General features: G+C 54.8%; 12 protein-coding genes and 1 long non-coding RNA gene across 30 annotated transcripts; 7 read left to right on the top strand and 6 right to left on the bottom strand.

Moving 5' to 3' along the window:
* Positions 1-9,380: 9,380 nt before the first annotated feature.
* On the top strand, positions 9,381-15,013 carry B4GALT3 (beta-1,4-galactosyltransferase 3). Its single transcript, XM_045983693.1, has 8 exons — positions 9,381-9,520; positions 10,321-10,465; positions 10,838-11,112; positions 11,628-11,863; positions 12,453-12,643; positions 12,780-12,902; positions 13,993-14,097; positions 14,232-15,013. The coding sequence occupies exons 3-8, from the start codon at positions 10,851-10,853 to the stop codon at positions 14,503-14,505; spliced, it is 1,191 nt and encodes a 396-aa protein (XP_045839649.1). The 5' UTR covers positions 9,381-9,520; positions 10,321-10,465; positions 10,838-10,850; the 3' UTR covers positions 14,506-15,013.
* A 95-nt stretch (positions 15,014-15,108) lies between these two features.
* PPOX (protoporphyrinogen oxidase) lies at positions 15,109-18,758 on the bottom strand. Of its 6 annotated transcripts, none has more exons than XM_045983162.1 (13): positions 18,495-18,758; positions 18,315-18,409; positions 18,036-18,170; positions 17,790-17,938; positions 17,518-17,650; positions 17,069-17,213; positions 16,770-16,960; positions 16,300-16,360; positions 16,009-16,127; positions 15,814-15,924; positions 15,567-15,716; positions 15,406-15,448; positions 15,109-15,325 (listed from the first exon to the last, which is right to left on the bottom strand). In XM_045983162.1, the coding sequence occupies exons 2-13, from the start codon at positions 18,399-18,401 to the stop codon at positions 15,183-15,185; spliced, it is 1,467 nt and encodes a 488-aa protein (XP_045839118.1). In that variant the 5' UTR covers positions 18,402-18,409; positions 18,495-18,758; the 3' UTR covers positions 15,109-15,182. The 6 variants fall into 6 exon arrangements, with proteins under 6 accessions (XP_045839118.1, XP_045839114.1, XP_045839113.1 ...); XM_045983158.1 differs by having other exon boundaries at positions 15,567-15,735; positions 17,790-17,905; XM_045983157.1 differs by having other exon boundaries at positions 17,790-17,905; positions 18,495-18,756.
* Positions 18,759-19,493: 735 nt separating this feature from the next.
* Positions 19,494-25,636, bottom strand: USP21 (ubiquitin specific peptidase 21). 2 transcript variants are annotated; one of them, XM_045983155.1, is made up of 13 exons: positions 25,457-25,636; positions 24,026-24,646; positions 23,165-23,224; positions 22,893-23,013; positions 22,569-22,680; positions 22,201-22,356; positions 21,653-21,717; positions 21,315-21,418; positions 21,035-21,121; positions 20,658-20,736; positions 20,365-20,472; positions 20,143-20,257; positions 19,494-19,849 (listed from the first exon to the last, which is right to left on the bottom strand). In XM_045983155.1, exons 2-13 carry the CDS (start codon positions 24,623-24,625, stop codon positions 19,759-19,761), a joined length of 1,698 nt encoding a protein of 565 aa, XP_045839111.1. In that variant the 5' UTR covers positions 24,626-24,646; positions 25,457-25,636; the 3' UTR covers positions 19,494-19,758. The 2 variants fall into 2 exon arrangements, with proteins under 2 accessions (XP_045839111.1, XP_045839112.1); XM_045983156.1 differs by having other exon boundaries at positions 24,287-24,646.
* Positions 25,637-26,250: 614 nt separating this feature from the next.
* On the bottom strand, positions 26,251-30,126 carry UFC1 (ubiquitin-fold modifier conjugating enzyme 1). The gene is made up of 6 exons (XM_045982099.1): positions 29,970-30,126; positions 27,873-27,940; positions 27,608-27,671; positions 27,223-27,299; positions 26,886-26,976; positions 26,251-26,681 (listed from the first exon to the last, which is right to left on the bottom strand). The coding sequence occupies exons 1-6, from the start codon at positions 30,090-30,092 to the stop codon at positions 26,601-26,603; spliced, it is 504 nt and encodes a 167-aa protein (XP_045838055.1). The 5' UTR covers positions 30,093-30,126; the 3' UTR covers positions 26,251-26,600.
* Positions 30,127-39,397: 9,271 nt separating this feature from the next.
* On the bottom strand, positions 39,398-43,944 carry LOC123927531. The gene is made up of 2 exons (XR_006815481.1): positions 43,432-43,944; positions 39,398-40,228 (listed from the first exon to the last, which is right to left on the bottom strand). It is a non-coding gene; the product is annotated as an uncharacterized LOC123927531 (long non-coding RNA).
* A 28-nt stretch (positions 43,945-43,972) lies between these two features.
* DEDD (death effector domain containing) lies at positions 43,973-54,846 on the top strand. Of its 2 annotated transcripts, none has more exons than XM_045982161.1 (6): positions 43,973-44,180; positions 45,965-45,997; positions 51,961-52,349; positions 52,495-52,602; positions 53,243-53,389; positions 53,970-54,846. In XM_045982161.1, exons 3-6 carry the CDS (start codon positions 52,025-52,027, stop codon positions 54,344-54,346), a joined length of 957 nt encoding a protein of 318 aa, XP_045838117.1. In that variant the 5' UTR covers positions 43,973-44,180; positions 45,965-45,997; positions 51,961-52,024; the 3' UTR covers positions 54,347-54,846. The 2 variants fall into 2 exon arrangements, with proteins under 2 accessions (XP_045838117.1, XP_045838118.1); XM_045982162.1 differs by lacking the exon at positions 43,973-44,180 and adding an exon at positions 44,226-44,339.
* Positions 54,847-55,419: 573 nt separating this feature from the next.
* NIT1 (nitrilase 1) lies at positions 55,420-58,604 on the bottom strand. 5 transcript variants are annotated; one of them, XM_045982159.1, is made up of 7 exons: positions 58,493-58,604; positions 57,833-57,931; positions 57,334-57,588; positions 57,100-57,203; positions 56,745-56,878; positions 56,466-56,591; positions 55,420-55,960 (listed from the first exon to the last, which is right to left on the bottom strand). In XM_045982159.1, exons 3-7 carry the CDS (start codon positions 57,576-57,578, stop codon positions 55,694-55,696), a joined length of 876 nt encoding a protein of 291 aa, XP_045838115.1. In that variant the 5' UTR covers positions 57,579-57,588; positions 57,833-57,931; positions 58,493-58,604; the 3' UTR covers positions 55,420-55,693. The 5 variants fall into 5 exon arrangements, with proteins under 5 accessions (XP_045838115.1, XP_045838111.1, XP_045838114.1 ...); XM_045982155.1 differs by having other exon boundaries at positions 58,524-58,604; XM_045982158.1 differs by having other exon boundaries at positions 58,423-58,572.
* A 13-nt stretch (positions 58,605-58,617) lies between these two features.
* Positions 58,618-70,430, top strand: PFDN2 (prefoldin subunit 2). The gene is made up of 4 exons (XM_045982163.1): positions 58,618-58,748; positions 68,498-68,586; positions 68,696-68,819; positions 70,135-70,430. Exons 1-4 carry the CDS (start codon positions 58,674-58,676, stop codon positions 70,309-70,311), a joined length of 465 nt encoding a protein of 154 aa, XP_045838119.1. The 5' UTR covers positions 58,618-58,673; the 3' UTR covers positions 70,312-70,430.
* A 141-nt stretch (positions 70,431-70,571) lies between these two features.
* Positions 70,572-72,501, bottom strand: KLHDC9 (kelch domain containing 9). Of its 3 annotated transcripts, none has more exons than XM_045982152.1 (4): positions 71,898-72,495; positions 71,443-71,602; positions 71,123-71,351; positions 70,572-70,913 (listed from the first exon to the last, which is right to left on the bottom strand). In XM_045982152.1, the coding sequence occupies exons 1-4, from the start codon at positions 72,413-72,415 to the stop codon at positions 70,747-70,749; spliced, it is 1,074 nt and encodes a 357-aa protein (XP_045838108.1). In that variant the 5' UTR covers positions 72,416-72,495; the 3' UTR covers positions 70,572-70,746. The 3 variants fall into 3 exon arrangements, with proteins under 3 accessions (XP_045838108.1, XP_045838109.1, XP_045838110.1); XM_045982153.1 differs by having other exon boundaries at positions 71,153-71,351; positions 71,898-72,486; XM_045982154.1 differs by having other exon boundaries at positions 70,715-70,913; positions 71,115-71,351; positions 71,898-72,501.
* Positions 72,502-81,566: 9,065 nt separating this feature from the next.
* Positions 81,567-97,860, top strand: NECTIN4 (nectin cell adhesion molecule 4). 2 transcript variants are annotated; one of them, XM_045982909.1, is made up of 9 exons: positions 81,567-81,837; positions 90,615-90,974; positions 92,708-92,998; positions 93,911-94,031; positions 94,919-95,067; positions 95,337-95,493; positions 95,909-95,984; positions 96,288-96,362; positions 96,669-97,860. In XM_045982909.1, the coding sequence occupies exons 1-9, from the start codon at positions 81,762-81,764 to the stop codon at positions 96,891-96,893; spliced, it is 1,530 nt and encodes a 509-aa protein (XP_045838865.1). In that variant the 5' UTR covers positions 81,567-81,761; the 3' UTR covers positions 96,894-97,860. The 2 variants fall into 2 exon arrangements, with proteins under 2 accessions (XP_045838865.1, XP_045838864.1); XM_045982908.1 differs by lacking the exon at positions 96,288-96,362.
* A 1,255-nt stretch (positions 97,861-99,115) lies between these two features.
* ARHGAP30 (Rho GTPase activating protein 30) lies at positions 99,116-115,315 on the top strand. 3 transcript variants are annotated; one of them, XM_045982743.1, is made up of 12 exons: positions 99,116-99,519; positions 104,616-104,718; positions 106,641-106,785; positions 107,720-107,802; positions 107,921-108,028; positions 108,591-108,718; positions 109,419-109,590; positions 109,669-109,772; positions 109,851-109,928; positions 110,500-110,889; positions 111,710-111,975; positions 112,067-115,315. In XM_045982743.1, exons 1-12 carry the CDS (start codon positions 99,423-99,425, stop codon positions 113,690-113,692), a joined length of 3,300 nt encoding a protein of 1,099 aa, XP_045838699.1. In that variant the 5' UTR covers positions 99,116-99,422; the 3' UTR covers positions 113,693-115,315. The 3 variants fall into 3 exon arrangements, with proteins under 3 accessions (XP_045838699.1, XP_045838700.1, XP_045838701.1); XM_045982744.1 differs by having other exon boundaries at positions 104,552-104,718; positions 106,645-106,785; XM_045982745.1 differs by having other exon boundaries at positions 99,493-99,519; positions 106,645-106,785.
* Positions 115,316-116,230: 915 nt separating this feature from the next.
* USF1 (upstream transcription factor 1) lies at positions 116,231-121,280 on the top strand. Of its 2 annotated transcripts, XM_045982746.1 has the most exons (11): positions 116,231-116,275; positions 117,348-117,439; positions 118,041-118,090; positions 118,250-118,365; positions 118,713-118,814; positions 119,042-119,237; positions 119,471-119,558; positions 119,694-119,752; positions 119,869-119,963; positions 120,209-120,337; positions 120,513-121,280. In XM_045982746.1, exons 2-11 carry the CDS (start codon positions 117,432-117,434, stop codon positions 120,600-120,602), a joined length of 933 nt encoding a protein of 310 aa, XP_045838702.1. In that variant the 5' UTR covers positions 116,231-116,275; positions 117,348-117,431; the 3' UTR covers positions 120,603-121,280. The 2 variants fall into 2 exon arrangements, with proteins under 2 accessions (XP_045838702.1, XP_045838703.1); XM_045982747.1 differs by lacking the exons at positions 116,231-116,275; positions 117,348-117,439 and having other exon boundaries at positions 118,040-118,090; positions 118,250-118,334.
* Positions 121,281-121,524: 244 nt separating this feature from the next.
* Positions 121,525-122,902, top strand: TSTD1 (thiosulfate sulfurtransferase like domain containing 1). Its single transcript, XM_045982111.1, has 4 exons — positions 121,525-121,642; positions 121,836-121,958; positions 122,452-122,614; positions 122,702-122,902. The coding sequence occupies exons 1-4, from the start codon at positions 121,567-121,569 to the stop codon at positions 122,751-122,753; spliced, it is 414 nt and encodes a 137-aa protein (XP_045838067.1). The 5' UTR covers positions 121,525-121,566; the 3' UTR covers positions 122,754-122,902.
* The last annotated feature ends 2,042 nt before the right edge of the window (positions 122,903-124,944 follow it).

Raw genomic sequence — 124,944 nt, 5'->3', positions numbered from 1 at the left:
CAGGCGCTTAGTAATGAGAGCTCTTGGGGGGGGGGGCCTGGGGCCGTCGTGGTCCTTGGAGGGGGGGCGCTGGACAGGGGAACCCGTGGGTCTGAGTCTGAGCTGGGGCTCCGTGTCTGACTGGCCCTGGTGTTGGGTGAGTCGCTGATGCTAAGCTGTAGGGGACTCGTATGTGTAAGGGGGCTACTGCCACCTGTCCCCACCGGCTTGTTCTGGGAACGAATGATACCATGTTTTCAAAATAGTAAAGGCTCAACCATGTGAGAGGTTACGCTTATGACTACTGAGCGATTGGGACGGGCGCCCAGCGTCCACCGGTGTCGATGCAGCTGGCTTCCCTGCAGCTGGGAGACTAGAGCGGGATTTAATACAGAACAGCAGGACCCAGGTGGGCGGGGGGTCGTTCAGCGGGTCACGAAGAACGGCTCCAGGGCGCGTCTCTGGTGGCGGGGAGCTGGCGTTCACGGGAGGTGGCACACTTGACCAGACCATGGGACACATGACAGAGCTCAGCTTTTCCTTCTGAGCAGGGGGACGTCAGTTGGCCATCCTGCGTGGGTCGTGGAGGCCACGTGGTTGGGAAAGGGCGGCTGGTGGATCCCGAGAGAACAGCAGTCAGTCGGGGCGGGGGGTGCACCGCAGGGACTGGAGAAGGGCCTGGCTGGGAGGTGAGGGAGGAACCATGGGTGAAGACGACCCTGGGGTGGGTGCAAGCGGGGAGCCTGGGGGAGCCAGAGGCACCGCACGTGCGGGCCGTCGCTCCTCCAGACATTCCTGGGGTGTGGAGCTGGGGCAGGGGCTCGAGGCAGGCCGTGGAAGTTGCGGTTGTGTGCACTGTGCTCACTGGGGCTGGGCTTTGCTCCCCGAGGGCTGTGCCAGGCGGTGCCTCACACTTATCGCCGCCGGCTGGGCGCCTCCTCCCTCGGCTGCAGCCGCAGGAACAGGGCCGGTCTCTTCTCTCCCTGGTGCTTGGTGCCTGTCTTTCCGTCCTGTCCTCCTACCTGCCAGCCTGGAGGAGGTGTAACCGGGAGTCGGAGCCAAGGTCAGAGTGATCTTCCGCTGTTTCGTCTAGTTAGCAAAGCTGGGCCACAAAGAGCGTGTTTACAGGTCGTAGGACTATGAGCTCATGGGGCAATAAGCCGAGCTCTGTGCCAGGTGCACGCAAGGTAGAGACGCAGACAATGCAGGACTGAAGGAGCTCGCTGCGCCGGGGGAGGGTGCGCACTGCGCCCCCGCGAAGAGAAGCAGTGGGATGATGCAAAGAACTGCACGGTGAGGCCCAGGTGGACCATGTGGAAGCCGAGCCCAAGCCCAGACTTAGTGGCCGTGAGGTTAAGGAGGGTGAGTGTCAGCGGGGCTGAGGAATGGGTCACCCCGATGGCCGTCTCGTCTTCCCGTCAGGCTCGCGGTAACTCATGCCTCATAAATCACGTTCGTGTGTATTACCCCGACCAGAAGCTCTTCGCTCACTGAGTGGTGTTCTGACCAGAGCCACATTTTTCCCAGAAAGGGACTGAGCTGAGTGGCCCCGTCTGTGATCGACTGCGTGTGTGAGAGGAGGACAGAGAGACTTAGGTCCCCAAAGAGAAGGGACGGGCATCACACCCTCCATCCCAGGCAAGGCCCAACCCCTTCCTGGAATGCTCTCCCCCATACCACCCTCCCCATAGCCGGGCTCTAGATGCTGCCTAACGTCCTGAACTCAGAGGTCCAACAAGTTGTTGCTAGGGATGGGGGGACTTCATACCTCCCTGGAGAGCCACAGTGAATGCTGTCTCCCCAGTCGGCCTACCCGTTGCCTTCTCGGGCCAGTGCTGGGGTGTGGGCGTGTAATCAGGAGGAGAAGCAGGAACAACAGGAAGGAAGCAGGGACCGAGACGGTCCAAGTGTCTGGTCTTAGAGGGGAAAAGAGGGCACGATGGCGGGGGGCCGTGAGTGGCCTATCTCTGGGGAAGTTCAAGCAGAGTTTGCACAACCATTTTATGGGATGGTGAGTGTTGTGCGTGTGTTTGGGGTGGGGGAGGTTGACAATAACTGTGGGCCGAGCCAATTTCTCTTTCTGCCCCTCAGATTCTCTGCCTCTGCGGGTAGAGCAGAGGAAATCTGGGCATTTGCTCAACCTCTGTGTTTTGTGGTGGGGGTGGGAAAGCCAGGTTTCGGGATGAGCTACTCATGTGCACTCCCACTCCGTCCCTAACTCCATTTCCTTAATCTCCATGTAGTATCACGGAGTGATACTAGTGTGTCTTCTGAAATACCAGATTGATGGCAAGGGACAAATACCAGTGTCTCATTGGTCAGGGCTTGGGGGAAAGAAGGGGGGAAGAGAGTGAAATTCAATGTATTCATATTTTGCGGGCTAAGAGAATGCTTCTGAACCAATTGAATACTTTCTTCATTGACTGTTGCTGGCAGGGAAGCCAAAATCATTGGCAACAAGACTTAACCAGCTGGGGGTGCCTTGGTGGCTCAGTGGGTTAAAGCCTCTGCCTTCCGCTCAGGTCATGATCCCAGGGTCCTGGGATCGAGCCCCACAGCGGGCTCCCTGCTCAGCAGGGAGCCTGCTTCCTCCTCTCTCTCTCTCTCTCTCTGCCTGCTTTCCTGCCTACTTGTGATCTGTCTACTTTGTGTCTGTCAAATAATAATAAGTTCTTAAAAAAAAAAAAAGATGTAACCAGCTGACAGTTGAGGGAAACCACCAGTTCTAAAAATGCTTGGAGAAAGGCTGAGGGGAACGGGGTGGGGGGACTTGGAGCAGCAATACTGAACAATTTCCCCAGAAAGGACCTTATATAGGGACAGGCCCAGAGTACTTAGGCAGCCTTAGAAAGGGAAGGACTGGGGGAGGAAAAACATTTAAGTCATCCCTAGCAGTCTTTGGGGAACCAACAGCAGTCCACACAGTCACACACTTGGACATACACCCGTCCAACTTCACGAACATACACCAGCACATTCTCCTGATAAGGTAATAAGCGTTAAGAAGCTGAAAATATGATGGGCGCCTGGGTGGCTCAGTGGGTTAAGCCTCTGCCCTAAGCCTCACCTCAGGTCATGGTCTCAGGGTCCTCGGGGTCGAGCCCTACATCAGGCTCTCTGCTCAGCCGGGAGCCTGCTTCCCCCTCACTCTCTGCCTGCCTCTCTGCCTACTTGTGATCTCTCTGTCAAATAAATAAATAAAATCTTAAAAAAAAAGAGCTGAAAATATGAGAATGTTGGCCTGAAAATGGGTCAAAGGAAAACATGTTAATTGACCTAGTTTCCCAAGGAGAATTGACTGTTTACCACATTGTAAAGCCGTTGGGTTATACACTGGAATCAAATCCTCTTCTCACAGTGTCAGGAAAGGACACGGATTTTTGGAGTCAGACTCAGTCTAAGCTCTGCTACTTACCCGTGATGATATGATCTTAAGTCACTTGATCTCTGTGAGCCTTGGTCTCTTTATCTGTAAAATGGGTGTTACTACTACCTGCCTTGTGGAGAGGTTGTCAGAACTTAAGAATACAGTAGCATGAATGCTGGGCTCCGTGTCTGGCTTCTAGTAAGTGTCAGTATCAGTACGCGCTGATTCTCTTCCCCTCAAATCTCTTCTTTTGCCAGCCCCCCCCAACTCCTGCATTAGCATAAGAAAATAATTCTACCAAGGGACAGTCTAGGTCCCATCTAAGATGGGCTGTCTTTTCACATTTGTGCTAAAAGGTCTTGGCTACGTTCAGGGGATGATAAAAGGGACGACGTAGTCCCTGTCCTCAAAGTTCACCGTCTGGTGGCTGAGACCAAAATGCCAGACCAGTGTGACAGATGCCATGATAGACGAGGGGTGCATAGCCCAGAATATGGGGTCACAGAAGGATTCTTGAAGGAGGTGTCTGCCTCCCCTTCTAGAAGTGAGTTGTAAGACTGGGGCGGGGCCCCCAAGGAGAGTAGGATGGTGATAGAGGAAGAAAGAGTTTCTGCTTGCTAAGCCAGTTCCAGATTCTTCTCTGTTATGCAAAACCCAAGACACACGAAATGCCTGGACTTGAAGCTGGAAGATAATACAGTAAGGAGCCAAGTAGGGTTGGAAGGGAGAGTTTTGGGGAGAAGCTACCATCTCAATGGACAAGGCGGAATGGGAGAGAGGATTTTAAAGACATTGGGCTGTGTATTCAATGGGCTCCTGCTCCAGACTCCCTTCTCCTTTAGTTCCTTGAGAAACTAAATAGAGATTTAAATTATTCTGCATCCGTTTTGTGTACTAGACTGGGTTTCTTCTATTGCACTGTGTGTTGTGACGGCGCCATTAGGAGCACCAGGATTTATTCAGAACAGAAAGATAGGATATTGGGGTAAAAACCAGCACATTAGAATTTAAGCTTTCGGAGATGCAGCAGTTCTAGGTGATGACTAAGTCCAGGGAGTGGCCAGGGTGAAATGGAGGGGAGGTGCGTGTGCTTGCAAACAGGAAGCTTACAGACGAATGCCGGGGAATTGAAGCACCTGGCAGCTGGAGAGAAGTTGAAGGTCAGGGGGCATCTGGAGGCTCAGTCAATTAAATGTCTGACTCTTTTTTTTTTTTTAAGATTTTACTTGTTTATTTGACAGAGAGAGAGAGAGAGAGAGAGGGAACACAAGCAGGGGGAGTGGAAGAGGGAGAAGCAACCTCCCCACTGAGCAGGGAGTCCAATACGGGTCTTGATCCCAGTACCCTGGGATCATGACCTGAGCTGAAGGCAGTTGCTTAAGGACTGAGGCATCCAGGCACCCCTAAATGTCTGACTCTTGAATTTTGGGTGAGATCATGATCTTAGGGTCGTGCGATCCAGGCCTGAGTCAGTTTCCATGCTCCTGGTTGGGATTCTCTGTCTCCCGTTCCCTCTGCCTGACCCCCATACTCTCTATAAACAAACAAACAAACAAATAAAATCTTAAAAAAAAAAAGATGATGATGGCTGTCAGTTTACAAGAACTGACACCACGGAGGAACAAGAGTTCCTCAGGGAGAACCATGTTTTCATTTTTTAAAAAAAGATTTATTTTATTTATTTTTTTAACGATTTATTTCTTTATTTTAGAGACAGAAAGAGTGGAGAGAGGGGTAGAGGGGGAGGGAGAGGGAAAGAATCTCAAGTAGTCTCCCTGCTGAGCTCAGAGTCGGACACATGGGGCTCAACCCCACCACTCAAGATCACAACTGAGCCAAAGTTCAGAGTCAGACTCAGACTCTGAGCCGACGGAGCCACCCAGGTGTCCCTCAATTCTCTATGTTTGTTTTCTCTACTATCCAGTGAGCTCCTTAAAATAACAGACTTTTTTTTACGTGGCTCCCACTTTGTCCTCAAAATTCAGGTGTACAAAATTCAGATATATGTCCTCAAAATTCAGGTGCCGAGGTGGCTCAGTTGGTTAAGCGACTGCCCTCAGCTCAGGTCATGATCCCAGAGTCCTGGGATTGAGTCCCACATTGGGCTCCCAGCTCCACAGGGAGTCTGCTTCTCCCTCTAACCTTCTCCCCTTTCATGCTCTCTCTCACTCTCTCTTTCTCTCTCAAATAAATAAATAAAATCTTTAAAAAAATTCAGATATACTGAATATCTAACTTCTGCTGGCACTGTGCCATAATCCTAATTATCGCAAGCCTCACTTAAGACGGGGTTCATTTTACAGAGAAACCCAGAAAGTGTATTGTTCATCACACAGCCAGTGGGGTTCAGTGCCGATTATACTGAAATGCAGTTTTGTCTCATTGGCCTCCACTGGTATCTCGAGCTCATCAAGTCCAAAGATTAACTTGTCATCTCTACTGTTTCACCCAAATGTGCGTCTTCCAAGTTTTGATTCATAGTGAAAGGAGCTGCCATCCACCCACTGGCCCACACTAGGAATCAGAGAATCCTCTGACTCCCTGAATAGGCATATCCCCCCAATCGCCAAGCTCTACTGGCCTTGTAAAGTCCTCAAAGACCACCTCTTCCCTCTAGTCCCACTGATAATGCTTTTTTTTTTTTTTAAAGATTTTATTTATTTGAGAGGGAGAAAGTGAGCTCAAGCAGAGGGAGTGGGGGAAACAGGTTCCCTGCTGAGCAGGGAGCTCCACCGGGGCTGGATCCCAGGATCCCAGGGTCACGGCCAGAGCCGAAGGCAGAAGCTTAACCCACTGAGCCACCCAGGCGCCCCCTCCCCCAGTTGATATCGCCTCACTTTGCATGAGCTTCATCTCTCTCCTGGATTTCTGTGGTGACCTCCGGAACGGTGTCCCCGCGTCCAGTCTTGGCCACTCCAGCAGAAGCTCTGGGTTTCCACCAGAGTGACCTTCCTAAAGTTCTGACAGTAGCACTCTCTGTTTCAAGCACTTTCTTGCCTTCCTCTTCCCCCGGGATAAAACCCACTCTTTTTATGTAGTTTATGGAATCTGTTACTACCTCGCACCTGTTCACCTCTCCTGTCTCCTGGCTCACCATGCCCTTCACCGGACTGGCTAGACTTACTGATCCATTTTTAATTTCCCAAACTGCCTCCCTTCTTCTCCTTTTCAGACTTTTGCACTTACGGTTTCCTGTGTCCAGAACACTAGACATCTATTAAAATACAACGTTCTGGGGCCCCAGGCTGACTCCATCGTTTAAGCGTCTGCTTTCAGCCCAGGTCATGATTCCAGAGTCCTGGGATCAAGCCCCGCATCAAGCTCCTTGCTCAGCGGGAAGCCTGCTTCTCCCTCTCCCTCTGCCCCTTCTCCCTGCTTGTGCTCTCTCTGTCTCAAATAAATAAGTAAAATCTTAAAAAATATATAAGACAGAAGGTTCAGAAAAGGGTGAAATTATGCTTCTCCCACCGCCGAAGAGATAATTATTCTGACACTTGTTTAAGAGGTAAGGAAGACTTTTTTTCAGGACTACTGCGGTTAGGGTGTAGACTATCCCCACCGGAGAGAGGTTGGATTTGACTCTGAATACAGTCAGGACGTGGGGATATGTATGGCCAATGAGAAGAATGAGAGGGTCAGTGGATGGAAAATTACATCAGGGATGAGGAGATTCTGGCTAACCTGACGTAGCAGGATTCTTGCTGAAAGCGTCTAGTGGTCCAGGGATGAGGCTTATTCGAAAAGAAGCCTCAGGGGGCGCCTGGGTGGCTCAGTGGGTTAAGCCACTGCCTTCGGCTCAGGTCATGATCCCAGGGTCCTGGGATCGAGTCCCGCATCGGGCTCTCTGCTCAGCAGGGTGCCTGCTTCCCTCCCTCTCTCTCTGCCTGCCTATCTACTTGTGATCTCTCTCTGTCAAATAAAGAAATAAAATCTTTAAAAAAAAGAAAAGAAAGAAAAGAAGCCTCAGCAGAGCCTGTCTAAAGTTTGGCCAAGGGGCACCTGGGTGGCTCAGTGGGTTAAAGCCTCTGCCTTCAGCTCAGGTCATGATCCCAGGGTCCTGGGATAGAGCCCCACATTGGGCTCTCTGCTCAGCGGGGAGCCTGCTTCTCCTTCTGCCTGCTTCTTCCTCTGCTTGTGCTCTCTCTCTGACAAATAAATAAATAAAATCTTTAACAACAACAACAAATAAAGTTTGGCCAAGGACAGAGTTTGTGTCAATACCCAGATAAAAATGAACATGTAACTCCTGTAGGAACTGACAGATACGTGTTCTAAAGAAAAGATTCACAGCAGCTGTACTCTCAGTTTCAAAGAGGAAAAGAACACTTTACTGATATTATAAAAATCTAATAGAAACCAAAGAAAAGAAGGAAAATCTGAGTATAGATGAAGGCAACCATAAGCAGTAAAGGAGAGTAAGACAGACTTACCTCAAACCGGGTACTTAAAACATCCAACCTCATGGTGAGGGTGGGGAGGGCATGACCCGTGGAGTGGTCCAGGCTGGAGTGCTGACGGAGAGGCTCCTCAGCTGAGACTCCCCGTAAGGGTCGAATTTGTAGGGCAAATGATGGGGTCTAAAATTAAACATTTGTTTGCCTATGTGCAGTTTGGAAGGAGCTGCATTCCTGTGTTATCATGTTTTTACATATTCCAGGAGCCTGGGCTAGGTGTGTTTGCCTCTCCTCCGGGATTCCTTGGAGGATGGAGGGAGGGCAGCCCAGCCTGGAGATGGAGGGGATGCAAGGCAAATTTATAGCTCTTGGCTTCCAGACCAGAAGGGCCAGTTCTGAGCTGGAGGGCAGCTAATGTCAATTAACCAGGCTCCCTGGGTCACTTATGTCTCGTAAACAACATTCTTTAGCCTGCCTGCCAACCTGCGGGTGGGGTGGCGGGTTTTGCAGGACAAATCCCAGAAACCTCTGTCCATTCAATGCAATCTGATGCGTAGTTTAAAAGAAATCTGAGGAAAAAAAAAAAAAGAAATCTGAGGAACACACATTTACGGATCAGGAACGCAGAAATGAGCATGAACATGGAGGCAAAAACTGTTTTTTGTTTTGCTTTACTTTGTTTTTTTTGCACAATGTAGGGAGCAATTGAGCACTGAACCTCAATCCGCCCAGATTTGCATGTGGATCACAGTTCCTTACAGAGTTGCCCAGATTTGCATGTGGATCACAGTTCCTTACAGAGTTGCAGAACATCTCTCCCGGAAACAGAACCTTGTAAGGCAGATGGGTGTGCTATAGACCGAGTCCGTCTGGTTCCCCATTAACCATCACTTCTGGGAAGTCTCTCCCAAGTGTCTACGTGTGAATGAGCTGCAATTTCTGGGCAATCATATTTATTTTACTCTATTGTTTATATCCCTCCCTTTTGGAGGAACACGCTGTGAGTTATTCTAAGTTTCCAGGGTGTGAACATCTGCTTCTAAGAAACACAATGTGCTAAGGGGATAGTGGAAGCCGCAGGATACACATATTGCACACTAATGGAGCGTCCATTTTATTGTAATGTCAGGGAGGGGGTATAGCTCAGTGGCAGAGCATTTGACTGCATTTTATTGTAATGTCAGGGAAAACACAGTTTTACATTGAAGCAGACGCCGTCCTTCCCTCCTCACTGGGTGTATCATTTTTTATTAACTAACTAATGGTTTCTATCAAAGCCTGCGGGACATCATGGGGATACAAAAGTGCGCCAGAGCAGTCGAAACAATGTACCCTGAGCAAGAAACAATTCTGATACTAAGTGGCCCTAAGTTGCGGGGCCATCACCGAACACTCCGGGAAGGGGCTGGCCCGCAGCGACAGGTTTTGCAACGCGCCAGAAACTATCGCACTGGCCTCTGGGCCAGGCCGGGCCCTGCAAGAGTCCTGACTTGAGCTGCTGTCCTCCCAGGATGAGGGGTGGGAAATGGCAACCCGTCAAGAGGCGAGAGCGCCCCGCGCCGGCTTCCCCAGCGGCCCAGCTCCACCCCGCCGCGCTCCGGCCTCCCCCAGGGCCCCCGCGCCCCGCCCGCCCGGGCGGCTCCACCCAGGCCCCGCCCCGTGACGCGAGGCCCCGCCCCGTGACGCGAAGCCCCGCCCAGCGGCGCCCGCTTCCAAGATGGCGGTGACGATGCCTGCCAGGCTGTCAGGGTGGCGGTGACGACGGGAAGCAGAAGAGCAGGTATGTGGGCTGGGGATGATGGGGTGAGAGGCCCGGGAGAAAGGTTCGGGCGACGGGGAGGATGAGGAGTTCCGGGTGAAGTCTGGAGACCAGCTGGAGCAGGGAGGGGGTCCCAGTGGAAATAGGGACAGAGGCCGGTGGGCTCACATTGCAAATGCAAGAGGAGCCTGGGGTGGGCGGTTGGGGTGCTCTGAAAGAACTGGGCTGTGACCCTCTGCGGAGCGCTGACCACGCCCCTTAGGTGAGCCAGCCCAGGTACCCAGGACCGGCTCTGCCCAGCCCTCCCACTCCCTGTCTCACTTTTAGCGGTAACCCTCCTCCCTACGCCCCGCTAGGACTGCGATAGGGTGGAAGAGGTAGAGGACGCCACCCCCATCCTACTCCCCGCCGCGCTCCGGGGCTGTTTGCTTGCAGCTCCCAGGTGATCGAGCTCCCTGCACCTGCGAGGCTGGCTCCTAGGCACGTGAAGAACGGAAAGGAACCCGTTTCCTAGTCTGCCCTGGGTTCTCCTGAGGCCGTTCCACAATCCTGTCGTGACTGCCTCACCCCTTGGCGAAAATAATGTCTCCACTAGCAGTCCCGTCCCCACTCCCCAAACAGGTTGGTCCTGTCTGGGTGGGGAATGGTTAAGTACACTCAAGGGCAGCTGGGGGAGAGGCCAGGGACCTAGCATCTCTGGGTCCTCCCCTTTTCTTTCCAACCACTTTCCTTCACTTCCCCTGCTTGGGAAACTAGTTTCACCCTGATCTTGATCTCTGCCCCTCCGGGTGGCTGGTTATCCTTGACCACTTCTGTTCCAGCTGGTCCCAGGATCACCGTTGGAGTGCTGGATGGAGCCTTTCTCTGTCCTCTGTGACATTTCCAATTTAGATAATGCCTCACATCTCTGCCCCCCCGGGACCCCCTGAAGTCCCCATGATCCCGAAGAAGACAGCTTGAACCTAGGTGAGTCCACCCCCCACCCCCCTTCTAAAATTGGGAGGGAGGTTCTCCAGAGACTCCTTTGAAAAGGCCCTGAACGATGTAAGCATCCTTGGGGGTGGGGACCGAGAGTCGTTGGCCTGAGTGGTTCGGGAGGAGGTGCAGGAGAGTGAGACTTAGGCTGGAAATGACAGGTGGTAGGTAGGGGCTGCTGGTAGTTACATTCTGTTTCTTTTCCACGCATGACTGTACACCTGTGTGCTCCCTTCTGTGACTTCGCTCTTTGCCTCTTTTCCTCTTTAACTCTTGGCACCACCTTGGTTCTTAACTGATGATCTCTTTGCTGGCTTGCTCTTCACCTGCCTGCCTCCAGAATTCTCCTCTCTCCTTCCTCAGACCGGAGCCCAGGATGTTGCGGAGGCTGCTGGAGCGGCCCTGCACACTGGCCCTGCTGGTGGGCTCCCAGCTGGCTGTCATGATGTACCTGTCACTGGGGGGCTTCCGAAGCCTCAGTGCCCTATTTGGCCGAGAGCAGGGGCCGACATTTGACTATTCTCATCCCCATGATGTCTACAGTAACCTCAGTCACCTGCCTGGGGCCCCTGTTGCCCCAGGGGGCCCTCCAGCTCCTCAAGGTCTGCCCTACTGTCCAGAACGATCTCCTCTTTTAGGTGAGTGCAGAGGGAGGGGGAAGTAAAGGGAAGGCCAGGGTGTGAGGACAGGGCTAGGGCGGCAGGCGTGGAGTTGGGGTTAATATCACCAGAGGTGGGCAGAGGCTGAGATAAGCAGCCTCTGGATTTGGAGTTTAGATTGGACTCCTGGGTTGAGCCACAGCTTTTCACTGCCTGGCCGTTCCTGTGCTCTTCCTGCCTTGGGCCGGGGATTGCTTCCTTTGTAGGTGGGCCGCGGTTTTGTTAGTCAGTTGGAAGTCCTTCTGTGTTCTCCGCCTTCTAACCTAGTGAGGCTGGAGTTACGGAACCCTAAAATAAGGCAGGCTAAGTAAAGAGCCTGAACCTTTCAGACTTTGCCGAGCTGTCCCAGTGATGGGAAATTCACGGTGTATGCGATCTCGGTGTAAGCTATTGGGAGAGCAGAGCCCGAGAACCAGACCACGGGGGCCAGCGGCATTCCCAGGCCCTGGAGGTCCCTCTTTCTAACCATTAACCTGGCCCTTCCCTCCCTACAGTGGGTCCCGTGTCCGTGTCCTTTAGCCCGGTGCCATCACTGGCAGAGATCGTGGAGAGGAACCCCCGGGTGGAACCGGGGGGCCGCTACCGCCCCGCGGGGTGTGAGCCCCGCTCCCGCACGGCCATCATCGTGCCCCACCGGGCCCGGGAGCACCACCTGCGACTGCTGCTGTACCACCTGCACCCCTTCCTGCAGCGCCAGCAGCTCGCTTACGGCATCTACGTCATCCACCAGGTACCCCGCCCCCGCCCCCCGACTTTCTGGTAAGGATGCTGCGAGGAAATGCCAGTCCGCTCTCAGATGGTGGGTCCCCACGATCACTTTAAGAGGGTCAGACTGTTGGATGCAGGGAAGCACCTGGTCCTGCTCTGCCGGCTTGTCCGCCCCCGAGTCCTCCTCACTCTGCTCGGGGTACCCTGACTGTCCTGTGCTCTCCGGGATTTTTCCTTGGTGGACGTGGGAATGGTCCAGATTGGGAATCGGACAGATTTGGGTTAAAATCAGTGCTGCCATTTGTCCCATATGTGACCTTGAACGAGATTCTTAGACTCCCCTGGAGTCTAAGAATGAAAACCTATCGACCCCTGTTTCCCGTGGCTGTTGGTTGTTAGGGTTAAGTGCTAAATAGCCGCGCATAAGGAAGCAGGCCGTCCCGGTGCTCTGAAACGATTTGTTGGAGGAAAAATGAAAGTCCGGCTTTCCCTCCGCTCTCCTTGCCCCACTTCCCCCCTTCGGTTCCCCTCCTTTCACTTTGGTACTTCTGCCCCCCTCCTCCATGCTGCTACCTATAGACATGGTCTGGTTCTCCTCCGTTACCTTCCAGGCTGGAAATGGAACGTTTAACAGGGCCAAGCTGCTAAACGTTGGGGTACGGGAAGCCCTGCGTGACGAGGAGTGGGACTGCCTGTTCCTGCACGATGTGGACCTCCTGCCCGAGAATGACCACAACCTGTATGTGTGTGACCCCCGGGGACCCCGGCACGTTGCTGTTGCCATGAACAAGTTTGGATACAGGTAGAGGGCACGAGAGGGTGCTGGGAAGTAGGGACACCCACCCACCATCCATTGGAAAGGAGGAGAGTTAAGGGGTTGTGGGGTAGGGATGTCTCCCCAAAAGACTCGTGGAACCCAAGGATCTTTCTCTCCCTAGCCTCCCGTACCCCCAGTACTTTGGAGGAGTCTCGGCGCTCACTCCTGACCAGTACCTGAAGATGAATGGCTTCCCCAATGAATACTGGGGCTGGGGTGGTGAGGACGACGACATTGCTACGAGGTCAGACTTCCCGCCACTGCTTCCCCCCCCACAGGGGCCTGCATCCCTGTCCTCCAAGACCACCCCCCGGCGCTTGCGCTTTCACACCAGCCTTTAGCTCCTTGGTCCTATTCCTCTCCCTTAGCTTTTCCTATCTGCCCAGGTCAGGCTTTATCGTGCTGTTCCCCACTCTTTCACCCTTCCGTCTCCTAGATCTGGTGAGTTCTGTTTCTGGGAGAGAGGAGACGATCAATGGGCTGTAGTATCATGGGATTCCAGAGCTGGGAAGGAGGCCTAGAGACAAGTCAGTCGTGCCTTCTGCTAATGTAACTCCAGACCACTTCCTGTGGGGCTGGGGAGGAGGGGCTCTGCTCCAGATCGCCCAGAGTCACTGTGCCGTTGGCACGATGCCAGCTCATTTTTAGCACGTGAAACATTTCGACCTTCTGCCCCAGCTGACCGGTTTCCTATCTGTGGTGTGAGCATTTGGGTTTGCTGTGTTGGACCCATGGGCTCCCCTCCCCCCTCGTGTCCTCCGGGATGACCTCTCTGAATTCTTGTCCTCTGGATGTGTGGAAAGGGCCCAGCAATTCCTAAATGGATGTGTTCTTTCAGCACTTGCCCAGGCCATCTCCGTTCTGCTTCTGTGTGTCAGAGGTGGGGTCCTGATGACTTGGTTCTGTTCTTTTCCTAACACAGAGGCCCGTGGGGGAGGGGGGTGCAGGGTGAGAAGTTGAGGCAGGGCAGCCGCTGTTCTAGGTGGGGATTGCTGAGCTTGGGGGTGTAGCTCCTGGGCTAGTCCTGTCCTTTCCAACAAATGCCAGGGCGGTTTCTCGGAGCCACTGAGACAACAAGATGGGAGGTGCAGACCTACCTGCCAGGTGTTTAGAGGCCCCAAGGCGCCCAGACTTACTTGGCTGCGTCCCGCCTTTGCATTCTCCGGCCTTTCCTTCTGTTTGACTTTCTCTCTTCCAGTGTGTGGCCCTTTTCTTGCCTAGCTAGTGCTAGTTGTTGTACAGAACCTGCTGCCGCCTCCTTGCCGGGCGGAGCAAACAGAAGAGCAGCTTGCCTCTGCGCAGGGTCCTCCAAGGTGCCCCCACTTTCCCCGCAGGGTGCGCCTGGCTGGGATGAAGATCTCTCGCCCCCCCATGTCAGTGGGGCACTACAAGATGGTGAAGCATCGTGGTGATAAGGGCAACGAGGAGAACCCGCACAGGTAGGGGGGACAGCCTGGGAGCTGCTGCGGCTGCTTGGGGAGCTGCATTCCCAGAGAAGGCGCTGCATCCTGACACTCCTTAGGTCCCTGGCTGTTTCTTTCTGGGCCTTAGTTCTCCAACCTCTGACCCTCAGATTTGACCTCCTGGTCCGTACCCAGAATTCCTGGACGCAAGATGGGATGAACTCACTGACCTACCGGTTGCTGGCTCGAGAGCTAGGCCCTCTCTATACCAACATCACAGCAGACATTGGAACTGACCCTCGGGGTCCCCGGACTCCCTCTGGTCCCCGTTACCCACCTGGTTCCTCCCAGGCCTTCCGTCAAGAGATGCTGCAGCGCCGGCCCCCAGCCAGGCCCGGCCCTCTGCCTACTGCCAACCACACAGCCCCCAGTGGTTCACATTGACTCGTCCTGCCTGCCCACCTCAATCATGAACCCAAATCAGGCGGGTTGTACTCTCCTCACCCTCAGGTCCTCACTGTTCTTAGAGGGATGTGGGGAGATGCAACTCCAGGGCTGCGCTGGAGGCCAGGACCTCTCCTCACTGCTGGACTGGAGCTGGGCTCCTTCAGACCTGGGGTCCCTCTTTCTAGGGTCACCTGCCAGGACTTATGACTGTGAATCCATGGTGTCATGATTTTATGTGATGACTCCTGAGAGTCCCTGGCCCCTGGGTAAGAGCAGGGCTGGACCCCAAGTCCCTTCCTCTTCCACGGAGAGAAGAGCGATCTGGCTTTTCCCGGGACCTCTGTGAATATTTATTCTATTTATGGTTCCGAGGAAGTTTGTTTGATGAAGGAAGCCCCTCCCTGGGTACTTTCTGCCAGTGCTCGAGTAGCTTCCTCTTCTGGACCTGGCTCAGGGGGCTGGGATTTTGATATATTTTCTAATAAAGGACTTTGTCTTGCCTCTGCTCCTGCTTGCTGCCTCCCAGGCACCTTGTGCCTCCCCTTTGTGACCCGCTCCTTCCCCTGCCACCGTAAGCCCAGGGGTGACGGAACAACCAGATGCAGCCGAGCTCCAGCAACTTTTATTTTCGTGGGTAAAGAGGTGCTGCCAGCATGGCCAGGAGGAAGTGGGGATCAGCTGTTAGGTCCCGAGCCCAGGGCCCGGGCTGCTGCCTGGCGTCCGCTCTCTATACAGTCATTGACAGCAACACCCTCATAGGAGGCTCCGGCCAGAGTCAGGGGCAGCCTCCGAGAAGCCAGGAACTGGGTCGCTGCCTCTGGAAGAAGATGATGGGACTGTGAGCGCCGGGGGTCTGGTTTCCTTGCCCTCCTCAGCACAGCCGCTTTCCCAACTCACCCAGTTTTTGCCAGTGGCCTAGTGTATACTGGGGGATGCAGTTCTAGGGAGAGAAGAGGGGATACAGGCAAGTTTTGGTTGCTGATGGCCAAGCTTGAGGAGATGGCAACAGATACACCGTCCCTGCCTTCGGCGGGAGCCGAGCGCACTTCCTCGCTCACCTTGTGCAGGTGGACCAAGCAGTGACTCGGGGGCTCCTTCAGTCCTAACTGGGCGGCAGCTGCCTGCTGTGCCCGCTGCTGGAACAGCTCCTGAGATAAGACGGAGCCCCTGGCTTCCAGCGTCTGTAACCAGGACCCTCCCAGCATCACCTAGGGAGAGAATGTGGCACTGACCAGCCTGGCCTTACCTACTGGGCGCAGAGGAGCCCTCTGGAAACTCCTGCTAAGCAAGTCTGCCACTGCTCACAGTCACTCGGAGGCCCGGGGGGCTCCCGTCCTGCTCAGGAAAAGCAACTGAGTCATACACGATTCCCAGGACGCCTGGGTCTTCTGAGGATGGCACCAAATGTCCAAATCCCTGGAGGAAGGGAGAGACCCGGTCAGGAAGGAAGGTGCGCGGTGGCCCCGCCCGGCGGCTCTCACTGCTCTGTGCCACGCGTACCTGCACAGGTAGACGAGCTCCTCGGTACTGGAGGTTCACCACAGCCACGGACACGGCAGTGATGGCACGCAGGGCACAGGCCAGAGGCGCGGCCTGGGCAGGGAGCAGCCCGCTGAGCACTGGGGGAGAGCAGCCAGAGGCCTGCTTCAGGAGGCACTCACGGCGGGCTCACCGACCCTCCCTGGGATCAGACTCCCACAGGGACGACCAGGTCGGGCACAGCGTGGTCCTGCTGGCCCAGGAAGCTACACTTAGCCTCACTCTGGCTGGGGACGGCAGCGACCCCATTACCTGAAGCTGGAATAGCGCTAATCACGTGGTCTGCCTCCAGACTGCTGTCCCCGAGAGACACCTGACGGGATGAAAAGCATGTGTGAGACACAGACATAATGGGAATTTTGCCACAGAGTCCCAGGCACCAAACTGGCAGGAGAGGCTGAGTGCGCCCCAGGATGGAGTCAGCACAGAGCGCTGCCACTGCAGGCAGCCGGCCGCGCGGAAGCCGGTGTGGCCCCTGAGATGTGCGGGGGAGCCGGGCTGTCCCTTCCCCTGTCCAAGCCACTCCAACAGCACTCCTAACCAGAATTGGATCAAACAGGTCTTGGAGAAACGTCCACAAATAAGGCCTAAGACCCTAGGATAGCCCATGTTCCTACAGGATCTAAGGCAAGAAAACAATGAGCAAGTCCTAACGACCCTGGCCATTTAGGCAAAGGTGGAGACTTGAACACACACATTACACACCGGGGGGGCTCTCCTACCTTCCAGCGCCCTTCTGCCTGGAGGCTGAGCCCACAGACGGGCTGGCCTTTGAGAACAGTGACGCCCCTACTAGTCAGGTGGGTGTTAAGGGCCTGGGGCAACGTCTCCAGCCCTCCCCGCAGTGACCACTGGCTCCAGCGCTCGGCTCGAGCCTGGCGAATGAGAGCCGAGTCTGGCTGGGGGCTCCGCCCTGCAGAGGAGGTGGGAAAGAGGGATCATTAAAACAGCACCCCTGGTCTCCAGTCCCTCACTCCAGCGGTCCTTAGTAGCGTCACCCCTTGAACCAACACCCCCTCACCTGCCCCCAGCAGCAGCCCCAGTAAAACGGAACGATGAGTTTGTTCAGCTTGGAAGATACTGGGAAAGCAGGACCTGATGCTGAGCTCCCGGCTGTCGCCTGCAAACACTCCTCGGCAGAGACTGTCCATGGCTAGAGACGCCACCTGGAGGACGAGACCGGGATTGAGAGGCCAAGGAAGAAGAAGCCACAGAAGACTTCCCACTGACCCTGCAAGGTAGGGACTGGCGGTGGGGTAGGACTGAAGAGGGGAGCAGTCCCACTATAACAGAAGAATGGGAGGGAAGGGGAGGCCTTCACTCTCAGTGCTGAGTTCTGGGGACTACTGGGTGTGAAGAGAGGGAGAGAATATTCCCAAATGATATGGAGTCCCCAGGTGGAAGGTCTGAATAGGGGGCTCTGCTGCTGTTTAGCAGGAGAGGGACTTGGGGGCCTCTGGGCTGTGTTACCTCGGGTCCGAGGCGGCGCTGGGCAAAACTGTGCACAGTCTCATCAGGGTCTTTGCCCCTGGGCGTGGTCAACTCCTTCAGCCCAGCCCAAAACAGAGGTTTGGAGAAGGGAGGTGAAGGGCGGAAGAGCCCCCTGCACTGAGGAAGGCACAGTCATTTCCGTTCATGTGGCTCCTCTTGCTGGGAGGGCTGACAGACTGGGAGGTGGGGAAGTGGAAGGGGTGAGATGTTGCGGGCAAGGCAGAGGTGCGGCAAGGAGGCGACAGCGTTACCTGAGGCCAGAGGGCAGCGCATGCAGGGCACCACCTACGTACAGGAACCTGTTCTGGGCAGCTGGGTGGTCTCCCCGGACAGGCAACACTTCTGAGTCCAAGCCAAGCTCAGAAACCTGCTCTCCATACACCCTCAGGAAGAGGAGAAACTAAGGAAAGGACTGGCCCACCAGCACTTCCTCCCAAGTCTATCCTCTGGTGACGGCCCCTCTGCAAGCCCTCCTGGGCATTCCACCATCCTCTCACCAGGAGCAAGGTCCGGGCTCCCAGGGCTCCCGCCGGCCGAATTCCTCGAGGTCCAAGTTCAAAGACAGCATCACCTGGCCCTCGGACCGAGCGGATCCAGCCTCCCAGACGCTCGCTGCCCTCCACCAGGACCACCTGGGGACCGGAGTGGGGAGACACGCCGCAAGGCCCATAGTCGCGGGGTGAAGGGTCCGCAAGGGAAGACGTGGCGCCCTCCCTTCAGCCGGAAAAGGGAAGAGAGTATTAAAGGGGGTCCCTCTGGCGCGATGGGGCACTCACCTTGGGGGGACAGGGGGCCCGGCTCAGGTGGTAACTGGCGGCCAAGCCGCTGATGCCACCGCCCAGCACGACCACGGTCCGGACCATTGGGAAGCCTAGGGGAGAGGGGCGATCGGACAGGTTGACCGGGGGGCACCCTGCTCTGCAGAAGCCCCCGCGCAGGTCCCACGTGCCACTCACCGCTTCGGGGGCAGCTACGGCGGAGCCGGCGGACGAGAAGGGGCCAGTGAGGTCCCGCCCAGGGCCCAGGACTCAACCACGAGAGGCCGAGGGAACCGGAGAGGCCTCCGGGCCCTCGGCCGGCGCTCGCCGGGGAGGCGGATAAGGGCACCGCCCACGCTATCGGCGGGCGCAGGGCTCGGGGTGCCGCGGGGCCCCCCACGCCCGCGGGTCCGAGGCCGCCGCTCCGCCCGCCCCTTCGGACCCTCGGACTCGGCGTCCGCTCCGCCCCGCGGTCCCCGGCTCTCCCGCCTCCGGATTGGTGGGCCCCGGGAGGCCCCGGATCGCGTCAGCCAATGAAAGCACAGAGCTGGCGGCGGCTCCTCCCACCCCGCGGAGGCCTGCCGCTGTGCGCCGCGGCGGCCGGGAGCCGCGCGTAACTGGTTCGGCGCCAGCCGGGGGAGGGCGCCCGGCCGGGCTCTGCCCGCCCCCGGGGCTGCGGCGGCGCGGGCTGGAGCCGGGTCAGCGGGCCCCGCCGCCGGCTTCCCAGGCCCAGGGAGGGTGACGGCCCTGGGGGAGGCCCCGCGAGCGCGGGGTGCAGGGAGAGCAGATAGAGTCGCTGGGGCTGCTCCGTGGGGAGGCGGCGCCGTAAACAGCTCCTTGATGTTAGCAACAGCCCGGCCTACGGGAGCCGGGGCCGCCCGGCAACGTGCCGCGTGTTTGTCAACAGGGGTCCTCGGTGCCTCGCCCTCCGGGGACAGCCCCCTTCCGGGCAGAACCCGACGCCCCAGTGCTCGCACCGGCTTCCCCGCAGCTTCGTCAGGCCCCGCGTCGCCTTCCCTCTTTCCCCCCGACGAAGACCTTCGCTGCTCCGGCAAACGTCTGCGCCCGCGTGTCCGGGTCCGGCACTCCCACCACCCCCACCCCGGCGCAGGGGGCGCCCCCAACTGGCCCAGTTCCGTATCCACCCCCTAAGCACCAATACAGAAAAGGACGTCATTTTTTCTTAATAAATTTATTCACAAAAAGTGAGATTGTGGAGGGGCTGGGGGCTGTACACGGGCAGGGGCCTGGGGAGCTCTGTACACGGGGCTGGGAGACAAGGGAGCCTCCAGGTGGAAGGGTACTTCTTAATAAAAAAAATAATGGGAGCTACAACCACCGCCTCCCCCCTCCCCGGTTAAAAAGACACAAAAATAGACGTCTCTGAGGTAAATGGGGAGCCTGGAGCTTAAGGGTGTTGAACGGGTTTCACAGGTGCCAGGGCTTCGGGGGTGAGGGGGTGTTACAGGCACCGGGGTGGCTCCTGCATCAGTTGGTAGAACAGAACGTAGCCCTCACTGGACGCCACCTGGTTTTCACTGACCGGGGAGACGCTGGGGAGAAGGCAGACGGGGCGGGGGTTGGGATCACTGCCGTGGATCCCCTCCTCCCCTCCCCGGCAGATCCTCCTCCCAGCATCTGCCCCCCCGCCCTCCCCCGCCCCCCCCCCGCCCCCCCCCCGCCCCCCGCACTCTGCCCCCGCCCCCCGCACTCTGCCCCCCCCGCCCCCCGCCCCCCGCACTCTGCTGTCCCAGGGCTGCTGCAGAATAGGGCAAAGTGTGCGAGCTGCAGTGGGAATGGGGCTGCAGTGGGAATGGGGCGGGATGGCGTGGGAGGCCGTTCTCACCGAGAGTCATTGTAGACGTGCCAACCAGTCTGGCACCGGCACAGCGCTGTGTAGTGGCCGTAGTGGACGCTGCCCGAGTGGTTGCAGAGGGCATACAGCTGATAGACAGGGCTTCCTGGGGGTTCCGAGGCCACAGAGTTGCAGAACTGCACCGTGCTGGGGCCCAGGCCCACACCCCCTCCTTCAGGGGAGGCTCTTCAGGACCCTCCCTTCCAGACTCACCAGCTTTGTCACTGGCGAAGTCCCCCAGGCTCAGTCGCTGCAGCGGGAAATCCACACCTACTGAACTTTTCTTGATGGAGCCTCGGGAGGCGGAAAATCGATTAAGATCTAAGCTCTAGTTAAGGAGCATTTGGGGGGCAGAGGGCCTCTGAAGGGGGCTGGGGTCTTGAATGCTGTCCACTCCCCTCTGGGAACACACCCCCGGAGTGTGGTAGGAAAAGTCAACTCCCAAATGGAACGTGCAGGATGGGGGGACACGGATGGGAGAAAGAAGAATTTGAGGATTAGGATACGGAGCACAAGGATGCGGGGGAATCTTTGTACTGTCAACTTTTTGGTACTTCGTGTTTTCTGCCGACATCGGTCACACACCTGAAGAAATGTCAAATAATGTCATGTTAATCTGCTCCTCCCCTTGTCTGGGGAATCCCCTTTCTGACTCCCTGGCTCATGTACAAATTCACTATGCTCCCCGTGACTCCTGTATCCTCTGGGCTACTCCCTTCGTCCTGAGGAGTATTAGGACATACCTGCGACTCCAACACAAGCCCAGACCTATAAGGATTATTCCCTATACCAAAGCATCATGTGACCCCTTCCATCCATAGGCCCTCTGCCCCCCTCGCAAGGTCTCCCGCCCTTACTGTACCCCTTGTGAAACCCCACATACTGGAGCATTCTCTGACTCTAGCTCTTCCTCCTTGGTGAAAAGGCTGAAACAATCCCGCAGAGACACCTTGCCCCCGGCAAATCCTTTCTGGGGGGGGGGGGGGGGAGGAACAGGAATGAAATGTCAGTATGTTCTGAATTTCCGTCTCCAATTCTCAATCAACCCAGGCTCCGGTTCTACTTCAGAGACCCACAGGGCTCCCTCCCACGCTCTGGGGGTGGGTAGGGAAGGGTCACAGAACCCATGTCCCATCCACCCCTGGAATCCTCTGGAATCCCACCTTGGGGATGGGCAGGGACAGGTCACAAAAAACCTCGAAGGTCGTGGAGCGATACCCACAGGCCTGGCACTTGAGACAACTTTTCAACTGGCCCACAAACAGGTCTAGACAAGTGAAGAGGCGGGAGAAAGAGTCACTGTGGGGTGCCCGAGATGCTTCCTTGGGTTCCCATCTGTTCCCAGCCTTCCTTTCCCAGCGCCAGCGCTCCTAACAAACCCCTCAGCCCTGTCCACACCTCCATCATCTAACCCATCCCCACGCCCCTGCGGTGTCGATTCTTCTCCCAAGCCCACAACCTCCCGCACCGATCGTGCCGCGCGGCCCTGTCCGCTCCGTACCCACAATCTTGCTGTCTTCTCGCTCCAGGTAGCGCTTCCACATTAGGTTGGCTCGGTCGTCATCACTACCACAGATGAAGGGACGCGGAGAGCACCCAGTGAGACGAGGGGATCCCTGGGCACCCCCGGCACCACGGAAATGACCCACACAGCCCTGCACCCCACCCGCACCCTAGCTCCTTCTCGACATTTCTGAGAAGTCTCAAAGGAGTGACGCTTCAGAAGACTTTTGGGGGGAATCCAAGGGAAGACGAAAAGGAACAAGGGAAGAGCAGCTGCCTTCCCCGGGCTTTAAACTCTCTCTGTTCCCGGCTGTAAAGGAGCTCTCCCCTCTCCCTTGGCCCAGGGACAGCCGTACCCTCTCCCCTGACCCCATCTCCCCGCCTCGGCCTCCTTTGCCAGCTACTTCGGCACTGCTTCTCAAACCACTTCCCAAGCTGAGTGTTTCTCTGGACCCCAAATCCTCAGGCTTGACGAGCTCAGTTCCCTAAGCGAGGCATGCTGAGGAGCAACTACGGGGAAGACGGCGGAGGGGGGAGCGACCTTACCTCAGCTCGGGTTCTTCCAGCAGAGCTCCTCCTCGGCGGGGCTGAGAGGGAGCTGGACTGCTGGCCAGGATGGGCGGAGCCCGGCGGCCCCGCCGGTTGATTTCCAGGTGTAGCCGCTCCATGAGAAGCTTTAGGAACTCTTGGGCATCCTGCTGGCTACATCCAGAAACAGGGTGTGGGCAACTGACACCGTCCTCCCCTCCCTCCCCAAACCCCCTGTCCAAAGACACTCTCTCCTGCCCAGACATCGGTCCCCCTTTCCTGGATGGAGAACATCTGAAGGTCCCGCGCCACGCCGCCAGGGCCCCTGCTTGGCCTGAGCCCCAGACGTGGCCAGAGAGAAACGGCATACCCGCCAGCTCTCCCACCTGTATCCAGAGAAGGAGGGGACGTATTTCTGGAAGACAGCTCGGAATCGAGTAGGATTCACAGCTTCACACGAGTCAGGGTGCCACAGGGCACCGATCACATCCGCAAAGGCTGTCGGGGAGGGTGTGGGGAAACAGAGGTTACTGACCGGAAGAGGCAAGGCCAGGGAGGCTCAGAGGGTGGAAAACAACCTCCAGGGAAGCAGGCACCGGCACAACCAGATTCAGCCGCCAGATTTGAGGGTTGGGGTTGCCATGAGTGGCAGATGGTCCCAGGGGCTGGGGGGAGGACTGGAAAGGTGGGAGCAGGAGCGGCTGCCGCACCTTCAGTGAGCTCTTGGGCTCGACCCCCTCCAGGCACCTCTTGCCGGAAGTCCCTTCGCAGACAGAAGTCCCGCAGAGGCCGAGTGCTGCTCAGACACTGTAGCACTGCGTTCAGGAAGCACTGGGGGGCGAGGGGGGGGAGGGTAGGAGAGACACTGCCATTATTTCTGCCGACCAGGGACAGGAAGCCTAGAAGAGCCTCAGCTCTCCCCTTCCCCAAGTCAGCGCCACAGCCCCCCACACCACTGCACTGACAGGAGAAGGGCTCTCACCGTGTTCCCCAGATTTCGGAGGCCGACATGACCGGAGCCCAGAAGCAGCGTGTGATGAGCCTGGAAGGTCAAAGGCGAGTCAGCAGGTTGCCACATATCCCACCGGGCACTTGAACTTCCAACAGTAGGCGGCCCACTGCTTTCCCACCCTCCTGTACCTCACCCCCAAGCTCCACTCTCTTTCCCTCACAGGCTCTTAGGGGCTCCCTACCTCACCGGACATGAGCAGCAAGCCCATCACAGCTGAGTGTAGCACGGACTCGGCCATGGCTGTCCCACCTGTCCCCCACCTACTCCTCTGCCAAGCCAGCCGGCGCTGCAGCTCCTGGGGGAGCTCCCCAAGCACAGGCATGGCCGCCCAGCTGCTCCCCACACCCACCTTGCTTCCCCCAAAGCCCCCTCCCGCCCCCGTGGCCCCTTCCTGAACCCTCTCCTGACGGCTCCAACTGCAATCAACCTAGCTCACTTAGCTCAGAAATGGGCCACCACGCTAACTCAGATGTTCTGAGCCCGCCCCTCTTCAGCTCCAGAGATCAATTAGGCCTAGGTAGCATCCTGGGAGAGAAGGTGAAGCGAGGGAGAGTAAGCGTCTGGGGACCTGGAGAAGAATTCCAAATGGTTGGGTTCATTCCCTGGGGAGCGAAATGGCACACCACGCTGGGGAGTCACAGAAAACCCGAAAAAGGTCTCGGAAGCTCCAGGGTACTTAAGTAAGGGAGTGGAGAGTCCAAGCTGCTGTAATGAGGGATTGAGATCGGAACTTGGGGCAAAAGAGGGAAAAGAAAGCCATGTGATGGCAAGAAAGCTGGAGGCCCAGAGGAACATGGGCATGGAAGGCCACGCGTGCCGGCAAATCCTCACCATTTTATCATCGGAGTAGAAAGACTCAGAGGGCCGGGCGGATATGACGTGGAAGGAGCCATGGGAAGTAGGGGGCTCCGTCCGTATACTGAGCAAGGTGGGGGGACCGGGAAAGCCCCCGAGGCGGCGGAGAGAGGCGCTACGTCTCAGGGTGGGAGGTTCAGGCCGGAGCGCCAAGCGGCTCAGTGCAGCCCCTAGTTCTCCAGTGCCGCGATGCCCTCCCAAGGCAATCCCCATAGGACGCAAGTCCCCACTGCTCACAGACTTGGAACGAGCTAGGTTGGTCCTGGAAGGGAGAGGCAGAGCCACAGTTGGGGGTGGTGAGCCAGGCAGGGGAACTCCATGATCGGCCCGAAGGGGTCCTCTGGGACGAGGGCCTGAGGTCCGTCCCCGTCCCAGCTCCAGTTTCTTGAGCCGTTCCTCAGGGGGACCTGGCCGGGGAGGCAGAGGTCTTAACATGGGGTTCGGCCCAGGGGCTGGGTTTCGGCGCTCCTTGCTTCGGGCCCTCGGGGCAAATGGTAGCTTGGACCCCACTCGGGGCTGGACATTAACAGGTGGCTCTCGGGTCCGGCCCAGGCGGTGCTCAGAGGCCTGGGGCATTGTGGACACCACAGGCTGGACCTGGGAGGAGAAGAGAGGGTCAGCATTTGAATGTGGAGGGAGGTGGGAACCTACATTACCACACTAGCTTCTCCATACGCTGAAGGCAGGAACCATGTCTACCTATCCCCACTACCTAGCAGTCACAGTGCGTGACACAAAGTCAATACTGAGTACCCACCGAGTAAAATGAATGAACGATAGCGGCCACCGCTTTGATTCTTTCTAAATTCCTCAGGCCCTACCTGCAGAATACGGCTTTCCTGAAAGCCAATGTTAGTCTCTGTCTCGGCTGTCTTTAAGAGCTAAACGCTCATGCCAAGAGCCCCCACGCCTGGCTAATCAAGTGGGATGTGCCCTGGGTCACTTCGACTCTCTGGACAAACGAGGGTGTGGATGTAAGGAAAACAACCCAAAGACAGCATTCCGCCCTCAAACCCCTGTCCCTCCGGACTGCAAATGAAGCCGACTAAATGAGTGACTTGAGAATCACTCCCTCCCCCACCCCTGAGGCTCCAACGAGGTGTCGGGGCTCAGGGGCAGTGGCGGGGAGGGAGGACGAGCGACTCCCGACCCTAATCTCCGCACCTCTCCCACCACAGCAGGCTTCAGCCGGGTCCGCCCCCCTCGAGGGCAGAAAGGCCGAGGCCGCTGATTGGCTACGGGGTCCAGCGGCGTACTCCCTGCGGTCCACGGATGCTGTCCCTCCAGCCCAGTTCCCCCAGGCCTGCTGAGTCCCCCGCGCCCTGCCTTTGCGGAGGGCGTCCTCTCGGGTCCGGAGCAGTCTTCCCGCGCCCCCCCACAACCCCGCCATAGCGCCCCGGCCCGTACCTGTCCCCCGGTGAGGCGGCGGGGGAGGCCAGCCGGGGCCAAGCCCCAGCTCAGGGCCACCCCCTACTACCCCCGTGCAGCCCCCCCGAGGGCCGGGCTGCAGCTTTAGCCGCAGCTGTTGCCCAGATCGCTCCCGCCGCAGGGGCCGCCGCCATCTTTGTTGGTCCCGCCCGGCCACCGGCCACCGGCTTCACCGCCTCTCACAGCGCCTGCGCACCCACACTCGCAATCCACCCACTGCTTCCTCGGCGCTTGCGTGAACCCGCCCCCTTGGCTCCGCTGCCGACACCATGGAAACGCAGCCAACTTTAGGACCGCCGGTCCCCAGATCTGCCCTGAACTGTTTTAAAACCGTCGCTTCAAACTATAGGGATGTAGATTCATCATCGTGGTATGGCCCCCAGGCTTGCAGCACAGATCATTCCCTGGGAGCAGGGGTGGCAGTGTGGGAAGCTGCATTGCCTGGGTCCAGCTCGCAGACCAGTGGTGTAGGATCTAGCAGTCCACGTAGGGATGGGAAGATCCCTGGAGGTCGGGAAATGCTGGTCCTGCAAAACCATTCCTCAAGCATCTTGCAGACCAAAGCAGTAGGCACCCCGCTAGAAGACACGAGCAGATCTCTGCAAGCAGATCTCAGCAGGAAGCAGAGCAGTCCAAGATTTCCTTTCATTTCCCAGCTCCCGACCACAGCATCCTCCATTTCCCCCTCCCTCCCAAACTCATATAGTTGTATATGTGCCTTGGGTCTTAGCCAGCTCACCCTCTTTTCACAGCCACCAATGAGAACCACGGACTACCAGAGGAAGCAGCTTTTATTGAAGAGTTATCTCCAGAAACCAAAAAGACTAGGCACCCACTTTCAGCCCTCCCACCCTTCCTGGATCTCACACTGTTTCACCTGCGGAAGGCATACAAATTGCCTTTTGGTTCCCCAAAGCCCCAGTCTTTCCCCTCGCTGTGTAGCCTTAGGAATTCAGGAGCAATGCTGTTGTTTCTTTTTTTCAGCATGCCTGAAGCAGCTACTTAGTAACAATCATGGGAGAAGTGGTATGGGGGGGAGCAGGGGATGAGTAAGAGCGACGCGCAGAGAGCAAGAATGTAGCCTATCAAAGGTCCCTCTGTCCTGCCTCGGTGGCTTGATCTTTCATTGGTTGCATTTCTCTTTATGCTGAATCACGCCCTTCTGAATCAGATCAGGGATTTCCACTGCCAGCCATGGACCAAGCTGCAATACAAGGGAGACCCTGTCAGATTACGACCCCTTGGTCAACATCTCTTGTTCCATCAGAAGCTCCTTCCCAGAGAGATTCTATGGGAACATGCCCAGGGAAAACACTGTCACTCCTTGTTTATTCTCAGTTACTTTTCTTACATTGCTAAGTGCCTAATTCCTCCCCGTCCCCTTATGCACCAAATAACCCAAACTTACCCCCAGAGCCATAAGATGAGCTAGTCCAAACTTGGGCACATTTCTGGCCCACAAAGGCTTAAAGTGATCAGTCAGGCATATTTTGCCACCCCTATTGGAGGGACAAGAGGAAGACAGTGTTGACATGTAAAGTTTACCATAAAGCACAGTAGCCTCTGGGAAGCACAAGGTAACTAGGAGCGATAAGAATCGAGCACAAGGTTAGCTAAGTACTTTGCCCAGACTTGACAGAGGGAGGCCAGAAGGCCCTCTAGGCAGGCCGACTCTGGGAAAATTCCAGACTCGGAGTTCTCTCCTAAGTCCTCTTTGGCCTTTTCCTGTCTCCTGTTGAGCCTACCTGTACATCTTTGCTGTTTTTCCATCCAGTTCAGGAACTGCAATTTCTGGAGCAGTAGTAGGATATGTGATAGGAATCTGGAGAAATCATAAGGCCTTAATGAAACAGAAGCAGGATAGAAATTAACTAATCTAATCAATGCCCATTTCCTGCTTGAGCTGAAATGTTTGACACCCTCCCCTACCTCCCCCACAAAACAGCATGTACACTCCGGGACTCTGGATATGGAGATGAGCAGCTGTAATCTATGCTTGCTTCAAACCTCAGCATTTCCCTCCCATTTTAAAAGTTTTCTTTGATCCCTCCAAAAAAGGTTAGCTTGTTAACCATCACCCAATCCCTCCACTTCCACTAACCTCCATACTTCTCATTCCATCATACTCACGTCAAACTCAATGTCAAACTCATATTTGAGCAGGTCATGGATGTACCAGCATTTTCCAAACCACCTGTAACAAAGACCAAACCTCAGTCCAACCTGTCCATTCTTCTGGGAGACTCATGGGATGGGAATTGGAGAACTCTGGAGCTGTGGGAGCGGAGGCAGCTACCAGGAGGCAGGGAAGGCCCAGCAGTGGGCTTTGGGACATTAAAATGCTCAAGCCACGTTAAGATTCCCACCCCCAAAACTCCCAAGAGGGTCTGCCTACCGAGTCCCTTCCTTGTTGGACTCCAGTCGGAACCAATCATTGTCCGCATTCTTGTTGTTCTCCACATACTAAAAGCAGAAAATGAGGTCTTTGAGGGGAGTGTTGAGACTAAAGGCAGTCCCTCTTCCCTCAAAAGAAAAGCGTGTGATTACTTTCTCTCTTAGTATGTACCCAGCTTTTCTTTAAAAAAAAATTTTTTTTAAATTTATTTATTTGACGGGGAGGAGGGGACACAAGCAGGGGTCGTGGAAGAGGCAGAAGCAGGCTTCTCACTGAGCAGAGGGCCCAACGAGGGATTTGATCCCAGGACCCTGGGATCATGACCTGAGCCGAAGGCAGATGCATAATGACTGAGCCACCCAGGTGCCCCTGTACCCCACTTTTCTGACAGGAGGAAAGCTGAAGACAAAGTTACACTGGTAAGTGGGAGACTTGTTCAGAGAAGAGAATAGGATGGTTGGGTCCCACTCAGTTTAGCAAGGACAAAATATGACATCTCCTGGATTCTCATCTCACTTCTGATAGTGTCTGCCCTCAGCCCACGACTCATTTTATGGAATCCTCCCTCCCTGGAGAACCTCATAGAGTCCTGGTTTTGACCAGTACCTGCGTACTGTTGATTTCCAACTCTTTATTTTAATCCAGACCATTTCTCAGAGCTTCAGACTCCAGTATTCAGTTATATACTGAAATTTCTAACTTCGTTTCACAGGTACCTCAAACTAAGCACTTCCCCAGGGTTCTTCAGACCATTTCTCCACTGCATCAGTCTCAGACGACAGTATTAGCATTCACTCAGTAATGCAAGCCGAACAGAGGGAATCATCCTTGACCTTCCCTCTCCTCTCCTCTCCACCAAACCTTCATGATGCACTGCTGATTTTACCTTCTGAATGTTCTTCAGATCCACCTCTTCTAGCCTCACTGTAACTATCCAGTTTGGGTCATCATCTTTCTTTTGCCTGGCTTAGTGACAGCCGCCTCATTTGTTTCCTGCCTTCATTCTTACCTCTTTTAATTCTGTGTTCCTCTCTACTCACTGTGATTGGTCTAAATCCAATCTTAGCACGTCACTCCTCAGCTTAAAATACTTTCAAGGTATCCCAGTGTCTTCGAGGTAAAATCCAAGTACTCAAGCCTATCTCTCAAGCCTTGTTTACCACTCCCCGCCCTCTGCTTGATGCTTTAGCAACTCTGAACTACTTATGTTTCTTTATACACATCATGCCATTTGTAACTTCCATGCTTTTGCTCATGCTGTTCCTTTTGCCGTGAACATCCCCCTCTTGCCCTGTTTATCAAGCTAACTTATGTTTACCCTTTGAGGCTCAGCTCAATCACTGCCTCTTTTATGGAACCTTCCCCGAGCAGACCCAGGGTGGATTAGGTATCTCACCTTCCGCTCTCAGAACATCCTCGCCATCCCTCCCTCTCCCTCCTCCTCATGTTATAATGATTTGTTTCATTTCTCTCAGCGGGTTCCATCCTAGGGATCCCGTCCCTAGATGCTAGGTGTACAAGTGTGGGGGGTGTTTAGTGGAAACAAATACTCGTGTCAGGAGAGCTGCAGGCTTTTGAAACAGGCAGAGCCACCGCGAGGAAGACAGACTGTCTTCTCTTCCCACAGAAGAGAGATGTGCAGAGAAGATGGCTCATCCCTAACTGGGAGCTTAACTCAACTCTGCAATAACGCTTGCTTTCCTTTTCAGCCCTAGCGTGCGTTTCTCCCACAGGAAGAGTAAAAGAGGGAACAGAGAGAAACGACTGGGACTCAGGGCCCCGGGAACTCCTCTGGACCACCTGCCCCACCTCCCGAGAGAGAACAGCTGCAGCCAGAGGGACACGTCACCTTCCGGGAGGACGTATCCCCCAAATAACAGCTGTTTTGGCCCCACCGGGGCTCCTAAACTGAGTTTCTTTTGCCTCCTCCCTCCCATACCTCCTTAAATCCCCCCAGCCCCACAACTGTCCACCTTCTATGAATCTAGGAGTTAAATTTTATAACCGGAAGCGACTTCCACACGGAGCCAATTCCTAAGGACACCTGATGACCCGCAACCCTTCTGCGACGCGGCCGGCCGCAGAAGCACAACTAACCCGGATAAGAGACTGATATTCCTCTTTGAGTCGCTGCACCCACAACTCACGATCTCGAGGGCCGGCGTTAGTCTTCAGCACCGGGATCTCGGACACCACACGCCGGGTGGCCTCGTCGGCCATGTTGGACGAGGGCGCAAGGAAAATGCGGAAGTGGTACTGCCTGTAGTCCACACTGCGGGGGCCGCCATCTTTACTGTGGGAAGACGGGGTGTTGGGCTGCCTGAGGACTTCTTTGCGGTCTTTATTTTCCCGTAACGAAAATAATGTGTCACCTGGTCACTTGCTTGTGGGTACAACGGGAAAAGCAGAGTGAAGTTGATTGCTCCTTAATATGGTACCTATCATTTGAAAAAAACCGCAGACTGCCCAAAAGGTGACTTCCGCTCATGCTCAGAGAAGTGATCTCCGGAAACTCGGAAGCCTTCCCGAACTCGGGAGAGCTGTTACATTTTCGGCTGTTCCAGGCACCGTGCCAGGCACTGTCTTCCTGAAACGCGCTGTTCACATATTTGAAGAAGCTTCGTTAGCTTCTGTGTAGTTTGGCTCAGGTAGCCGAGGCAGAGAAGCCATCCAATAGAAGGGCATTAAACTCGTGCTAATTGTTGGAAACTTTGGAAAATCAAAATATAGTAGACAGCCTGGGTCCTGAAGAATTAACAGAATCGAATTAGAGAATTGTTAATCAGTGCTAAAGGAGTTTAGGGATCACAGGAAAATTTGCCTTACTCTAGCCTAGACATATTTTTATGCTCCGGAATCAAATCAAATCAAATCCCCTAGTGAGGATTCTAGTACACGGCATGCAGTAGGTACCTGGCAATGCTTTTGCAGAATTTTGTATCTTCCTTTAGTTACTTCTACTTTAGTTACTTCCTTTAGTTACTAATGTAACCAAATACATTAGTTTTGGCTTTAATTTATATTTCAATGGAGAAATAGGGTCAAAGGGTGCAAAATTTCTAATAAAAAGAATAAATTCTGAGGACCTAATGTAGAGCATGGTAACTATAGTTAGTAATACAGTATTATATATTTGAAAGTTGCTGAGAGGTTTATTCCGTTAATCATCCAGCCTGTAGAGGTAATTTTGGATCAGATTCTAGTAATCATCAAATTCTGTAGTCCATCTACAAAGCTGTATCTTAATTATAAGCATGCTATATCTTAATTTCTAATGGCTGTAACTTCCAGGACAGTGTTGAATAAACGTTTTGAGAGCACAGCTCCCTGTCTTACTCTGATTTTAGGAGGGAAAGCATCATCTTTTTTCATTAAGTATGATGACAGCTGTAAGCTCTTCAGATGCTCTTCATTGGGTTAAGAAAGTTCCTTTCTATCTTGGTGTTGAGGGGTTTTATCATAAATGGATGTTGGGTTTTTTCCAAATGCTTTTTTCTGTGTTCATTAGAATAATAACGTAGTTTTTGTCTTTTGTTAGAATGCTATATGTTACTTTCTCTAAAACATTACATGTTGGGGGGTGCCTGGGAACCTCAGTTGGTTGGGGGTCCAACTCTTGGTTTCAGTTCAGGTCTTGGTCTCCAGGCGGTGGGATCAAGTGAGTGCCTGGCACCAAGTCTGCTTGTCCCTCTTTGTCCCTCTCCCTCCACCTCGTGTGCTCTCTCTCTCTCTCTCTCAAATAAATAAATAAATAAATAAAATCTTTTTAAAAATTATGTTGGAGAAAGCTAAGGCAAAGCTTTGTAATATCTCACTAGAGACCACTCTTCTAGGTGAAATAAAAATTCATTCACTTTCGGGTGTAGGCACTGTTGTGTGGTACAAAGTACAGAGATTTGGAATGAGGATTTTTATTTCATTGTCACAAGACTTTGCTGATGGGGTGAGGGAACAATGGAGAAATATAGGTCAAAGGGTGCAAAATTTCTAATAAGAAGAATAAATTCTGAGGACCTAATGTAGAGCATGGTAACTATAGTTAGTAATATGGTATTGTCTATTTGAAAGTTGCTGACAAAGACGAAAAGACATAGTCTTTGGGGGGAAGAAACTTATATGTAGACAATCACCATAAAACAAAAAAATCTCTATTCTGGAAAAATACAAAGTACATTCTGAGTAACAGTGCCAGAGAGAATAGGTTAGGGCTGATGTCATTTGATCTCGAACTCTTAGGATGAGTATACTGGATATACCGGCAAGGAGAGAGTGGGGAAGATCTGGCATTCTAGAAAGACAGCACAAGTAAGGCAGGAAGGCATGAGAAAATATCTCATCTGAGGGATCACAAGCAGGGGGAGTGGGAGAGGAAGAAGCGTACTTCCTGCTGAGCAGGGAGCTGGATGCAGGGCTGGATCCCAGGACCCTGGGATCATGACCTAAGCTGAAGGCAGACACTCAACAACTGAGCCACCCAGGGGCTCCAAATATTTGCTTTTGAATAGCTAACCCATGCACCTGCTCAAAATTCAAAGGTACAAAAGGATATAGAGTCAAATGTTAGTCTCCCTCTTACCCCATTTCTTGGCTGCTTAGTTCCCTTCTCCAGGGGCCCCTCTCCTCCAGCTAGTTTTTTGTACATCCCTCCAAATATATTCTATGCACTAATCAATATCTATACACATATATATTATTTTAAAACTTTTACACAAATGGGAGCACACTATACATATTTCTGCATTCCCTTTTCTCACTGAATAATATATCTTGGAGGCTGTTCCATATTAATGCTTGTAACACTATCTCATTTTTCTCTTCCTTCTCTCTTTCCCCCCTCTTCTTCTGCCGTAGATACATCCCACTGTAGGGATCTACCACTCTAAGTTATTCAACCAGACTCTAGTGAATACATAGTGTCCAGTTTCATGTTATTACAAACAGTTCTGTAGTTAATAGCCTTGTCCACCCACCATTTTGTACATGTGCAATAAATACTCAGATATGGAACTGTTGCCTCAAAAGATGTGTGCATTTTAAATTTTGTTAAATATTGCCAAATTGCCCTCCATAAAGATTAAACTAATTCGTATTACCATTGGCAATTATTATTGGCAATAAATAAAATAACAAGGTTTCCTCCAAAACAAACCATTTTTAGTAACAGTTGTTTTTGCCAATTCCTTGATTGAAGTGGAATCTCAAAATTGTTTTTTGTTTTGTTTGAAATAAGTAAGCTCTGTGCCCAACGTGGGGCTTGAACTTAGGATCTCGAGATCAAGGGTCACATGCTTTACTAACTGAACCGGTGAGGCCCCCTGGCTAAGTGTCTTCTCAGAGGTTTAGCATTCATTTGTATTTCCTTTTTTCTTTCCTATAAATTCTTATATCCTTTGCATCTTTTAAATTACTGTTCATTATTTCTTAGTGATTTGTGTGAGGGTTTGTTGTTATTGTATCAAAGCAATTAGACATTTGTGATGAGTTGTAAATAATCTTCCCAGTTTATTATCAGTCTTTGCTTCTCTCCACAGTCTTTTTTATTTTTTTATTTATTTTATTTTTTAAGGCTTTATTTATTTATTTGACAGACAGAGATCACAAGTAGGCAGAGAAGCAAGCAGAGAGAGAGAGAGAGAAGGAAGCAGGCTCCCCGCTGAGCAGAGAGCCCAATGTGGGGCTTGATCCTAGGACCCTGGGATCATGACCTGAGCTGAAAGCAGAGGCTTTAACCCACTGAGCCACCCAGGCGCCCCTCTTCACAGTATTTTTTTAAAGATTTTATTTATTGTGGTATCTGGGTGGCTCAGTCATTAAGCATCTGCCTTTGGCTCAGGTCATGATCCCAGGGTCCTGGGATTGAGCCCTGCATCAGGCTCCCTACTTGGCAGGAAGCCTGCTTCTCCCTCTTCCACTTCCCCCACTTGCGTTCCCCCTCTTGCTGTGTCTGTCTCTGTCAAGTAAATAAATAAAATATTGTTATAAAAAGAGAGAGCACACAAGCACAGAGGGAGAGGGAGAAGCAGACTCAGCATTGAGCAGGGAGCTGGACAGCAGCAGGGCTCCATCCCAGGACTCTGAGATCATAACTGGAGCTAAAACCAAGAGTCAGATATTTTACTGACTGAGCCACCCTGGAGCCCCTTCATGATATCTTTAACCATGTATAAATTTTTCATATATGAGGTTGAGTTTATCAGACTTTGTGCTTAAAGTTTCTGGTATGTCATCGTAATAGTCTAGATTATCTTATAAAAATTACCCTCAGGGCACTTGGCTGGCTCAGTGTTTAGAGAGAGTGACCCTTGATCTCAGGATCGTGAGTTCAAGCCCCACCAACAGTTACAACAATAAAAAGATTGTCCCATGTTTTCCTCTACTCCTTTATTCCCCTGAAATGAAAATGGCTTTGTTTCTTGTGCCTTACTTAAATGATACAGAAAAATGAAATTAATTAAAAATCCTACCCCAAGTGGGGTGCTTGGGTGGCTCAGTGGGTTGAGCCTCTGCCTTCCACTCAGGTCATGATCTCAGGGTCCTGAAATCGAGCCCCTCATCGGGCTCTCTGCCCAGCGGGGAGCCTACTTCCCCCTCTCTCTCTGCCTGCCTCTCTACCTACTTGTGATCTCTCTCTGTCCAATAAGTAAATCTTAAAAAAAAAAAAAATTTCCTAGCTCAAGAGATAAAAACTGCTATCATTTTGAGTATATATCCTTCCAGACATCTTTTGGTGCGCACTTTCTTTCTTCCACTCTCTTTGGATTTAATTTACTATTCTCAGTTCTTGAGATAATGCAAGCCTTGTACATTTTCAGCTTTTCTTTTTTCCTAATATGTGAACTTAAGACTACACATTTTCTTGTTAAAACACAGCTGTAGCCCCATCCTGTAAACTTTGGCACATACTATTTTTATTATCATTGAGTTCCAATTATTCTCTAGCCTCAGTCATAATTTGGGGGAGTATTTAGAAGTGTTTCCTAATTTCTAAATAGACTTTCTTAGTTACCTTGTTACTGATTTGTAGCTGAACTGTATGAGAGCAAGAAACACTGTATATTTTAAATCCTCCAAAATTTGAAATTTGCTTTATAGCACAATATGTCAGCTTTTAAAATGTCCCAAGTGTGCTTAAAAATAATTTGTAGGGTTGGGGATGAGCTAAGTGGCTGACGGGTATTAAGGAAGGCAGTTGTGATGAGCACTGGGTGTTATATGTAGGTGATGAATCACTAAATTCTACTCCTGAAACCAATATTATACTATATGTTTACTAACTGAAATTTTAAAAAGACCTGAAACAAACAAAAAAGGAGATAATTTATAATTCGCAATTGTCGGTTATAGTGAACTATATATGCTTGCTGAATTCAGTTTGCTGCTCTTCTTTTTTGCTTATATCGCTACTGATTTTTTTGGGGGGGGTCTACTGATTCTAAAAGAAATATTCTCTGTCAGTTGAGGATGCTCTTTATCATGAGGTGTGTTCCATCTCCTATAATGACTGTAATTTGTCTATTTTTTTTCCTTGTAACTCTGTTCCTGCACATAATTTGAAAGTATTAAATGCACACAAATTTACAGGTTTCTGGTAAGTTGAACTTATTGATACGAAATGCCCTTTATTTCTAGTACTGTTTTTGCCTTGAAATCTACTGTGTCTATCATTACATAATTTTCTTTTGGTTTCTGTTTGCATGGTGCGTCTTTTGCCATTCTTCTACTTTTTCGTTTTGTGCCCTTATGTTTTAGTTTCTAGTATTTTACATTAATTGTGGTTGGCTATTAATGTATATGGAATCAGTTTTGGTGAAGGGTATGATGTAAAGATCCAACATTTTTTCCCTAGATGTTGATGCAGCTGTCCTAACACAAATTCTTTACACTGATCTAAGGTGACATCTTTATCAATACGAAATTTCTATATGTATTTAGGTCTTTTCACTTCTATTCTGTTCCATCAGGTTGTCCATAGGGTGTTATCCCTTTGTTTTAATTATTGTAGCTTTGGAGTACATTTTTCTATCTGGTTGGGCTAGCTTCTATTTGTTACTTTTCTTTCCCAGGACTTTCCTTTCAATTCTTCTTTATTTCTCCATGTCAACTTAAAATATACTTGTTTTATTTTTAAAACTCCTTTAAAAAAGATTTTTATTTATTTATTTGACAGAGAGAGAGAGAGAGAGATCATAAGTAGGCAGAGCAGCAGGCAGAGAGAGGCGGAAACAGGCTCTCTGCCGAGAGCCTGATGCAGGGCTCGATCCCAGGACCCTGAGACCATGACCTGAGCTAAAGGGAGAGGCTTAACCCATTGAGCCATTCAGGCACCCCTGATTTTAAAAATTCTGCCAAGGAGCACCTTCAGGACTCAGGTGGTTAAGTATTTGCCTACAGCTTAGGCCATGGTCTCAGGGTCCTGGGATCAAGCCCTACATCAGGTTCCCTGTTCAGTGGGGAGCCTGCTTGTCTCTTTCCCTCTGCTCCTCACCCCGACCGGCTTGCACTCTCTTTCTCTCACTCTCAAATAAATTAAATAGAATCTTTAAAAATTACTTAAAAAAATCCTGCCAGTATTTTTCTACAGATCATATTAACTTTATAGACAACTTTGGGAAAGTGATATCATTATAGATTCGTTCTCTCTATCCAAGAACATGATGTTACTTTCCATTTGTTCAAGTTTTCTTTTACGTGGGTAGCATTTTAAAATTCAGACAGATCCTGCACATTCTTGTTAAGGTTATTCCTAGGCATTTTATCTGTTTTGTTGCTATGGAGTCTTTTCTTTAATTACATCTTTAACTTACTTTTTATATATGTAAAGGATATTTATTTCTGCATGTTACTTTCCTCCCACTTAACTAAATTCTACTATTATTTGTAGTAATTTCAAAGTGGATTCTCATGAGTTGCCTAGGTAAATAAGGTATCATCTGCAATAAAGCTAATTACATTATTATTTTAGCTATATAAAAATGTATATAAATAGCTACAGCTTGGAACATGAGGAAATGATGAAATATGAGAAGGAAACTTCTTTCTGTTAGTTGTAAGTTAATTAATGATAAACTAAAATAGTAACAGGATTCTTAGCATTTTAAATGAGTTCAGGCCCTGGACACATGGTATTCTAGAAATCAGAAGTATTATGTAAGTGAAATTATGTCCCCTTTATATAATCTAAAGAACTCACAATACGGCAAATGTCCACATTTTCAAAGAGGGAAATTCTAGATGGTGAACTCTGGAAATTAAAGAACAGATTATTGATTCTTAGTAAAATTATGGAGGAGTTATTAAAGAGTGATTTATGAGCAATGAGAAAGAAGGCTGTGGTTTCCAGATGTCTACAGTCATCCAGGCTCCCAGGGTGTCGGGTCTCTCTTGCCTTTGGACCTTTTGCAGGTGTCCTCAGCCTGGGATACCCCCTCCCCATTCTCCAAAAGATGACTGGCTCTGTCTTGGCCCTCTGGTCATGTCACCTCAACAGGAGACCTTCCCAGATCATTCACTTCCCTGTCGCAGCATTCTGTTCCTTTCCTTCATAGCCCCTATCTCAATTTAGAATATTTTTCTTTCCTTAGTGAGCTCCATGAAGACATGTCTGTTTTGTTCACCGCTGTGTGTCCCCTCCTGTATGCCTGTCACAGCATCTGACATCAGTAGATGGTTATCATACACTTATTAAATAAATGATTGAATGACTTTCCTTGCCCGTGTTACTAGATTTTTGTTTTTAAGATTTTACTCATTTATTTCACAGACAGAGAGACAGTGAGAGGGAACACAAGCAGGGGGAGCAGGAGAGGGAGAAGCCTACTCCCCACTGAGCAAGGAGCCTGAGGTAGGACTAGATCCCAGGATCCTGGGATCATGACCTGAGCCAAAGGCAGACACTTAACGACTGAGCCACCCAAGTGCCCCTAGATTTTTTTAATACAATTTATTTGCTTCGAGAGAGAAAGAGAGAGAACATAAGTGGGAGGAATGGCAGAGAGAAGGAATCTTTCAAGCAGACTCCCCACTGATCAGGAAGCCTGCAAAGTTTGGGGGAGAGGGCTGTGGCTGTAGGGTTCAATCCCACAACCTAAGACTATGACCTGAGTCAAAACCTAGAGGTGGATGCCTAACTCTAAACCATTCAAGTGCTCCAAATCTTTTTTTTTTTTTAAGATTTTATTTATTGGGATGCCTGGTTGTCATCAGTCAGTTAAGCATCTGCCTTCAGCTCAGGTCATGATCTTGGGAGGCTGTGATCCAGCCCCGCATTGGACTCCCTGCTCAGTGCGGAGCCTGCTTCTCCGTCTCCCACTGCCCCTCTGCCCTGCTTGTGCTGTCTCGAATATATTAAAAATCTTTTTAAAAAAGGATTTTATTTGTTTTCAAGAGTGTGAACCAGAGCATGAGCGGCCACCGGTGGGGGTGGGGGTGTGGGGGAGGGGAGGGAGAAGCAGGCTCCCTGCTGAGGGGCTTGATCATGACCTGAGCCAAAGGCAGATGCTTAACCGACTGATGCCACCCAGGTCTCTCGCCAGTGTTACTAAATTAATAAAGCTAGGAGAATATCACAGATAGTATGCTTCTTTGTTTTGTTTGTTTTTAAAGATTTTATTTATTTATTTAACAGAGAGAGAGATCACAACTAGGCAGAGGCAGGTAAAGCGAGGCGGGGAAGCAGGCTCCATGCTGAAGAGAGAGCCCAATGCGCGGCTCGATCCCAGAACCCTGGGACCATGACCTGAGCCAAAGGAAGACGCCTAACGACTAAGCTGCCCAGGCGACCCCTGACACATTCTTTTAAAAAGACAGAGAATGGGCTGGAATATAGAAGCATTTTTTAAAAAAGATTTTATTTTTTTGACAGAGATCACAAGTAGGCAGAGAGGCAGGCAGAGAGGAGGAAGCAGGCTCCTTGCAGAGCAGAGAGCCCCACGTGGGGCTCGATCCCAGGACCCTGAGATCATGACCTGAGCCGAAGGCAGAGGCTTTAACCTACTGAGCCTACTGAGCACCCAGGCGCCCCTATAGAAGCATTTTTATTTGAACAACCAACCAAAGAACTGATTCTCTAATTATCTAGGGAGGTTGGTCTAACAGGGCTCTTTTTGGGGCGGGGCCTGTTGGATACCAGTGACTTGGAAGTTGTCCCCACGGGGGGCAGCAGAGAGCACTGATAAGGAACCTGGGAAGTTTCTGAAACCGGGAAGAAGTGTAGCAGATAAATATTGGGTAACATTTATTGTACTTATTACCTGCTGGGCTGTATGCTAATACCTCAGATATGTTAATTTCATATAACCATTAAAACAATGACCTATGGGGTGGATGTTGTATTTGCCCTTTTACACATGAGAAAATCACAGAGAAATTAAGGAACTCGTCCAAAGACTTATTGGTTAAAGTCAGAGCAGGGGAACAAAAAAGGGAGCCAGCTAAGGAGAGTTTTAGAAAAGATCATTAGGATTCGGTGGCGGTGGTCCTCCTTCCTCTACTCAGGAGCGAGGAGACACTGGGGTTCCAGCTCATAATTTGGCTTATGGTTGGGTTTGAAGCCGAAATGGAGTTTGGAGCTAGTCAAATGTTGGGTGAAAATGAGTAACAGGAACAGCCTGCAGTTAATGGGGACCCAAGAACCAGAGAGAACAGAAAGGTAAGCTGCTGTAGGATAAAGTTTAAGAGTAAAGGGGACAGGGATATGGGAATCAGAATGGCCCTGGAAGAGTCAAGAGGATACTGAGAACAGTGGGTTGTTAACAGTGGACTCTTCTTGAAGGAAATGTCTGTTCTGTAAAGATTTTAATTTTGGCAGAGCTGGGGAACAGCGTGGACTGGGCCAAGCCGTCCTAACAGAGCTTTCAGATCAACAAAGGGACAACATCTACTATTTGAATTGGTACGATCATTGATTTGGAAAAAAAAAAAACACTTAGTGGGGACACAGTAGCTCTCTGGAGCACTGACATGTAGCTGAGGGAGAAAATAGGACCAGTAAGCAGAAGTGACAAAGAGAGATTTTTCCAAGTCCAGAAAAAATGCTTTCCGAGCATTAGGAGTTAAGAACGACAGGCAGGACACCGTGGGAGTGGGAGCATGGGAAAGGTAGCTGAGGGATGTCAGGTTAAAGATGGCACGAAGGAACAGACAGCTGAGGGGACAGTGTTGAGAAGCAGAAGAGGGGAATCGGGATCAAGCCGAAGAGGCCGGTGTTGGAAAGTTCAAGGGATGATTTCTTGGCTGAGGCTCCAAAGAAGGGCTAGGAGCTGACGTAAGGGAACATCACAGCCGTCTGGGTCCTGATGAGTCTTCCTCTAGGAAAAGCCAGGGAGCATTCTGTGAAGAACACCAGGCTGGAGAGGCGGCTGCGTACAAAGGAACAGAGGTCCGGTGGGCTCAGGGGGAAAATGAGTGGGGTAGAAATTCTGACTCTGTCTAATGGACACAACCTTCTGAAGCAGAGGCTGTTCATCTCCAGACAACTGTGCTTTCATTTTCTTGCAAAAACTCGCTCCTCCTTGAAGCTGATGTCACTGGCTCCTTGACCCTTTAGCACTCCTGCTTGCTGACATCAGCACCTTGTTCAGGAACCTCTCAGCCAGCTCTTCCTCTCATTCTGGGTGGTTTTAGGAAAATCCGTATGACTCCTAGTTACTGCTTTTTTTTAATTAGTTTATTTTTATTACATGTATTTTTTCCCTAGTTACTGCTTGACCTTCTCAACTCCAACCTATACTCCTGCTTTCAATCCCTTACCTTCACCAGTTCTTGCAACACAGGTCTGTCTTTCTTTTCTTTTCTCCCCCCCCCTTTTTTTAAAGAGCTAATCCAGCTCCAATTTATTTTTTTTTAAAGATTTTATTTATTTATTCGACAGACAGAGATCACAACCAGGCAGAGAGGCAGGCAGAGAGAGAGGAGGAAGCAGGCTCCCTGCCAAGCAGAGAGCCCGATGCGGGGCTCGATCCCAGGACCCTGGGATCATGACCTAAGCTGAAGGCAGAGGCTTTAACCCACTGAGCCACCCAGGCGCCCTCCAATTTATTTTTTATTTTAAATTTTCAAGTAACTTTTACACCCAATGTGAGGCTTGAACTCACAATCTCAAGATCAAGATCTGAATGCTCTACCCACTGGGCCAGCCAGGCACTCTCACACAGGTTTTTCTTTCTTTTTTTAACATTTTATTTATTTAGGGGCGCCTGGGTGGCTTAGTGGGTTAAGCCTCTGCCTTCGGGTCAGGTCATGATCTCAGGGTCCTGGGATCGAGCCCCACATCGGGCTCTCTGCTTCACGGGGAGCCTGCTTCTCCCTCTCTCTCTGCCTGCCTCTCTGCCTATTCATGATCTGTCAAATAAATATATAAAAATCTTAAAAAAAAAGATTTTATTTATTTATTTGGGAGGCAGAGAGAGCACAAGCAGGGAGGGAGGGAGAGGGAGAAGCAGGCTCCTCTCTGAGCAAGGAGCCCAAAGTGGAACTCACACCCAAGACCTGAGATCATGACCTAAGCCAAAGGCAGGGGCTCACTGACTGCCCCCAGGCGCCTCCACCCCGCCCCCCTCCAGTTCTTCTTGACAGCAGCTTCAGTGCCATAGTAAGGATCAGGAGAGGCAGCACTGGTGGGGCCAGAGGGGGCTTCAAGGTCCCTTGAAAGACTGGAACTGGCAGCCATGATCCGTAAGGGTGGAACAGCACAGGGCTCCAATCCCACGTAATATCTGGGGGAAGGTTCACGAGCTGGATTTGACCAAGCTTCTAGGAAAATGAGGTCTGGAGTTAAAGGCACCTTTCCTATTAGTGGCCTTTCTGGGGATATGTGACACTTAACAACTCTGCTCCTCTTGAAACGCTCTCTTCCTGGGTGCCTGGGTGGCTCAGTCGGTTAAGCGTCTGCCTTCAGCTCAGGTCATGATCCAGGGGCCTGGATGGAGCCTCAAGGCTGGCACTGGGCTCCCTGCTCAGCGGGGTGTCTGCTTCTCCCTCTTCCCCGCCCCCTTCAAATAAATAAAATCTTAAAGAAAAAACAAAACAAAACACCACTCTCTTCCCTCAGATTCTATAAGAATCGTCACTTAATTTTTATTCTTTCTCATTGGCTGTTCCTTTTCAAAGATTTTCCAAGGGCTCCTCTTCACGTATTACAAATGTTGGAATTCCCCCAGAGCACTCTTCTTAGCCCTCTGCTGTTCTCTGGAGTTTGCCCAAATCCATGGCTTCAAGTGCCACTGAAATGTTCGTGATTCAGAATTTCTGGCCTATACATCACTGGAGTTTTAAAAAAGTAGCTTTCTATAAAAGTAATATATGTACATAGTAAAACAAATTCAAACAGTAAAGATGGATCTAAAATAATACGTAGAAATCTTCATCCTTCATCGTCCTGAGGCCCATTCTTCATGGTTACTTTTTAAAAAATCTTGTTTATTTGAGAGAGAGCGTGAGCGAGTGAGAGCGATCCCAAGACTCTGGGATCATGACCCGAACGGAAGGCAGACACTTAACCGACTGAGCCCCGAGGTGCCCCCATGGCTAACTGTTAAATGCCTGTGTAAATGTGCCATCCGTATTCTTCTACTCATGCTTTCCTTTCCATTTAGTGATTTCCATTTAATTCTCCCTTATTCAGATCTGCGTATTCAATTGCCATTGGTACCATAGATCTGACAGTCCCACAGGGATCGAAAAGTCCTCCCCTTTCTGTGGAATCCTGGCTCATGCTACACCCTATGGCTAGCCTCTTTTTTACAGTCACCACCACCAGAAAACTCTTTCTACGTTGTCCATTTCCAGTCACTCAGTTTACTTCACTCTGGTTTGTATCCCACAGTATCTCTGAAACAACTTTCTCCAAAATTACCAAAGGACTTCCTCTTGCAATACCCAATGGACACATTGTAGTATAAACCTCGCCTAACCTGTTACCTTTAACCCTCTGACCGGTTTCCCTGGTACTTCACTCCTGGATTAGTTTTTCTGCCCCTTCTCAGTGTCCCTTTCTCTGTTTTCTGCCCTCATCTCATTCTCCAGATGCAGACACTCCTCTCTAGACCGTCTTATCCACGTCCCTGGCTTCAACACCTATGTTCACACGCTCGCTCGCGCACACGCCCCAAACTTTGGGGCTTCCAACCCACATGATCTCATATTCGACTGTCCAAAGAGTGGATATCTAAACCAACAGCGCACCTAAACTCATCCTCTCTCCCCAAACCAACGAGAAAATGGCATCACTTTTCCTCGGTTACCCAACTCAATACACTGGGGATTAACCTCTGCCTCATCCCCATTTCCGATGTTTTTCCCACCCGCACTCTCCCTCCTCTGGGTCAGACCACTACCCTCTCTCGCCTGGAGAAGAGCTTCCCAACTGTTCTGGCCCCTAACCTCGTTCCCTCCTACCCATTCCCCCCACTGCAACCAGCGATCTCTTAAAAATGCAAATACAATTGTTCACTTCTCTGCCAAGGCTCTTCAAAGTTGACTCGCTGCCCTTCGGGTAAAAATCAACGCCCTCACAGGCCTTGCGTAATCGCTCCCTCCCATTCTCACCGGCCTCACTTATTACCTCCTTTAACCACCACGCCGCGGACAGCTCCAGAGCGCACCCGGCCCCCCAGCCCCAACTCCCGCCAGTCCAGGAAGCGGGCGCTGAACAGGCAAACGTTTGCTTAAAGAACGAAATCCGAGCGGGCATCCGGGCAGCACCTTCAGCTCCGGACGCAGGTTTACCGAACGTCCGGATTTACCGGAAGTTCGGGGCAAAGGTCAAATCCCGATCGTGACCCTTTGCCGAAGTTCGCGGGGCCGTTCGACCCTTGCAGTATTCCGCCCTTATGAGTCATGGCTGCTGGTCCAGTCTTTCGATGGGTCTTGAAGTCGACGGCAGCCAGCTCTGGCGCCCCCAATGTTCTCACACTCGAGAATGAAAGCCTCACTGCCTCCTCACTAGGGCCCTGAAGCCCGCGTCAGGAAGAACCTGCGGTGCCCGCTTGCCCCAAAGCAAGATGGCGGCCAGCCTCTAGTCTCCCTTCCCACACTGAAGCTATCCACGCCCCGGTTAATGCCGCTGCCAGGCTGCCCTCACCTAGCATGGCCACGCCGGCTCATGCCTCACTATGGTCTCGAAGCCGCCGCTAACCGGCCAAGTTCCGGGAGGCGCAGCTCTGGACGAGGCCGCCCCCCCTCCCCCACGCCCGCGGCGGCGGCGGCGGCGGCGGTGGCGGCGGCGGCCGGAGCCCGGATGCGGCGGCGTGCGACGGGACGGGAGGGCGGCGCGGATGGATCCAACATGGCGGCGCCGAGCCTGAGCCGAGAGTGAGGCGGCGGGGCGGCGGAGTGGGGAGGGGGAGGCGAGCGGGACGGGGCGGGGCCGGGCGGGGCCGCGGAGGGCTTGGGGAAGGAAAGTGGAGGGGGAGGCGGAGGCGACGTCCAGCCCGAGAACCTCGGGAGAGGGAGGTGACGGGACGCTGCGAGGTGGGGGAGGGGAGCGGCCGAGGGGGCGTGCGGGGGAGGTGGCAACTGTGGGAGAGGGCAGGGGCGAGGCGGGGGAGTGGGCGCGGGGAGGGGCGTAAACAAGGGCCGGGCCGGGCCGGGCCGGGGGTGTTGGCGCGGCCGAGGTGGGAGTGGGGCTGCGATCCCGCGGGATTGAGGGCGGTGGGCGCGGGAGGGAGCGGCCGGGGGTGCGAAGGGGAAGGGGCTGGTGGCATGTGGTGGGAGGGACTGGACTCTGGAGAGCGGTGTTGGGAGGAGGTGGGAAGGGCTGAGGAGGGGACTTCAGACGTTTGGGGGGAGGTTTTGAAAGTGTTACATTGGAGGTGGGAGGGGGAAGGGCCTAGGGGAGAATTTGGGTGGAAAAGGAGAGCACGGAGGTTTGGGGGAATGGAGAGCGTGGCGGTGTGACGAGGGAATGGGGAAAGTGAGAGACTAGGAGGAAAGTTTGGGAGGAAGGGGAATGGGCTGGGAGATAGGACAGTGGAGCTGCACGGGTGAGAGGTTGGGGGTTTCCCTCCCCGCCCCCCCTCCAAAGGAAGAGAGAGCAGAGTTAAGCGGCATCAGTTGCAACCAATTCTAATTGCCAGGCCTTTAGCTTTTAATAGGGTGGGAAGGGCAGAAGGGAATGGCTCAGAGAATTGGGGTTGGATGAGGGCTCAACTGGATTTGCTTTCCAAAGGCTCCCTGATTTACTGCTCCCTTGTTGTTCCTGGTTCCCCGAAGAAGGGGAAATGGGGAAGCCAGGGTCACCGCCACCAAAGTGGAGAAGGAGTAAAGGACTTTTCTAGTTTTTAGCAGTTAGCCATGTAAGAATGGGGAAACAGCCATGCTGATTTGGACCCCCGTATGTCAGGGTGTAGGCTCTGGAAGTCTGAGAAAGGGAACAGAAAACAGGGTGGCATCTAGGCAACCTGGATAATTAAATGAGTGCTTTAGTTTCCAGACCTTTCTTTTGCTGTTTAAGTGCTAAGAGGGAGGGGTCGGTATTCGCATATAGAAAATGTTCCCTGGTGAAATGTGGATGTGTGAATGGATGCAGCCCTGGTGGTTATTTTGTCCGCACTATGTGGTAAGGAAAGGGCAGAAGACAGAATTTGGAGGATAGTTCTGCTCTGATAAGCGAAGTGATAGAAAGTGCCGCCTTTAGCTGTAACCATTTCCCCGCCCCGGGTTCTCCCTAAAGTTGAAGTCAATGTTAATATTGTAACAAAATAGGTGGATCTCCTAAGGAATTGAGGAATCAGGTGAGAAGGTAGCAGGGGATAATTGGTTTGCCCACAAGTTGTTGAATTGCCCACAAGTTGCCATGAACCATTTAGGCTGGAATTCTTGGGAGTTGGTATTGTTTTGTGACTCGGTTAGTAGAGAGTTAGGGGAAGCCTGGGGAGTTGGTCGGGGGGGGGGGGGGGGGGGGGGGTGAGTTCTCTTATTTAGCTTTGAGTGGATTATTTTAATCGAAATGGCTTTAGGGTGTCTGTGTATTCTTGTAACCAAGAGTAACTCTTTGGACCTTTGATGTTTCAAAATAAAGCTTGAAAACTGACTCTTTCCCCCCTCCCCTCCCCCATTTGTTTTTGTTTTGCTGCTGGCTTCCAACCTTGTGCTAGGAAGAGACCTGGGAAATTAAGTTTCTTGCAACGGTAAGTCTGGAACTTTTTGTTTGTTTTTGAACAATGGAAGGGAATGAATGGGAATGGCATGAGAAATGTATTGGGGTTGAGCCCAGTAATGGGTTAGATGCTGGGAAAATGAGTTTTCACCTACACAGCAGAGTGAATGAGGTCTGTTGCAGTCACTGTCTTTCTGGGTAACTGGAGATTGGTAGGAAGGAAAACAGAGCAGAAGTTAGATGTTTGGGGGCAAGCCCCCAGCTTTGGTTTGTTATTATCTAGTCATTTTGGTCAGCTCAGATAGAAACATTGTTTAACATATGGAACATTGTACTCTAACACAACCGGCTACTAATTTACCCCTTGGGGAGTTGCAGGGGGTGAGGAGGGCACCTTCCATGGGAAGGCTTTTTCTCTAGCTTACACTTTCTTCTAGTTGTTCAGGTTCCTGGAATCTTCCTGTTGAAAATATACTATGTAATTCTTTAAAAAAATTTTTTTAAAGATTTTATTTATTTATTTGGCAGAGAGAGAGAGCTCAAGCAGGGGGATCAGCAGGCCAAGGGAGAGAGAGAAGCAGGCTCCCCACCGAGCAGGGAGCCCGATGTGGGGCTCGATCTCAGGCCCCTGGGATCAGGACCTGAGGTGAAGGCAGATGCTTAACTGACTGAGCCACCCAGGCGCCCCACATACTATGTAATTCTGACTTCCAGATATTTGGTTACATTTTCGCTGTCCCACCAGCAAGAAAGCTCTATCTCTCAGTCATCTTGAAGCTTTTCCATATTTTCATTCCAAGTTTCAAGACATCACTCTTTTTTACTTCTTCCACGTGACTTTCCTCCCTAAGGGCTGCAGAGAGAGATTCAAATACTTTGGTTTTGCGAAAATATAGATGCCATCTCTGTTGAGATAAAACTAGAGTTTTGTCTTCATTTCAAGAGATCATTCTTTTTGGTTTTTTTGTTTTGTTTTTTTTTTTTTTTAAAGATTTTATTTATTTTTTAGAGAGGCAATGAGAGAAAGCACGAGCAGGGAGGAAAGGGAGAAGCAGGTTCCCAGCAGGCAGGGAGCACAATGTAGGGCCTGATCCCTGGACTCCAATATCATGACCTGAGCCCAAGGCAGATGCTTAACCGAATGAGCCACCCAGGCGCCCCTCTTTCTGTATTTATTCCGCATGACTGTCCTCTACAGGCTTCCAAGAGAGTCAAGTACCTCAAAAACCACAGATGTCATTCCTGGTTGGGATGAGACCAGACTCTTTGGAAGCGGAAACCTGATAGGCTGTTCTGTAGATACATACAGACTGTTGGCACTTGGCTGGTTTGGACCTCCCTAAAGAAAACGTACAAAAAACTACAACTCCAGGAAATGCAGCAATTCCTGGGAATAAAAATTATTCTTGGGGGTAAAAATAATAATAAAAAAATTGGGGAAACTGTAATAGGGGAATCATATTAGGTTCTCAAACGGACCCAAACCAGCCAGCGGGATCAGGACTCCTTGACTGGAGTGTTTTGTTTGTCTCTTGATATCTGGCAATATTTCAGACACCAGGACTTAGGAGTTCTTTTTATTTTTTTTATTTTATTTTTTTAATATTTTATTTATTTGACAGAGAGATCACAACTAGGCAGAGAGGCAGGCAGAGAGAGAGAGAGGAGGAAGCAGGCTCCCCGCAGAGCAGAGAGTCCGACGCGGGGCTCGATCCCAGGACCCTGGGATCATGACCTGAGCCGAAGGCAGAGGCTTTAACCCACTGAGCCACCCAGGCGCCCCTTTAGGAGTTCTTTTTAATCTATTTACAGGGGGTACGTTCTTCTTACTACTCTGCTATCTTTCATCTAGGATCTCTGTATATTTTAAGCTGTGTTCCCAAGCTTCACTGCCACAAAAAGCTGAGTATATTTTGGTTGAAGAGGAAGTTGGCCATGTTCTTTTAATGCTGAAGTTAGATAGATTCTTGGAACCCTATCTGGATTGCCAAATGAGTGAACTCACCATCCTAGACGATAAGTAACTGGGCAGGGGGGCTGCCTGTTAGCCTGCATGTCAGCCTCCTGACATTTCTTTCAAGGAAGTGGCCTTGGGAAACTTAAACAACTTCTACATTTTGCTTCATCGAGTAAGCAGAATGTCTGATCAGCAGTTGAACAAGGAAGGGTCTGCAGCTGGTCGAGTTTCAGGACTTTAAAGATGGTTGCGAGGGCTCAGTGCCGGATCCTTTTTGTTTGTCTTGCAGAGGAGGGCATTTCTCTTCTCTTCACAGAGGTCCAGCTTGAACTAGGTCACATCCGACCTCCCGGGATGGGGCAGAAGAGAGTATAGCCTCACCACTTGCTGCTCTCCTGAATGGCAACAGCAGGTGATAGAGAAGCCAGGGTTGGAGAGGGATGGAACTCCTTAGTGCTCTTGAACTTGGGAGTTAAATAAGTCTGTGTCTGACTGGCTTTGCTTTTCTTCTGGAATATTGTTGGATGGGTTTGGGTCGGAAGGACCCAGTGGCTTCCCTCTCTAGATCTAGGGTGGAGAGTGACATGCCGTCTCTCTCCTTTTGACCCTTCATCACAGTCCATCTACAATAGGGTTTCTCAGCATCAGCTTTTTTTTTTTTAAGATTTTATTTATTTGAGAGACAACGCATGCGCATGTGTGAGGTGGGGGAGGGGCAGAAGGAGGAGGAGACCCCCCCCCCCAGTAGGGAACCCGCCACAACACAGGGCTTGATCCCAGGACCCCGGGATCATGTCCCAAGCCGAAGGCAGACAGTTAACGGAGTGAGCCACCCAGGCATCCCTCATTATTGACATTTTGGCTGGATAATTCTGTGTTGCAGGGGCTGTCCTGTGCATTATAAGATGTTTAGAAGCATCCACGGCCTCTGTTTGGCGCAGGCCAGTAGCGCGGTCCCTTGCCCCCTCCAGCCATCATGGTCTAAAATGTCTTCCAACATTGCTGCACTTCCCCTGGGCGGGGGCGGGGCAGGGGGGCGGCGCAGAATCCTCCCTGGTTGAGAACCACTGACCTAGAAGCTCTGATATTTCCTGGCACTTCGAGTGATCCAGCCTGGGATCTAGCACTTAAGGGTGGCTGTTTTTTCCCTCAAATCTAGAGAGTTAGCCCTCAGAGGACAGAGGCCTGTTAGGAAATTGCATCCGTTGATACGTGATTAGGACCGTAGCGCTTTCCTGTATTTGGCCTCATTTTCCAGGGGGAAGGTATGTGGGGACAATATTCCTTCCCTTCTGGGCGTTTATAGTCGGGACCCTTTGAACTCTGGAGCTCTCTAGCCACCTGCTCTTTGGATTGATCGAATGTGAAACCTTCCCATCTGCTTTTTCTGGGCTCCTTGCAGCCAGCAGCTGGCCAAAAGGAACAGGTGGGATGGGGAACAGGGAGAGGTCTAGGGAGGCTCAGTTTTCTCATGTTGCCTGCTATGAGCAAGGAGTTACTTTCCCTCAGTCCCCCTCCCCGCCCCCCCTGTTCGTACCAGAAACTACAACCGGTGAAAGGAGAGGAAGAGGCAGAGAAAACCAGCCCATAGTAGGGTAGCTGCTTTCCCAGCTGTTTCCCATGCTCGGGGGTGGGGGGGCATCTGGGTTCTCATAGCAGATACAAGCTATTTTTCTTGTCCACGCATCAGAACCCATGATACAGGGCTGAGTGATTCCAGGGTGGACCTCCCCTTTTCTTAAGGGAAGGAGTCTCTGAGTCCGTTTTAGGATTATTGAGGAAGAGAGAACCAGGTCCTACATGCTCTTCAGTTTTCACAGAGCCCATCGGCTTGACTCTTTGGAAGCAGCTTATCGTTTTTATTCTCTTTCTTAACCTAGCCTCAGCTTCTTGGTGTGTAAGACAGGGCAGCCTGTCCTGTTGCTGAGGAGGGTGCTGGGGAATGGGTAGTTCTGCACAGTGTGGGGGAGGCTGCAGATGACTGGAGTGTATGCAGGTAACGAGGTTGTGTGTATCGGTTTCTAACGAAGTCCTCTCTCGGACTTGTAGGAGTTTCTTAATTGGTATTGCTTGCGATGATGTCCTGGAGACTAAGTTCAGTTCAGGAGGTCGTGAGTACTACGTGCCAGTCTCCAGCCGTTGCCAGGCACTGGGGATGTAAAGATGAGTATGACTTAGTCCGTCTACATGAGGTGTTGAAGGTCTACTAGGATAATGAACACATGGATAGTTTTAGTACACTTTGATAAGGGGCTTAAAGGGGATACGCATGATGTTCTGTAGGGGCACAGAAGAGGACTACTTAACCTGGCATGGAGGTGTGGAGACTGAATTTGAAGATGGTGTCTGAGCTGACTTTTAAAGGCTGAGTAGGAGTTAGCCATCTGCAAAAGGGTGGTGACGGGGCATATATGGGACAGTGGAGGGAGAGGGGCCCTCCAGCAAAAGGAACAGGCTGAAGAAAGGGACGGAGAAAGGAACGGCGTGCTGTATTTGAGCTATAAACAAACTGGTAATGGGGGAGAATAAAAAGTGGGTTATGAGGTTGGAGGGGTAGAGGCAGGGCCTGATCTCAGAGGTTTCGTGTGCTGCGTAAGGAGTTTACCAGTGTTCTTACAGGTAGGGAGGAGGCTGTAGATAGGGCTTAAGCAGAAAAGTGATGTGGTCAGTTGTGCATTTTATTTATTTTTTCTACAGATTTTACTTATTTGTTTTAGAGAGCGAGCACGAGCAGGAGGGATGGAGGGGGAGAAAGAGAGAATCTCAAGCAGACCCTGTGTTGAGCGCGGAGCCCGATGTGGGACTCTGTCCCAGGTCCCTGCGATCATGACCTGAGCGGAAAACAAGAGTCGGATGCTCAACCGACTGTGCCACCCAGGTGCCCCTCAGTTGTACGTTTTAGATAGCTCATTCAGCAGGATGTGGGGAATGGATTTAGGTGGGTTAAGACCGTTGGTAAGGAGAGCCCCTGAAGAGGGTGTTAACCATAGTCCTGGAGAGAGATTATTGGGACCTGAACCAGGGCAGTGGCCGTGGAAAGGTGAGGGTATTTAAGACACATTCAGAAGTGGCTTCAACAGGAGCTTATGATGAATCGAGTGACTGGAGCCGTGGCCAGGGCGGAGCGGCACGCATGCCTGACTAGCATGGACACGGAAGCCTCTGAACTTGAGGCCTGGTTACTGGTTGGTCATTGACATTACCTAGCTTGATGGTGGAACTTTGTGAATCAAATACCAAATGATCGGGGCGCCTTGGTGGCTCAGTGGGTTGAGCCTCTGCCTTTGGCTCAGGTCATGATCTCAGGGTCCTGGGATGGAGCCCCACCTCGGGCTCTCTGCTCAGCAGGGAGCCTGGTTCCCTCTCTCTCTCTGCCTGCCTCTCTGCCTACATGTGATCTCTGTCTGTCAAATAAATGAATAAAAATCTTAAAAAAAAAAATCTCTTTCTGTTGGCACAGCGATTTCACATGTGTTTTCTAATTGGACCCTTGACAAGTCTGGAGAGTACTTTCATTCGTGTTTTGGGGGGGGGGGCAGTGACTCACATAAGGTCTCCCGGCTCCACGGCTTGCTAATGACACAGGCAGGCCTGAAACTAGTTCTCACCCCAAAGACTGTCTGTCTCCCTCCCGTCTGTAAGTTCATCTGCCGCAGCCTCCATGTTAGTTTAGTGTGAACTGTCTCCTTTTCAATTTTGCCTACATTTAAGAGGTGAGCCGGTTGGGGGTGGGACAGAGAGCACAAGGGACCGAAAAGAGTATTTGGGGCACAAGAGAACAATCGGGGGAACATCGAATAGCAACTCCCGCTGAATATGCTGCATGGAAATTGCAGAGAATGTTCTCTCTTAGGAAAAGGGACTTAGGACTTAGGACAACCTCTGTTGGATGGGAGAGCTCTAGGCTTTATTTTTCAACCAGTACTTATGGAGCATTACCCCGGGCCAGGTGCTGTGTCAGGGGCTGGGGATAGACGAGTGAATGAGACCAGTTCTGGCCCTCGAATAGCTCACGGGTTCTCTCCTTGTGCTTGCAGTACGGTGGGGATCGCAGCCGCCGCGCAGGGATTCTGGAAAGCCTCGCGCGCCTGAGCCCCCAGCATGGCGGGCCAGAAGCGGCGGGCGAGCCAGGTGTGGCCGGAAGAGCGCGGCGAGCAGGAGCACGGGCTGTACAGCCTGCACCGCATGTTCGACATCGTGGGCACCCACCTGACACACCGAGATGTGCGCGTCCTTTCTTTCCTCTTCGTTGATGTCATCGATGACCACGAGCGGGGCCTCATCCGCGACGGACGTGACTTCTTACTGGCGTTGGAGCGCCAGGGCCGCTGTGACGAGAGTAACTTTCGCCAGGTGCTGCAGCTGCTGCGGATCATCACGCGCCACGACCTGCTGCCCTACGTCACCCTCAAGCGGAGGCGGGCCGGTGAGCGGAGCCCCGGGGGGGCCAGGCGGGCTTGGGGGTCCAGGCGGGACGGGGTGTTGACCCTGGGGGCTCCCCGGGACAAGAGAGGAGCCGCGTAGGAGGGAGGGCTGGCTCTTTTCCTGAATGACTCCCTCCCCTCCTGTAGTGTGCCCCGACCTTGTAGACAAGTATCTGGAGGAGACATCCATTCGCTATGTGACCCCCAGAGCCCTCAGCGATCCAGAACCGAGGCCTCCACAACCCCCCAAAACAGGTAAGAAGATAGTGACTCTCCTAATGTTCATCTTCAAGAAAGAAGACACCAGGGCGCCCGGCCCGCTCAGTAGAGCGCGCGACTCTCGATCTTGAGTCATGAGTTGAAGCCCCGTGTTGGGTGTACGGCTTACGTGAGAGGAAAGGGGGTGCACCTGGGTGGCACGGCGGTTGAGCGTCCGACTCTTGGTTTCGACTCGGGTCATGCTCTCGGGGTTGTGGGATTGAGCCCCGCGTTGGGCTTCTTGCTCTCTGGGCAGACGGCTGGAGAGTTTCTCTCTTCTCCTCGCTCTCCCTCTTGCCCCTCCTCCTGCACGCACACACTCTTTTTCTCAAAAAAAGAAAAGAAAGTTACCAAACCCATCCTTTTCCCAGCTCTGCCAGCCTGAGTGAAAAGATACTGTGTCTCTCTCACTGCTGCCCCCCCCACCCCCCAATCTCTAGCCCCATAATAATCAGGTGAGGTGTTCACGCTTCACCTGGGTCCTGCAACTGTCCCCACGTTTTGTCTTCTTTTCAGGTCACTTTACTGATAGAGCTTTTAGGGCTAAGTGTAAACGATTCCTTTCTCATTCCAAGGGAAGTGTTTACATTTCTGCTTTTACCATACTATGGTTTTTCCCTTTCCACCCTCTGGTCAGTGCCTCCCCACTATCCTGTGGTGTGCTGCCCGGCATCGGGCCCTCAGATGTGTAGCAAGCGGCCAGCTCGAGGGAGAGCCACCCTTGGGAGCCAACGAAAACGCCGGAAGTCAGTAACGCCAGACCCCAAGGAAAAGCAGACATGTGGTGAGGAAGTTGAAGGGCGTGAGAGGCGGTGTAGACTTGAAGGGAAACGCAGCTGCTGCGGGGGTTCTAGAGGCGGAGGGGACCTGAGCGGGAGACAGAAATGCTGAGATACCGGGCGGTGTAAGGCTGGGGTCGAACGGTTGAACGACTTGCTGGGATGGAATAGCTGGGCTCTGGGGAGAGAACTCCTTGGTCTCTGTGGCAGTACCTCTCAGCTCCCTCTAGTTAATAGTACAGCAGAGGGACGCCGTCACGACATCCTTACTGTCGGGTGACCCAGGCATGACCGAGTACTAGAAGGAACTCGGGTGCCTGTTAGGAGGGGATCTCCTAGAAGTAAGGTGCTGCTGGTGAGCAGTGGCCACAGTCTGCCCCGAGCTTGGCCCGTTTGAGGGGAACTCTGGTGTCGAGGCAAGGATTTCGGGGGTACATAGAGAAGAAGTCCTGGGGAGAGGCAGAGAAGCGGGCAGGCGAGTGAGGCACCCAGCTTCCCCGCCCAGCCGTTCCGTTCCCCCTCTGGCGCGAGGGTTGTCCGCGCCCCCTCAGTGCAACCCCGTGTGCGTGTCTCCTGTCCCCCCAGACATCAGACTGCGGGTCCGGGCCGAGTACTGCCAGCATGAGACCGCTCTGCAGGGCAACGTGTTCTCGAACAAGCAGGACCCACTGGAGCGCCAGTTTGAGCGCTTTAACCAGGCCAACACCATCCTCAAGTCTCGGGACCTGGGCTCCATCATCTGTGACATCAAGTTCTCCGAGCTCACCTACCTCGACGCATTCTGGCGCGACTACATCAACGGCTCGCTACTAGAGGCGCTTAAAGGCGTCTTTATCACAGACTCCCTCAAGCAGGCTGTGGGCCACGAAGCCATCAAGCTGCTGGTGAACGTGGACGAGGAGGACTACGAGCTGGGCCGGCAGAAGCTCCTGAGGAACTTGATGCTGCAGGCACTGCCCTGACCTTCCCTCCCTCGGCTCGGGGGACGAGTCCCACCGCCTGCCTCTGGGGCTTACATACTGTTCTGGGGTTTGTTCTCTGCCCTTCCGACCAATCACACCCCTGCCTTTTTTTTTTTTTTTTTTAAAGGAAGAGACAAAAATGGAAGTGGTGTTCCCCACCCCTCCCTGTCCCCACATGCCTGGGCCTCCCCTTTGTTTCCCTTTTCCACGTGCCCTCCTAATGTGTGTCTCTACAGCCGCCTTGCCACTGAGCCGTAAGACAAACGTAGAGGGAGAAGCAAAGGCTACGGCACGTAGTCTCTGCGAGGGCTGGACGTGAACACTGCTTTTGGGTGCGTTGCGGGGTTATCCGTACTTCTGGCTTTACGAGGGCTCTTCAATTTTGTCTGAAAAACCAAAGGGCTGTGAGTAAGGGAGCTGTGTGGAAGGTGGGACTCTGAAGTGTATTTTGGAAATGAATCACCACCCTCTCCCAAATTATAGAATTTTTAAAAAACAAAGAAGCTGTGGCCCTTTCCGCGCTCTCCTGGCCTCTGGTGCTGCTCCTCTCTGCCCCGTTCCTCCGTTGCAGGGTTGCAGGCCTCTGCCTGGTGCGGCTCTGTCCTTTGTCCCCTTTGCCAAACCCTCTTCAAGGGAGGACTGGGTAAGAGGACTGGGTCAGCCGAGTTGCCCCTCCCGACAGGGTGGACGGAGAAGGGGGTGCCGATTAAAATACACTCCCCCTGAGAAGGGGAAGGGGGAGTGTGAGACTTCCCTTCCATGTTCAAGTGAAAATAAATCATGTAGCCTGCGGCCCTTTCCCCTTGGCTTTCTTCTGGCTGGGGCAAAGGGCATCACAGGTGCAAGTGAAGTCATTGAGAATCACCTCCTGTCTTCTCTTTTCCTTCCCCGTTCTGTAGCCCGCCCCCACCCCCAGCTTCGGAGCGCGGGGCTGGGACATGCACTGAGTGTTGCACTTTTATTTGGGTCGGGAGGCCTGGCGAGTGAGCCAGGAGGCCAGCGCTGGAGCCTGGCCGCACTGGTGCACCAGCCCCTCCCCCTCGAGCTCCCAAAGGAGATGTCCGGACACAGACTTTATGATGATTCTATTTTTTTCAATGCCAGTGCTGCTCAGCCCTCAGCAGAACCTCAGTTTTCATGAAATAAACAGTGACTATATAAAACTCCATCTTTCTGACACTGAAATCTGAGCTCAGGTGAAAGTTTCTTCTTTCCCAAGAAGCCGAGCCTGTGTTCCGTGGAGAGAGGCAAGGTTCTCCAGGTGAGGGGAGCCACGTCTGGGTCCTGCCTTCAAGTCACAGCCACACCAGCTCACGCGGGAGTCTCAGCTCCCGGAAGTCAAAAGTCTTAAGACGGCGGGTGGCCCAGACTGCCATAGAGGTCAGGCCTGCGGTGCTGGGACACGGGCAGGTGTTGGCGCAACCGCCGCAGGTATCGGAGGTCGATGCGGGCAAGGCAGAGGCCTGGTCCTTCGGGGCAGCGGGCCACCACTGTTCCCCAGGGATCCACCACCATGCTGTGGCCGTAGCTTGCTCTCTTCTCGTGGTGGCGTCCACACTGGGCTGCCGCCACCACGTAGCACTGGGTTTCGATGGCACGGGCCCGCAGCAGTACCTGGGGCGGGGAGACGGGTGTCCGCTTAGTCAGCTAGTGCGATGCTGATCGGTGATGAACGCTACGGGCCAGTCTACTCATGGTGACCATTCTGGTGATTGCCTGGGAACGATTTACTATGCTAATTCTTCAGCATAATGAGGCAACAATCTAGGGAATGAATGTTCCCACTAGGTGGAGAGGGGAAGAAAACCCTTCAGCTGGTAGGGCCAAGGGAGGAGAATGGTTCAAAGAAGTCCTGTATGTGTGTGTGTGTGTGGTTTGTTTTGTTTTGTTTTGTTTTTAAAGACTGGATTGTTTATTTGAGAGAGGGAGAGAGCACAAGTAGGAGGGGCAGAGGGGGAGAGAATCCCAAGCAGACTGCACTGAGTGCAGAGCCCAACATGGGGCTCGATCCCACACCCCCAGATCATGACCTGAGCTGAAACCAAGACTCGAATGCTCAACCAACTGCACCCTCCAGGCGCCCTGAAGGCCCTTATGTTTTGAAGATGAGTCCTTTTACCTCCCAGTGGGCTGGGCCTGTAACAGATCCAAAAGCTGAAGGGTAGGTAAGTATTTCTGCTCCAGCCTGAGCCAGTGCCAGAGAGAGTTCCGGAAACCGCATATCATAGCAGATAGCTAGACCAATCTGGAATGAATGAAAAACAGCCTAATGTCCCGTCCCGTTTGTCATAGCATCTAGGCATACCCACCGCCTACCGCACTCCTTAGGGCTTGCCATCCTCTGTTACTTCAAAGTACTACTTTCCTCTTCCCCGCCTCATCCTTTCACAGCTCCCACCTTGCCTGCTGGCGTACTGACAGGAGACTCAAGAGTGGGCCCAGGAATGGTAGAGTCGCTCTCACGCATAGGCCCCTGTCCCGGAATCTCCACATCACACAGATGGGTCTTCCTGTAAGTGGCCACCACTGACCCTGGAGGAAGAGGGAGAAGGAATACTCAGTGCTGGTGTTCTAGAAGCCCAGCTTAGTTCCTCTCCTCCCAGGTGGCTAGCTCATAAGCTCGGATCAGAAGCACAAACACCCCTAAAACTCTTGACCAAGGAAAACAAACTGAGGGGAGAAACAATTCTGCAGAGTGTTAGTTTAGCTAGAAGAGCCAGGAAAGAGATGGCTAAAGAGTTACAAAGTCTCACCCTCGTCGTTCAGAAGCACGTGACAATTGTAGATTTTCTGAGTCTCCTCCCAGTCCTGGCCTCGCTCGTGGAAACCACCCAAGGACAGCCAGAGTCCACACTCCCTGGGGGGAAGGCAGGCAAGGGGGAGGAGGCCACACTGGCAGCTCTTCTCCGTGTTCTACCCTCCCGCCTGGCAATTTGGGGACACTGCCCAACACAGAAACTATCTTTCCCTCCCCCTTTCCCGGATACCTGGCAAGCTGGGTATATTCTCCCAAAAGGTTCCCACCCAGTGGCTCAGACAAGTGTAGTGTCTCTGCAGGGTCCCTTGCAATGAAGTCAAACGCCTCCGGCAGGAAGGCGAGGCAAGCACCCAGTCTCGCAGCCTCTCGAACAAGCTCAGCGCATGTTTTGAAGTTCTCCTGCTTGTCCGGTGTTGATGTTACCTGGCACACAGCTACCAGCGGCAATTCCCAGGAAGAGGAGGAGATAGCCATGGCTCTGGCCCTGTGAGTTGGCACAGGCAGGACTCAGATATCCCAGAACGGGGAAATGGAAGTTTAAGAGTAAGGGTCCCAGATGGGTTGCTGGAGGGCTGCAGGACCCTTTGCTTTCTCCTCCGCAGGGCACCCACTGATGAAATGTTCTGTGAATGGCTGGTACCCCCATTTCCCACTCTCTATTCATTTAACAAACATTTCTTGAGCATCTACTAAGTGACAGGCACTGAAGACAGAGCAAAACATGTTACCTGGGCTGTGCACGAAGTACTGAGAGTCGAGGTATCCGGAGTCCAGGACACAGAAGAAGGGACAGGAGCTGGTGAGGAGACCTGACGATGAAGCCCAGCCTGAGGAAGGTGAGAAATCAGGATACCAACCGCTCCCTCAAGCAGTGTATTTCTAGGATTCTCTGACTTCTCTCTTCATACTGTGAGGCTGAATCAGGGCCCTCCCAGTAAAACCCCCCAAGTCTTCAAAACACTTTAGTGTGAGTAATGATGGGCTACAGGAAGAGATCATTAAGTGGGAAGATGGAGGAAAGGGCTTTGCTCGGCGCCGGAGTACCGGGACCTCCAGGAATCTGTCCTAAACCGAAGCCCTGTTCCCGAGCGGAACGCATCCCCGGTTCGAGTCGTCTCCGAAAAACTTCCTCGCTTTTTCCCCAGCCTCTCTCCTCGCCCGTGCACCTGCTGAGCTTTACTGCTCAAAGCATATTCCACCCCTCACCCCGCAGTCTCGGAGCGGAAGTTCACCTTCCCTGGTTCCCCGCCACCCGTGGAGGGCAGAGGGCACTGGCACCCACGCAGATCCCAACCCGCGTCCCCACTCTCCAGTTAACCCGTCCTTTCCGCCTCTCCCAGGGGCAGCGTCTCTGTGGCACAAGTTAAAGCACTGCAGGCGGAATTCACCGCGGCCGGCGGGAGAGGCAGCAAGTCCTACATGAAGATTCGGCCAGAACCACCCGCAGGATCCAACCGAACCGCAGCCTGGAAGCACAGGTACCCGGGCGAGTGGGCGGTAACTCCCAGGCCGGATGTGACGCACGGCGGGGCGGGGCCGCGCACGCCGGTAGCCCAGCAGGCGACGAAGATGGCGGAGAGCAGCGGTCGCACCGGCAAGAGCAGCGGTAGCGGCGCGGGGAAAGGGGCGGTGTCGGCAGAGCAGGTGAGGAGCGGAGAACGCGAAGGAGGGCAACCGAGCCGGGTCCGGAGTCGATGCGGGGAGAGGGGGGATCCTGTGGCCGGTGCAGGCCTCACCCGGCTCCCACCTTTGCGAGGCCGCCTAGAGAGGGGAGGGTCCTTGGAGGAGCTGGCCGAGCCCCCCGGAGAGAGCCGGAGGGTTGGTAGGTGGAGGCCACGCCTCCCTGGGGGTGTTGGGTGAGCCGGCAGGAGGCCCAGAGCCCGGAGATGCGGGGTGTGGGAGGATGCACAGTTGTGAGGGGAGGTAGGTCGTCGCTTTCCCCACTTCTCCGCACCCTCAAACCCGATAGGCTGGGCCAGGCAGCTCGTAACGAATCCCGGGGACTCGTCAACGGGCTGGTTGTGTGGTCTGTTACGTGACCCTGAAACCACGTTGACAGTCGCCCTCACTCTGCAGAGCCACGTGACTCACATACTTGAACAGTGTAGTGTTCCACACTATTTTGACTCGCAAGCCATTATTAGATTGAATTTCTTTAGCGACCAGAAACCCTTTTCTAACCCGAGTTTGCATTTCCCCCAGTGTCTAGCATCGGGAGACGTTTGGTAAATAACTCAGAATGCCTTTTGTGGCGTGGGAGCCATGGTTTGCCAGTGGTGGGGCTAGTGTTCAGTGGAGGTGGGAAGAAATCTACATGATAGGAAGGAAAACATAACAGCTCTTTTAATTACAGGCTCACTTATCAGTTATTTGTTGAGCAGTTACTACAGGCAAAGCCATCTGCATAAAGATTTTTCGAATTGCCACATGCAGTCAAGGAGCTCATAGTAAAAGAAGACGTACAAAATGCTAACATGGGGCAGAGGATGAGTGTCCTAACGGGTACAAAGTGCTGTAGGATTTTGTGGAGGAGTGAAAGGATAGTTCCTACCCTCCGGGGTGGGGAGTTGTGGTGGAAGGGAAGGGAGAAGGAACCTAGCATTTCCTGAGGCTCTATCATGTGCTAGGCCCTCTGCTTGGTACAGGGAGACAGATACATGAAGTAGACCTTGTTTTCAAGATCGCTCACAGACTCATTTGAGAAAAGAGAAACCAAACAGCAGAGATGTACAATATTCTGCACAGGCCCCTCTTTATGCCAGCTAGAAAAGGGGCCGTCTGACTAAGCCGGAGGTGATGGGATTTGAGGAGTGGATGGGAAAGGGGAGCTTTGGTATAGTGGGGCGGCTAAGAGCATAAGAAGTGCACTGAGGTTTGGCAGATCTGTGTTTGAATCAGATAGCTACGATTTATTATGGGTAGATGACCTTCCATGAGTTACTTCTCTCGCCTTGCCCTCCTGTAAAAATATAATGGTGCCTGCTTCATCACTGTTTGGATTATTAAACAAGAAATGCATGCAAAGTGTTTTTGCACGGTGACTGGAATAGAGTATGTTTGTTTTTCTGGAAGAGATAATCCTTCAATTCAATTCTAAAGGATGAGAGAAGTTAGTCAAGCAAAGAAGGAAGTAGAGAATTTCCTGGGTAGAGGGACTCATATACTTAAAATCACTGAGGCATGAACCTGCCTGGCGTGTTTAGGGTGCAGGCTTAAAATATAGGATGGAGGGCGCCTGGGTGGCTCAGTGGATTAAGCCTCTGCCTTCCGCTCAGGTCATGATCTCAGGGTCCTGGGATCGAGCCCCGCATCGGGCTCTCTGCTCCGCAGGGAGCCTGCTTCCTCCTCTCTGCCTGCCTCTCTGCCTACTTGTGATCTCTCTCTCTGTCAAAATAAATAAATAAAATCTTAAAAAAAAATATATATATATATATATATATATAGGATGGAGTGCAAACCTCCAGTGCGAAGAAAAAGGGATAGGAATCTAGGATGTTTCTCAGATTTCTGTCTTTGATGGATGCTGGTGTCATAGGGAATGTAGGAAGATAAGAAATGTCGGGGTGGGGAGTGGGAAGTAAGTTTATCTTGGGGTTTTGAGTTTGGGTTTTTGGGTTTTTTTTTTTTAAGATTTTATTTATTTGACAGAAAGAGCACAAGTAGGCGGAGAGGCAGGCAGACAGAGAGAGGGGAGGCAGGCTTCCTGCTGAGAAGCTGCGCTTGATCCCTGAGATCATGATGTGAGCCGAGGTGAGCAGGGGCACCCAGGTGCCCCTGAATTTGGGTTTCTTGTAGGACATTCAAGTGGAGACATTTTAGTAGTCGGTTTAACATATAAATCTTTTTTTTTTTTTAAAGATTTTATTTATTTATTTGACACAGAGAATGAGATCACAAGTAAGCAGAGCAGCAGGCAGAGAGAGGGGGAAGCAGGCTCCCTGCTGAGCAGGGAGCCTGATGTGGGGCTCAATCCCAGGACCCTGAGGTTATGACCTGAGCTGAAGGCAGAGGCTTAACCCACTGAGCCACCCAGGTGCCCTTGACGTATAAACCTTGAGTTACAGAAATCTAAGTCTGAGATACAGATTAGAGAATTTTAAGCTTATGGATGGTAGACAAAGTCATGGTTGTGGGCAAAATCATCTAGGCTTTGTACAGAAAGTGAAAAAAGAAGCAGAAGAAGGGTAGAACCAATATTTAAGGGGTTATGGAGAAAGGGAAGCCCTCAAAAGAAACTGAGCAGTTGTGATAATTGAGTTCTGAGGCTGTTTTGCTTAACGTTCTGTGGCCTTTGTGTTCCAGAGAGAACACTGGGTAAAAGATACAAGATTTATTGGGGTGTCTGGCTGGCTGAGTAGGTAGTGCATGTGATTCTCGATCTCAGGGTGGTGAGTTCAGGTCCCATGTTGGGCCTAGAGATGACTTTTTTTTTTTTTTAAAGATTTTATTTATTTATTTGACAGAGCGAGATCACAAATAGAGAGGCAGGCAGAGAGAGAGGGAAGGAAGCAGGCTCCCGCTGAGCAAAGAGCCCGATGCGGGACTCGATCTCAGGACCCTGAGATCATGACCTGAGCCGAAGGCAGAGGCTTAACCCACTGAGCCACCCAGGCGCCCTAGAGATGACTTTTTAAAAAAAAATTTTTTAAATATGTATATATATGATTTATCACTCCTGCAAATGTGAGCTACTGTGTCCCTTATAAACAAGATGGATGGAAGTAACACGCTGTACTAGGTACTTTACTTGTTTTTTGATCTGTTATTTAATTACTGCTATTTGGAGTAGGTTATATTGGCCTCCCTTTATAGATAAGGACATTTGCATTTCAGACACTTCAACTTACCCAGAGTCAGTAACTGGAAGAGCAGGGCTTTCAGTTGAGTGAGTGATTTGAGAATCAGACAGACATACTTTCCCATTTCTACATGATCCTATTAGAGATGTTTGAGCTGAGCCTGAAGGACTGGCTAGATTTGAACAGGTGGTAATGGAAATAGGATATTAGGGAGTAGGATAAGAGGAGAGCCAGGGAAAGCACAGGCTGACACGAAGTGCAGGGACTGGTTAGTTTAGCTAAATCATGAGGTATAAGAAAGATGTGGTGCTTAAAGCAAGCTGAATCTTTGCATGACAAAGAATTTGGAACTTTTTAATGTAAGCGGTGAGGGAGTCACAGAAGGATGTATGGTATATATACTGTTGTTATTTTTCTGTTACATGAAGTAAGGCATGTTCTTTGTGGAAATGTAGAAAACATAGGAAAAAGTACAAAATAAGAAATTGCCCATAATCCTCATATGCAAACATAACTCCTGTTACCACTTTGGAATATATCCTTTGATACACTCCAAAGGAGGTTTCTCCCCCTCCTTTATGTTTTTCTTGTTTGTTTGTTTTAGATTTTTATTTATTTATTTATTTGACAGAGAGAGATCACAAGTAGGCAGAGAGGCAGGCAGAGGAGTGGGGGGAGGGGGAGCAGGCTCCCTGCTGAGCAGAGAGCCCAATGCGGGGCTTGACCCTAGGACCTGAGATCATGACCTGAGCTGAAGGCAGAGGCTTAACCCACTGAGCCACCCAGGCGCCCCATGTTTTTGTATGTTGTGTAGATGGAAAGGGAGGATATGTCTTCTTTACATATTTGTATACTTTATAATATTAGTATTATGCAATGTACACCATTTTGTAATCCGTGTTTTTGAAAGATTTTATTTATTAGAGAGAGCATCAGCGAGCAAGCAAGAGAGCGCAAGCAAGCATGAGCAGAGGGGAAGGGCAGAGGGAGAAGCAGATTTCCTGCTGAACAGGGAGCCTAATGCAGGGCCGGGTTCCAGGACCCTGGGATCATGACCTGGGCCATGGGCAGATGCTTCACTGACTGAGCCACCCAGGTGCCCCTGTAGTGTGTGTTTTAAGTCTAATATATCATGAACATTTTTGTGTGTCATCCAGGTATTAGGAAAATTAAATTACCAGCAGTGTATAAGATAAATTTGGAGAGCCCAAAATAGGGAGATCATTCAGAAAACTACGGGAGTAGTTCAGACTCCCTGGTAGTGAAGGCTCGGACTAGGGTGGGGTCAGTGAGCCTGAGAAAAATTGCTGAGGCAGGTGCAGTGCATTCGGCAGTTGTTGTACCCCATCAACAAGGGTGTGGTCTGACATGGGTTCATATCCTAGTTGTCGGACCACATTCAGAGATATGTCGGACCACATATCCATGTCGGACCACATTCAGAGATGAAACCGGGCTTTCCCACCTGGAGGGCCAGAGTGTGTCATTAGCAGAAATAGGGGAGACAGGGGCACCGGGGTGGCTCAGTTGGTTAAGCGTCTGCCTTCAGCTCAGGTCATGATCTTGGAGTCCCAGGATCGAGCCCCACATTGGGCTCCCTGGTTGGCGGGGAGTCTGTGTCTCCCACTGTTCCTCATCTGCTCGTGCTTTCACTCTCTCCCTCTCACTCAAGTAAATAAATAAACTCTTGAAAAGAAGAAAGAAAAAAGAGTCTGCCTTTGGCTCAGGCTGTGATCCTCGGGGTGCTGGGATTGAGTCCCACATTGGGCTCCCTGCTCCATAGGGAGCCTGCTTCTCCCTCTGCCTCTGCCTCTCTCTGTGTCTATCTCTCTTGAATGAATAAATAAAATATTTCCAAAGAAAGAAAGAGGGGAGACAAGAAAAGGAACAGTTTAAAATGGGGTAAAAGATGATCAGTTCAGCTTTTTTTTTTTTTTTTATCAGTTCAGCTTTAAATGACCTGAGTTTAAGGTATCCATAGGACATTTAAGTGGGAATGTTCTGTACTAATAGCTATTTATTGACAATCTGTTATATATTGGATATTGTCCTAAGTCCTTGATGTAACCAACTAATCTTCACAATATCCTACGAGACAGATATTATCTTCATGTTATTTTTTTTAAGATTTTATTTATTTATTTAACAGAGAGAGATCACAAGTAGGCAGAGAGGCAGGTGGGGGGTGGAGGGAGTAGGCTCCCCGCTGAGCAGAGAGCCCGATGCAGGGCTGGATCCCAGGACCCTGAGATCATGACCTGAGCCGAAAGGCAGAGGCTTAACCCACTGAGTCACCCAGGTGCCTCTGTCTTCATATTATTGGTGAAGAAACAGATTTGAAAAAGAGAGAACTTGCTCATGGTTAGATTGTGAAGCCATTTCTGACCGACTTCAGGGCTCCTTCTTCTAACATTTTCTTTAAGTATGGGTCTAGAATTTCTGAGAAGGCCTGAGTGTGCAGGCAGTAGGATAAAGGCAATTGTTGAAGCCATACAAGTACATACAAGACAATTGAAATGGTCTAGGTCATAAAGTACTATGAAAAGAATCTTAGATCCTATCTCCATGGTGGGGATGAGAGGAAGAACTTCAGAAAGAGGAAGGGAGTGTTTTGTTTTTTTTTTTGAAGATTTTATTTATTTATCAGAGAGAGAGTGTGTGCACACAAGCAGGCAGAATGGCAGGCAGAGGTGGAGAGAGAAGCAGGTCCCCCGCCAAGCTAGGAGATGGATACGGCACTCTATCCCAGAAGCCTGGGGTCATGACCTGAGCCGAAGGCAGTGGCTCAACTGACTGAGCCACCCAGGCGTCCCAGGAAGGAGTGTTAAGAGAGGCAGGAGATCCAAAGAACCGAAGGGCCCTGGAAGCTAAAAGAGAGAAGAGAACCTTCTTTGTATTGGGCACTGGACATGTTCCCTCAGTTTAGTTCTCCTTGTTACCCTGAGGCAGTGGTCCTCAGCCTGCTTTGACTTGGCCCCAGGAGAAATGCGGTAATGCTTGGAGACATTTTTTGTTGTCACAAGTAGGAGCTGCTTCTGGCTCTCAGTGGGTAGAAGCCGAAAGCTTGCTGAATCTCCTGCGTTGCTCAGGACTGCCCCCCCCCATAAGAAGGTACTCTCCTGCCCAAAATATCAGTAGTGCTGATGTTTAGAAACCCTTCCCGCGTGGTATATGAGATCCATTTTATAAATGAGGAAACCAAGAGAAAAGTTAGTAACTGGCCAAACAACATGGAAAACTAGGATGTGAACCCATGTCGGACCCAAGTCTGGGCTCTTTCCACCTGCGGTGTTGCTCCTTAAAGGAAGAGAGTAGAGGGCGCCTGGGTGGCTCAGTGGGTTAAGCCTCTGCCTTCGGCTCAGGTCATGATCTCATGGTCCTGGGATGGAGCCCCCGCATCGGGCTCTCTGCTCGGCAGGGAGCCTGCTTCCCCCCTTCTCTCTGCCCACTTGTGGTCTCTCTTTCTCTCTCTCTCTCTGTCAAACAAACAAATAAAATCTTAAGAAAAGTTGTATTTTAACAGGAAGAATGTGGGGCTGCATCACAGTCTCTGTCTTCATTATGTGGCAGAGCCCAGAGACGGCCCGTTAATACCTGTTTCTGTGGCATCTAATTTCCAGTTAGGTTACAGTCAGCTGCTGAGAGATTTCATTTTCTTTAAGGGTACCAGTGGCTAAAGTTTTCCATAATAACTGTGGATAACTTGTGCATTTAACAAGATTTATTCTAGTTTGACATTTGATTACAAGTTCATAAATTGGACCAGGAGGAAATACAGGTTGTTAATTAGCAAGAATGTTTGAAGAAAAGTTAGAATTTAAAAAAAAACAAACCAATTCCCTTGCCTTTAGTTATGTTAAATTGGTGGTTGGGAAGTAGATTCTTACTAATTTTTTTTTTAAGATTTTATTTATTTATTTATTTATTTGACAGACAGAAATCACAAGCAGGCAGAGAGGCAAGCAGAGAGAAAGGGGGAAGCAGGCTCCCCGCTGAGCGGAGATCCGTATGTGGGGCTCCATCCCAGGACCCCGGGATCCTGACCCGAGCCGAAGGCAGAGGCTCAACTCTCTGAGCTGCCCAGGCGCCCTGATTCTTACTAATTATTAAGGAAAATAAGTTTAGGCCTCAGAAATCTTAGACTCTTCAGCTGATTTCATTGGTGTATTTAACAACATTCATCCAGAAGAGTGGGTCATCGGGGTGCTAGGGGAGCATCTAGAATCTGGTTAGTTATGGAATTTTCGTAGGTGAAATTATTTTGATCTGTAACACTGACCGGAGAAAAAGCTAACTATGAGTGGAATAGTTTGGTATAGGCAGTGGAGGCGAAGGGAGAGAGGCTTATAGAGGATTTCGATTTTCAAGGCATCTGTTGGAACGAGTGGACGGAGTGGAGGGATATGGACAGGTGGGGGCCGGGAGAAGGCAGCTCGCCACGCGAGTGGCAGGGTCCTCATCAGACCCGTTCCTTGGCTTTGTGAGCAGTAGAAGGATGTCGGGGTGGCCGTTAGGATCTTACTAGCTGTAGATGAGCCTTGCAGAAAGAGCTAGAGATAGAAGATCCTAGTGAGGTTCAGGTGGTTGGTCCTTAGTGGTGGTGAGGCTGGACGTGATGTGAGCTGGAGAGCAGGCTCGGGCAGCCGTTAGGGTGGGTGGTCTCTCTGGTCTCGGCGGAGTGGGAGGGACTGGAGCGGGCTGCAGGAGTTTGGAGAGAGGGCCGCGATAGTAGCCCATGTGCTTTACTGCAGACAGAGACCTTTCATACTCGGTGTATGAACTCGACAGCTCAATCGAGTAGGTCCCGTGTGCGTTTCACATGTGGGAACTAAGGCTCAGAGCGGGTAAGCCCGCGGTTCTCGGTTCTGGCTGCACATTACAATTATGTGGGAGAGCTTTTAACAATACTGAGGTCTGGGGCGCCTGAGTGGCTCAGGGTTAAGTGTCCCACTCCTTAGACTCTTGATTTCGGCTCAGGTCAGGATCTCAGGATCATGGGATCGAGCCCCAGGCTCCGGGCTCAGTGCCGTCAGCTTGGGATTCTCTCTTTCCCTCTGCCCCGCCTCTGCATGCATGTGGCAATCTCTCTCTCTTTCTCTAAAAATAAGTAAATAAAATCTTAAAAAAAAAAAAAAAAAGGGGGCCACCTGGGTGGCTCAGTGGGTTAAAGCCTCTGCCTTCGGCTCAGGTCATGACCTCAGGGTCCTGGGATCGAGCCCCACGGTGGGCTCTCTGCTCAGCGGGGAGCCTGCTCCCCCCCCACGCACCCCCCACCCCGCCCCTCTGCCTACTTGTGATCTCTGTCTGTCAAATAAATAAATAAGATCTTTTAAAAAAAAAAAAAGGTAAGAAATACTGAGGCCTGGGCCTCACCCAGTGATTGTGTAAATGTCCTGAGGCGCCACTTTTCACACTTTTCACTCCCCTGGGGATTCTGACGAGTAGCCAGGGTTGAGAGCCAAACGGTTGAATGTCTGAAGCCATAGAGCTGGTATGTGGCAGAGACAGAACCCGAAACCTGGTCTTTTGTCTCTGGGGCCCGGGTTTTCCTTTTCTTCTTCCCCTCCCATCCCACCCACCCCCCCCATAATTTTCTGCCCTCGTTATAGTTTCTGCCTGTCACATGATGTTCTCTCCAAACAGTCCTCAGAGCCCTATGCTGAGAGTCATGGGGATGGCGAGCGCGCTGCCCAGTCAGGCTTTCACGCCGTTTTAATTCCTTGCTCTGTTTCTGGGCAGCAAGAACCTGGCGGTGATTATTCCTCTGGCTTTTACATATGCGACTTCCTGCGCCCCTCCTGCACCCCTTTCTCCCCCAGTTTCTGGTCCTTCAGGCTCCAGGGAAGGCCGTGCGGCTCCACAAGCCTGTGTTAGTCAGGGTTTCTAGGCTACAGAAACAGACTCTGGCCAACTTTTTGGGTTTCTTTTTAAGCAGTATTTCGGAAGGCTAGTGGGTCTTTCCGAGAATTGAACACAATGAAAAGAGAGATTCAAGAACTGGGTCACACCGAGTTCAAGAACTAGGGCAGCTTTGGGGATTTCAGGCAGAGGGACGGCGGATCATCTGTGCGCGACAGTTGTCTTCGCTCCCGCTGTCTTCCGGACCTGTTTGTCTCTCCCCCATCAGTTCCTGTGCAGAAGCTCTGGTATAGGATAGGTTGCCACCCCCATGGCCAGGGAGCATGGGTCCTGTGACCAGTAGCCCCACAAGCAGCCCCCTGAGCTCAGGAAGGGCAGTTCTCCTGGGCGGACCCGAACGAGGGTTACGACCAGAGTTCCTCACTACAGAGCCTTTGGTCGCAGCCTTCCCTCCCTGCAAGTCTGAGCTCCTGGGGGAGCTCCCCCCCCACCATCTGTAGCACCTGCCTCTGTCCCTCACCACCTGGAAGCTGCAAGAGGGGCAGCCAGTTCCCAGTCTCAGCAGGCTCTCCGGAAGCGCTGAGTGGGTGGAATTCAGACAGACAAACGGCAGGAATCACAGACTTGGATTCTACCCCTTTTCCGAGGGAGTGTCCAGGCTTCCCTTCTGCGTTTTGCTGGAGCCTCTTCCATGTCCGCCGTCTCCTCTCTCACTTCACTCTCTCCTCTCCTAAGGTGATCGCTGGCTTCAACCGCCTTCGGCAGGAGCAGCGGGGGCTGGCATCCAAAGCCGCCGAGCTGGAGATGGAGTTGAACGAGCACAGGTGAGGAGGTGGGGGAGCAGCCAGCGACGGGAGAGAGAGTGGGTTGTGCGGGGCGGTCGCCGCGGGGTGGTCCCACTGCTCAGAGCCGCCTCCCCTCGCAACCCCGCAGCCTGGTGATCGACACCCTGAAGGAGGTGGATGAGGCCCGCAAGTGCTACCGCATGGTGGGGGGCGTGCTGGTGGAGCGGACGGTCAAGGAGGTGCTGCCGGCCCTGGAGAACAACAAGGAGCAGGTGAGGGGGCCGCCCGCGGGGGAGGGGGGCGCGGGAGGGGAGCCGGGTGCAGGCGAGCAGGTGGGAGCCCCTGTTGAAGACAGGAGCCTGTCAGCCTGCGCTTGTTAGGATGCTCTAAGTCTAGACTCAGACGGGAGTAGATGCGGACTGCCAGCCTCTCGCCCTGCGCCCTGGGACCTGGCTGAGCTGGGGGAGAGGAGGCGGCGAGAGCCGTGTTTCTCCCAGTGTAGTCCGTGGATGCCTGCATCCGGGTCATCTGGACGACAGTCTAAAATGCAGCTTCCTGGGGTGCCTGGCTCAGTGGGTTAAAGCCTCTGCCTTCAGCTCAGGTTGTGATCCCCAGGGTCCTGGGATCGAGCCCTGCATCGGCCTCTCTGCTGATCAGGGAGCCTGCTTCCCCACCCACCTCTGCCTGACACTCTGCCTACTTGTGATCTCTGTCTGTCAAATAAATAAATAAAATCTTTAAAAAAATAAAAATAGGGGCACCTGGGTGGCTCAGTTGATTAAAGCCTCCACCTTTGGCTCAGGTCATGATCCCAGGGTCCTCGGATCGAGCCCCGCATCGGGCTCTCTCTCTGCTCTGGAGGGAGCCTGCTTCCCTTCCTCCCTCTCTGCCTGCCTCTCTGCCTACTTGTGATCTCTGTCTGTCCAATAAATAAATAAGTAATAAAAATAAAAATAAAAAAATAAATGCAGCTTCCTGGGGCGCCTGGGTGGCTCAGTTGGTTAAGCACCTGCCTTCCACTCAGATCATGATTCTGGAGTCCTAGGATGGAGTTACGCATTGGGCTCCCAGCTCCACGGGGTTTCTGCTTCTCCCTCTTTCTCGCTTCTCATGCTCTCTCTCTCTATCTCCTTCTCCCTCTCTCTCTTTCAAATAAATAAATTAAAATCTTTAAAAAAATAAATGATATTTTTATATCATTTCTGGACCCAGTGATTCAGGACAATTGGAGGTGGGGCCTGTGGAGTGGCTTTTTTTTTTTTTTTTAAGTAATCTCTGCGCCCAGCCTGGGGCTAAACCCACAACCCTGAGATCAGGAGTCATATGCTTTACCAACAAGCCAGCCAGGTGCCCTGTGGAGTGGCATTTTAAAAACAGACAGCCCAAGTGGTTCTTACGTACATTCAAGTTTGTAAATCACTTTCGATTTTTTGAGAGAGGCAGACTTTCAGGGTCTGGGCTCTCCTGTCAATATTTGGTGAGGCCGGAGGTATTATCCTTCCGTCGGTCCCCAGCCATAGTCCATTCCAGCCAGGGGAAGGGAGTGCTGAAATCCTATTCACGTAATCCCTGTCGCTTGCTCTCTAGATACAGAAGATCATTGAGGCACTCACACAGCAGCTTCAGGCAAAGGGAAGAGAATTAAATGAATTCCGGGAAAAGCACAACATTCGTCTCGTGGGGGAAGATGAGAAGCCGGCAGCCAAGGAGAGCTCGGAAGGGACGGGGGCTAAGTCCAGCTCAGCTGGAGTGTTGGTCTCCTAGGGACCAAGGCCTTTGCATTTTTTTCTACCCTGACTCCTACTTCTCCTAATTTCTCTTTATTGTTATTATTTTCTCTGCTATTGTAATATTTTTTTGTTAATTAAATGTTTTGGTCAGAATGCTTAGCTCTAGCCTGAAGCTTTCTCCCAGTATTAGGGGTGGGATTTGCATGAGGCATGGAAAGCCTAGGACTTGTGGAGTTTGGGTCCATCAGGCTAATGGTTTACGATACGAGAGGAGGTCCCATATTTTATCCTTTCCCTTGCAAATAAAGATGTGGCTGCTTGTTGACTGCCCTCCCCCCAAAAAGACTCACAGACAAATGTTGACTCTCAGATTGAAATTTAATACGCCTTTGAAGTGAGGCAGATAGCTCTGGGGATGACGCTTTATGAGTTTGCAAGAAAACAGAGGCTTGTGTCTTGGCACTGCTCTTTAGATAAATAGGTCCAGGACGCACACCTGTGGCTTTGGTGTCCTGCCGTCCTCACCAAAACCCCCAACCAGGAAAAGCTGATCGTTCCAAAGGCAGGTCCGATGGCCCACACGTTTCAGCCCGCGGTCTGCACTGGGGAAGTGGAACCACAGAGAAGGGGACTTGCCTGTTGGGTAAGAAAGTGCTCATTGAGGTGGCAGCATTTTGGCACCGTGGGGCTTCTGCTCCTCACAGGACCCAAGGTTTCCCCGTGTTTTCCCTCCTCACAGTTTAATGTGCTGCGTATTCCTTTGTCTTGCCAATTAATTTTTGCTCCTCCCTACCCCACCCCTCCTTTCGGGGCCTGCAGGTTCTCCCCGGCTCCCACCTCCCCACCTTCTGCCCTCCTCCACCAGCGCCCCTCACGGGTGTCGTAGACGTAGAGGTCATTGCAGATGGTGTCTCTGGCTCTGGTCAGAGTTTCTCCCCCGAACAGCACCGCGAAGGGCCCCACCACAGAGCATGAGTGATGCCGCAGCCCCCGGGGCCCCTGCCGGGAGCCCTGCCCCGTGCTCACAAGCCTGGCCAGCTGTTCCATCAAACGGGGGGCTGCAGGTGGTTCCTCCTTCCCGGAGAAAGAAGGGGTTGGCTGGAGGGATTTGGGCCTCGCCATTTTAGCCCCCTCCCACCCTCGGCAAGATGTGAGCAGATACTACCTTAATCTTCCCCTGACCCCAGTGCCCAGCTACTTCTGGTTCCGCGGAGTTGCAGCCCCCGAAGAGCAGCAGCTGGTGAGCTGGGGGGTACCCCGAGGTCGGGAGCAGGGCGGCGCAGTGACCCGAGCGGGAGGCCGTGTGGCAGCCCTCTTCCTTATAGCTGTGGGTGTGCAGAAGTTCGGGCCTGAGCTGGGTTGTCCGGAAGAGAGGAGGGCTGTCCTGCTGTTCCCTGGCCTCTTTGGTGGCAAGCGCGGAAAGGAGGCCGGGGCGCAGCTGTGGGCAGAGGAGAGCAGGGGACACCCGCAGGGAGCGCGCTCAGCTCTCCCCGTCGGGGTGGATGCGGGGGGAGGGGGGTCAGGATGCGGAGAGGATGCCCGCGCTCCCGCCGAGCCTTCGCTTTTCTAGAGCAGAGATGCAGGGCGGGTGACACGTTTGGGGCGGGGGGGGGGACATACCAGTAGGTGCGGGCGCCGGGGTCCAGCCTCAGCGTGTAAATGCTTCCGTAGCGGCGCTGAGTGCGGGTCCCGCCCTCCCGGCCCGCCACCCGCAGCTCTCGGTCCGAGACGCGGGTGCAGGTGTGGCTGCTGAGGCCCGCGGGGGGCCGGCTGCCGGGGGCCGCGCTCCACGCCTCCCACACTCCGCGCTCCGTGTCCAGGGAGGCCACCGTGGCCAGGCGGCGCGCCCCGTCCCAGCCGCCCACCACGCAGAGCCAGCGGCCGCCCACCGGCGCCGCGTCGTGGTGGCTGCGCCGCGGGCCGCCCCGGGCGCCCAGCTGCACGACCTGTCCCGCGGCCGGGTCGAAGACCACCGTGTCGCCGCTCGGCTCTGTCGCCCCCCCGCCCGGGAGGCCCCCCACCAGGTAGAGGCGGCCCTGCAGCTCAGTGCACGAGTGGAAGGCTCTCGCCAGCAGCGCGTCCCGAGCCACCGGTCGCCAGGTCCAGCCCGCACCCTCCGGGGACCCCGCCAGCGCCATGCCGCCCCCACCCCCCACCCCGGGAGCTGGCTCCCTGGCCCCCCGTGGTCGCCCAGCAACCGCCGCCGCACCGGCAGCGCGACCGCTGCAAAGTGAAGGTCGCAAAGCACGGGTTACCGTGGAGACCGGAGACCTGGGTAGCTGCGGGAGGGCGCCGGCCGCTGGGCGAGGTCCGGGTCAATCCTGGAAGACTGTCAGCCGCCGGCGGTCGGAGCGCGGCCGGGTCCCCAGCGGGGCTGCTGCGTTATCAGAGCCGCGAGCTGATCTGAGGTGCAGGCGGGGCTCTGCAGGGGCCGGAGCGACTCCGGTTTCTAACCGCACCTGCGCTCCCCAGGGAGGAGGGCGAGGCCGCGAGCGGCCGAGCGTGGGCCTGGGAGTCGGGAGACTTGGGTTCTGGTCCCGGCCGTGCGCCCGACTCTCAGGGTAAGTCTCTCTAGGCCGCCTCCGCTTTCTCACTCGTAACTGTGCTGTGGGCTGCGTGTCGCGGGGTCTCTCGGAAGCCGGTCCCTGCCGGCGCCGCCGCGGGAGCAGCCGCTCTGCTCTGGCCGCTAGGGGGCGCCGGAGCCCGCCTCTCGGGGCGCTGCGTGACGCGCGCGGGGTTGGCTCGCGGGTGACGGAGGATGCTCCAGCCTCGGGGAACTCTCTCCTGCGTCCTGGGCAGAATCATTTCTGAGCTCCGCTCGCCTCTTCGGCCCACGCAACGCAAGGAGACCGAGGTGCGGTGGCATCTGGAACTGGAGATACAGGGCGGGCGTTTCTCCCCAGGAGATCGGGGCAGACGCTCCCCAGCCTTGGAAGCTGGATTGGGGGGTGGGGGCGGCAAACAGACCCGCCCCTCCCCGGTGTGTCCCTCTAATCCAGCAAGTCCCTGAGCCTCTTCCCAGCTCTGCCCCTCCAGAACCCAGTGAAGAACGGAGAGACCCAGAGCCAAGCCGACTAATTCTGGCTGCAGACAGATTTCTCCTCCGCAGAAACGCAGAAACAGTGTGGGGCAGAAACAGAATGCCTGTCCCCAGCGTCGGGCTGCAGATGGGAGGGCTGGCTGCTACTTCTACCTTTGGTTTCTGTGCATCAACTCATCGCCCATCATGCCCCACGATGGAGGCAGCGAGAGTTTCCCGGGCTGCAGTGGAGCGGACATGGAATTCGGGGTTCTGATGGCACAGGCCTCTGACCCTAGCTTCTAGCCCTCAGAGAAAAACAGCATGGACAGAGTGTGGGCAGGAAGGGACAGAGAGACCGGAAGGTCACAATACCTGTTTCCCACCTGTCCCTGAAGCCGAGACCCCATAAGAGCTTTGAAAGTCTCTGCCCATTCATTGCCAGATTTCCCGGGGCCTGCGGAGTCTAACAGAGAGGGTCCTCAGTTTTCCCAGATCATGGTAACAAAATCTCTAAAAAATCACCAACTTTTTTTTTAAAGTTTTATTTATTATTTGAGAGAGAGAGACTGAGCACAAGAGGGCAAGGGGCAGAGGGCAAAGGAGAGAGGCGATTTGAAGCTGACTCTGCACCGAGGGCTGAGGCAGAGCCTGACGCAGGCCTCCCTCTCATGACCTTCTGATCGTGACCTGAGTCAAAACCAGGAGTCAGATGCACGAAGCCACCCAGGTGCCTCCCAGATCCCCAACTTATAATGTCCCTGATGGAAATCTGAAAGCCAGCCAGCCTCCTAACAGCGGGACTGAAATCTGTCACGCTCCTAGGATTTAGGCAACAAGTTGCCTGGAAGATGGCCCTTGGTGGCCTATATGTCCATTTTGCCAGGCTCATTTCCTTCCCTTTTTCCCCCCAAGGCTTTTATTTTTTAAAGTAACCTCTATACCCAACCTGGGGCTCGAACCCACAACCCCAAGATCAAGAGTCACGGCTCCACTGACCAAGCCAGCCAGATGCCTGAGCACAGACTCATTTTCTGCCTCTGCTGAGTACAACAGGGAACTCCCCATCCCCGGGGCCTTTCCAGCTTCTCCCTCACAGCTTGCTGTTCCTCCTCCGGGCTTCCACTCTGACTCTGCGGCACTTGGCTTGCACACAGAGCCTGACCTCACACACTCTTGGGCTGCCCCCTCCCCCACCCCCAGTCCCATCGAGTGTCTTAGAGGCCTTTATCCAGGACAGAGACCCAGGGGATGAGCTGCCCATCACTCCTCCCCTGCCTCCTCTGCTTGGTCGGAATCAAGCCGGTATCTTGGAAGAGGCAGAAACAAGACAAAAAGAACAAGACAAAAAAGGAAAAGTCAGGCTGCCTTTGCCGGACATCTGCTTCACACCCGGAGCAGCATCTGGAGCGGTCCGCCACGGCTCTGTCAGCGCTCCAGGAAGGAAGCGGCATTCGGATAAAGTGAAGGGGAGACCTGGAAGGGGACTGTGTGAGAACACAAGGTCCCCTCCTTTTCTGGCCCTGCTTCCCCTGCTAATAACATCCAGGGACAGCCTCTGTGCAGGAGAGGGGGCTGGCGGCAGATCGTCCTCACAGTCTCCCACTCCCGACAGGGTCCTCTGAGTTTGGCCTCAGGTGGCTGTTTCTGGTGAGCGAGGGGGCCTACAGCCCAGCTTCCCAGTCTCCAACGTCTGTCCCAGCCCCAGATCACCACCTGCTCACCTCAGTCCTTCACAGAACTCCGACTCTGTTTTCTCCTTCCCTGAACTTCACTCTGACCCTGGAGCCATCCCTGGTTCTCAGCACCGTTCAGGGAGATGCTCTCCAGACCCCAACCCTTCCACCTGTGTTGTCCCCCCAATCGCCCCTTCCTGCCTTGTCCTCCAACTTTCTACGTTTTTCCCCAGCTCATTCTGGCCAGTGGACTGCCTGGCCCCATGCCTTCCTGGCCCTAATTCTGGCTCTTTGCTCTTAGTTCAGCCAGAATAAGGACAGGGATGAGCAGAAGGACAGAGGGACGGCTGGGAAAAGAGACGACAAGAGGCCAGATCGTGAGGGCACGTCCGAGCTGAGATGTGAGCAGGAGGAGTGCGAGAGAAAGGGGTGGCGAGTGGGTGGGGTGAAGCGGAGAGGCAATCGGGGAGGTTAGAGGACGGTGGAGGGGGGCTAAGAATGGGGAAAAACGTGAATTGCTAGGGGACTTGGCGAATCTGAGTAGGTAAATTTCACTGGGTCCACCTTGAGTGGCTGAAATTGAGAGCAGAAGAGGGCAGTGGGCGGAAGGGGCAGCAGTGGGCAAGGAGGCATTCAGAAATTTCTCTTTAGGTCTTCCTGGCTCTGTTTCAGACTTTGTCTCAGCTTCTCTGTCTCTTTGAATCACCCTCATCGTTCCTCCGTGTCTGTCTCCTCCCCCACTCCTTTCTTTCTCTTGGTGTCTGCGCCTATCCCTGTGCCCTGAATCTGTCTCTTGCCAGTTCTACTTTTGTGTTTCTCTCTCTGAGTCTGCCCTTCTCTCACTCTGTCTCTTTCTCTCTGTCCTGCTTAACAGAGCCAACTGTCTGACTTTGCTTTGGAACCTTCCAGGAGTGGCCAGGCTTCTCCCCTTTGACTGTGTTGTGGCACAGTCCTAGGGTATGGGTTCCTGACGAGGACTGAGTGAGCTACAGTGTACGGGCCCTTTCCAGGGCGTAGGACCGACCCACAAGAGACCTTAGAGCAGGGAGGCCCGGGCCCAGGAGGGAAGCAGGCTGGCGGGGGGGTTAGACCCGTCTCTGCTCCTCTACCCTTTCCTTCTAGTTCATGGACCAGTGCCTCCGGATCTTGCAAACTATCACAGGAAGGAACTCTCTGTTTCTTGCTCCCTAGCCCTCTTTTTTTTTTTTTTTTTTTAAACGCCACTTCCAGAATTGAAGGTGAAATGGGCTCCGAAAGGCTTCAGGGTGAAGCTGGAGGGCCGGCACTAGGGCTGTCTGCAAGGCGAGGCCGGTGGTGCCTCTTGAGTGTGGGGGGGGGGGGTGTTCAGGAGGGGAGTCTCAGGCCTGCCCTTGCTTCAGCCGCAGACCAGGACGGCTCCCAACCTCGCTGTCTGCGGGGCTGCAAACAGGCGGGTTTGGGGCCCAGTCTCCAAGGGCAGTGGGAGTGAGACCTTGGGGGTGTCTCGGGACTAGGAGAACGGGTCCCTGCTTCCCTGGGCCCCGCTCCTCTGCAGCGGCACCCTGTCCTGGCCTCTGAGCGGGCTGCAGGTGCAAGGGGGCCTGGGTCTTGAAGGGGAGAGCTGGACAGAGCTCAGAGCTTGGGTTCGTGAGACCGGCAGGCGGGCGTTCCCGGCCACGCAGGAGGAAGATACGCCAACACACTTCAAAAGAAAATCTGCGCTCAAATTACGGGAGTCCCCAGTTCCTCCCCCATTCCACCGGTGCCGCCCTCCCCGTCCTGTCCTCTCAGCCTCCGCCCCCCTCCTCTCAGATCTCCCCTCCAGGAACGCTTGCCTTTGCCCTCAGGGCCTTCCCCACTCCCAGCCCTTCCAGGGTCCCCACAGCCCTGGGCCTCCTGGACTCCGCAGCTGCCCTGCCACCTGCACCGCCTGGTCCCAGGTTGAGGCTGGATTGTAGCACCTGGGCAGGCTTGCTTTCCCCGGGGGCGGCTGAGTCGCACGGGAGTGACAGGAGCGCAGGCGGGTGGCCAGCAAGTGGCTCAGGCTGTCTGGTTGGCAGAGAGCAGACCCGCTGCATCCGAGCTGAGCGTTTGGAAGAGGGTTTGGATGAGCGGGAGAAGCGCCAAAGGCCTGGAGCTTCCTGAAGGCGCCCCTGGCCGTGTGGGCTCCGCTGTGGGCTCTGCGAGCCGAGCCGGCTGGCCCTCGGGAGCCGCCTCCGTGTTTCCCAGCAGGTGGGCTTCCTGGGAGGAGCCTGGCACCTCTGTGGTTGGGGTGGAGACTGGGAGAGTGCAGGGGGGCCCGGCTTGGGGTCCTCACTAGAAGCCATTCTCTCACCGGGCTCCCAGGACCCCGCCTGCCTTTGCGCTTACTCCTTGCTGCATTATCTCCTGCTGCTGCTGTCAGCACTGGGAAGACTCTGATTTCCATGAGGGCTCCCTCTCTTGTCCTAGACCCGCCATGACCTATTTCTGGAGCTTTCTAAAAGTGCCAGGCCATCCAGAGACCCAGGGTCAAAGAATAAAGGCATCTCTCTTTTACTCCAGGCCCCCATCCCTGAGTTCATGGTCATGTACTTGCAGGTGCCTGGGGAGCCCGTGGAGTGAGAGCAGGGAGGAGGGGATTCTGTACCCCATCTTAGAAGGAACGGGGCCCACACGTGCCTTTTGCTGAGCCATGTCCCCCGGTGGGTCACTCCAGCTGTAGACCCCTTTAGGAACTAGCAACTCCAGCCCCCTGAGCTCCAAGGGAGTCGGGAGGCAACCAGGAAGTGTGGCTGCTGGGAAGGAATGGGGCCGGGGACTAGGCGTCACGGAGCCTGCAGCCTGGGGAGATAGGAACAGCGCAGCACGTGTCGGACGGAAGCTTCAGATGAAATCTCTTGGAAAACAGGATGCCACCGTCCTAACATGGGCACCATGATGCGCCAGCCCCAGGGGGCAAACATGTTTTCCAGGGGAGGAAAAGCTGCCGGAACCTGTTCTCTGTATGGGGATCTCTGCATGTGGGGGGCATCCTAGGAAGGAGGAGAAGCAAGCTGTAAGCTTGAAACAGCCTTGGTCCTGGGGGGCAGCATCAATTCCCATGTCAGCGTCTTCCACAATGTCCATCAGCGCCCCCAAAGCCTTTCTCTACAAACTGTAGAGACCGAGGCAATGAGCAGATCAGAGACGGCTTCCTATGACACAGAAACAAAGCTAGATAGACATGGGTCACAGACCTTTTGTCCTCACTAGGGGGACACTCTGATCTATAATCCACCCTCCTCTCTCCCAAAGCCTGAGGGTCTCCCCCTGTCCCGCCCCCAAGCCTCTGACTCTTCTCTGATCTCACTGGAATAGGGCGATTACTCATTAAGGAGCTCTCTGACTTATTCCTACCCCAACCCATCCGCCTGACCGCCCCCCAGCCTGGCCCTTCCCCGACCTTGACCAGCTCCTCCCCAACCTCGCTTGGCCTGACCCTCACTCTCACTCTTCTCCCCACCCCACCCATTCTTGTCCCTCCCTGACTCACCTCCAAGTCCCATTGACACAAACAAAAAATTTCAGCACAACCCACTCCGACCGGTTTGGCTTAGGTGTGCAGCCTGCCATGGGGACAGAGATGAGTTGTAACCAGACGCCTGGACACATGCAGACTGTTAACGTCGGCTGTCGTGCTCACGGGAACAGCCCCAAGTGTGGATGCGGCAGGTGCACAGAGACACGAAGGGAACACAAAGTGGCGGGTTACGGCGTCCTGTAGTTTGTTTCCCAGCTCTCCTCCCTGAGGGCTCCCGGAGGGCAGGGACTGCATGTGAGTTGTCCCTGTCCCCTCCCTGGAGCTTGTCGCAAAGGGGTGCCCACTGGGTGTCTGTGGGTAAACTAAGGCAGGCAGGCACGGTGTTGCCGCCCAGATGGGTACACAGGCTCAAGAAGCCGCCTGGGCTTGAATCACTCCCACTGGTCGGGCCCAGAATTTGAGTGGTCGTGAAGCACAAGGGGAATGGGGGTTCAATAAGGAAGAGAGAACAGAACCCGGGAAATCAGGCACTGGTCTAGAAGGTCTTCCCCAGCCAGGGTTTTCTTCCAGCCCCAGCCCTGGAATCTGCCTTCCCCGAGGCCTCGTCCCAGAGGAGGGAAGGGCAGGCCTAAGTGTGAGGACCTGTTCCCCCAAGAGCACGGCTCTCGTGAGCTGCACCAGGGCACAGGGTGAAGAGAGCTGGGTGAGGGAGGGCCAGACTCCTGTCTCAAGCCAAGGCCAGGAGCAGCTGCCTGGCCTGACTGCCCTGGGAACATCCTGGCCTTGGCAAGTCCCACCTCCCCTCAGTGCTCCATATGGCCAGAGCAGGGGTGAGTAATGGAGGGGCTCGCAGACTTCCTGGCCAGTGGCACTGTGGAGGGGTGGGGGTAACCTGAGAATGGGAAGGCAGGGGTGATGGGGGATACAGGAGCGGGATGCCCCCCCGTGACCTCACTGCTCTCCCACACCCATGCCTCAGTTTCTCCTCCGGTTTCCTGGACCAGGAGGGGTGAATCCGTGGGAAGGAAAGGAGCTCCTCTGAAACCATGCGATAGCATCCAAGGTGTGATAATTATAATTATAACACAGGATGCTCCCCCCTCCCATCCCCCCTGGCCCTGCTCCACCCCTGCCACAGCGGATCTCAAAGCGGCATCGGGGTGAGGCTCTTCCTCGGGCACAGGCAGGGACCTGCGTCCTAAGGAAGGGAGGGGGTTTGCCAAGGTGGAGGCGGAGAGAAACTGGGGAGTTTGGGCATCTGGCCTGGCCCTCGAAGCCACCCCTGACCTGCTGGAAATAGCCCTCGAAGAATAGGTCACCAATACGGCCACTGCCGAGAGCTGAATCTGGACTGGAGTGGGGGTCATGGTCCAGAGGCAGGTTGTGAGTCCAGGTGACCGTCCAGGTTCAGGAGAGTCGGGATCTCCCCTTCACTGACCCTCCTGGACCGCCCTTTCCATACTGACATCCCTTCACTCACCGATTCATGCCTCGGACAAAAATGTGTTCAGTGCCCGTGAAGTGCTGCGGGCTGACCTAGCAGGGGTGACGGAGATGAAGCCATTAAACAAGCCTGATGTTCCAGCAGCTCACAGACCCCAGCTCTGGTCCCGTCCCTAAAGCTTCGCATATTTGCCGAGTCCCTGGCACGCAGCAGGCTCCAATCCATGCTTCGTGAACCAAAGCTTACATTTAGTAAAGGAGATAAGATGTGCACAAATTATGGGGACACAAGCTATAATAAAGGGACTAGCAGAGACTGGGGAAGAACAGAGGGAGAAAGATTCATTTTGGGTGGGAGGAGCTGAGAAAGCGTCGTGGATGATGTGGCACTTGAGGTCCACTTGGAAAGATGGATTTGATTTTGGCAGAGTTGAGGGTGTGGGAGACAACTCACACGAGATGACCTTCCCTTATCACTCTGGAGTCCTCCTTCCCGCCTCTGGCCAGGCAAAAGGGTCCTGCTCCCAAGCTTAACCTATATTTTCTTTTCTCATGTTTCACTCCGTATTTACCTGGTTTTCTTAACCCCAGTCTGTCCATGAGCTTGTCCCTCTCCCTCACCTGGTGTTCAGGGGGCTCAGAGCTGGCTCCCTTCCCCTGGCTATCCCAGACTGGCCAGGAGGGTTTTGTGTGACTTGGTGGTGGCATTTGACGCGCGAGGTCTTACGGGTGTGAGTACATGTATTTACAAGGATACAAGGACAGAGTATTTGAAATGAAGATGACCCTCACAGAGTCCAGACGTGCTCTCATTACGTGACCGTGGGGTAAAAGGGTAAAATGAACCATGGAGAGTTATGCTGATGCGCTTTTGGGACTCCTGGCCGGGTGACCGGGAGGTGCTGAAGCTGAGAGAGAGTCCTGCTCGGGAGGCCAGGAGGCAGGGGCTGATTTCTCCGTCAGTCCTTTGGCTTCTGCTATAGATGGTGGGATTGAGGAGGGCATCACCTAAGCTCCTTCTCCGGGATCTTTCAACTAGATCCCTGTCTCAGGGATAGAGATGTCCGAGAAAACCGTGTTACTATCGAAGCTGTATGTCCTCCAGCAAGCCTGGTGCCCTCTCGGGGCCTCTTTTCTCATCTGGAGAATGAGGTCTACGGGCCAGTACCGTACTTCTCAGTTCTGGTCTCCGATTCTCAGCATCAAGGCTGAACCCCTCCAGGAGGTTGGGGGAACTTGGCAAGGCCCTGGGGAGGCAGCAAGGCTGGCGGGGGTGTGGGATGCTTGGGTTCCTTTCCACCCACAAGGGCCTTGCCCCTGTTCCTCCTGGCCTAGTTCCTCCCTCTTGGAGCCACCCTGGGCCTTCTTCTACCCCTCCCAGCCCCGCACCTTGCCTCTCCCTTCTCAGCCCCTTCCATGCTGCCGGGTAAGGCCTGGAGCTGACGATGGGATCCCCCCTCCCTCCCCGCCAGGTCCTTCCCTCCTTCCCTCCCTCACTGGCGCCCATTAGTTAGCCCAGGCCGTGGGGGCGGTGGCTGCTGAGTCTCCGTGCCAGGCCCAACCCCCGGAGACGCACCTGTTCTGACCTGCTGAGCAGGTTCCCAGGTTTCTGCCATCGTTGTTGGCCACGGCGTGGGAAGCAGCTCTAGGGGAGCTCCGAGCTCCCGACCTCGGCCTTTGGGGGGTAGCTCTAGCTGGGTGGGCACAGCAGGGCTGGACCCCAGAGGGACAGGCAGGTGCGTTCAGGCCTGAAGACGCCGTGATCTCCTGTCTCCGACGTCGGTGCCCTCTCCAGCTCTAGAGCCGGCTCCCAGGGAGAATTCGGTGGAACTTCAGAAACACTGGGCAGCTCCGCCTTCCGACCGATGCCCCTGTCCCTGGGAGCCGAGATGTGGGGGCCCGAGGCCCTGCTGCTGCTGCTGCTGCTGGCATCGTTTACAGGTAGGACTTGCCTGAGCCATCAGGACCCTGGCTTCCGAGGCCAAGCCAGTACACACGCACACACACGCACACACATACACGCGCGTACATGTAAACATTCTCCTTCCTCTGGCTCTGGACTGCCGAACCTATCTGCCTTTCTCACCCCCACTTGCCAGTAGGGCCCCCCGCAGAGCCGGGGTCACTCTTCCCCTTCATGCCCTCTCTCGGCCCCAGGCCATGTCGCTGTGTCTGGAGTCCCCGACCACCTCTGCCACAGCCTCGCCTAAGAACGAGACAGGGTGGCCCCAGGCAGGCGGGCGGGGTGGGGGAGCAGGTAGGGACCCTCGCACCCCAGGGCTTCCTGGAGGCTCCTTCACCTGCCCCCCAGGCTCCAAAACTGCTGACTGGTGCTGGGCTGACTCAGGGCTGAGCCGGTTTAGAATCATCAGAGGTAGGAAGCCTGATGCCCAGAGAGTAGACAGGGCGTTCCTGTTTCCTTCTCCCCTCTCCCTGATGTCCGAGAGTTCCGAGACCGCAGCACCTGCTGGGAGACAGCTGGGGAGCTGGAGGCTCCTTCACGCCGGCCCCTCTCTCTCCCTGGGCACACTGTTAGAGGTCTGGGTGGTCAGGTGGGCGTGATACTTGGATGAGGGGGGGTCTAGGGTAGGGAACCTTCTAGACGGGGTGTGGCCTCCTTTTGTTTATTCCCTGTCCCCTTATTTCCTTGACTAGATGCCTTCTGTTACTCTTGCCTGATGCGTACAAGTTACCGGAATTTATAATCTTCAGAGAGGCGGAGAGAGAGAGTGTGTGTGTCTATGCCCGCGTGTGCACAGTGAGACCACAGTGGGATTCCCTAGGCTGCTTCCAGGGTAATGAGTAACTGAGGAATCTTTGTCCTGGGAAGACAGAGCCCTGCCCGATTGGCCCCAGGCCCAGATGCAAGGGAATCCCATTGTTGAGCAGTGCCCTGCAGTGATTCCCATCTCTGTCCCCCGCTGAAGCTGGGGGGAGAATGAGGTACAGATGTGCCGGTGCGTGGGTGCCGCACCTGCTCTGATCTTGTCATGGGAGCGACGGTCCTCGGCCAGCCTCCAATCACAGGATACTGAGCTCCAACCCCTGCCTCCCACCCCATCTCAATTCCCGTTTTCCAGACGACCCTCCTCACCTGCTCAGGCCCAGAGGGTGGGGTCGGGTCCCTGGGGCCAGGGAAGTTGGCAGCCACTCTCCTGTGGGATATACCCACCCCTGAATGATGGTGTCATGGGGTCTCAGGACATGGAAGGGGCTGGACAGGCCCCCGCTATAACTGCCTCATTTTGCAGACGGGAAAACTACCTAAGAGAAAAAGGTAGGCCAATGATGTCTTAAGATTACTCCATGTTAGGGGCACCCGGGTGGCTCAGTCGGTTCAGCGTCAGACTCTTGATTTCAGCTTAGGTCATGATTTCAGGGCAGTGAGCTCGAGGCCCGTGTTGGGCTCGCACTGGGCATGGAGTCTGCTTAAGATTCTCTCCCCCCCCTCCCCCACCCACTGCTCACACCCTCTCTTGCTCACTCTCCCTCAAAAAAAAAAAAAAAAAAAAAAGGAAAAAGATGACGAGTGTTAGAAGTACGACCAAGGTGAGTGTCTTGGTCTCCCAGCTCCTTGCCCGTTAAAGGCTCGTATGTCTGGGTGCATGCTGGGTGCGGCCGGGGTGCTAGCTGCTGGAGATGGAGTGGGGACCAGATGTGGTCCCTGCTTTTTTTCTCCAGGACACAAAGCTGTTCTTGCTGAGAAGCCCAGGGAAGGGGAAAGGAGATGTCCTGTAGTCAGGGCATCACCCTGACCTTGCTCGCTGCCTGATGGGCGGGGGCTATGGCTATGGAGACACCCTGGCCCCAGGCTTTTCCCGGGGACCCGGTGCCCCAGCCACCACTCCGCTGGGGCTGCTAGGACGTGAGCAGGGCTGGAGGGTACTCGGAAGCCTGGAGCTCAGTTCCTAGCCTGGTGACCCCCTCCACCACCACCCCCATTCTGGCTCCTCTCTCTGTAACCCCCCGGGAAGCAGAACTGTTGTTGTTTCTGAAAAAGCCTTGGATAGGAAGTCAGGAGTCTTGCAATCTGGCCCCATTTCTGCTATGAATTTGCTAGGGGACCTTGGGCAGCTGAGAGTGTGGACTTCAGCAGACCAGGAGGAAGGACCTGATGATCTCCATGGACCTTCCCGTTCTGCGGGCCTATGGCTCTGTGACTGTCCAGCCCCTGACTGGGGCCGGCAGTCGATGCTGGGTGCTGGAGGAAGTGGTCAGTCCAGCCGTGTGACAGCAGGGGAAAGGTCCTGGCCCATCTCTTGGGTGGGGGGACCAAGGGGGACTATACCCTGGATGCCGCCTTCCGCCCCCGCTCGGCTGCAAATCGGTGCCCACCCTCCCCAACTCCCCGGCCACTAGAGCTCTGAGCCTCAGGGCCCTGCCCCACCCCTGACAGGGAGGCGCCTGACAGGGCAGCTCTTTGTCTCTCCTTAATGGGATGAGTTTCCGGGTGAGGCCCCCTCCCTTCTCCCTTCCCCATCTCCTGCCCCAGGGCCCAGGGGCCCAAATCTAGAGGCACCCCTCCACTAGATGCCTGTTCCTAGCTCTTTTTCTGGGCCCAACTGGGTCCTGTAGGACCAGAGGGTGAGGGCTTCCCTGAATTCTGTGGTCTGCCCTCCGAGCATTAGGATCAGCTTTCTACCTAGAAAGGGAGGGGCCCCATCCTTGCTTTTCTACTCCTGTTTACAGAGGAGGGCAGGTGGGGGGGGGGGCAGGCCGAGTCAGGCAGGCGGTACCCAAACCTAGGGAAGCCAGCAGGGGAGGCCAGCTTACCCCCCAAGGTGGCAGAGACTAGGAGAATCCCACGGAAGCCCTGTGGCCCCCGTGACCTTGGTCCCACCCTAGTGTTTCAGGGGGGCTGGGCTAAGGGGCCCCCAGCTCCAGAGATGGCGGAGGAGTTTGCCCCCAGCCCACGGTCCCAGCTTCTAGACCACAGCGTCGGGGGACGGCCCCCGTGGGGAGCAGGCGTCATGAGGGGAGGAGGCCCGGACTTTCTGGCCCCCACAACTTCCCCTGGACTGACCAAAGCTTAGCGGAGCGAAGGGCTGGGAGTGGGGTGTGGAGCTGAGTCAGGAGGGAAGGGAGGCGAGGAGCTGGTCTGACACTGAATCTCGCGCGAAGGTTGGAGGTCAAGTTTAGAACTGGGGGCCTGTGCAGGAGGCGGACTGGATCCGGGACTAGAAGCCTCTGGTCTCAGGAGCTTTTCCCCAAGTTCGCTGGGCACCCCCTCCCTGCTTGCCTTTAAGACTGCTTGAGTCCCGAGAGCTGGGTTGAGGGACGATGTGGGGTGAGGCAGAGCTAGCCCCCACTTTGGGGGGGTGGCAGGATTTCGGGGTGGGGGATGGCTAGGATCTCAGGAGTTTGAGAGACGCTGAATTCTGGGTCTCCCACCCACAGTGCGGCTGTTGTGGTGACTCAGCCGGGCTCAGACTCTGGCTCCGGGGGGGTTTAGGGGACTTATCTGCGCTGGGAGCTGTGTCTGGGCCAGAGCCGGGCTGCCTAGAGGCCTGTCCTCCCGCATTGTTCTCGCCTCCCCCCTGGGATCGGTGTGGCCCCCCTCCCCAGGCACTAATCTGTGGGTGGGCACTTTGCCTAGTTTGGGAAGCTCTCACTAAGCTGGGGGGCTTAGGACGATGGGGGCTAAGTGAGGGACTGGGATGAAGGCAGAGGGAGAATCTCCTAGTTTTCCGAGTTCCTTAGCACTCGGCCAAGGCCAAGGTTGTGGGGGGAAGGGTGGAAGACAATGGGTTCCCAGGTTGTTGATGCCACCTGTCCCAAATGGGGGGCTTCGGGGCTCCTCCCGGGTCCTCTGTCTCACCCCAGACTCTCCCACAGACTCCTGCTCTGTCTGGTAGAGGCCGCTGCTGTGGGGTGAGGGGCAGCAAGTGTTAACAAAGGAGAATGAGCCCCCGGAGAGCTCGGACCCCTCCCCTTAGCCCTAGGCACCATCCCTTCCCCCCAAACCCACACCAGACAGCCCTTACCCCAGGCCTGGAGCTGGAGCTGGTTTTTCTGGTGGCGGCAGGAGCCGTGGCAGCAGAGGCCTGACAGATTCCCAGGGAGAGAGAGGCCTCCTGGGGGGCCCCCCCCCCAGGGGCTTGTGGGGGGGCACTCGGGGAGGGGGGGAGTGGTGAGAAAGGTGGGAGTCCTTCTAGTAGGAACCTGAGGAGCGAGGGGAGGGTGAGCTTTTGTTTTGCTCTGCTGGGGAGTCCTAGATGGCAATTTCCCATCACCTGGAGGGACAGTGACCTCATCTCTGGGTACCTACCTACCTCCACCTGGGATGAATCTGCCCTCAAGTCTGGGGTGAGGTGGGGAGGGGTGCCTGGCGACACTCCAGCCGAGACGCAGAGGTGAAGGCGCAGAGCCACACGCCCCGGACTGAGGGCAGCTAGGACAGACAGACATGCGGAGCCAGGAGAACCTGACATCAAAATATTCCCTCCGTGTTCAGAGCCCCGCGGGCCAGGGATGCGCGCTGTGCACGCGGACATGTGAGATGCTCGTGCTTCGGAGTCGTGTCTGCACATACTCACCCGCACTCGCCCCTCCACGGCTCCCCTCTCCCCACTCCGACAAGTACCTCCACTTCCCTAAGGATGAGCTGTGAGCACACACGAGTGTGAAACACTCCCCAGTTCTTGGAAGGAGCCGGCCTCACCGGTGAGCCCCGGGCTGAGATCCACCAGGCCCTCTCCCGAAGATGCCATACCCGTGGGGTCTCCCACTGACTCCCTCCCCGCTCCTCCGGGACCCCTGCGTGTCCCCACGCCATCTGCACCGGGAGCCCGGATACGGATGGAGAAAGTCCCCTCCTAAAGGAGAGCCTCCTTCCCCAGAGACGCTGCCATCTGTGGCTGCCTGCCTCAGTGTCCCCTCCGGAGATCAGAGGCGGGGCCTCACCCAGAGAGGGAGGTTGGGACCCAGGCCTGGTATAGGGGAGCCGGCAGGCAGCCCAGGCCAGGAATGGAGGGCTTGTCTGGGAGTGGGCGGGGTACATAGAGGGCAGGGCCACAAAGAGGCCCGTGGGGGCCCGGCCAGGGGTGGGGGAGGCTGAGGGCAGGGATCCCGTCTGGCCAGTTGGGCCTGTTCCTTCCCTTGCGCAAGGTGGTGGCTGGTGGCGGCTGTGGCTAGGCACCGTGCGCGGCAGCATCTGAATCACCACAGCTCCTGACCAGCGTCCCGGGGCTCCCGGGAGGAGGGGTGGGGACAGTCAGAGGGGGGAGTGACCAGCCAGCACAGTCCACCGGCCTCAGCAAACGATCTGCAGCAGAAGGGTCCGTGGGCTTGGCCCGGGCCCGGCAACCACATGCCCGCAGGGTGACCTCACCAGGCAGGCGGTGTGTCTCCTTTGCTCTGGTGACATCATCATGCTGACGCCGGGCGGGCACTGGGTGGGGGAGAGAAGGAGGAGGCAGTCCTGGCCTGCCCTGGCCTGGAAGTCTGGGCTTCTGGGTCCAGTTAGCCCAGGACAGGGATCCTAGAGCCCAAGTTCTCTCTTCTTCCTTTGTAGCTGGAGCACACGTGCGTGTACGTGTGTGCGAGTATGTGTGTGTGTGTGCACGTGAACTAGAGGAGAGTGTGCTCCTGCTGAACAGTGGATTAGGACAGTGGGGGGCTGTGGGAGAGGTCCTGAAGGGACTCCCCTGTTTGCCTACTACCTCATCCTGCCAGGCTCCCGCTTATTACTGGGGAGTGCGGATCCTGGACTCACAGGGAGGGATGGGGAGGGACGGGGAGGGACGGGGAGGATTACGACTCAGGCATTTATGCCTGTCGTGCCCTAAAGAAGGTATATGTCAGGGAAGACCTGGCTGGTCAGTTGTGGAGAGGGGCAGATGGTTGGCAAGGGTAGGGATAGGGATGGAAAATACGCCATCTGACATCGTCCCAGAAATAGTCTTCAGGGAGGTTGGAGTGGCCCCGGGGACCAGGGCTTGGGATCCCTGCGCCCACAGACAGCAGCATCTGAAACAGAGCCTGTGCTGGGGGTGATCCCCTATCTCAAGCCCACCTCCGGCCCTTCCTTGGCAGCCTGGCTCACCCCAGCACCAGGAGGAGGTGTCTGGAAGGGGTGCAGGTAGTTAGCTGGACTCCCCAGGCTGGGCTGGGTGGGACCAAGACCAGCTTAGGCAGGTCAGGGCCCTGGTATCTGGCCCTGCAGGTCTGTCCCGTCCTGTTCGGGTCCTCCCAACGGCATCCTCCCTCCGCCCCTGCTGGCAGGGTAGGGACCCTCTTCCCCTGGCCCGGGCTCTGAGTCCCCGGAACCCTCTGGTCCACTCTCATGGGGCTTCACCTTCTCCCTGGAGAACTCCGCCCCCCCCCCCCCCCCGCTTCTTTCTCCCTCTGTGCTCTCTAGAGCTGCGCTCTTTTTTTTTTTTTAAAGATTATTTATTTATTTATTTGACACAGAGAGAGATCACAAGTAGGTAGAGAGGCAGGCAGAGAGAGAGGAGGAAGCAGGCTCCCCGCGGAGCAGAGAGCCCGACGCGGGGCTCGATCCCAGGACCCTGGGATCATGACCTGAGCCGAAGGCAGCGGCTTAATCCACTGAGCCACCCAGGCGCCCCTAGAGCTGCTCTCTTGATCCGTAGACCAGGTAGCCAGCCTACCTAGCCCACACCCCTGGTTGCTGTGCCAACCCCCTCCCTGTCTGCCCAGCCCAGCCGAAGACTCATTCCTCTTCCTTCTACCTCTTCTGTCTTCTGCCTCTCTCTCTTTCTCTCTCATTTCGGGCACCCATTACGTGCCCCTGAGCACTAAGTCAGAAACCAGGTTTCCCTCCGTGAGGTCTCGGGGAGCTCTGTCCAGCGGGACTGGCAGACAAGGAAAGAGTGAACGCCACCCAGGGAATGAAGGACTCTGGTGAGGCGAGAGCAGGGTGCCAGGGCAGAACAGGGGAGGGCACCTCGCCCTGCCCAAGGTGGGGATGGGGGTCAAGGAGGGAAGGCTCTCTTGGAGGAAGTGATGTCTAAGCGGAGTCCTAAAGGGTGAGTAGAAATTACCCCGCCGGTGATGTGGAGCTACCAGACAGAGGAAGGAGGGCTTTCCAGGAGGAGCCCAGTGCGCAGTGCTGGCCAGAAGCAGGGGCTGGGGCTGCTGGATGTCCCTTCCAAGGCGAGGAGCTCTGGCCATCCCAGGCAGAGCCCCTACCCTGCCCCTACACTGTGCTTCCCACGCTTTATTCCACAGCTCCCCATGGATTTCGACCCGACCCCAAGCTGCCCCAGGCCCTGCCTCCCTCCTGAGTTACTCAGCCTAGAAACCAGGGACTTGTCTTTGTCTTTTGTCTTTCATCTCTCCTTCCGGTCAGTGATCAAATCCTGCCCCGTCTCCCAGGGGCGCCCCCTCCCACCGGCCCCCGTCCCACAGCACAAACGTTCCTAGTGTCTCGGATCTTCAGGGTCTCTACTTTCCCGTTGGAGGGCACGTCGCCCCGGCCCCTCACTGCGCTGATTCCCCAGGACCTCCTCTGCCTGGTGTGGAAGGCCTGACCTCGAGTCCCACACCTACTCAACACACACCCTCTGCCTGAGGTGTGTCCTTCCCTCTCTGCTTCCTGGGCCAGTCAGCCTCTCCGGCCCTCAGGTCTGCCCACCTCGGCCCCGCACCCGGAATTCCTTTCCAGGTCTCTCCCCGTCCTGCTCCTCCCCGTGGTCCTCCCTCCTCGTGCAGGCCCTCCCACAGGACTCGGGTCCCCGGTGACTGTCCCATCCCACAGCCAGCCTGCAACACGCCACTGTGTGGCACTAGGCACTAGGCCTGAGTCTGTCCCACCTTTTCCGTATTTGTCCCCAGATCGATTTCTCCTTTCTGAACAGATCTCAGGTTACATGAGGGCAAGGACGGGATCCTTCTTTGGAAATGAGGGGACATGATAGCGACGCTGGGGTGCCTCGTGGATGCACACTTCCTCGCTGGTCCCTGTCTCTGGTCCTCTGCTCCTGACCCCATCGCCGTGTGTCTGCCCTGACCTCATGTCTCCGGGTCTCTGACCTGGGGCCTCTCTGTTCTTCTGTGACTTGCTCATTCCTGTCTCCGAGTCTTGGTTCGTGCCATTCCTCCCACAGAGAATACCTTCTTCTCTCTGGGAATCCAGGTCTCTCATCTTCAAGCCATGAGAAGAATGTTCTGAAGGGCTTCTTGGGCTGGACCATTCCCACACTACATGGCCCCTGGTAGAAGCCAGCTGTTTTTGTCCCCTGCTGTTTTCCACCCGGGCCTTGGCTCCTGGCCACACCTCCTGAAAACATTCATTTCCCTGCCCCACCCTCCTTGGTAGGTAGAACCTTCTGTGAACGTTTGTCCCTGGCTTCTCCTGTCTTTTTCACGTAAAATCCATTTCTGGGACAGGACCACGAGCTCCCTGAGGGCAGAAGCTGGGTAACTCTCTTCCAACTAGAGCCTCCCACCTCACGATTCCCCGGGACACAATCCTGGGCTGGAAGAGGGTGCGACTCTTGCAGCGGGGACTGGTCGCCTTAGGCAAGCACTTCCTGTCTCTGGGTCTCAGTTTTCTCATCTGTTAAATGGTGATAATGACGCCCACCTCTTGGGCAGGTTTTGTGGATCTAATGAGGTAATGCACAGAAGGTGCCTGGCAAGCACGAAGTGCTCCAGGAGTTCTGGTGGCCTTCGCTGTCGTCATGCATAAATGTGCCCCCACCCCGGTTCCTGCGACACCCCTAATCTTGGCCGCTCCTGTCCGCCCCCTGCAGGCCGGTGCCGGCCGGGCGAGCTGGAGACCTCGGACCTGGTGACCGTGGTGCTGGGCCAGGACGCCAAGCTGCCCTGCTTCTACCGAGGGGACCCCGACGAGCAGGTGGGGCAGGTGGCCTGGGCTCGGGTGGACGCGGGCGAGGGCTCCCGGGAGCTAGCGCTGCTGCATATCCAATACGGGCTGCACGTGGGCGCGGCCTACCAGGGCCGCGTGGAGCAGCCGCCGCCCCCACGGAGCCCCCTGGACGGCTCGGTGCTCCTGCGCAACGCGGTGCAGGCCGACGAGGGCGAATACGAGTGCCGCGTCAGCACCTTCCCCGCCGGCAGCTTCCAGGCGCGGCTGCGGCTCCGCGTGCTGGGTAAGTGGGGGCGCCGGGCGCGGTTGGGGGGTGCCGCGGGTGCAGTTGCCCCAGGTCCGCGCGTGCGCGCCTTTGAAGGCAGGAGCCCGGGGGACGCAGAGATGGGGTCTGCAGAAATGCATGGGGCGGAGGGAGAGCAAGACTAAGAGGGGGAGGGTCCTGCAGGGGTGAGGAGGCCTCATCCAGTCCGTCCTCCCACCCAACCTAGAAATTCTCTCCAAGTGACCTCAACAGCTTGCTCCCTACAGCTCTGTCAGCCTTGGGGAAGAATCCATTTATTAGAACATTCTTCCTTCTGTTGACCCGCCCCCCCGACCCCCACACACCCTGGTCACTCTGGCCTTCGGAAGCAACGTGGCCCAGGCGCATTCTGCCTTCTGCACCCCAGCCTTTCCAAGGTCTTTCCTCTCCCCACCCCACCTCCCGTCTCCTTTTCTGGAAGCTGCACTTGCTAGTTTCTGTGACAGTTCTACAAAACCACTCATTCACAGCCTCTACCAAAACCACTCATTCACAGCCTCTCTTGCCATCCTGGGTTCCATGGTTTTAAAACATGGGCTGATGGGAGCCTGGGTGGCTCAGTGGGTTAAGCGTCTGCTTAGGCTCAGGTCACTATCCCAGGGTCCTGGGATCAAGTCCCGCATTGGGCTTCCTGCTCACCGGGGGAGCCTACTTCTCCCTCTGCCTGCTGCTCCCCCTGCTTTCTCTCTTTCTCCCAAATACATAAATAAAATGTAAAAAACAAAAACAAAAACATGGGGCTGAGATAGGAACACGCAGACCCAGCTTTGACCAGCACGGCTGATCACTTTTCTCTGTCTGGACCTTCTGTGAATGTGGTAGGACTGGAGATCACAGTCACTTTTTTTTTTTTTTTTAAAGATTTTATTTATTTATTTGACAGAGAGAGAGATCACAAGTAGGCAGAGAGACAGGCAGAGAGAAGGGGAAGCAGGCTCCTTGCTGAGCAGAGAGCCCGATATGGGGCTCGATCCCAGGACCCTGGGATCATTGCCTGAGCGGAAGGCAGAGGCTTTAACCCACTGAGCCACCCAGGCGCCCCGATCACAGTCACTTTTAAACCACTGCTCTGCACTGTGGGCACTTGGGGTCCGCAGATGCCCCAGACCTGTGGTCTAGTTAAGTCTTTTCCATTCTGAGCTTGAGCTGGACATGTCAGGAAGATAAAAAATAAAGGCCTTTAGTTTCCCCTTATCCACGTGGAACTTAGTAACACTAGCCTTGGGGGTGAAAATGCCGGGTGTGAATCTTGGCTTCCTCCCCTCACAGCTGATGATCTGGGACAAACGCTTTCACCTGCTCAAGCTTCGGTTTCCTCTCTTGTAACTCAGGGGTAATGATCCCGACTTTGCCGGTCTGTTGGCAGGGTTAAATGAAATAACATTTATAAAGTGTTCAGCACAATACCCGGCACGTAATGAGTGCTTTGGAGGTGGTGCCTGTGATTATGACCATACAGATATCGTCTGATTGGCTTTTTATTTGCTCCATTAGTTTATTAAAAAATGATCCATGCTCCATGATTTTAAAAAAATCAAATAATAGAGAAAGGTATGAAGTCAGCTGAAATTCTACAACTCATCGGGTGTCTATGTTGGTGAAATAAAAGAAAAAGGGGCAGAAAATGTTTGCCTGTGCAAGACACAGCTGGGACCAGGCAGGGCCTCCTGGTGGGTGTGCTGACCGTGATCCCTGCCTCTCACCCCCTGCAGTGCCTCCCCTGCCCTCTCTGAACCCTGGTCCCCCACTAGAAGAGGGCCAGGGCCTGACCCTAGCAGCCTCCTGCACAGCAGAGGGCAGCCCAGCCCCCAGCGTGACCTGGGACACAGAGGTCAAGGGCACTGCGTCCAGCCGCTCGTTCAAGCACTCCCGCTCAGCCGCCGTCACATCCGAGTTCCACCTGGTGCCCAGCCGCAGCATGAACGGGCAGCCGCTCACCTGCGTGGTGTCCCACCCCGGCCTGCTCCAGGACCAGAGGATCACCCACATCCTCCATGTGGCCTGTGAGTACGTGGATCTGAGGAAGAGAGACCCTGAGCCACAGCAGCCTGGCCAGGCTGGATCCCGAAGGCCCCCCCCCCCCTTGTGTGGCCGAGAGAGCATTAGTGCAAAGGGAGATGAGCCCGTCTGGATGACCTTGACAGATCACTCAGACCGCTCTGGCCTTCTGACCTTATTTACAAAGGAGATTGCCCTGCTCCGCAGGGTTGTGGGGAGAATTGGGTAGAAACACAGGATTGAAAACCCATTTTGAAATACGTGCAGACAGACAGGCTTGCCGAGGGCCGCCGGCCACACATGCGTGGCCCTCGTGCTCGTAGGACCAGCCCTCCTTCCGCTGCCTACCAGCTGTTACTCGGTCTTTTTTCTCTGCCTTGTCCCCAGCAGCAGGAGTGTCCTTATACGGACTTGACAGGGCTCTGATGGGAATTAGAAGCCACGAAGGCCAAGCCCCTCACACACGGGGAACTTTAGATGGTCCTCAGGGGGCAGCAGATAGGGTTTTCCTGGCATTCGAGTCTCAGCCTCTTTGGGTGGAGGACCCTTTTCTATTCGTACTAACTCCGCATCTGGCCCAAAGTAGGTCCTCAACAAATGTTTGTTAAAAGATGTGTGAATGAGCAGGATCGTTGAACCTTTGGAAAATCAGGGAGCGTTTACCCAACACTTGTTCTGTGACTCGTCCACGGCAGGTGACCACAGGGATTCAGAAAAAGTGTGAATCTTTTCCGAGGGACTTGGAGGCTCATTGCCCAGATGAATCAATGTGGACTTGGAGCTCAGAGAGGGGAGGGGGCCGCGCTGCAAGGATCCAGCCAGGATGGGCAGGCCAGGTTCGGCCCCTTCGAGGAACAGCTTGATGGCCTGATCAAAAGCCTCATTCCCCCGCTTTCTTCTCCCACCTCCCATGCCAGTCCTCGCTGAGGCCTCTGTGAGGGGCCTTGAAGACCAGAAGCTGTGGCAAGTTGGCAAAGAAGGAGCCACCCTCAAGTGCTTGAGCGAAGGACACCCCCCTCCCTCGTACAACTGGACACGGTAAGGGCCTAGCCCCGGGGGACAGTCCCTGCCTTACTGGGCCGCCATGTGCTCCTTGTGGGCTGGAACAATCTATCCTGAACCCCAAATTAATGGGGGCCCATGCCCAGACCTGTGCAAGATTACCTCTGGTCACAAGGACATTATCATTGACTCTTACCAGGGAGTCTACCATATGTGGTCACTGGGAGGGAATAAGACAGTAAGTCCTTGGGGTTTTTCCCCCCAACTTTAGAAGTATGAAATACAAGACACTATCTTAAACACTAGCATTTTATGTATTTAGGTGAGTGCCGAAAGTGGGCGAGACAAAAAGCTAGAGCTGGCCGTGACTGCTCTTAAACCTACACCATGAGCCCCAGCATGGCCGGCGCCTCCGCCAGATCAGATCGGAGCCATCCAGGGGCTCGGGGAGGGGTCAGGCGCCCCCGTGGGAGACCCCGACGGGCGCGCTCTTGTACGCTGAACTGTCCGTGCATGTGACCTCGTGCCTCGGGCTCCGCTGCAGTGTCCTGACGTTAGGGATGCCGGGTGCTGGGGCGTGCGGTCATTTTCCAAGTACCGCTGAGCCCAGATAGGAAAGGGGTGTCCTGTCGTGTGGCCCTCAGACCACGTCGGCCTGGTGCCCGTCGCCGGATGGCTTGAGGCCTGTGGGAGCCTGTGGGATGGCTCCCGTGTGGATCTTCCCCGAGTGTGTGTGGGGGGTGCCCCGGTCAGGCTGGGCGGCGGGGAGAAGGGGCCTCTGCCTGGACCTGCCCAGGGGAGGGAGGGGCACCGTGGGAACAGCCAGCGGCTCTGGGTGACGTCATGCGGGAGGGAGGTGGAGAGCTGCCCAGGCACGTCGGGCGGTGGCAGCCTCCGCCCGCCCCAGCTTCCCTGTCCTCCAGGTTGGACGGGCCCCTGCCCAGCGGGGTCCGAGCGGAAGGGGACACGCTGGGCTTTCCTCCGCTGACCACGGAGCACAGTGGCATCTACGTCTGCCACGTCAGCAATGAGCTCTCCTCCAGGGACTCTCAGGTCACTGTGGATGTCCTTGGTGAGCACCCAGGCAGACACGGGGCGGGCGGGGGGGGCGGGGGTAGGTGCTGGGCCAAGGGCCTGGAGAGCCACTAGCAAGCGAGACAGAGAGGGTGAACTATGGGAGGGCTGATGGGGGGGCGGGGCTGCGGGACTACTTGGCAGAGGGTCAGGCGGAGCCGGTGGTTTGGGATGCGTTCGGCGAGGACCAGGCTGCAGGGTTTGTGAGGGCTGCGGGCGGGTCAGGGATCTGAGCACCCTCCTCAGACAGAGGCCTGTCCCCGGCAGACCCTCAGGACGCCCCCGGGAAGCAGGTGGACCTGGTGTCGGCCTCTGTGGTGGTGGTGGGTGTGATCGCGGCCCTCCTGTTCTGCCTTCTGGTCGTCGTGGTGGTGCTCATGTCTCGGTACCACCGGCGCAAGGCTCAGCAGATGACCCAGAAGTAGTGAGTACCGCCCGTCCCCGGTGGGTAGAGCTAAGCTGGGAGCAAAGACCAGGTGAGCGGGAGGGGGGGCCAGGTCAGGGGAGAGAGGGGAGACTGGGAGCTTGTGGTCGGGAGGTGGGCCAAGGGCTTCGGGACGTGGAAGGGTTTGGACCACAGCTGGAGGGGGAGAACCGCACTGCTGAGTGAGGGCCCAATCCAGATGCCCGGGTATCACCAAGTACGTGCACTAACACACGTGCGCACGCACACACACACACACACACACACCCTGCCACCTGCAGCCACTCACTCTCACGTGGGGACAGAGCAGCACCCGCCCTCTCCAGCGCCGTCTCACATAGGCTTGGCCACAGCTGGGCCCAGGCTGGCAGCCCACGGCCAGCCTCAGCAGCTAACAGACGCCTGTCTTTCCCAGTGAGGAGGAGTTGACCCTGACCAGGGAGAACTCCATCCGGAGGCTACATTCCCATCACGCGGACCCCAGGAGCCAGGTGCGTGCCGGGGCTGGGTGCGTCCCCGGGGCTGGGGTCCCTCCGCAGGCTGGGAGCACAGCCCTCCACCAGGTCCGGCCCCTGACTGGCAGCGGACGCTGACAAGGGGAGCTGGGGGCACGGCTGCTCCGGGCCTCGGGGCTGCGCTGGGAGCCACCATCCGCAGCTGTTCCGGGTGAGGCTGGGTGGAGGGGGGGCGGACGCCCGTGTCAGGGAGAGTGGACAGGTCGGCTTGGGGAAAGAGGGGATGAGGGAGGACGGAGAGCCCCGCTCTGACTCCTCCCCCGTGTCCGGGACCCACAGCCGGAGGAGAGTGTAGGGCTGAGAGCCGAGGGCCACCCTGATAGTCTGAAGGACAACAGTAGCTGCTCTGTGATGGTGAGGCCCCCGGCCCCACTGGTGTCCCCACTGCTCTCCGCAGGCCCCTCTCCTGCTCCCAGAGGCCGCGGGCCAGCGGCCCCACCCCAGTCCCCGTGTCTCTGCCCCCGCACGTCCGCCATCCGCCGTGCCTGTGTTCTCCCGCTGTCCCTCCCCGTGCCGGACACGTGCACCTGGCCCCCAGCTCCGAGCCCCGGGGCTTTCGCCTCACCTCTGACCCTTCGGCTCCCTCACTGCCCCCCCCCCCCCGTCCTGTCTGGTGGCCCTGCCTGGGTTCCTGACGCGCCCTCTGCCCTCGGTGTCCAGAGTGAAGAGCCAGAGGGTCGCAGTTACTCCACACTGACCACGGTGAGGGAGATCGAAACTCAGACAGAGCTGCTGACTCCGGGCTCTGGGCGGGCGGAGGAGGAGGAAGACCGGGATGAAGGCATCAAACACGCCATGAACCATTTTGTTCAAGAGAATGGGACCCTGCGGGCCAAACCCACGGGCAATGGCATCTACATCAATGGGCGGGGGCATCTGGTCTGACCCAGGCCTGCCTCCCTCTCCTGAACCTGGCTCCTTCTGCTGACCTGGGGAATCTCTACTCATCACGGGGCCCTCCCTACACACCTTGTTTCTTGAGGAAGCTGCTCCCCGTCCCACTGACTGCTCGGCATTCCAGCCCTTCTGTTCGGCGAGGGTGGGGCTCTGCTGGTTGAGTCCTCCCCGCCCCCCGGTGTGTGCGCGTGAGCGCACACATGATTGTGTGAGTGTTCACAGACGTGTGCATGTGCGTGTGTGTGTGTGTAGTGTGTGTGTGTTACAGGCCAAGTGAACTAAGACGGGCTTGGCTTGTGTATGGCGTGACTCTGTGCCCTCTACCTGGAAGCCCAGGTTATCCCCTCAGACCCCAGAGCAGTATTAATGGTGCAGAGGCTGGAGGCAAGAGGAGGAGACTGTGGGTCAGACCCGGTGGGCAGGCAGAGCTGGAACTGGATTCTGGCCTCCTGAGTTGGGGAGCCGGGCGCCCACCACCTGGGAGCTGGGGGCAAATGCTGAAGTGGCCTGCCCCGGGGACAGCCGGGGACTAGCACTCTTACAGGAGAAGCCCTTGGCCCTCCAGTGTTCTCTGGTGGCCTCTGGTGGCCTCTGGTGGTGTCTGGGCCTGCTGCACGTGCGTGTTTTCTATACCCAAGCCTGCTGGGGGAGTTTCTTCAAGGGATACTGCTCCGAATCCTTTAATAAGAGAAAACACACCTTTAAAAAAACAAAAACAAAAAAACTTTTGATTTATCTGGATGTTTGTTATTACTTGGTTGGCTTAGCTCAAGGCCAGCCTCCATGGGAAGTCAGCAAAGCTGGACCTTGCTCAGACCCTGGCAGAGGGTCCATGCCTGGGCTTTGGAAATGTGCTCCTTCGAAAGCGCTTGAATTGAGGCAGCCTCTGGGGTGGGAGCCTGGTGCTGTGGAGTCTCAGTGGGGCGTGAACCCCTGGGTCCCTGGCTGCAGGAGGACAGGGTGGGGTCCTGGGCCCTTCCCCCAGCTGCCTCTCTCCTCCTCACTGCACCCACAGTGGTCTGTGGTCCCTCAGGGTCGGGTGGGGGGTTGCGGAGACTGGGGGACAAGGGTTCCTGGTTTGGTTGTGGTGTCAGGGAGATAGGGTAGTGATTACAGCCCGAGGGAGGGGGGAGTTCGGGTGGTGTGAAGGAGTTGATGGGGACAAGAATGTCTCCTTTCCCCCAGGAGCCTCGGGGTCACTCACCTGGGGCTCTTCCCACGGTTTCTGCTGGTCTGGACTGGGGTTGGATACTGTGGATTGTCACCTGGCCCGCCTGAATACGCTCAGCCAGAACACCTAGGTTTTGTGCCCAAACCCTGCTTGGCCTGAAATCCTCTGGACCAACAGAGAGACGCCATCCCCTGCTCCCCGGCCAGCCCAGGAATTTGAATGCGGAGCCCACAGATCTGGGGTCCTAGTCTGTACATGTTGTGTAAATATGTGCATATTTGTACATAAAATGAGATTCTGTTTTTAAATAAACAGACAAAAGCTGTTGTGCCTGGTTCGTCTCTCATCCCGGGCTATGTGAGCCCTGAACCACTCAGCACCCTTCAGCACCAGCCTTTCCGGGCCCCACGTAGGGGAGGGGCTGGGACGGTAGTGGCTGGGAGGCAAAGGGGACAGAGACGCCCTGGGCCACCTCAGAGTTCCCGGGTAGGCGGACGGATTGAAAAGCCCCTTCCTGCACAGCCAGCGCCCCCGGGGGCAGCGCTGTCACTCCTGGGTCGTGTTGGAGTCTCCCCAAAACAGGCCTGGGAGGCGGGCAAGAGATTCCACTCTTTACAGACAAAGAGGCTGACATTTAGGTGAGTTCACAGAAAGAGCTGGAAGTTCACCCTCTTCGCGGTCACACGTGTGGACACTGAGGCTCAGCAAGGTAACGTGTCTTGGCTGAGGTCACGGGCCCGTCTGGGGCTGAGCCTGGGCATCCTCCCTCCCTTTGCAGGGGACCGGGCCACCTGGCTCTTGGGCCAGCCTCTGGGCTTTGCCCCGACCCCCCAAATTCTGGTCTCTAAGGGTGTCGGTCACCTGCCTACGCCCCAGGCGCCGCCACCCTACCCCAGGGCTCTGACGTCACGTGGCCTTGACCAATGAGCGAAGTCCCAGTGATGGGTTGAGGATGTGAATGTCAGCTGCCTCCCCCACCCCAGGCCCTGTGGTTGCAAAGATGCTCTAACAGGAAGCGGGTTGGGGGAGCTGTACAGCTTCCTGCTCCCCCAGGGCTGAGCAGGGCCAGAGGGGCGAGTGCCAGCCTGGGCCACGAGACCCAGCTTCTTCAGGGTCCTGGCAGCTTCCTCTTCCACGGCTACTTCCGTGTAGCCGGGGGCCCCAGAGGCAGAGGCAGGAGCCGCTGCCTGTTGCCCAGGCCACCCTCCACCCTCCCCAGTTTGGAGCCCTGCCCCCTGGGGCCGGGCCAAGCCCAGAGGCCGGCTTAGGATCCCATGGGGGACTGGTAGGGCAAAGGTCTTGGGGGGGCAGAGGGGGCTGGGCCAGGGCCCTGAGGGGCTCCAGCCATGAAGTCGCGGCAGAAGGGAAAGAAGAAGGGCAGCTCGAAGGAGAGGGTGTTCGGGTGTGACTTGCAGGAGCAGCTGCAGCGTTCGGGCCAGGAGGGTAAGGAGGCGGCTCAGGGCAGCTGTGTGCTGGGGGGGCCCGGAGCGAGGGGCAGGGGCAGCACCCAGGTGCTCGGGGCAGTGGGGCGGGGTCGGCACCCAGAAGCCTGAGGAGCAGGTGCTGCAGGAAACGTGGCTGAGCCTGAGCGGAGAAGGCCGGGGAGCCCCCTTGTGTGACTACCTGGGGATGGGGAGGCTGGGGGGCGGGGAGAGGATGGAGACATGAGAAACAGAGAGAAGCAGGCAAAAGAGAGGGACAGAGCAGGGGGCTGGGGCGACGACGGGTCAGCAGAGGGGTGATGGAAAGGCCAACGGAGGATCCTTGGGACTGAATGGAAGGAGCCAGGAGCAGGGCTCTTAGGAGAGTCCCAGGGTGGCGCTGGGGAGGACGGGGGTTTCCTGGTCGGAGGAGAGTGCCCAGGAATGCGGTCGAGGGGCTCCAGCGCTCGGACCCTCGTGCAGCCTTCCTGGGCTGCCGGTGAGGGCGTGGGCTGGGTCCTCCCACAGTCTCCATGACCCTCCCTGGGCACAGGAGGGACAGGTTCAAAGCAGAGGGCGAGGGGAGAAGCTGCCAAAATGGGGGGACGCAAGTAGGATAAGAGAGATGCCTGGAGGCTGATTGGAGGGTAGGGGTACGGGGTGCAAAGGAGTGGGTGTGGGGCTGTCTTTGGGGCCTGTCTACTGTCTCCCTGGGTTCCCTAGAGGGGCTCGGAAGCCAGCAGGAGCAGGGGCAGCCCTGGGCTCAATCTGGCATGGAGCAGCCCCTCATTAACGTGGCTGGATTTGATTTGAAGTTGACCGCTGGGATCCTGACTGCCCAGTCCAGCTTGTTTTTGGCACTTGGAGCTCCTCCCAGAGCAGTGCACGTTCCCCCCCCCCCCCATCCCACCCCACCCCACCCCACCCCAATCTGTCATTTCCTCTTTGTCCTCCTCTCTGCTGCTCTGGGCTGTGGCTCCTGTTGGGGAGGGAAGGTGATGGTGGTTCTTAGCTCATTTCCTGCCCTTAGCCCCGCCCCCTTGTCCCCAAACACCTCCTTCCCCTTTTCTCCTCCCTCAGAGGCCCCCATCCCCACAGGCCCAGTTAAGGGAAACCCCAGGCCCCAGAGCAGAACGTTACACAGCTTCAGCCGTGGAGGCCCTGCTCTGCCTTTCTCTTCCCCTCCTGCAGAGCCCGGCTCATGGACTCCTCTCGAAAACCAGGACTCTTGGCCAAGGGCCACAGGATTCAATGGGGCTGACGTTCTTCCAGTTTTCTGCAAACTTTCAGTTTGGTCTCCTCATCCCTGTGCTGCACTGCCCTGTGGCCCCTGGCAGCCCAGTGTCGAAACTCACCATCCCCTCCGGCCTCTGTCTGCATTCCCGGGCCGGTGAGGGGCCTGTTCTCTGGAAGGCTTAGACGTCTGGTCCTAGAGAATTCTGGAGGAGGAGAGAAGCCCATCGTGCCCCTCCTCAGAACCTTACCTGAGCTCAAGGCTGGCAGGATGTCCAGCGCCCTGTGCAATAGGGACAGCCTCTCCCCATGCCTCTTCCCCTGGCACAGACAGGCGGGAAGTGAAAGGACAGAGCAAGCTCGGCTGTGGCTGTTCCCTTTAACCCAAGACTCCGCACAAAATCAAGGCCACAGTTGTGAAGATCTGTGTTCCTGCTTGATTTACCCTCCCTGACTAGCTTAATTTTCCCCATGCGCCTCTGCTTGGTCTCAGCGCCCTCTCCCTGCTCCTGGCCCTAGGAAGGTGGATCACTTCCTTCTCCAAGCCCTACCTGTTCCGAGTTCTTCCTTTTCCTAAATTTTCTCTCTTGGCTGCCTTGTTCAGGTTTCGGATTCTGCCAGTCTCTAAATTCCGGGCCCTTTTCCCGGGCCGCATTCCCTGATGTCTCCATTCCTTGACTGTATCGCCTCAGCCCTGTCTCTTCCTTTCATCTCCCGTCTCTCCCCTCATCCTTGACCCTTTCCTCTGTGGCTCTGATTCCTTAGGCTCTTGAATATCTTCTTTTTCTTTAGAAACTTAGGCCTTTTTTTGTTTAGAGAAGTGGGGGGAGGGGCAGAAGGAGAGGGAGAGAGAGAGACCATTAAGAGGCTCCACTCCCAGCACAGAGCCAGACACCAGGCTCCATCTCAGGACCCTGAGATCAAGACTTGTGCCAAAGGCAGGAGATGCTTAGCCTACTGAGCCACACAGGTGCCCCTTTAAGGGTCTTTTCAGGAGATCCAAAATCCACGGAGAAGGGCACGAGGGGGGAAGATCTGGCTTGGCTGTGGTCCTGGGAAGAGAGCCCAGGCTTTAGGTGACAGTAGGCTATGTGTCAACAGAGCGACGCGGTGGCCGAAAGAGCTGGGTGCCATTAGGAGTATGAGCATCAAGCAGCAGCCAAGGGAGAAAGGTCCACCCCATTTTTGCATTCAGGGTTGGGGACCTGAGGGTAGGGCAACACTGGCAAATGGGCCCAGGTCCCGGAAGAAGGGATGGGGAGTGAACTATAGCGCTGGGACTGAGGACAGGAGAAAGGAACAGGGCACAGAATTTAACAAAGCCCTCACTCTTGGGCTGCCCCAGTGCCTGGGTGCCTTTTTTCTTCTTCTTTCTTTCTTTCTTTCTTTCTCTCTCTCTCTTTCTTTCTTTCTCTCTCTCTTCCTTTCTTTCCTTCCTTTTCTTTCTTTCCTTTCTAAGTTTATTTATTTATTTTAGTAATTTTTTAAAAAGACTTTATTTATTTATTTGACAGACAGAGATCACAAGTAGGCAGAGAGGCAGGCAGAGACGAGAGGGAAGCAGGCTCCCTGCTGAGCAGAGAGGCCGATGTGGGGCTCGATCCCAGGACCCTGGGATCATGACCTGAGCTGAAGGCAGAGGCTTAACCCACTGAGCCACCCAGGTGCCCCTATGTTAGTAATTTTTTTAAAAAGGTTTTATTTATTTATTTGACAGAGAGAGACACAGCGAGAGAGGGAGCACAAGCAGGGGGAGGGGAAGAGGGAGAAGCAGGCTTCCCGCAGAGCAGGGAATCCAATGTGGGGCTCCATCCCAGGACCCTGAGATCATGACCTGAGCTGAAGGCAGACGCTTAATGACTGAGCCACCCAGGTGCCACTATTTTAGTAATCTTTGCGTCCAGTATGGGGCTTGAACTCACAACTCTGAGATGAAGAGTTGTGGTCTTCTTACTGAGCCAGCTGGGCACCCCTGGGCAGCTCTTTCTCAAGGATGCTCTCACTCCCAAGGTTGTGTGTGTGCGGAGTTGCCACCGCACAGCCCTAGGACTGGGTGTCTCCTTGAATTCTCCACCCTTGTGCCTTCCTTGTCTCACCCAAGTTCCTGGCTCTAGGGTGCAGGAGGACAAAGGGTGTGGACACCGGCTCATACAAGGAGGGTTTACAATCGAGGCTGATGGGTTCATGGATTACTTTCTTCATTCTCTATTTCCATCTTACTTAATTACTCAATTCCTCTTGGGCTGGAAGTGTGGGGGTTAGCAAGCGCTTGGGATTCAGCTACGTCACAGGGAGGTACACAAAACTGTGGCAAAGTTGTGATCCAAATCCCAAAATGTTATGAAAGGGTAGAAGCAAATGACTGAAGGAATTGGGTTGAAGGAGAAACAAGAGGAGGAGGTGAGATCGGTGCCCGGAAACGCACATCACGTGATGCTACATGGTGTCTGGATACGGCTCTGAACTTCCTAGTGATTCAAGTCAAGAGATAAACATCGTCAGGAGTAAGACTCAGAAAACCCAGCAGGGAAAAAAAAAAATAGATGGCTGAGGAGCAACAGCTCTGACATTGACACCTGGGAGGGTTTTCTCTGGTTTTCCCATTCTCTGGATGGGAGGGGTTGTCGGAGGCATGACTCTCAGATTGGGACGGCAGCGGGGTCTGGTTGGTGAAGGGTTTAAACATACTGTGCTGAGTTTATACTTCATTCTAGACCCGTGAAGCGAGCAATGAAGACGGGGGTGAAGCAAGGATTTCAGGCAGGGAAGGCTTCAGAAGGAGAAACTTGTGGCCTTGTGAAGATGGGATCTCACCCCCGGGTTAGAGGGTTTCCTGCGTCTGAGACACCATGTCAGAAAACGAGACATCAGATTGGTTACTCAGAGAGGGACCCCCCCCCCCAAAAAGGTCACAATTAGATCTTGTCCTTAAGGAGCTTACAGTCTAGTAACAGCAGAGGGGGCCCAGGTCGGGAGAGAGAATACAACTTTTCTTTTTTTTTTTAATATTTTATTTATTTGACAGACAGAGATCACAAGTAGGCAGAGAGGCAGGCAGAGAGAGAGGGGAAGCAGGCTCCCTGCTGAGCAGAGAGCCTGACGTGGGACTCGATCCCAGGACCCTGAGATCATGACCTGAGCCAAAGGCAGCGGCTTAACCCACTGAGCCACCCAGGCACCCCAAGAATACAACTTTTTGCACGCTTGGATTTGGATGCTGGCCCTAGCTGGGTGGTACTGGACACTTGTTACTTCTTTGACCCTCAATTTTCTTATCTGGAAAATGGGGACCAGAATATCTAAGGCACAGTGCTTGGCACACAGGTGTTTCTCTCCTGAACCGGCCTGTCCCAATTTTGTGTACCTTCCTGTGACAGACGTGGTGCGCACGCGCTTGCTGCTGAGACACGGAGCCTCGCGATAGTCCCTGTCATGGTCAGGACAACGAACGTTCCTTCATCTTACACACAGAGTGTTTAATAAGTGTACTTTCGAGACCTGTCCTGTCACTCTGAGTGCCCTTCCAACCACACGGCTGCCTCTTGGAAAATTCTGGAAACCAAGTAGTAATTCTAGAACAACAAATTTCAGTTCCATGAAGGCAGAGCTTTCTAATGGGAATGGGGAGCCTGGAGAGCCAGGCTCTCCTCCCCTCCCTTGGGGGGATTTAGGCAGAGGCTCTAGACCCTGCGGGCAGAGAGGTCTCAGAGAGCTGCACAGGCGAGAGCTGACGCCCTCTAAGAATCCTTCCGACAAGTTTTTATCCATGAGCTCTGCTTCCAGGCTGCTCGAACCCCTTCCCTTATGTTTCTGTCTCTCAGGTCCCCTGTGGTGTCTGACCTCCCAGACCTGATTTCTCTCTCTCTGCTCTGTCCGTGTCCCTAGTGCCGCAGGTGCTGAAGAGCTGTGCGGAGTTTGTGGAGGAGTACGGAGTGGTGGACGGCATCTACCGCCTCTCGGGGGTGTCTTCCAACATCCAGAAGCTCCGGTGAGTCAGGCGATGAGGGGAGAGCTCTGTGGGCCGGGAGGCCAGGGAGCCAGAGGGGCGAGGGGAGCGGGTAGAAGGAAACATGGGTGCTGGGTGCTGTCTAAGGGAGGAGCTCTGGACTCCTCAGGAAAGGCTGCAACCATGCACCCCATTTCCCCCAGGCTGGCATGCACGTGTCTACACAGACACATGCGTCTCCACGCCCCCGTACAACCACCCAGCTTAAACATTTGAGGATATAATTCAGGTACCATAAAACTCACTCTTTAAAATTGGTCAATTTAGTGATTGTTTTTACTACACTGACAAGGTCGTGCCGCCATCACCACTATCGAATTCCAGAACCTTTCCTCAACCCCAAAAGAAACACTCAAAAGCAGTCACTCCATGTTTCTCCTTTCCCTCAGCCTCTTGAAACCACAAGTCTGTTTTCTATCTCTATGCATGTGTCTTTTCTGCACGTTTCAGGTAAACGGAATTGTGTAATTGGAAACTTGTGTGCCTGGCTTTTTCCTTCGCTTTAGGGTTTGTGCAGACTGTCTCAGATGTTGGCCTTCATCTCTTTGTGTGACGGAATCATATTTCGTTTGTCCGTCCATCGGCTGATGAATATTTGGGTGGTTCCCACCTCTTGGCTCTTCTGCTGTAGCGAACGGATGACTTATTTCATATCTTCTTTGGAGAACTTCCTATTCAAACCCCTGGCTCGTTTTTATTTATTTATTTGCTCACTTACTTATTTTTTAAAAGATCTTATTTATTTACTTGACAGAGAGAGACACAGCGAGAGAGGGAACACAAACAGGGGAGGTGGGAGAGGGGGAAGCAGCCTTCCCGCTGAGAAAGGAGCCCCATGTGGGACTCAATCCCAGGACCCTGGGATCATGACCTGAGCCAAAGGCAGACGCTTAATGACTGAGCCACCCCAGCGTCGCACCTGGCTCATTTTAAAATTGGGTTATTTGTTTCCTTTCAGTTGTAACAATTCTTTATAAATTCTGGGTATTTTTAAAAAAGGATTTTGTTCATTTATCAGAGAGAGAAAGAGTGAGCAAGAGAGAGAGAGTGGAAGCCGCGGGGTGGGGCAGAGGGAGAGGGAGAAGCAGATCCCCGCGGAGCAGGGAGCCTGACAAGGGGCTCCGTCCCAGGATCCTGGGATCATGACCTGAGCCGAAGGCAGATGCTTAACGACTGAGCCACCCAGGTGCCCCTATATATTCCGCATATTAAACACTTATCAAATCTCTGATTTTCTTCCATCCTGTGGGTTGTCTTTGCTTTCTTGGCCGTGTCCTCTGACACACAGCAGTTTGTCATTTGGTGTTCAATGTATCTGCTTTATCTTTGGCTGCTCATGCTTTTGGTGTCTTATCTAAGAAACTGTTGCCTCTTCCAAGGTCGTGAAGATTTACGCTCAATGTTTCCTTCGGAGAGTTACACGCCTCCATCTTTACACGTACCCAGAAACACATGTACATTCATCTCCCCGCTCTTCTTGAGTCCTACGTACCCCAACCCTGCTACGCAACACCCACAGTTCCATCCCTGACACGTCTCCCTGTTCACACACAGCCCGCGTTCCTAGTCCCCGCCCCCCCGCCCCCCCCCACCCCCCCACCCCCCCACCCCCCCACCCCCCCACCCCCCCCCACCCCCCCACCCCCCCCACCCCCCCCCGCCCCCCCACCCCCCCCGCCCCCCCACCCCCCCCGCCCCCCCACCCCCCCCGCCCCCCCCGCCCCCCCACCCCCCCCCGCCCCCCCACCCCCCCCCGTGTGCTATCCGTCTACACCCGCTGCCGCACCTACACACTCGCCCTGCAGCCTCCTTCCAGGGCCCATGCACGGGGCCGCTGTGCCGGCGCCCACCTCCCCCACCTCCTCCCAGCCCCCACCACTCCTGACCACGCTCCACCTCCCCAGGCAGGAGTTTGAGGCAGAGCGGAAGCCAGACCTGCGCAAAGATGTTTACCTGCAAGACATTCACTGCGTCTCGTCCCTGTGCAAGGCCTATTTCAGAGAGCTGCCCGACCCCCTGCTCACTTACCGCCTCTACGACAAGTTCGCGGTGAGTTGAGAGGCGAGGCATGTTGGGACCCAAGGCGGATGGGCAACCGCTGGGGAGGCTTTGACCACCCGAGTGCGTCCAGTGGCACACGGGGTCCTGTGATGCTCGATGACCGAGACCACATGAGAACGGAGAGGCCCCTCCCTGCAAATTCCCTGCACGGGTTTGGGGGGGCAGGGAGGGCTGCTACCTATGCCCTCCCGTCCCTCTTCCCTTGGCCCTTCCTCCATCAGCCTGCAGATCACGCCCAGCGCCGGGGTGGGACTCGGGGAAGGCAGAACCCAGGCCGAGAGCAGAGGGCCCTTGGAAATCCCCTAGACCAGAGCCTCCTTACGTTTGAGAGAATGAGAGCCCTTCTCAGAATCAACCCTTTTTCAGGCCTGCCCCTCCAGGAGCAGATTAGATTGTATGTCGAACGTCTTTTTGAGTAAGAAGACACGTGACAGAAATGCTCTCTTGAATTCAGTAACATTTTAAAAATAAGTTGCTTTTTTACCGAACAGAATAGCATTTAGAAACCCAGAACAGCAGCCCGCCCCATTCAGCCCGCACGGGCTAGCATGGGTGGGTGCTTGCCTTCCTGGGCACCTTGGAATAACCCCATAGCCCGGGAGCACCCACAGGGAGGGGCCACTCAGGGGATCCTGAACTGGAGCCTTCTGATGAGGGTGCTGAGGCAGACTGGCAGGGAGGTGCTCGAGGTCACCAAGCTATTGAGTGGCATAGCCAAGACCCAGCTGCAGGCCTCGTGGGCCCCAAATTCTGAGCTCCGCCTGGTATGTCAGTGTCCTCCGAAGGATCTGGGGTGGTGGTGGGTGGGGGGTGAGGCATGGCACGGCATTGTGTGCGGGAGTCCGGCTCAGCGCTCCCAGGAGTAGGCAGGGGCCGTGCTGGCTCCAAGCCTCGCGTTTCTTGAACCCTTGCTCCCAATCAGGACGCCGTGGGAGTGCAGCTGGAGCCTGAGCGCTTGGTCAAGATCCTAGAAGTGCTTCGAGAACTCCCTGCCCCCAACTATAGGTGCGTGTGGATCCCCCGCTCCCAGAGTCCCAACCATCCCCATACAGCCCTTGTCTCATTGGCCTCCCGACCTCCATCCCTCCGTCTGACCCCTGGCCCTGATGCCTCCTTTCTGCAGGACCCTGGAGTTCCTCATGCGACATCTGGTGCACATGGCCTCATTCAGTGCTCAGACCAACATGCACGCCCGCAACCTGGCCATCGTGTGGGCCCCCAACCTGCTGAGGTGGGCACCGTGGCGGGTGGGATCCGGGCCGAGCCCCCAGAGGCGACTCCAGGAATGGGCGTGGCTGTGCGGGGGGGGGGGGCACAGGAGAGGGCTGCGGGGGTCTCTCCCATCCCAGGGAGAAACAGGAGGTTTCCGAAGTACATCGAGTGGGATGGGGTTCACCCACTGGACATAAGGCCTTTGTGTCTTCTTACACTGTATCGCTGAGCTCGGGGATCGGAACAGGAAGCGTCCTTGCGGAATGTTTGTTGAGCAAACATGTTACAGTCTCCCGGAGAACTGGCCTGCGTATCTCTGCGTGCCAGGCCGACTCTGAGAAGTCCTGAGAGTCATTATAACAGGGCACTCCTGTGTGCAAAAGACGTAGAGATTAATTCTGAGGGGGTGTCCGAGAAGGCTTCCTGAAGGGAGCGGCACTGAGACTTGAATCAGGCATGTGGTTGAAGAGGTGGGGAGGAGGTGAAGGGCACGCAGGGGAGAAGGTGCAGGCTGTTTTCAGGGAGAATTCCGATGGGGAAGTGTGGCGGGACTGCAGGGGAGTAACTCCACATCGCCACAGGTCCAAGGACATAGAGGCCTCGGGCTTCAACGGGACAGCGGCCTTCATGGAGGTGCGTGTGCAGTCCATCGTGGTCGAGTTCATCCTCACGCACGTGGACCGGCTCTTCGGGGGCGCCGCGCTCTCTGGTCAGTGTGCCACCCACCACGCCACGACACTGGGGAGTCATGTCAGGGTGACAGAGGGCCTTAGAGGTCACCTAGTTCAGTCTCCATGTTCTGCCCGTGAGAGAACTGAGTCGCAGAGGGACGTTGTTTACGGTCCCGTGGAGAAGATGCTGGGGAGAGGATGGCGTGGTCGGTACCTGAGCAGCCCCCTCCTGCCGAGCCTGACCTTCTAAGCACCATCTGGGTTCTCCGGGCTACTGACTGATCGTTCCCACCCCTAACCCACAGGGTTAATGTCCTGGGATCTCCTGCCCCTTGTTCCTGAGGATTCCCCCCCACCTTTTTTTTTAAATTTGTTCACTTGAGAGAGAGAGAGACAGAGAGAGAGAGAGAGCACAAGCAGGGGGAGAGGCAGAAGCAGGCTCCCCACTGAGCGGAGAGCCCGATGTGGGACTCAATCCCAGAACATGGAGATCATGACCCAAGCCGAAAGCAGATGCTGAACCGACTGAGCCATCAAGGTGCCCCCCTCCCCCTCCAACCCTCCCGCTGAGGATTCCCTCTAGCAGAGCTAGACATGGGGCATCTGCCTCCAAAGGCTTCCGAGTATATCCCCAACCAGCTAGTTAGTTGGTGAGTGGGAGGGGGCCGTGAGGAGCTGGACACCTGAAGCCCTCTCTCACCTCTGTTCTTGGCCGGCCAATTCCTCTTCCTTTCCTAGGTGGGGAGATGGAGAGTGCGCGGCGATCACTTCCAGGGGCCCGGGCATCAGGCAGTCCCGACGACCTCATGCCCAGGTCCCTGCCCTGCCACTTGCCTAGCACCCTGCAGGCTGGTGATGGACCCCCACAGATGCGGCCCTACCACACTATCATTGAGTTTGCAGAGCACAAGTAAGGCCTCCTTCCTGGGCCCCCCTCCCCTGCACTGACCACCAGGCCCAACCCTAATGTTCTCTCTATTCCCTCCAGGAGAAAGGGATCTTTGAAGGTCAGGAAGTGGAGATCTATCTTCAATTTGGGTCGCTCTGGCCATGAGACCAAACGTAAACTCCCCCGGGGGGCTGAGGACAGAGGTGAGTCTGGAGAGAGGTAGGGGGAGCTCTGCTGAAGGCACACGAGGCCTTGGCTCTACAAACATCCGTGTCTTGCAGAGGACAAATCTGATAAGGGGACTCTGCGGCCAGCCAAGAGCATGGACTCACTGAGTGCTGCAGCTGGGGCCAGCGATGGTGAGTCTAGGTGTGCCCTTGTGGTGTGTGTAGTGTGTGTGTGTATATACGTACAGGCGTAGGCAGGTGAACACCCATGTGCAAGCCTGTCTGAGAATGTGTCGGTCAAGAAATAATAGTATTATGGATGAGCCCATTGTGTGTGCCTCCTGTGTGCTTGTGTGTCTGTACACGTGGCCATATGTGCTCACTATTTGCAAAACTACATAATGAGCTCCTGCCACGCACCAGTCAGAGTCCCAGATGCTAGGGTTAGTAGTGAGTTTATCATCTGATCAGTGGGTGTGTGCCTCTGAGTGTACAGAGAGGTCCAGGGTGGTGTGTGTTTGTGGGGAGGGGCACTGATGGCCAGTGAGTGCATCTTCAGGGAGGGAAGGGGGCTCCTGAGTAAATGTAGGCCCTGAGCTGACTGTGGAACATTCGCAGGAGTGGCCCAGGGAAGCGGGGTCAGGTGCCTTCCAACTGTCCTGGCTCTCAGGCCTGAGAAAGCAGGGGCCATTCTTCAGAGCCTTCTCGAGGTGTCTGGGCCACACGCGACTGAGGTTACTGCTCTCTTCTCTCTCCTCCACAGAGCCAGAGGTGCTGGTGGGACCTAGCAGTCCCCGGCCAAGCCCACTGCTGCCGGATAGCTTGGAGAACGATTCTGCAGAGGCAGCAGAAGGTGAACAGGAGCCTGAGGCAGAGGCCCTGGGCGGCACAAATTCTGAGCCAGGCACGCCACGAGCGGGGCGGTCAGCAGTCCGTGCCGGGGGCTGTAGCCGTGCAGAGCGCTGTGTTGGGGTGCACATCTCAGACCCCTACAACGTCAACCTCCCACTACACATCACCTCCATCCTCAACGTGCCCCCAAATATCATCTCTAACGTCTCCTTGGCCAGACTCACCCGTGGCCTTGAGTGCCCCGCCCTACAGCCCCGGCCAAGCCCTGCCTCTGGCCCTGGGCCTGGCCCTGGAACCCCAGGTGAGGATTCAGGGCTCCCCCAGGACTGGGAGGGGCTAGAACCCTAAGCTGAAGCTCTGGTGCCAAGGATCTGTCCTGGGGATGGCAGAGGCCTCGGGCCCCGGGCTTTGGATGGTCACCTTCAGCTGCCTTCCTGGATGCCGGGTTGGAGGGATCCGGTAATATCATCAGGTTCTGTGGTTCATGGAGAGGGGATCTCTGGCACCCTTCAGGTCACTGATATACCCAAGAAGGGGAGTCTGTGTCAGATATATACAGTAGGGATTACTAAGTACAAGGTGGGGATATATAATAGATGTTATAATAATAATGGTATTAACACTAATAGCTAACATTTACTGGAGGCTTACTATGTGCTGGGTGCCGTGATTAGGACTTTGCAAGCATCGGCTTATTTCATTCTCTCCTAATCTTGTGACACAGTTATTGTTGCTTGCAGTGGGACAGGGGCCCTCGGTTAGGCTATTTGTTGTTCATTCCAGTTGGAGGTGGCAGAGCTGGGATCCTGGACAAATCTGAGTCTTATCTTCTTCATATTTAAAATAAGGATAAATACACTACATTGTAGAGCTGTTTTGTGGGGGGAAAAGTAGATACAGCGTTGTGAAAGGTACAGTGTGGTGCCTGGCACCTGGTAGGAGCTCACCAGGGCAGCTATAAGCCGGGAGTCAGAGATACTGATCTGAGAGGGTCAGCCACAGGGAGGACCTAAGCTGGGAGGGTTGGGCCTGTAGGGCAGTCATGTTAGGAAGATCTGCATTGGAAAGGGTCGAGGCTGGTCTTGACCTTTGTGTTCCTGACACTTCCTTTCTTCCAACAGATGAGAAGTTGGAGGCAAGTTCAGCCACAGGTCCCCTGGCTGACAGTGGCCCAGAGGACATGGCCCCTGCCCTGGAGGACTGCCTGTCCCAGGAGGTGCAGGATTCCTTCTCCTTCCTAGAGGACTCAAGCAGCTCAGAGCCTGAGTGGGTAGGGGTGGAGGACGGGGAGGTGGCCCAGGCAGGAGCAGCAGGAGCAGCCTTCTCCCCTGGGGAGGACGACCCTGGGATGGGCTACTTGGAGGAGCTCCTGCGAGTTGGGCCTCAGGTAAGGAGGAGCCGTGCTGGGTTTGAGGGTGGTGAGGAAGCCAGAGGGTGGACAGGGCCACCTGGTCCTGAGCCCAGTGCTATGTCTACAGGTGGAGGAGTTCTCCGTGGAGCCACCCCTAGATGACCTGTCCCTGGATGAGGCGCAGTTTGTCTTGGCCCCTAGCTGCTGTTCCCCGGACTCTGCTGCCCCCAGGCCCGAAGGAGAAGAGGAAAGTGGGGAGGAAGTCTTCCTGAGTGCCTATGATGACCTAAGTCCCCTTCTGATGCCCAAACACCCAACCTGGGAGGGTCCAGGAAGTCTGGAGGAAGAGACAACAGAGTGTGGGAGACAGGGGGCTCCAGGGCAGGCTGAGGGAGAAGATGCATGCTGCAAAGTAGGGGAGACCAAGGAGGCTGAGCCTGAGAACACATGCGCCATCAGGGAGGAGGCTGAGGGGAGTCCGGAGAGTGAGGTGGAGGATGGAGAGGCAGGTGAGGAAGGAGGGAAGGCTGGGGAAAGCCAAGAGATGATGGTCAGTTTGAGAGAAGGGAGTGGGAAAGAGACAGAGGCCAAGGGAGAGGAGTCTAAAGGGCAGCAGGAGGATGAGAGTATGATGGAAGCTCAGGATGTGGAGGGAACAGAAGGAGAGCAGGGCAAAGACAAGGAGATGGAAAGAAAGACTGAGAGAGAGGAAGAGGCTGAGGAAGGTCAGGAAGGCCAGGTACGAGCCAGAAGCGACCCAGAGTGTGGAGTCCAGGAAAACCAAATTGCTGAGGAGAGCTGGGAAGTTGTACACAAACAAGACGCAGAAGGCGGCAGAGAGGATGAGATTAAAGGGCAGGAGGGGCAGGAGGACCAAGAGGCAAGAGAAGACCGAGGAGATGGTGAAGATGGCAGAAGCCCAGAAGCAGCAGCTGGAGGAGGAGGAGGAGAGGTCAGCATGGACAGGGAGAGTGGGGATGGAGAGCCTGAAAGAGACCAGAGGGCTGGAGGTGACCATTTGGGAAAGGATTCCCCTCCTGAAGAGTCACACGTAGAGTCCCTGGAGGTTGACAGTGCCAAAGGGGGCAATTCCCAGTCCTCTGAGGCAATCCCACAGCCAACCCAGCTAGAGGAGATGGAGCCCGAGGGGCAACCCAGTCCAGAGGGCTGCAATCTGTGCCCCTGTCCTCTTGGCTCACCTAGCGGTGTGGGCATGCGCCTGGCTTCCTCCCTGGTTCAGGTCCAACAGGTCCGCTCTGTGCCTGTGGTGCCCCCCAAACCACAATTTGCCAAGATGCCTAGTGCAATGTGTAGCAAGATCCATGTGGCACCTGCAAACCCATGCCCAAGGCCTGGTCGGCTCGATGGGACTCCTGGGGAAAGGGCTTGGGGGTCCAGAGCCTCCCGTTCCTCTTGGAGGAATGGAGGCAGTCTTTCTTTTGATGCTGCTGTGGCCCTGGCCCGGGACCGCCAGAGGACTGAGGCTCAGGGAGTTCGGCGGACCCAGACCTGTACTGGGGGTGGAGACTATAGCCTCCTCCCCAGAACCTCCCCCTGTAGTATGATCCCTGCCTATTCTCGGCCACTTAGCTGCCTGGAGCTCCCACCCGAAGACACAGAAGGGTCTGGACACCGGAGTCGGCATAGTCTGCCCCCCAGGGAACACCAACCCCCTGACCCTCTTCTGTCCCCCCAGCGCCGATCATATGCATTTGAAACACAGGCTAACCCTGGGAGAGGTGAGGAACTGTGAGTAGGACCATAGCACTGGGCAAAGAGGGCAGTAGGTTGTCTCCAATCTCAAGGATCCCAGACTAGCTGTCTCTTCTGCAGCCTGAGCAGCTGCAGTACCCAACACCGTAGGCTTTGACCCTCCAGCTTCTCTTCTTGACTGTGGGAAGCATTGCCTCAGCTGGTTTACCTGAGTTTGTCTCAGACACAAAGCACTTATCCTTTAGAATATTCCCAAGAAAGTCACCAAAATCCTGTTACCAGGGAGTGGGGCCTTGGTCAAAGGAAACAAAGAGTAGGCGGAATACTTGAGGTTTCTCAACCTGAAGAATGAAGAGGGAACTCAGCAAAGTGCCTGCCCTCCTCTGAGGCTGTGCACTTCCCTTCACAGAAGCCCAGGGTGGAGGAGGGGAGGAAAGGGCCACGTCAGAGCCTGTCACACATAAACACTTCTGAACTGCCCATCCTGACTCTGCTCAGGCCCTCCTAGATCTAGATTAGGAGGACCATGTCAAGGAGCTCGTTGAAGGCCTCGGACCTCAAAAGCCGGACTGGCCCCCTTTCCAGCATCCCTACCGTCTGCCTCCAGTCCCCTTTAGGAAGAGAGGTCTTGTACGGATCTCCCTGGCTTCTCATTTTTCCTTCGGAATAACTTCCTCCTATTTCAGGCAAGGGGAATGGCACAACTCAGGCCATGGGACTGCTTCTCCAGACAGGCTGGAGCTGCAGATTCTGTTCTAGTTAGAAGCAATGTGTCAGAATAAAAGTTGTACTTTTATAAGGAAACAGTGTGGAGTCTCATTATGCTTAATAGAATCTTAGGTGATAGGGATCGCATTTTCACGTTTGGCAAAACGTTCTTTCGCAGTTGTTTGGGTGCTCTTCCTCTGTCGTTGTCATGGAGACCTGTGGCTGGAAACTAGAGCTAGGTTCATGGTGGCCAGGAAACGAGGAAGAGAAACTTGTATTTACATAATGCTCGTTCTCCATCGGTACAGGCTGGGTATTCTACAAGCAAAGCATCTATGCCCTTGATTTTAGTTACTCCACGTAACAATTCCGCAAGGTTGGTACTGGGATCTCCATTTTCCGGATAGGAGACCTGTACAGTGAGGTCAGTTAGGGAGGCTGATTAAGTCCAAGGCTTGCCAGAGATCTCAGCGGTAAGAAGTGAGAGCGGCAGGTTTGGGATCCGAGTGCGTCTGGCTCCAGAGGCCAAACTCTTCTCATCACAGCACACTCCGGATCCATTACGGGTAAGTCTCAACCGAGAAAGCTGGGAATCAAGGTCCTTCTCACAGCAGCTGAAAGCCTCGCAAAAACTGGAAGCTCTGGGGCTCTTCGGGTAGTAACTGCTGCCGCTAGTACAAAAGAGCGTAGGCAGAACCGTCCCCCTCTCCAGTGGACACCGAAACAGTGTCCTGATCCAAGATGGCCTCCCACGTAGCCCTTGTTAAAGATGGCGCCTCCATCCCTCGATCGGAGCCAGCCTCGCTCCCTTCTACCACTAAGAACGTCTTGTTCAGCAGGAAGAGGGTAGCACACATTAGTCGTCTTTCTTTCTTGCCGAGGGCGATGAAGTCTTCAATGTTACTCTCCGGGGATCCCAGGAAGTTCCTTCTTCTCCGCCCCGGCGACATCCCCACCCACCGGCATCTTTCCGCCTCATCAGGCGGCAAGGACCGGAAGTGGGGCGGCTCAGAGGCTGAGGAGGCTGGGCGGGTCCAGAGAGATACTTCCGCCCCTCACCAACATGGCCGCAGGCCGGGAGTGCGCATGAGCAGCTGTCCATGGAGAGCTCTCCAAGGCCTGGAGAGGCAGAGCACGGTCAGGGGAGATTCCGCGGCCTCGGCGGCCTCGGCCGGTGAGTTCTTGCCCGGACGCCAGTCGGGGGTCCGGAGGCTGGGTGGGCCGGTGGGCAGGGCAGCCTTGATTCCGCCGCCGTTTCCAGGCGGCGGACCTCCCGGGGAGGAAGCCTTTGTTTTGAGGGAGGGGGCCGTGCCCGCTCCTCGCTCGCCCGCCCCCCTTTTGTGGGCCGAGCGCTCTCCCCGCCCCCGAGCGCGCGTCCCCGCCCTCCTGCGCTGCCAGCCGCGGGCCGGGACCGCGGGCCCGCCGAGCCTCGCGCCCGTTCCTGGCCGCCGAGCGCAGCGCGGGGTCGCGGGGCGAGCGCGGCGGCCGCCCGGGCTCCCGGGCTCGCGGGCTCGCGGGCTCGCGCCTGCCGGCCGCGGGGCCTGCGGGGCGACGCCGCCCGCGCGGGCAAGGTCGGGGCGCCGGGCTTCTTCGGGACTCGGTGACTTTCCCCTTTGTGTCCAGACTTCGCGGGGGCTCTCGCTGGGCGCTCCCGGCCCGAGCGCGCACGCCACAACTTCCCGGCCGCGTTTCCGCGTCGCACCCCCTAACGCTCGGGAAATGCTTCCGGATGTCCGACTAAGATTTGAATAAGCGGCCTGACCCGGTTGCTGGGCGTCCTCCGAGGCCGCCCCTGGCTGACAGCTGTGGGCGATAGAGACGCCTCCGGCGCCCGGCCGTCTCTTCCCTCGCCGCCTCCCGCAGGCAGCGCAGAGGCCTGGGGGGCCGCTTCCTCCGGCGGTTGGAGGATGGACAGGTAGGTGGTACCGCGACGCTGGCGCGGCTCCCCCTTAGGGACTGGGATCCGCTGGCAGCCTTACTTCCTCGCACGCTTTCACTTTCAGTTCTTTTTCTTTCCTTGTTTTGTTTTGTTGTTGTTGTTGTTTTCTGGGTTTTGGTTTTCTGTTTGTTTTGGTCAACACTTTCCTTCGATCTGGACTTCCCAGGGCCCATCGGTTGAAGATTTTTCCTTAGATAGGAAAGGTGTCGGGGACCTTCTGGGTGGAGACTACACCAAAATCTTACGTTCGTGGGGGGATAAAAATACAGGGTAGCTGTATTTTTCTGGAGGCACCTGTCTCGGTTCATTGTTTTTCCTGCCCTCTTGGCTGGGTGTCAGGGTCCTAAGGCGGGCACCGTGCAAATGAGTTCCTTTTCCATTGTCTCTCCTTCCAAACCTTGAACCTGGAGTTTTTTCCCTTCTTGCTGAGGTTCAGCTGACTTGGAGTTGTCATGGCAACATTTTAGCAACTGTGTTGTTCTAGGGGAAGGCTTGGTGAAGAAAATAGAAGGGGCTTGCAAATGACACACTTGGACTTCAGGGTGTCTAACAAATGACATAAATCCAGACACTCCAAAGCAGGAGCCCAAGGGGCCAAGTAGAATGAGGCCCAAGGGGCCAACTATGTTCTTTATGGTTCAGGGAGGTTTCCCCTTCCTAGGTGTGAGAACAGAAATTTTGGGGTGCTTTATGTGGCTCAGAAGCTGGAAGAAGCCCCAGCGGCCAGTGGCCCTGGTTTTTGATAGTGGTGGTCTAAACATGGCGTATCGTGGTAACTTTAGTCATGGTCCATCCAGAAATACGTTGTTCCTCCGTCTTTAAGTATAAAGACCATGACTTGAAGCGATAACGAGGCTGAGAAACACTCTAGGGTTGCTTTTTCAACCACCATAGCCCACTTCTCAGCATCAGAGTGGAGGAAACCGACTGTGCTCTGGAGATAGATTGCATTGTGTTCTTGGCTGAGTCTTCCTGGAGCCTAGCTTCTTGAAACAGAGACTCTGTGCAGTTTCCTGGACTCAGCTGCAAACTCCCTGATTTCTGCCAGGACTTAGCACTCAGGCCTGTGAAGCAGGTGATTCGAAGACTTCAAAGAAGGACCGGCTCCTCGGATGTGCCGCCTCACAGAGAGATGAAGGGGTGAGTGGAGAAGAGGTGGGCGGGAGACGGGAGGCCCGGGAGGAGGCAGAATGGCTGAGCGCTGGTTCTGGAGTCGGCCAGACCTAGATCCTGATCTCAGCCCCGTCGCTGACCAGCTGCGTGGCCTGGTGTCTCATCCACAGAATGCGAGTAGTGCTGCTTGCCCCACGGTGCTGTTCTGAGTACTGAATAATAACGCGTGTTAAGTGCTTAGCTCAGTGCTGTGCCTGCAGTAACACTCAGTAAATACCAGCTGTTGTTATTCTTTTTTTTTTAAAGATTTTATTTATTTATTTGACAGATAGAGATCACAAGTAGGCAGAGAGGCAGGCAGAGAGAGAGAGAGAGAGAGGAGGAAGCAGGCTCCCTGCCAAGCAGAGAGCCCGATGCGGGGCTCGATCCCAGGACCCTGGGATCATGACCTGAGCGAAAGGCAGAGGCTTTAACCCACTGAGCCACCCAGGCGCCCCAGCTGTTGTTATTCTAACCTAACCCAGCGTCTGTTGGGAATGCCACTGAGTCTGGAAGCCGAATGTTACTGGGTCAGTGAACTTATTCTTCCCTTCTTCCCTCCTTCTTTCGTTTGTCCCGTCACAAACAGGCAGCAGAAAACAGCTGAAGCGGAAGAGGGGACGGTGCAGATTCAGGAGGGTGAGTGGTCGAAGCAGACGTGAGCCCAGGAGCCCAGCTTGGCCTCTCCCCATCCCCCATGGGCGCATCTGCCATGCACCCTGGTCCTCCCGAGTGACGTGCAGGTGGGAAGAGGGAGAAAGGCAATAAGTTGCAGCCTTCTTTGCTCGTCTAACTCAGGTGCAGTGGCAACTGGGGAGGACCCCACCAGCGTGGCCATTGCCAGCATCCAGTCAGCTGCCACCTTCCCTGACCCCAACGTCAAGTACGTCTTCCGAACTGAGAATGGGGGCCAGGTAAGGGAGGGGGCCAGCTGCCTGCAGGTGTTACGGGGGGTGGGGGTTGAGGGAGGTAATGAGCCTGTGGGGTTGGGGGGACCTGGCTTGGAGGAGGCGGTGACCACGGAGACGCCTGCGGGGTGGGGGGGCGGGGCTGGGAGGAGGAGGTTTGGAGTCGAAGTCCGAGTGGGGTGGAGGCTTGGCCAAAACCTCGGGGGACGGAAGGGGGAATGGCTGAAGCTTTGTCCCTGAAGCGCTCTTATTTCGGGGCTCTCTCCGAGAGAAGCTTTATACAAGAGGCCTGGGGTCCCCAGCACTGACTCCTGTATTCTCTCTCCCCACTTTCCCGTTCCCCCTGCTTCTAGGTGATGTACAGGGTGATCCAGGTGTCTGAGGGGCAGCTGGATGGCCAGACTGAGGGGACTGGCGCCATCAGCGGCTATCCTGCCGCTCAGTCCATGACCCAGGTACGGGGCCCTGGGCTGGAGCTCCGAGGGGTTAGGTGAAGCCAAACCTGTGAGATCGGGGTGGGGCTGGAGGTGGCGAGGCATCTGGGGCTGCCTTGTCCCAAGGCACCAGGTTTTCCCTTTCTGGATGTTTCTCCCTCCTTCCCCCCAGGGATAGAAGCTTCAGGGTAGCCCAGTGGGAAGCACCTGGCCGTCACTGAACTCCGTTCTGTTGTTCCCCTCCCCAGGCGGTGATCCAGGGTGCATTCACCAGCGATGATGCTGTTGACACAGAGGGGACAGCCGCCGAGACGCACTATACTTATTTCCCCAGCACTGCAGTGGGGGATGGGGCAGGGGGCACCACATCAGGGAGTACAGCAGCTGTTGTTACTACCCAAGGCTCGGAGGCCCTGCTGGGGCAGGCGACCCCTCCCGGCACCGGTGAGCTATGGGGGGGGGTGCCGACCGGAGGGGCTAGAATCAGGGGTGAGCCTTTCCTGGGACCCCTTAATGCTCACCGAGACTTGGACAGGCAGTGAGTCTGGGGCTGCCCTTCCAGCAGGAGGAAGGATCCCTCCAGAGGAGGATCCTAGGATCCTAGGGACGTTGGCCTCAGAGCTTGATGCGGTTCCTAAGTCCCACGTCCTGACACAGCCTACCCTCCACCTTCACAGGCCAATTCTTTGTGATGATGTCACCCCAAGAAGTGCTGCAAGGAGGAAGCCAGCGCTCCATTGCCCCCAGGACTCACCCTTATTCCCCGTGAGTAGCCCCCGCTCCTTCCCCACTGCCGTGGTGGTCTCGATCCCTACCAACTCCTGTCTCATTCCTGACCCCAACCTCTAATCTTAGTTTTTGTCCTTCCCTTACTCTGGCCACCCTGGGGTTTGTCATCAGGAAGTCAGAAGCTCCCAGGACAACTCGGGATGAGAAACGCAGGGCTCAGCACAATGAAGGTGGGTGCTAGTTGGTGGGGTTGGGACAGCCATGGTGTCTGAGCAGGAGAGCTCAGGTAGCTCGACGGGGCCTGTGGTGAGTTCTGAGTCACCTTGTCCTCCCTTTTGCCCCCCAGTTGAACGCCGCCGCCGAGACAAGATTAACAACTGGATTGTGCAGCTGTCCAAGATCATCCCAGACTGCTCCATGGAGAGCACCAAGTCTGGCCAGGTCATGGAAGGACCCTGGTAGTGGGCAGGATGCCTGACTTCTGTCTCCTGGTGTGGTTTCCAGACATGGTAGAGGGGGCACACGGCAGGAATTCCTGCTGACCTTTCTCCAAGGTTCCTGTATCCTTGTGAAACGTTCTACCACTGTCCTTAGGGGAAAACGAGGTCCAGAGTATGAGTGTGCCACGGGAAGGCGAACCAGGTAGCCCCTATTTTAGTCCTCATTTTGCTTGCCTTTTCTTGCAGAGTAAAGGTGGAATTCTGTCCAAAGCCTGTGATTACATCCAGGAGCTTCGACAGAGTAACCATCGGTTGTCGGAAGAACTGCAGGGGCTTGACCAGCTGCAGCTGGACAACGATGTGCTTCGACAGCAGGTCAGACCCCTCCCCGAGTCCATGGCCAGCCAGCTGCTGTGGGACACCTGCCTCTGGTGTCCATAGAGAGGCCTTCATCTTTTTCCCGTCACTAGCGGGGGTCTGAATCTGGTCGGGGATGTGGCTGGGCCAGTTTTTCTCCTCACTCTCTCTGTGGTCCCCTTTTCCACGTCAGGTGGAAGATCTGAAAAACAAGAACCTGCTGCTCCGAGCTCAGCTGCGGCACCACGGAGTCGAGGTTGTCATCAAGAATGACAGCAATTAACTCTGGGGACTTGGGGGGTTTGGGTCCCGCCACCCCTTTCCGAGAACTGCACCTAGCCCAGGAGCAACAGGCTAACCCCGTGCCCCTTTCCTTCACTGCCCGCTTCTGGTGGGGGCTCCGGGGGAGTTGAGACGGCATGGCTTTGTACCCAGGCCCCAAGACAGAGCTGCCTGCTCCGGTGTGAAACACACGTGGGGGCGCACTGACAGCCTGGCCCCGCCTGCCACACAGCCCCCCATCCCGCCCCCGGGGCCCTTGTGCTCCCGCAGATGCATGTGCTGTCCCCGCGCTGGATACCGGACACACACGACGTGGGGGCTCGCCCTGTGCCTGCTGACAGTGCCGGCAGAGGGTCTCTGCCCACAAGCGATGCTCCGGCTTGCCCCAGGACTCGGGCGCTTCCCCTTCTCCCGGAGCTCAGCTGTGCACTCGAGGACTCCGGGGATCAGGCTTTACCCAGAAGTGGGGAACAGGCTGCTTAGCAGCGGCTGCTGCCCCAGGAAGAGAAGGTCGGCCGGCAAGCAGCCGAGGCCTCTGCAGAAGTCTCCAGAGCCAGGGAGAACAACAGACAGGGGCCCGCGTGGGGCCTTCCCCTCGTGGGAATGGATTTTCCTTTCCTTTTTCTTTCTTTCTTTCTTCTTTTTTTTTTTAAAGATAAAACGTCCAGAGCCACTGTCATCCCTGGTTTTCGTCCTTTTGTGGGTCCCCGGGCGGGCACGCGGGAGGCGCATTGCATTTTGCCCTGTAAGGGTTGGGCCAAGGTTAGGGCGGGGTGCTGCTCCTGTGGTCGTTACCCTGACCGCCTGCGCCGGGGCCGGACCGGCGTATCATTCGCCCCGCCCGCGTGGGGCAATCGCAAAAATGCTCCCGGTCGCGGGGTATCCGCGAACAGGTGTTGCGGGGGCGGGGCGGGGGCGGTGCCTCCGCTTCCGGTTCCGGTCCCGGCCCCGGGAGGGCGGGGGAGATGCTGCGGGCACCGAGGGGGCGGCCCGGGGCCGCATTCCTGTGGCTCGCCGTGGCAGCGCGCACCATGGCTGGAGGTACCTGCGGGGACAAACCTGGGACCGCGTCCCGACCTACCTGCGGGCCCCCGGGAGGAGGTGCAGCGGCGGGGCGCGGCTCCGGGGTCCGCACGCCCGCGCCCCCGGGCTGGGGCGCTGCCCGGTGGAGGGGCGCCGCGCAGCCGTGCCGGGCAGCCCGCTCCGCTCAGGGCTCTCGTGCCTCCTTCCTCAGCGCCCACAGTCTCGCTCCCTGAACTGCGTTCGCTCCTGGCCTCGGGCCAGGCCCGGCTCTTCGATGTGAGATCTCGGGAGGAGGCGGCAGCGGGGACCATCCCGGGGGCGCTCAACATCCCGGGTATGGGACAGAGGGGACGCCCGCGCGGGTGGCCTAGAGGCCGTCCAGGAGGGGGCTCCTAGGGCGGCGTGGGCGAATGCACGGTCCGGGGGCCCTGTATTCCTCTTAAGCCCCCCTACCCCAGCTTCCTGGAGAAGGGCTGGTGGGAGGCGAATCCTGGCAGCGGAACTGGCTCTTCCAGTTTGAGCGGGTAACAGGCGGCGAGGAAGGGGCGGATCCGCTTTTCTACCTTGACCTCCCCAAGGCTGGGTACCCGTCCACCGCTTCTCCTCGCTGCTGGGGAGGGGGCTCCCGTTCAGCTGTTTGGCTGCCTTCCCGCGCAGGTGGGCCTGTCTGGTCCTCGAGGTTGGAGGGGAGTGGGAGTGGTCCTCCTGGGTTGGTTGGGGGCTTCTGAAGATTTGTTGGGGCCGCAGGACCCAGTCCTTCCAGGCCGGGTCTGAACCTGATATCGCCCACTGCCGGCCCTCCTTTCTCTCCCCTCGACTCCTCCCAGTATCTGAGCTGGAAAGTGCCCTGCAGATGGAGCCCGCCGCTTTCCAGGCTCTGTACTCCGCCGAGAAGCCGAAGCTGGAAGAGGAGAACCTCATTTTCTTCTGTCAGATAGGCAGGCGGGGCTTGCAGGCCACGCAGCTGGCCCAAGGCCTTGGATACACAGGGTATGGGGAAGGCGTGGGGTGTTAGCTGGACAGGGACTGGGGACGGCCTCCTAGACCAGTCCTTCCTCACCCGCTTTATGTCCACAGGGCTCGAAACTACGCAGGAGCTTATAGAGAATGGTCCCAGAAAGAAGGTTAGGTAGAAGATGGCTTCCTGATGGCCCCCTCTCCCCCACCCCCATGGCCAAAAACCCTGAGCAAGGGTGGGGAAGGGGCCCGACTTAGAATGGGCAGCTCCTTCCAGCACTGAGCACGCAAGTGTATCAAATAAAGATAATTTAATAAAAATACTGGAAGCACTGAATTTGTCAGGTGGACGCCAGATAGTCCTAATCTTTTTTTTTTTTAAAGATTTTATTTATTTATTTGACACAGAGAGAGAGATCACAAGTAGGCAGAGAGGCAGGCAGAGAGAGAGGAGGAAGCAGTCTCCCCGCGGAGCAGAGAGCCCGATGCGGGGCTCGATCCCAGGACCCTGAGACCACGATCGGAGCCAAAGGCAGCGGCTTAATCCACTGAGCCACCCAGGCGCCCCCAGGTGCCCCCAGATAGTTCTAATCTTGATCTGGACTTTGGTTCAGCCCTGGGTCCTTCTCCATTCATCTGTCCCCGACCCTGCAGCCTCCACTCCCCATGCCTACCCTACGCCAGCAGTTTCCTGAGATGATGATTCTCTTTCTCTAACAACTGTGTGTGTGTGTGTGTTTTAAAGATTTTATTTATTTGAGAGAGAGAGGGAGAAGCAGACTCCCCAGCAAGCAGGGGGCCTGATGTGGGACTCGATCCCAGGACCCCGGGATCGTGACCTGAGATGAAGGCAGATGCTTCACTGGACTGGGCCACCCGGGCGCCCCTAGAACAATTGTTTGCAGCCCAGGATACACATCAGAATCACTTGGTACCTAAAAGCAGGAAAAAAAAAAAAATTGGGCGCTATCCGAGATTTGGAATCTTGGGGGTGGGACCTGGGTGGTAGTGGTTTTGTGAGCCTTGGCAGTGAATGTGATGTGCCGACTGGAGCTGAGCCCGCTGCTCCCGAGCTCCGCAGACAGGCCTCCCTCAGCCTTGCTTCCGTGACCGTTCGTTGCAAATGGTCTCTGGCTGCTTCTGTGCAAAAATGGCAGAACAGAGTGACAGGGACTATATGTCCTTCGGATCCTAACATTTTTACTCTCTAGTCCTTTCTAGATGCCGTTTGCCTGCCCTTGCCCCAGACCTTCAGGTCCCCAGCCCCAACCTCACCTCCCTGAGAGTTTGTCACTGGCTTGAGGAAACCAAAGGGCCGTGCCCAGCAGTGAGTGACGGATGTCACTCTTCATGCCCACGGGTCTGTCAAACATTGATTGCAGGTGTGAGGAGGAGGACTCTGGCACCACCAAAGACAGGCCCCAGTTTCTGTCAATGCTGTTCTTTGATCCAACACTGGATTGAACAAAACTGATAGAGTGGGAAAGCTGGCTGGCAGACATTCAACACTACGAAGTCGGGGTATAAGTTCCCTTGAGCGTGCAGCACAGTGTCCCGTGCGTGTCTTCCCAGACCTTCCATGTGTTTTCACATCAGAGCTCTGGCTTCCTCAGTTTGGTATTTGAAGCTTTTATTCCTTGAGGTGCTTGGCTGGCTGGGTCTGTAGAGCACGCAGCTTGTGATCTAGGTGTTGTAAGTTCGAGCCCCATGTTGAGTGTAGAGACTACGTTCAAATAAAAAATATAAATGAATAAAATTCTATTCCTGATTTGTGGAAGAGAAAGTTGGGTTACAGATGGGCCCAATTTTCTGAGTTTTCAAGTTTCTGGAGAAATCTCTTCGGACATAGCCTGCATTCCTTGCCTTTCTCTCCCTTCTGCCTCTTGGGCTGGAGGACCCAGGCCCCGGATACGACTTTGACGTCACAGCCCACCCTGCACTACCATAAAATCTGCCGTTCCGTCTGGGCTCTCCAGCTTCTTCCGTCTGGTTCTCCCTTCTTCTCCTTGGGCAGACCACAGCACGTTACCATCTGAACTTAGGTGGGTAGTGTTGGGTCTGCAGAGAAATTGAAATAAGGGAGTCTAGGCCGAGGTTTGGCAAAAAGGTGTCTGTTCTTCCTTCCTTGAATACCCACATCCCTTTGGCACTCAGACTGGTTGGAAGTTTTTCCTGGGGTCTAGTTTCCCTCTTTGTTTGCATCTTAACTATTCTGGTCTCCCTCGCCCCCCGCCCCGCCCCCCACCCCAAGCCTTCTCAAGTATTATAATTGGATTATAGCATTTCTCGCTCGCTCTCCTTTTTGAAGTGTATTTTTCCTACAATAAAATGCAGTTAATTGTTCAGTTCATTGAGTTTTGACA

This window comes from Meles meles, chromosome 17 (genome assembly GCF_922984935.1).
Source record: "Meles meles chromosome 17, mMelMel3.1 paternal haplotype, whole genome shotgun sequence".
Lineage (NCBI taxonomy): Eukaryota > Metazoa > Chordata > Mammalia > Carnivora > Mustelidae > Meles > Meles meles.
This window is presented reverse-complemented; position numbering and strand designations above follow the sequence as displayed.

What these genes read in the sequence shown, in the direction of transcription:
- PFDN2 (XM_045982163.1), top strand. Translation starts at nt 58,674, where the DNA reads ATGGCGGAGAGCAGCGGTCGCACCGGCAAGAGCAGCGGTAGCGGCGCG. An exon ending in ATGGAGTTGAACGAGCACAG is followed by an intron (nt 68,587 to 68,695) that starts GTGAGGAGGTGG and finishes GCAACCCCGCAG; the next exon opens with CCTGGTGATCGACACCCTGA. An exon ending in TGGAGAACAACAAGGAGCAG is followed by an intron (nt 68,820 to 70,134) that starts GTGAGGGGGCCG and finishes CTTGCTCTCTAG; the next exon opens with ATACAGAAGATCATTGAGGC.
- NECTIN4 (XM_045982909.1), top strand. Translation starts at nt 81,762, where the DNA reads ATGCCCCTGTCCCTGGGAGCCGAGATGTGGGGGCCCGAGGCCCTGCTG. An exon ending in CCACATCCTCCATGTGGCCT is followed by an intron (nt 92,999 to 93,910) that starts GTGAGTACGTGG and finishes CTCCCATGCCAG; the next exon opens with TCCTCGCTGAGGCCTCTGTG. An exon ending in GGTCACTGTGGATGTCCTTG is followed by an intron (nt 95,068 to 95,336) that starts GTGAGCACCCAG and finishes TGTCCCCGGCAG; the next exon opens with ACCCTCAGGACGCCCCCGGG.
- USP21 (XM_045983155.1), bottom strand. Translation starts at nt 24,625, where the DNA reads ATGCCCCAGGCCTCTGAGCACCGCCTGGGCCGGACCCGAGAGCCACCT. An exon ending in TCTACTCCGATGATAAAATG is followed by an intron (nt 23,225 to 24,025) that starts GTGAGGATTTGC and finishes TTGACCTTCCAG; the next exon opens with GCTCATCACACGCTGCTTCT. An exon ending in CACGTCTACAATGACTCTCG is followed by an intron (nt 19,850 to 20,142) that starts GTGAGAACGGCC and finishes CCTTCTCCCCAG; the next exon opens with CGTCTCCCCGGTCAGTGAAA.
- B4GALT3 (XM_045983693.1), top strand. Translation starts at nt 10,851, where the DNA reads ATGTTGCGGAGGCTGCTGGAGCGGCCCTGCACACTGGCCCTGCTGGTG. An exon ending in ATGAACAAGTTTGGATACAG is followed by an intron (nt 12,644 to 12,779) that starts GTAGAGGGCACG and finishes TTCTCTCCCTAG; the next exon opens with CCTCCCGTACCCCCAGTACT. An exon ending in AACGAGGAGAACCCGCACAG is followed by an intron (nt 14,098 to 14,231) that starts GTAGGGGGGACA and finishes TCTGACCCTCAG; the next exon opens with ATTTGACCTCCTGGTCCGTA.
- PPOX (XM_045983162.1), bottom strand. Translation starts at nt 18,401, where the DNA reads ATGGTCCGGACCGTGGTCGTGCTGGGCGGTGGCATCAGCGGCTTGGCC. An exon ending in GGGCCCCCTGTCCCCCCAAG is followed by an intron (nt 18,171 to 18,314) that starts GTGAGTGCCCCA and finishes TCCGGTCCCCAG; the next exon opens with GTGGTCCTGGTGGAGGGCAG. An exon ending in GAGCCCGGACCTTGCTCCTG is followed by an intron (nt 17,939 to 18,035) that starts GTGAGAGGATGG and finishes TCCTTTCCTTAG; the next exon opens with TTTCTCCTCTTCCTGAGGGT.
- USF1 (XM_045982746.1), top strand. An exon ending in GACGGTGCAGATTCAGGAGG is followed by an intron (nt 118,091 to 118,249) that starts GTGAGTGGTCGA and finishes CGTCTAACTCAG; the next exon opens with GTGCAGTGGCAACTGGGGAG. An exon ending in GAACTGAGAATGGGGGCCAG is followed by an intron (nt 118,366 to 118,712) that starts GTAAGGGAGGGG and finishes CCCTGCTTCTAG; the next exon opens with GTGATGTACAGGGTGATCCA.
- ARHGAP30 (XM_045982743.1), top strand. Translation starts at nt 99,423, where the DNA reads ATGAAGTCGCGGCAGAAGGGAAAGAAGAAGGGCAGCTCGAAGGAGAGG. An exon ending in GCCTCTACGACAAGTTCGCG is followed by an intron (nt 106,786 to 107,719) that starts GTGAGTTGAGAG and finishes GCTCCCAATCAG; the next exon opens with GACGCCGTGGGAGTGCAGCT. An exon ending in GCCTGGCCCTGGAACCCCAG is followed by an intron (nt 110,890 to 111,709) that starts GTGAGGATTCAG and finishes TTCTTCCAACAG; the next exon opens with ATGAGAAGTTGGAGGCAAGT.
- NIT1 (XM_045982155.1), bottom strand. An exon ending in GTACTTCGTGCACAGCCCAG is followed by an intron (nt 57,589 to 57,832) that starts GTAACATGTTTT and finishes GCCAACTCACAG; the next exon opens with GGCCAGAGCCATGGCTATCT. An exon ending in CGTGCTTCTGAACGACGAGG is followed by an intron (nt 56,879 to 57,099) that starts GTGAGACTTTGT and finishes CTCTTCCTCCAG; the next exon opens with GGTCAGTGGTGGCCACTTAC.
- TSTD1 (XM_045982111.1), top strand. Translation starts at nt 121,567, where the DNA reads ATGCTGCGGGCACCGAGGGGGCGGCCCGGGGCCGCATTCCTGTGGCTC. An exon ending in GGGGGCGCTCAACATCCCGG is followed by an intron (nt 121,959 to 122,451) that starts GTATGGGACAGA and finishes GACTCCTCCCAG; the next exon opens with TATCTGAGCTGGAAAGTGCC. An exon ending in CAAGGCCTTGGATACACAGG is followed by an intron (nt 122,615 to 122,701) that starts GTATGGGGAAGG and finishes TTATGTCCACAG; the next exon opens with GGCTCGAAACTACGCAGGAG.
- UFC1 (XM_045982099.1), bottom strand. Translation starts at nt 30,092, where the DNA reads ATGGCCGACGAGGCCACCCGGCGTGTGGTGTCCGAGATCCCGGTGCTG. An exon ending in TCCAACAAGGAAGGGACTCG is followed by an intron (nt 27,672 to 27,872) that starts GTAGGCAGACCC and finishes TCTTTGTTACAG; the next exon opens with GTGGTTTGGAAAATGCTGGT. An exon ending in AGTTTGACATTGAGTTTGAC is followed by an intron (nt 27,300 to 27,607) that starts GTGAGTATGATG and finishes TGATTTCTCCAG; the next exon opens with ATTCCTATCACATATCCTAC.
- DEDD (XM_045982161.1), top strand. Translation starts at nt 52,025, where the DNA reads ATGGCGGGCCAGAAGCGGCGGGCGAGCCAGGTGTGGCCGGAAGAGCGC. An exon ending in TCCACAACCCCCCAAAACAG is followed by an intron (nt 52,603 to 53,242) that starts GTAAGAAGATAG and finishes CCCTCTGGTCAG; the next exon opens with TGCCTCCCCACTATCCTGTG. An exon ending in CAAGGAAAAGCAGACATGTG is followed by an intron (nt 53,390 to 53,969) that starts GTGAGGAAGTTG and finishes CTGTCCCCCCAG; the next exon opens with ACATCAGACTGCGGGTCCGG.
- KLHDC9 (XM_045982152.1), bottom strand. Translation starts at nt 72,415, where the DNA reads ATGGCGCTGGCGGGGTCCCCGGAGGGTGCGGGCTGGACCTGGCGACCG. An exon ending in CCCGGCGCCCGCACCTACTG is followed by an intron (nt 71,603 to 71,897) that starts GTATGTCCCCCC and finishes GCACACCCACAG; the next exon opens with CTATAAGGAAGAGGGCTGCC. An exon ending in GGGGTCAGGGGAAGATTAAG is followed by an intron (nt 71,352 to 71,442) that starts GTAGTATCTGCT and finishes TTCTCCGGGAAG; the next exon opens with GAGGAACCACCTGCAGCCCC.